Genomic DNA, 142440 nt, shown 5'->3' on the forward strand with positions numbered 1-142440 from the left:
TTTTTTTTTTCTTTTCAACAAACATCATCATGTCCACTTGGCCACTAATTCAACAATCTCCACCTTGGCCAAGTTCCGAAAACGCCATGATAAGCCAACCAACACAATTGACACAAAAAATCACTCCCAAACACTAGCAAGAGAACAACTCATGCCGAGCCAATTCTCCAAAACTCCTACTGCTCAACGCCTTCTTTATATAGGCAAAATGTGAGCCAAGTTCAAGCAATGAACAAACTTGGCTACACCAACAACCTTAGTCAACATATCAGTGGGGTTGTCTTTAGTTGGAATCTTCTGGAGAATGATTTCTCCTTCACCAACAACTTCACGAACAAAGTGATAACGCACATCTATGTGCTTGGTCCTCGCATGATGAACCTGATACTTAGCCAAATAAATGGCACTCTGACTATCACAATGCACCTCTACCTGCTTCTGATCAACCCCCAAATCTCTAATCAGCCCATGTATCCAAATGGCCTCCTTTATAGCTTCAGCAACTGCCATATATTCAGCCTCTGTAGTAGACAAAGCAACAGACGACTGTAAAATGGACCTCCAACAAACTGGCCCTTTAGCCATAGTAAACACATAGCCTATAGTAGACTTCCTTCCATCTAGATCACCTGCATAATCTGAATCAACATAACCAACTGCAAAATGACCAATACCAGAGTCATCTCTCTCAAAGCATAAACCAACGTCTCGAGTACCATGGAGATATCTCAATATCCATTTAGCTGCTTGCCAATGCTCTTTACCTGGATTATGCATATATCGACTCACCATGCCAACTGCATGAGCAATATCCGGTCTAGAGCATACCATTGCATACATCAAACTACCAACCAAATTTGCATATGGTATATCTTTCATTTGCAGCTTCTCTTTATCAGTTTTAGGACACTGTAGAGAACTTAATTTAAAATGAGGAGCCAAAGGGGTACTAACCGATTTGGTTGAATCATGAACTCCAAACTTCCGAATCAACTTCTCAAGGTATTGTCTTTGATTCAAGCATACCAAACCTTTCTCTCTGTCTCTAGTGATCTCCATGCCAAGGATCTTCTTTGCTTCACCAAGATCCTTCATCTCGAACTCATTCTTCATTTGCTTCTTCAATTTCTCAATCTCTTCAACATTCTTTGAGGCAATCAACATATCATCAACATATATCAACAAATAAATGAAAGACCCATCTTGCAACTTCTTGAAGTACACACAATGATCATATTGACTTCTAGAATAATTTTGGCCTCTCATAAATTTATCAAACCTCAAATACCATTGTCTTGGAGATTGCTTCAAGCCATAAAGTGATTTCTTCAACTTGCAAAACAAATTTTCTTTCCCTTTCACCATATACCCATCCGGTTGACACATATAGATCTCTTCATTCAAATCACCATGTAGGAAAGCCGTTTTCACATCGAGTTGCACAAGCTCAAGATCATATTGTGCAACAAGAGCTAACATAATACGAATTGAGGAGTGCTTCACAACTGGAGAAAATATTTCGTTGTAGTCAATGCCCTCCTTTTGTGCATACCCTTTAGCAACTAATCTTGCTTTGAATCTCACATTGCTTTTCTCATCAGCATCTTCCTTCTTGGCATACACCCATTTGCAACCAATAGCTTTCTTACCCTTAGGCAATTTAGCTAACTCCCAAGTCTTGTTCTTCAAGAGAGAATTCATCTCATCACCCATGGCATTGCACCACTTCTCCTTTTCCTCACTCTCAATGGCTTCCTCAAAATTGGATGGAATCTCATTAGTGATAATAGGAAGAGCAAAAACAACATAGTCACTATACCGAGATGGCTTGGTAATATTTCTCTTTCCTCTGTTCTTAGCAATAGACTCTTGAGGTGAAACTTGCTCTTCAACTTGAATAGAATCTTCAAGTTCAACTTCTTCAACATCCTCATGGTCTCCCACTTCTTCACTTGTAGTGGCTTCGACATCAGCGGAAATAGGATTTGAAGTACTAGAGGCAACTTTCTCAAGCTCCACCTGTTGGACATCTTTCACATTCTTTTCAGAGTATCTGAACATATTTTCTTCATCAAATGTCACATCTCTGCTGATTACAAGTTTCTTCATCTCCGGGCACCATAACTTGTAACCTTTGACACCACTACTAAAACCAAGAAAGATAGCCTTTTTGGCTCTAGGATCAAGTTTATTTTCAGTTACATGAAAATAAGCAGGTGAACCAAAAATACGAATATAATTATAATCATTAGAAGGTTTTCCAGTCCATACCTCCATTGGCGTCTTACCCTGAATAGCAGCTGAGGGTAATCGGTTGATGATGTGACATGCATAAGTAACTGCCTCTGCCCAAAACGACTTGCTCAAACCCGACTGAGACAACATGCATCTAACTTTCTCAAGCAAGGTTCGATTCAATCTTTCTGCAACTCCATTTTGTTGTGGAGTTCCCTTGACACTGAAATGTCTTACAATCCCTTCTTCTTTGCAAACTTTAAAGAAAGGGTCGGATGTGTATTCACCACCATTATCCGATCTCAAAATCTTAATCTTTCTCCCAGTCTGGTTCTCAACCATTTTCTTCCAACCCAAGAAAATACTCAACACCTCACTCTTGTGCTTCATAGTGTAGACCCAAGACCTTCTTGAATAATCATCAACAAAGGTCACGAACCAATGTCTACCACTCAAAGAGGGAGTCTTTGTAGGACCCCAAACATCCGAATGCACATAATCAAGAATGCCCTTCGTCAGATGTACAGCAGTACCAAACTTCACTCTAGTTTGCTTCCCCAAGACACAATGCTCACAGAAATCAAGCTTACAAGTCGTGACACCTTTTAGAAGACCTTGTTTCATAAGCCCTTGTAGAGCTTTCTCACCGGCATGGCCTAATCTCATATGCCACAATCTAGTAGTATCAGAATCGGATGTGCCCATATTTTTTGAGACTACAGATGCTTCACCTGTCACAGTGTTTCCTTGCAATAAATACAAATGGCCACATCGAGGAGCTTTCATCACAACAAGTGCACCATAAGTCACCTTCAATGTCTGCCCATCTGAATGAAACCTGAAGCCCTTGGCTTCCAAAGTTCCCAAAGAAATAAGATTTTTCTTCAAATTCGGTACATACCGAACACCTGTCAACTCTTTAACCATGCCATCATGCAACTTCAAACGAACTGTACCAATCCCTTTTGTTGTGCAAGGATTGTCATCTCCCATGAACACAACACTGCCATCAAACTCTTTCAAGCTTGAAAACCAATCCTTGTGAGGAGTCATATGATGAGTACAACCCGTATCCAACACCCACTTAGTAGCACAATCAAATGATGAGGAAATGGTTAAAGCAAAATCAGAAAAATCTGTTTCAATCTCAGCAACATTAGCTTCAGAACTTTCTTTGCCTTTGGTCTTCAATCTAGGACAATCTTTCTTCCAATGGCCCTTATTACGACAAAAGGCACATTCATCCCTTTCCAAAGGTTTTCTACCTTTAGAGTTTCCTTTAGGTCGAGACTGTGATTTTTTCCTGCTAGAAGAGGATCTCCTCTCCGATGATCTACCTCTAACAAATAAAGCTTCAGAGGTACTATCATGATTTTTATCTCTATGCCTCATTTCATAATTCATCAAGGCATTTGACACATCTTCAAATTTCACAGTTTCTTTACCATGCATAATAGTGGTAACAAAATGCTCATAAGAGTCCGGCAAGGAATTCAACAATATTAAGGCCTTATCTTCATCCTTAATATCCTTATCTAAATTTAACAAGTCGGCAATCAACTTATTAAAAGCATCAAGGTGTCTAATCATTTTTGTACCTTCTTTGTATTGGAAGCGGTAGAGCTTTTTTTTCAAGTGTAGCTGGTTCTCTGCACTCTTCGTCATATACTTGTCTTCCAATTTTTGCCACAACACACTTGCCAAAGTCTCCCGCATCACAAAATACTTCTGAGTTTTTGCAAGGCACAACCGAATTGAAGAGCAAGCCCACAAATTTAATTTCTCCCATTCCAGTTTCGACATAGCTTCAGGCTTCTCTCCCAAGGCGGCAAGAAGATCTTGTTGAGCCAACACATCTTTAACCTCACATTGCCACATCCCGAAGTTGTTTGTGCCATCAAACTTTTCCACTTCGAACTTTGCATTTTGCACCGTAGTTCTTGCAAACCCGGAGCTGCTTCCAAAAGGATTCTCATCTTGCCCATCTGACATCTTTGGCAACTAGACAGTACCCAAGAGCAACCAGTGCTCTGATACCAATTGTTGTGCTAGGATAGCACCAAATCAATTTTTGGAACCAACTCAAGCTAACCCACAGGAAATATATCAAATAAAATGCAAGAACAAAATATAAAAGACACCAAGATTTTAACGAGGTTCCCCAACAGTCAGTGTAACTGGAGTACGTCCTCGGAGCAGTAGGAGCTCACCCAATAATCCACTATCAACCAAATGGGAGTTTACAAAGTGTTGGCAATCTCACAACCCTTAACCCTAATACACCCAAAAGCTTTCACACACCAAAGAAACAAATAGAGAAGAAAATATAGTGATTAATTTCTTCTCTATACAAAGCTTAAAGCTATTACAATTACTTTGATGGATGATTACTAACCAAAGAGAAGAGCACCTTCTTCTCTTCGAAATGGGGTTGCTGCTCCAGATTTCTTCTTCTTTTCTGCCCTCTGTTTTTCAGCTCTCATTCTCTCCCTTAAACAACGAGGATAATTGCTATCCTTTAATTAAAACCCCAAAGCCATCCGTGGCTTTTCCCATAGGTCAAGACAAAAAAAAAAAAAAAAAAAACCAATTCCCTTTTTTCCTCCCCAAAACAAGGAAGACACAATGATGTTGTCTACCTTTTTTTTTTTTTTTTTTTCTTTTCAACAAACATCATCATGTCCACTTGGCCACTAATTCAACAATTGTTACACAGCAACACACACACACACACACACACACACACACACACACACACACACACCTATTTATAGGCATGTTTGCCGACTTCACTAGCACTTTCTAGTGCATGTTCATGCACACACTGTACCGACATATGGCTTTGCATAATAGCCACATATTATACAACTTGCTAGAACTTTCTAGCACATGATTATACACACACCCCCACCGACTTAGGCATTGCTAGATCATTCTAGCTATTAATCATGCATTGCCACCGACATATGCTTGCTAGAATCTTCTAGAACAATTTCATGCATGTTTGAACTAGTATAATCTAGTTCCTTTGTATCGATTGATCTTAATGGGCTGGTGTTGATCTTCAACATCTCATTGACCGAAACACTCTATTTTTTAAGAGAATTATTTTGCATCCAATACTACGCAGTAGGTCAAGAACTAAAGAGTATATGAAAGTATACAAAAGAAATGGATTATAATTGGAAGCACTTAAAGTATTGACCTTATGAAAGAACATGGATCGGGTGGAGTTGAGACTTCGACAGTTCCTTTGAGCATCAATTAATGCGACTTTCTTCAAGGTAGGTCTGAGCGAAGGATCCTCCTGAATGGACCATATTGCAATCATCACATACTTTTCCATCTTCTTGATGTCATGCATTGCCTCATCGTCATTCTTGATAGCCGGCGCAGATTATTCTACTTATAGCAATCGTACGCCCAATCAGCTACTATCATTTGATCTTCATCTTCTGCAGCTGCCTATAAATGCTTCCTGCACAAGATAATCTCTAACAAGAAAATTACAAAGTGTAAATTGTTGGGGTTTGTGGCCAAGTGGACTATCCTCCAAAATACATTTCGGCTAAAGAAAGAAAGAAAACATCTTTCCTTGTTTTGGGGAGGAAAAAAGGGAAAAGACCTTTGCTTTTGAAAAAGTTTTGTTCTCTTCTTCAACACCCGTGAGTGTTGTTTCAATAAAAAAAGATAAGTTGGTTTTGAAGAAGTAGAGAGAAAGATAGAGCTCATTTGTTTTCGGTTGAGAAGAAAGAAGAGAGAAGAAAGAGCTTTTCTTCAGAGAGCAGAGGAAAGAGCATTCGGCTCTCCCATTTGAAACAGTGCTGCTCCTTCCCATTTGTTTGTAATTCCCTTTTGTTAGTGATCACTCAATCAAAGATATTTGTGCTACATTTTGTGGCTTTTGGGAGAGAAGGAATTTGGTATATGTTTCCATCTTCTCCATTTGTTCTTTGTGAGAGTGAGAGCTATTGGGTGTATGTGGGCTATTGGGTTTGAGAATTAAAACTCTATTTGTAATCTCCTTTTGACATTAGTGGAATTTCCTCGCCGTCTCGGAACTGGATGTAGGCTTACGCCGAACCAGTATAAATTCTTGTGTTATTTTGGATTATTTGTCTTGTCATATTTTGCCGTATTAGCTTTGGTTTCATATTTGAAGCTTCCGCACAACAAGTGGTATCAGAGCTCTGGGTTTCGACTTGGGGCTTTGTACAAGTATGTCTATGAAACCATCAAATATGTCGGTGAAATATGATATTGAAAAATTCAATGGGAGGAATGATTTTAGCCTTTGGCGGGTTAAGATGCGAGCTGTGCTAGTTCAACAAGGGTTGCTTAAGGCGCTACAGGGTGTGGAAGCCTTGCCACAAGATTGGTCTGCTGAAGAAAAAGATGACGCTTTGAATCGAGCACATAGTGCAATTATGTTATCACTATCTGATGAAGTTCTTCGTGAGGTGGATAATGAAACTACTGTAGCTGGTTTGTGGCTTAAGTTGGAGGGTAGATATATGACCAAATCCCTCACCAATCGTTTATATTTGAAGCAACGTTTGTACACTCTCCGTATGACTGAAGGTACGCCTATTCAAAATCATCTTGATGAGTTTAATAAGGTTATTATGGATTTGAAAAGTATGGATAATAAAATTGATGATGAGGATCAATCTTTGATTTTGTTGTGTTCTTTACCTCCTTCGTATGCGAATTTTGTCGAAACTTTGTTATATGGGAGAGATTCTATTTGTATGGAGAATGTAAAAGCCGCTTTGAATTCAAGAGAGTTAAAGAACAAAGTATTTGGAAATTTGAATGATTCTCATTCTGAGGCTTTGATAGCAAGAGGCAGAGATAGGGAATATGGTTCAGGTAGTAATAAAGGAAATTTGAGATCGAAGTCTAAGACCAGAAACAACACATGCAACTATTGTCGCAAGGAATGGCATTGGAAAGTTGATTGCCCAAAACTGAAAGATAATGCTAGTGCGAGTGCGAATGTCGTCGATGACGACTTCGACTTTGTTCTATGATGACAGTTGGCTACACCAGATTTGAAATTTAAAAAAAAAAAAAAAAAAAAAAGAAGAGAATCTGGTGTTGTGGGTACTCTTAAATCTCTCCACTACATATGGAGATTTAAGAGTTTGTAAGGATTCCTTGTTATGATTTGAGAAAGTTGCTTAGTAGCCTCTATGTATGTTTGTGTTATGTCAGTTGCTCTTCATCGGTGTTTTTTATTGTTTTGGATATTGGTATGGTTTTGCTTTTTTGGTAAAGTTGAATTCAGTGAGGGCCAATTTGTTGAGTTCTGCAGTTTGGATAGTGAGACACTACACTATTTTGGATACACCACATGCACTGCAGAACATTTGTGTGGAACCCTCGTGTAGAAGGCAAGTTATATGCTTTCTAACTTTGTTTGGGCTATGGACATTTGGTTGGATTTGTTTGCCACTGCTATTTGGTCTGTTGGTCTCCATCATCTGCAATTAGTTTTCTTGAAGACTCCAGTTGAGGTATGGTTTTGAATCTCCTAATGATTATTTGAATTTGAAATTTTGGTTGTCCTGTTGGTGCTCATGTGATGATGGTAAACTTGAGTGAAGGGCATATTTTCGTATGTGGTATGTGAGACTTTGTTGCCAAATTTGTAATCAGTTTTGACTTGGAGAATGTGCCATGCTATGTGAATGAGTCTATTGGTGCAGTTTAAGACCATGGTGTTTGTGAGCAGGTGGAGTTCATTGTGTGTCCAACTTTGGTATGGTGTACTTGATCTTTTGTTGGTGATATTGAAGAATTTCAGTTCTTCATTTGAATCACCTTTTGTTTTGATCAAGGCACTTATGGTTTGCAAATTTGGAGAAGACGGTAGAGAAATGGTCTACTTTTGTTGGCTTTGGTACAATTTGAGTCGAGGTGGAAATTGTTATGAGCACTGAACTTGGCCAAGGTGGAGATTGTTGGAGTTTGTGGCCAAGTGGACTATCCTCCAAAATACCTTTCGGCTAAAGAAAGAAAGAAAACATCTTTCCTTGTTTTGGGGAGGAAAAAAGGGAAAAGACCTTTGCTTTTGAAAAAGTTTTGTTATCTTCTTCAACACCCGTGAATGTTGTTTCAATAAAAAAAGATAAGTTGGTTTTGAAGAAGTAGAGAGAAAGATATAGCTCATTTGTTTTCGGTTGAGAAGAAAGAAGAGAGAAGAGAGAAGAAAGAGCTTTTCTTCAGAGAGCAGAGGAGAGAGCATTCGGCTCTCCCATTTGAAACAGTGTTGCTCCTTCCCATTTGTTTGTAATTCACTTTTGTTAGTGATCACTCAATCAAAGATATTTGTGCTACATTTTGTGGCTTTTGGGAGAGAAGGAATTTGGTATATGTTTCCATCTTCTCCATTTGTTCTTTGTGAGAGTGAGAGCTATTGGGTGTATGTGGGATATTGGGTTTGAGAGTTAAAACTCTATTTGTAATCTCCTTTTGACATTAGTGGAATTTCCTCGCCGTCTCGGAATTGGATGTAGGCTTACGCCGAACCAGTATAAATCCTTGTGTTATTTTGGATTACTTGTCTTGTCATATTTTGCCGTATTAGCTTCGGTTTCATATTTGAAGCTTCCGCACAACAAGTGGTATCAGAGCTCTGGGTTTCGACTTGGGGCTTTGTACAAGTATGTCTATGAAACCATCGAATATGTCGGTGAAATATGATATTGAAAAATTCAATGGGAGGAATGATTTTAGCCTTTGGCGGGTTAAGATGCGAGCTGTGCTAGTTCAACAAGGGTTGCTTAAGGCGCTACAGGGTGTGGAAGCCTTGCCACAAGGTTGGTCTGCTGAAGAAAAAGATGACGCTTTGAATCGAGCACATAGTGCAATTATGTTATCACTATCTGATGAAGTTCTTCGTGAGGTGGATAATGAAACTACTGCAGCTGGTTTGTGGCTTTAGTTGGAGGGTAGATATATGACCAAATCCCTCACCAATCGTTTATATTTGAAGCAACGTTTGTACACTCTCCGTATGACTGAAGGTACGCCTATTCAAAATCATCTTGATGAGTTTAATAAGGTTATTATGGATTTGAAAAGTATGGATAATAAAATTGATGATGAGGATCAATCTTTGATTTTGTTGTGTTCTTTACCTCCTTCGTATGCGAATTTTGTCGAAACTTTGTTATATGGGAGAGATTCTATTTGTATGGAGAATGTAAAAGCCGCTTTGAATTCAAGAGAGTTAAAGAACAAAGTATTTGGAAATTTGAATGATTCTCATTCTGAGGCTTTGATAGCAAGAGGCAGAGATAGGGAATATGGTTCAGGTAGTAATAAAGGAAATTTGAGATCGAAGTTTAAGACCAGAAACAACACATGCAACTATTGTCGCAAGGAAGGGCATTGGAAAGTTGATTGCCCAAAACTGAAAGATAATGCTGGTGCGAGTGCGAATGTCGTCGATGACGACTTCGACTTTGTTCTATGATGACAGTTGGCTACACCAGGTTTGAAATTTTTTTTTTAAAAAAAAAAGAAAAAAAAAGAAGAGAATCTGGTGTTGTGGGTACTCTTAAATCTCTCCACTACATATGGAGATTTAAGAGTTTGTAAGGATTCCTTGTTATGATTTGAGAAAGTTGCTTAGTAGCCTCTATGTATGTTTGTGTTATGTCAGTTGCTCTTCATCGGTGTTTTTTATTGTTTTGGATATTGGTATGGTTTTGCTTTTTTGGTAAAGTTAAATTCAGTGAGGGCCAATTTGTTGAGTTCTGCAAGTTTGGATAGTGAGGCACTACACTATTTTGGATACACCACATGCACTGCAGAACATTTGTGTGGAACCCTCGTGTAGAAGGCAAGTTATATGCTTTCTAACTTTGTTTGGGCTATGGACATTTGGTTGGATTTGTTTGCCACTGCTATTTGGTCTGTTGGTCTCCATCATCTGCAATTAGTTTTCTTAAAGACTCCAGTTGAGGTATGGTTTTGAATCTCCTACTGATTATTTGAATTTGAAATTTTGGTTGTCCTGTTGGTGCTCATGTGATGATGGTAAACTTGAGTGAAGGGCATATTTTCGTATGTGGTATGTGAGACTTTGTTGCCAAATTTGTAATCAGTTTTGACTTGGAGAATGTGCCATGCTATGTGAATGAGTCTATTGGTGCAGTTTAAGACCATGGTGTTTGTGAGCAGGTGGAGTTCATTGTGTGTCCAACTTTGGCATGGTGTACTTGATCTTTTGTTGGTGATATTGAAGAATTTCAGTTCTTCGTTTGAATCACCTTTTGTTTTGATCAAGGCACTTATGGTTTGCAAATTTGGAGAAGACGGTAGAGAAATGGTCTACTTTTGTTGGCTTTGGTACAGTTTGAGTCGAGGTGGAAATTGTTATGAGCACTGAACTTGGCCAAGGTGGAGATTGTTGGAGTTTGTGGCCAAGTGGACTATCCTCCAAAATAACCAAAAAGGGAAAAGACCTTTGCTTTTGAAAAAGTTTTGTTCTCTTCTTCAACACCCGTGAGTGTTGTTTCAATAAAAAAAGATAAGTTGGTTTTGAAGAAGTAGAGAGAAAGATAGAGCTCATTTGTTTTCGGTTGAGAAGAAAGAAGAGAGAAGAAAGAGCTTTTCTTCAGAGAGCAAAGGAGAGAGCATTCGGCTCTCCCATTTGAAACAGTGCTGCTCCTTCCCATTTGTTTGTAATTCCCTTTTGTTAGTGATCACTCAATCAAAGATATTTGTGCTACATTTTGTGGCTTTTGGGAGAGAAGGAATTTGGTATATGTTTCCATCTTCTCCATTTGTTCTTTGTGAGAGTGAGAGCTATTGGGTGTATGTGGGCTATTGGGTTTGAAAGTTAAAACTCTATTTGTAATCTCCTTTTGACATTAGTGGAATTTCCTCGCCGTCTCGGAACTGGATGTAGGCTTACGCCGAACCAGTATAAATCCTTGTGTTATTTTGGATTATTTGTCTTGTCATATTTTGCCGTATTAGCTTTGGTTTCATATTTGAAGCTTCCGCACAACATAAATATCAACCTTGGCCATGATAGGCAACCTATTCAACAATTTAGGGGCCATATAACCTTTTGTTCCCCTGATTCCAGTCGTGATTCAAGTCTGGTCCATTCTCAAAAGCTTGGCTAGTCCGGAGTCAGAAATTCTTGCTGCGTAAGGGTCGTTGAGAAGCATATTTTGGGGCTTGATGTTGCAATGTACAATTTGGCTGTTGCACCCCTCATGCAAATACAACAACCCTCTTGCAATTCCCAGTGCAATTTGCCTTCTCTGGCACCAGCTTGGCCAAGACTCTCCAAAAGGGAAGCTTGCTAAAGATCCATTGCTCATGAACTCGTACACAAGCATTCGGTGCTCTCCCTCGTAACAAAATCCAAGAAGCTGTACTAAATTTTTGTGGTTTGTTCTGCCAATAGCACTCATTTCCGCTTTGAATTCCAACCCCTTTTCTTCGACCCTACCGAGAAAGCTTTTGACAGCAACGCTCTTCTCATTATCAAAGGCTTAAAACTCCCTTTAAAACTACTGCAGAAGCACCGCGTCCTAGTTCATCCTCGAATTCGTTCATAGCGTTTTTTAGCTCCTCATAAGTGAAATGCTTCAAATTCATATCAGAGATGACTGGATAAGGTTCACTCATATTCGCATTTCTACAAGAAATACGAGAAACACCAAATAGGTTGTGATAGGATTTTTAGAACCTATGAAAAAAGGTTAAAATCACACAAAATACTTGCAAGAGTACAAGGTTGTTGTAGTATATATGCTCATGTAAGGTCGTTCTCCACAAGGACTATTTAAATAATTTATGTAAGACCAATTCCTAATTAATTACTTGAAACTAGAAATTGAGAAAAGAGAATTTGAATTTGGGTAATATTAAAAACCAAATAATAAATTTGGCCAAGATTAAGAAGATAAAAGAAAAGAGTTTTTAAATACCTATTTATAAAAGAACTAGGGTTCCGCCATCACCTAACAATCCTATGTTTTTTTTACCACTTACTTATGATCTACACATGCCACTTTGAAGGTTAGGTTTTCCTAATATATATTCTACTTGGAACCTCCAATATAGAACGTATATCTAACATGCAACTTGTCCGGACGTTCGGATCAAATATGAACATGAGAGACTCATTATGTTTTGTGAAAACCCTTTAAAAAATCATGCAATTAAATATGAACATGAGAGACTCATTATATTTTGTGAAAACCTTTTGAAAAACCATGCAATCCTTAAGACGTGATGTTCATCTTAAGTGAAATTACAATTACTAACCATAAGAAGCCAGCGTTAATTTCAGGGAACCTTTTGACCAAAATTGCATCAAATTATTTTTCTAAAGATCCTAATGGTGATCAGGCATTAAGACAATTAGATAGCTTAAAACGGTGATCAATAATTCAAAGTATGCATGCTATCAATCACAAGCAATTAAATAAAAATTGCATATTCATGCTAAGGCTCAAGGCTTTGCCCTAGCAAAATGAATTACTTACACATATTCATAATTAAAATCAGAGAAAATATTATTACGAAGAAAAATATTGAAAACACCTTAAAGTAAAAATCTGAAAATCTTCAAGAACCCTAACCAATTTCCTATCTCCAAAATCGCATAAAAGAAGGAAAAGTAAAAGAATAGAGCCGGCCAAAACCTTTTATGCTCAACATAAGCGATCCCCTAATAAAAGTCTTTGGATCCGACTAGGAAACCAAATAATAATAAATTATACTAAAAAATAAAATCCCAATTAAGCTAGGAGAATATGCAAATAAACTGTCCAGCTTTTTAGCCTTAAATCTCATCCAAATCTGGCCCATGACTACTTGTTTTAAAGATCGAAACATTCTAAATACATGTACAGAAGATGCTGAATCCAAGATAGGTCATCTTGGGCTCCAAAACTCGCAATCAAGCCTAAAACGTCATTTTTCCAACACCACGCACTGATTCTTTATTCTATCGTCAGAAAATAACCACTTGGTGGAAAAATCTAATATTTTGATACGATCAAGATAAACGAATCACAAATGTCCCCCAATTGGAATTACTCCAAAATTCATCCATTTGATTACGTTTTGCTCCAGAGGAAATCAAAAGTCTTATATTAAAAATACAATTCAAAATCTCAAAATTCTTCCAAAATAATAATAAAAACATACTAAGAATAAGGTTAAATGTACAATATAATATTTGACTCACCAGGTTGTTAATAGAAAAATCAAGTTTAGAAACCCCTAGCTACTCAAGAGCACTGATCCGATGAGGATCAAGGTTGAGCAATCTTTCTTTTCGTATTTGGAACTTCAAGTGACAAAGTAGAGTTGTAGAATGTCTTGTTTAATTGTATTGTATTTCATAGTTGTAACAGTGTACAAGGTAACATACATATAGGAGAAAGGAAAGCTGGTTACAAGCAACCAACTAGCTAAAGAACCCTAGTGACCAGTTACTTCTATGTCTACTACAAATCCTTGAAATAAGGGATTTACACAAAGAACCAAGTTAGGATAAGTTAATCAACATGTCAATTCCCTTAAATCAAGGAAGAGAAGAGAGAGCCGGCGTTGACATTATTGCATTTATGAATATGGTTTCTATCGATGCAAATTTCCACCATCTTCAATCTTACGAAAGTGCACCTGCAAAACAATCAACAACTTTGATCAAAGACCAAAAGCCTCACACTCCCACTATGTATGGGGATTTGGCCAATGGATCTTTGATGCCTAAGTTAGTCTCTATGAAAAGAGTGAGTGTTTAGGGTTTTCTATCTATAGAAAGGCTTCACCTGTTTTTGGTGGAGAAATAGGATATTTATAGAGAGTGGACAACCTTTAGGGTAGGATTTAGTGAGAACATTACCAAGATATTCTGTAAATAATATCTTGAAAATAAAGGTAATTATCCATAAATAAATGTAATTGGGATTATTTACTTGATAGAGTTTGTCTTCAATTAGGAATGTATTAAAGATATGATTTCTTAATTAATCATATCTGTAATCCCTTTGACTTTTCCTTGCCATGAGCAAGGGATCTTTGAGCAATTGTAGTCCACTGCCTGCATCTCCTAGAATGTTGAGATGCACGTAGGATGCCCTGCTCATTTAATAAGGGAAATCTCATCTTTCTTGGCAACACATGTTGCCTTCAGGATTTTTGGGATTATTTTTGGCTCCACAGTTTCAGCTAGGGTTTTGAACAATCAAGGGAGTAACCACTAGATAAAAGCTTCAATACTTCAATACTCTTTCTAAAGTTGGATCAAGGAGATTTATCAAGCCAAGCTTGCCTAAAAGACGATAAAACTGAGCAGAAGTCAAGGCTTTAGTGAATAGATCAGCTAGTTGTTCATGATTGCGAGTAAACACATTATGACTAACTTGCGATTGGACTTATGCTCGAATAAAGTGGCAGTCCACCTTGATGTGTTTGGTTCTTTTATGACAGACTGGATTGGCAGTAATGTGCATAGCTGCCTGGTTGTCACACATGAGTGGCATCGAGTTGGAACTAATGACCCCAAGTCTGAGAGAAGTCCCTTGAGCCAAATTACTCACATGCAGTGGCTGCCATTGCACAATACTCAGCTTCTGCACTAAATCAAGCAATGCATGTTGCTTCTTGCTTTTCCAAGTCACAATGTTACCTCCAACACCTATGCAATAACCTGTTGTTGATTTTCTATCAATGACATTCTCTACCCAATATGCATCAGTGTATCCATTGATCTATATGGATTTGTTGTTTTGCATGATGATGCCTCTGTTGATAGACCATTTGAGATAACGTTATATCCTTGTTTCCATACTGAGATGCTCAATGGTGGAAGCATGCATAAAGTGGCTAACCAACCTCATAACATATGCGATATCTGGACGAGTGATTGTAAGATATGTAAGTTTACTAACAAGCCTTTGATAATAACTTGCATTGTGAAGAGCTTCCTCATCCATGGTCAACTTGAGTTTACTATCAATAAGAGATGTGGCAGGTTTGCAATCAAGTATCTTAGCCTCCTTGAGAAGGTCAACTACATATTTTCTTTAGTTCAAAAATAAGCCTTTGGAAATGGTTGCCATTTCAATGCCAAGAAAGTATTTCAATCTCCCAATTCCTTTATGGCAAAGGTTTTATGTAGTGAATGTTTCAAGGCAGCAATTTCAGTTGTATTGTCACCAATAAAGATGAGATCATCCACATAAATAAGTACCATCAATTTCCCACTTGTTCCAGTTCAAACAAACAATGAGGAATCAACATTACTCCTCAGAAAACCTGCTATTTCTAACATTAAGCTGAGCTTGGCATACCATGCTCGTGGAGATTGTTTTATTTCATAGATTTCCTTGCGTAGTTTACAGATAATACCATTACATTTTCGAAAACATGTATTATTACGTAATGTATGGCCATGGTAATTCTAATTTATGAATATTAGAATTTATATGATTAATACTAATTTTTCAGACTGAATATGACCTGGTGGTGGTTGCATATACACTTCTTCATGGAGTTCATCACAAAGAAAGGCATTCTTCACATCTATTCGATACAATGACCATCCACAATTCACTGCCACTGAGAGTAAAACCTTACTATATTCATTCTAGACACTGAAGCAAAGTGTTCCTTGTAATCCACTCCAAAGGTTTGAGTGAACCCACGAGCAACAAGTTTGGCTTTAATCCAATCCAAAAGGTTTAAGTGAACCCACAAGCAACAAGTCTAGTTCACTCAATGGAAGAGCAACCTCCACAAGCATTTTGAGACATACGAGGATCAGACTATTGATTTAGCACAGGGGTGCCCCATGGAGTTGGTGAAGCGCCATGAAGATTGGGTGTGGCTCAACACCCATTTTAAGGACGAAAAATGCCTCGTAAGTGAATTATATATATTATTACAGGTTAATAATATTTTATTAATATTTTAATATGTTTATTAATTTATTTGAATAATTTTAATTAATATCAGCATTAATATGGTTTGTTTTTGTTTTAACGTAAAATAGCCAAGGCCAACGAGATAAATATGTTGAAGAAAAAACTTCTTTACCACTCCGGCTCCCGGCACTTCTCTTATAGGATGAGGGAGCGATGTCAGACAAACACTTTTTTTTAGATTTTTTTTAATACTTTTAATCTCTATTATACAACTAATAATATATTTGTTCTTATTTTTTAATTCAAGCAGGGTCGAAGTTTCCTAAGATTGACGAATTCAAGGAGGTGTACATACGGCTCGAGGATGAGTTGACGGAGGAGCTCCATGTAAGTTTTTTCAATTCTTGAATTCATAATTATTATTCATTTTAAATAAATGTTATATAAATATTAATTAACTTGTTTTTATTATTACAGGCAACTATGGTGGAGATGAGCCAGGCTGTCCTCGACGAGGTGGCTTCCCATCTTCCCCATGACATCCCGATCGAGAAGGTCGCCTCCCCCAGGATGTGGGTCTTCGTATCATGATGGACACCCTCAATTACAGGCTCTGTCTTAGGTTGGGGAAGGTGTATCGGGGCATAGGGAATACCAGCCATCGTGAGACGGAAGCCTCCTCTTCCAACTTGACCTCGGAACAGGTTGCATCATTGACGGAGTGAGTTACGGAACTCCAGCAGCAGGTAGCGGCTCATAATGCTCACATTGTGACCCTAACTGCCCACATCGCCATCCCGAATGCCCATATTGCTGCCCAAGAGTCTAGGATGGCCCAAATCATCTCCACACTTCAAATGTTTGGCTTTAACTGTTGTGCCTTGGCCCGTTCGTTAGTGCGGAACCGAGATTCAAATTACAACCTCACCAAAATCACACACAGTTGAACAAAATAAAATACAAGAAATAAAGACACCGAGAAATTTACGAGGTTCGGCAAAAACCTGCCTACGTCCTCGGAGAGATATTGCTCTTCACTATGAGAAAAACAGTACAAGTTACACATGAGTTAAATCGACATAACCCAATCCCATATCCCTTGTACACCCACTCACAGAATTTTCCCAAGAGCCTCACTCTACCCCAAGAGTTCTTTCACAAGAGATCTTTCACTCTAGCTCTCTTGATTTCTCTCACCCTTACCCATGGTAGAGCCAAATGCTCTCACCATCTCTTTGGATGCTTTACATCTCTTTGGATGCATTCCTCTTCATCATCCGTTCCTTTTAATACCAGCCAAATAATTATGGCTTTGAAAAAGCCACAAAATAAGGAGCAAAGTAAGCCACAAAACAAGCCACAAAACAAGGAAACATAATCCTCATCATGATGTTCCCTCATCACTATTGTTTTGTTTCCTAGCCTAATTTGGCCATTATCCAACATTAACATCCCCGCTAGTGGACTTATCCTCATACACCTTCGACCTCCCAGGCCTTTAACCCAGCACAGCCGACTGGCAGAGTTGATAGTGATGATTTTGTGTTGTAACTTTTTTTTTTTTAAAAACGTTTGTACTTTTTAAATTTTATCCGACTTATACGTACATTTTTATATTTATTTTAAATTAATATTTTTCCTTATCAATTACTGTTCCTAAATTAATTTAACTTTTCAAAATTATTTTGTTTAATATTCATTTTATAAACTTTTTTTTTTTTTTTTAAATTTAAAAATGGTTTGTGCGACGAAAGAGTTTGTTGTCCCCCAGTAATACACGCAACGACAATGATAAATCTTGGGATAAGAAGTCCTTCGTCCCTCTAAACTTTATGCGACGAAGTGTCTCTTCATCACTCTGTCCTTGCGCCACGTACATTTTCATCCCTTTACACTAAGTGCGACGAAACAACTGTTCATCGCGCATAACATTTTGTGCAACGAATGTGCTTCGTCCCTTTTAACTTAGTGCAAGGAAGCATCACTGTGCAAAGACTATTGCGCAACGATTGTTCTTCTCTTCATCGTGCAAGACCTTTCTTTACGATCATTGCGTGAGGAAGTGATGGCGATGAAGGTTTCTTCGTGTGTTATTTTAGACGACGAAATTCTTCTTTGCGCAACGTTTATTGTTTCATCGCGATAACTATTTAAATGTAGTATTGTCTGGAACCAGACGACGCCACTTTGTATCAATGCTGACGTGGTACAACTGAGGACGTCGCTCTAGTGAAATTTAAAAGGAAGTATCACGATTGACATGGTACTACGGTACTATATGGATTTGGATCCTCTCCTGAGCTCAGCATCCTGAGCCTACTAAGCAAATTATATGGACCATTGAATTTTGATCAAACGGTTATAAATAGAAAGTCTTTTAAAAATTATAATAATTGTAGCCGTTGGATTTGGATCCAACAACCCATGTTATTTGCTTAGTAGGCTTAGGATGCTGAGCTCAGGAGAGGATCCAAATTGGTACTATATTATAGTTTCACGTTGAGAAGTAGACGGCGTTAACATTATTGTATTTATGACTAGGGTTTCAGCTAGGGTTTTGAACAATCCAGGGAGTAACCAATGGACAAAAGCTTCAATACTTCAAGGAGTTGTCTTTCCTTACTTTGATGAGAGCTTTTCCACCAATACTCGGGTCCATTCTTCCATTCGAAAGAGGAATTCTCTTCTTTTCACACTCTCTATCCTTGAAAATGGCAACGACACAAAAACAATCGTCTAAGCAATTCTGTCTGCACCATTCCTCCGATACTGATGTAAATTGCTCATAACCACCGCCAGCCCACTCTGTGCTTTGCATCTCGTGAAAATCAAAACTCTCTGTCTCCGGCAAGGCCGCATCACAACTTTGTGAAACAAAGTTTTGCTTGCATCCTTTCAAGATATCATTGGGATCAATAAATGTGTAGCCATAAGGACATTGGCAAGTTGGTCCTTTATCATTATAACTGCAGAGGCTGTTGTATCCACATGCACCGCTGCCTATGGCTCCTTCAATTCTTAAGCAAATATTGGAAGGTTCGGAGGTCAAAGGGGACCAAGCCATGGGGCTTCCGGCACTTGAGGCAGCGGTTTTAGGATGAACAGAGTGCCTCAAAACTCCGTCATGCTCCAGAGTTACTTTATGGTAGAAATTTTGCATGGAAACTGTGTTGGATGATACCATATTCAGTATGCTTCCGTTCTTTGCAGTAAGGTAAAGATAGCCGGACTGATTGAAGATGAACTGAAAGCCGGCATACATAGTCATGGTTGCAAAGTAAGCAAAATTGTTTGTCGGCAGCGGGAATCTCGTTGTGTAAAGCAAGAGATTTCCGTCAGATTGTAGAATAAACATGAATCTTCCCCGTGAGTAATTTGTCGCTGTGTAGCGCGCAAAGAGTTTGTCGTTCTGATTTAGAATCTGTGTAGGTAGTATTGTATCCGTTGGTTCATCAAAACTCTCCCACACATTGGATGAACTTCGATCCGCCAGTACAAAATTTCCAGTGTCTAGCATGGATGCATAGGCAACTCCAGGACCAACAAATTGAGCAGACCATATGCGCTTGCCGGTTGCATCATTGAGCATAAACTTGCCACCGTTCGAAAGCTCAACTTTGGATCCCTCTGGAACTAGATTGTCCCCATTGGCTGACCAGACTATAGTTTTATCTTTTATCTTATCGAACCAAATGGCTAGTAAGAACCCATATTTTCCGATTCTTTGAAAACCGAAAGCAAAGTCACCAGATGGCGATGTCCATGACGATGAGTTATCTTCATTTAGTGCAGTGAGAGATGAGCCTAAAGAAATGTTTTTGGAGGTTTGAGCTAGGGTGGAAAATGGTAGAAACATGAAAAGGAAGAAGAAGGGAAGATTTATCAGTGGACAAGCCATGGGAAAATTACGAAGGTGACGAAAAATTTCAAACAAACTATAATTTCTGTGTCAATCACTTGCAATTTTTATTTCATCTTCTTCAAGTATGAAATTAAAAACTTAGATGCTGGAAGACGATGTGATTTCTTGTGATTAAATGAGAGGATCCAACTACAACAAAGTCAACAATGAGCCTTTTTCGTCAATGACTCAATTTGATTTTTTTTCCAAGTCTTCTTTTTGGATTTTTCCAGGCATTACTTGGAAATTGTCTACTTTGACTCTTCAACTTTATGTACCTTGTTCAATTTCTGCATGGCGTGCAAGAAAATTTAGTTTTCTGAGTATTCCGAGATGCATGGATGAAAAGTTCAAGACACTAATAAAAACTTTTTGAATGAAAATTATGTTACGGATTTGAAGAAATCAATTTACTTATAAGCCAAACTTACTAATAAAACAACCAATTATAATATGAGAAGCAATTAGATTTACTTCTCAACACAATTCCTCACGTGTGACGAATCTTAAGGTCAAACATATGAACAACACAAACATGGTGACGTGAAGTGTGAGGTTGTTGGGCTTCATACGTGAAACAACCTGCTCTGATATCATAAAGAAAATTGAGGTTCCACCACCAAACGAATTGGCAACGTCGGAATCAACTTACTTATAGGTTCATGCAAGGTCTCTTCTCTTATCAATATGAAATTCATTCCCACCATATCAAATCATATTACTCTATTTTGTCAATTTTCTCCCGAAGCCGGCAATTTTTTCATGAACTTTAGTTTTATCCAATTACCCCTGAACTTTTATAATCAATCCATTTCTCCCCTAACATTAAATTTTGGAATTTTTCATCCAATTTTCCATCCATCTTGTCAGCACATATCAATTGTTTGAGGGAAAAAATGTATGCTATTGATGCGCATACACGGTGAAACCTCAAATTTCAACATGAACAATTACTCTTTCAACAAAAAATTGACTCTCTGAATTCTGAACTACAAAGTTCAAGATTTTGAGTTTTCTTTGATCAAATAACAAAGAAACAAACACTTAAATTATTGAACTCATAATGACGATGGATTCTGTGGAACTGAAACTTCAACAGTTCCTTCTAGCATCTGCGTGACTTTCTTCATCATCGGTATCAGTGACGGGTCCTCTGAATGCACCACATTGCAATCATCACGTAGTTCTCCATCATCTTGGCGTCTTCCATTGCCTCACCGTCCTTGTCCGATAGCAAATTCAGCTTCTTTTGCATATAGAAATCATATGCCCAATAAGCTAGTATCAGCTGATCTACATTATCTACATGTTCTTCAAAATTATTCCTCCAACAAATAATTTCTAGTAACAAAATGCCATAGCTGTAAACATCCACCTTCACTGGGATAGGCATGTTTTTTAACCTGTGAGAATGTGAAAGTAAAAGAGCTCCACATTGGTGAAAAGAGAAACCTTGCAATGGCTTATAAGAGGTTGGGCTACTCTCCATTAGTGGCAGAGCCAAGATTTTACGTCAGGAAGGGCCTCACACAAATGTTAAAAAAATAAAACAAAAATATAGTATTTATAAGAGGGTAGAATACATGACTTGTTAGCTAATTAAAGTTTTTGAGGCACTTAATGCTTTTTTCATGTTGAAATTAACCTTCCAATATCAAGTTAATATAGAGAGTAATTAATACAAAATTGGGGAGGATTAAGAGAAATAAACCTTCCAACATCAAGTTAGCTTTATTAATTCGACACAAGAAATGAAAAATAGGATGGATTGTGTTGTAAACTTTCCTAGTTTAAGTTTGATTGTTAAATCCTAGATTAGATTTGATTCTAATTATCCTTTCCTATTACAACTTGTATTCCTTGGGGATGAAGGATTTCCTCTCTCCCTTATTATTATAAATAAAGGCATTACGTAGAAGGGATAACACACACATTTTCCTACGATTCTACAAACACATCTCTCTCTCAGTCTCTCTCCTTGCCGCCGGCCCCCTTCCTCTTGTCAGATTAAATACAACAGAGTGGGAATTTTCGAACAAAAAAAGAGAAAAATGGATCGAGAATTTAGAGAACAAAATATATGAAATTTTATAAATTTAGTAAAAAGTTAGAGAGAATAGAGAGATTTATAAATCTTAATATTGTTGTGGGTTGGAATTTGAAGGACAAACCATAGAGTTTGAGAATAAGTCCTTTAAATAGAATTATCCCACTCTAACTAACATTGAGGCCTTTTGTGATTAAATCCCCACACCTGACGGATTGAACAGGTGGCCAAGTGGGGACATTATCGGTGTGGTTGGAGTGGGCCTTCAGCCCGTCTACCTAAAATTTAACATGGTATCAGAGCTAGGGGACGGGCTCGTATTGCCATGTGAACGGGTGGGTCCCCTCTGACCCTGTGCGAATGGATGAGCCCCGACATGGCTCCACGTAGGCCAAGAGATGCCATGTGCCACTGGCCCAGCGCGAACGAGTGAGCCCCATCTTGGCTCCATGTGGTTGTTGATGTGTGGAACTCCACGTGTGACCCATAAAGCTTTCTAAAGGAACAAATTGTTGAAATATTGTCACATCCCGACCCGGGGCGGATCACTTCCCGGGCCCGCTCCACCACCGTAGCATGATATTGTCCGCTTTGGGCTTACCATTCCCTCACGGTTTTGTTTTTGGGAACTCACAAGCAACTTCCCAGTGGGTCACCCATCATGGGATTGCTCTAGCCCTCTTCTCGCTTAACTTCGGAGTTCGTAAGGAATCCGAAGCCAGTGAGCTCCCAAAAGGCCTCGTGCTAGGTAGGGATGGGAATATACAATTAAGGATCACTCCCCTGGGCGATGTGGGATGTTACAAATATCCCACATCGACGGTATATGTGAGAAAATGAGAGTTTAAATATCCTAACCCCACTCTAACTTATAACATTAAGATCTTTTATGATAAAACCCCATACATGTCGAACTGTATAGGTGCATGTGGTAATTAACAAGTTGGGGACAATATAGGTGTTATTGAAAGCATTTTTGTATAAAACTCCATACATGTCGGACCATGCAGGTAGTAATTAACAAATGTGCAGGTAGTAATTAACAAGTTGGGAAAAATAAAGGTGCTGTTAAAAGTGGGTCTTTGACCCGTTTCTCTGATAGTTTGACAACCAGTGCTCATAAACTCGGAGATAAGAAATCAGTGCTGCCCTTCGTCGCAGAACTCAATCACTTGGACTAAATATATGTGGTTTTTCTTCCAATTGCGCTAACTTCAGCTTTGAATTTCGACTCATTTTTCCCGACCATAGTGTCCATTTTTTTTTTTTTTTTTTTGGGTAAACTAGTGTCCAATTTTGTACAGCAACAAATTTCCCATTATCAAATCCCGAAACTCCTTTAAAAACTGTAGCAAAAGAGCCATGGCCTAGTTCTTCCTTGAATCCGTTAATTAGTTATAAAACTCTTATGTGAATGACAATGAGTAATGCCGAGAATAATAGAGCACTAAGATGACTTGAGTTACAAGTCATTGATATGCTTAAGGATTCTCAGAGCCCTAGTGTTACAAATATATTGGAGTCTTAATGACATACAATCAATTAAGAACTCTCAATATAAGTAATGGCTTAATTGGATTATTAGTCCCGGTGATAATAGGGTAGTTGGAAGATAACTTTCTGGCAAATAAATTAGGACTTAACCCTTGTATTGAAGTCTGTTAGGATTTAGGTCCAAATTTAATTAAAAAGCCAAGGATCCAAAAGAGCAAAAGAGAGCAAAGGAATGAAGACCCTCACTTTGAGTGAATAGTGTTTGCAAATGCAAAGAGCATGTACAAAGGTATAATGGATTCTCAACTCTCTCTTCGAATTTGAGTTGAGTCTTGGTTCACCACACTACTAGAATTTGAATTTCATGGTTAAGATTTGTTTTTTACTACGTATGTATAAGCTTCTGCCTCTTAATTGTTATTTGTTCATTGTATGTTGCTAAAATAATCTTAGTTTAGCCAAATTTTCCCTTCAGATTGTACAGTGTGACATCAAACCTCGAAAGATTCTTCTCGACGACTCTTTCTCCGCAAGAATTTCTTTGGATTAGCCAAGTTTGAGAATCGACCAGACTCGAACTACGACTGGAATGAGGGGACGAAAAGGTATGTGGCCCCAAACGGTTCAAAAACTTCCCTATCACTGTGAAGGTGGATGTTTACAGCTTTGGCATTCTGTTGTTGGATATTATTTGCCACCATAAGAAATTTGAAGAAGAGGCCAAGGATGAAAATCATATGATACTGGCTGATTGGGCGTACGATTGCTATAAGCAAAACAAACTGCACCTTCTATTTCCAAATGGTGGCGAGGCTATGGAAGACATCAAAGAGATGGAGAAGTACGTGATGATTGCAATGCAATGCATTGAGGAGGATCCATCGCTGAGACCCACCATGAAGAAAGTCACATTGATGCTCGAAGGTAATGTTGAAGCCTCAGTTCCTCCTGATCTGTGATTCCGTCCTCTTTCACAAATTCTACATTTTAAGCGCTTTCAGTTATAGTTACATGCTTTTATATGTTTGATTATCAAGTACTTCAGTCTAAACCGCCAGCTTGCCGTAAGTCAGATAGTCATTAACTTAATATTTGGTAATTAATGTAATGGAAAATGAATAATTCCTCTACTTATTGGGACATCTTAAAAGAATTATTATACATTTGACTACACAGTAAATAAAGAACTTAAGAATACTTGCACATGAAAAATACACAAACCTTTGATATCCAAAAGAAATTGATTATAATCGGAAGCGCCTAAAGTATTAAACTTATGAAAGAAGACGGATCGGGTGGAGTTGAGACTTCAACAGTTCCTTCGAGCATCAATGTCACTTTCTTCATCTTGGGTCTGAGCGAGGGGTCCTCCTGAATGCACCATATTGCAATCATCACATACTTCTCCATTTTCGTCACTTCAAGCATTGCCTCATTGTCATTCTTGAATATCAGCTGCAGTTTGTTATGCTTATAGCAATCATATGCCCAATCAGCTAATATCATTTGATCTCATCCTCTGCCATTTCATTAAAATGGTTCCTGCAAAAAATAATTTCTAACAACAAAATACCGTAGCTGAAAACATCAACCTTGACCATGATAGGCAAGCCTTAATTTGAACCATTCAGGGGCCATATACCCTTTCGTTCCCCTGATTGCAGTAGTAGTTTGAGTCAGTTTTATTCTCAAAATCTTGGCTACTCCGAAGTCAGATATTCTTGCCTTGGAATGGTTATCAAGAAGAACGTTTTGAAGCTTGATGTCACAATGTACAATTTCGCTGCTCATGCAAATACAAAAGACTTGTTGCTATTCCCAAGGCAATTTGCCTTCTTTGGCGCCAGTTTGGCATGGAATCTCTGAAAAGGAAGCTTGCTAGAGAGCCGTTGCTTATAAACTCATATACAAGAATTCGGTGCTCTCCCTTGTTACAAAATCCAAGTAGCTGGACTAAATTTCTGTGGTTTGTTCTCCCAATAGCACTCATTTCTGCTTTAAATTCAAAATCATTTTCTCTAAAGCTTTTGACAGCAACAAGCAAATAAGGCCAGACTGGTTGAACATGACCTGAAATCCAACATCTGTACTGTTGGCTGACCAGTAACGAAAATTGGGAGACTGCAGAGGGAAATGTGTTGCGTAAAGCATGAGATTTCCATCAGAATGTAGTGTAAACATGAATCTTCCTCGTGAGTCATTTGTTGCTGAATAGCGAGAAGAGAGTGCTGTTCTGTTTTAGAGTCTGCGTTGGTAGTATTGTATCAGTTGGCTCATCAAAACTCTCCCACAAAGTGCTTGAACCAGTGTCTAGCATGGCTGCATAGGCAACTCCAGAACCAGCAGCTTCAGCATACCATATTCACTTTCCCGTTGCATCATTAAGAATAAACTGGCCATCATTTGCAAGTTCAATTTTCAATCCTTGTGGCACAAGATAATTCGCATTGGCAGACCACACAACCAGTTTCACTGGTATCGTATCGAACCTGATGACCAAGAGGAAAGCATTATTTGCAATCTGCCGAAAACCAAAAGCAAAGTAACCAGGTGGTGATTGCCAGGATGAATTATCATCTTTAACAGTGAGGGATGAACCTAAATGTATGTTTCTGAAAGTTTGAGCCATAGTAGAACATAGGAGACAAATGAAAAGGAAGAAGCAGACCAGAAAAATCGGAGCAAAAGCCATGGTAATTACGTTACCACAAGCTACTGATCAAACTTGACGAAAAAAAATTTTCATTAAGTAGATAAAACATCAAATAAACTATGTTTTCTGTTTCAATCACTTCGTAATTTTTATTATATTTTTCATCCTCGTGACGACAAACAAGATTTCTTCTAATCAAATTAGACAGGATCAAACCATAACCAGGTCAGCACTGCTCCTTTTCATCAGCGATTCAATTAACTTTAATATATACCAAATTTGGTTTTAACTCTTGCTTTTGGATTTATCGATCCGCTGGGGGAGGTTGCTTGCAAGTCTTTCAATCTTACATATAGGGAATTGCTGAGAAACTGTATATTATTCTTTGGCTCCTATAAGCGTTATGTCCTTGATTCTTTTGTTTACTTGTGCATGCCACAATATGCTTCGAGTCTTCTAGTGATAAAAGTTTACATGAGTAGTTTTTAGATCAAGTGCCGTTATTAATTACTCTTTTTTGCCATACCCATCGTAAAAGTTCGAGACAATAACAAATCATTTTACTCTTTTTGTCAAGAATAAAAATTACGAAATAAATAACTAGCAATTAAGTAAGGTGCTTATGACGATCTATACCTAGTATATTGCGGCAATGTTCGTACGTATAAGGTTTGCATATGTTTTTGGCACAAATTACAGCGCTTGAGCCTCGAATCTAGATGCACCGCTGTCAGGTTTGCAATCGGGATCATGCATTCTAGTACTTAATTTTCAAGTCAACTGTAATGAGTTCCGTCGTCTTCACTAACAACTAAATAAACGTTCCATCATGGTAGATTTGCAGTTGGAGATTTGGCATTTGGGTAATGGATGCAGAGTCTTTTTAAATCTTAATATGCATGAGGGCCAATCACTTGGAAGCCTCCTTCTTTGAATGCTTCAAAGAAATGGAACATCAATGCTGTTCTGAGTCTAGTTTTATACTCAAGTCTTTCCTATTGTCCATGGCCTACAACAAGCATTCTTTTCTACCCCTTTTTTTGGGTTGAAGCCCTAACTAGTCCAATCTAGACTTGGAAACTCTATACAGCTACTCTTTTTGTAGAATTTAGAAGCTTCTAGTCACGTTTTTTCTAGCCCAGCACTTCAATGAAAAAGAAACGAAAAATAGGATCACACAGAAAACACAATCATATCGTAAATAAAACCTATCATGATACTGATGAATAATGTTACACTTACCACCTATTTGTACTATTTCTCTAATAGAGGCAGGGCCCGCCAATGCATGAATCTTTATTAGATAGATGGTACAAATAGGTAGTAATAGTAGTATTTTTGGATAATGATTAATAATACACATAATTGATTTCAACGATAATGCATGAAAGATTGCATAAACCATATGCCATGATAAATTAATTGTACCATATTATATCGACCTTGAAACTACCAAGTATCGGTCAACTACGAAGCACCGTAAACCCACCAAAGTGTCCATGCTTCGGAGGCACTTAGGCTGGTAACACACCGGTGCCCTTCGATACCTATTTTACCTTCCTTGCAGGTTGCTTCACTAATCCACCCTCGACCAGAGCACCATTGCAAAGGTCTTTACACCACACTTTACGTTGACTCGAGGTCCACCAGGTTTCGTGCATCAACTTTGGCGCCTTCTTGGGAATCAACACTTTGAATCCTACTCTGTCTTACCAGCTTCGTCAAGCTGTTTTTTTGAGCAAATTGAGTTCCATCATTCGTACAGTACTCTCCTTTGATCAAGCATCCTTCTCCAACATGGGGAGCAAAGGGAGCCACAACACTCAAAATGACAAATCCGCATGCCTACCGTGAGGCAATGAAAGGAGGAAAGAAAAAAACTATCTTTCTTTGTACATATTATGTGTCCATGTGTTTAATACAAATTTTTTTCTGTTACATAATTATGCTTTCCAACTAAATTAACTAAAGCAGAGGTTTCTATACGCTATCAGCTTTTCGTTTTGCATATCTAAGTCCTTAAATCAGCTTCATCTCGAACGTGAAACACCAGGACAATTTTCCGGCTAACTTTACATGGTTTGAGAGGTTCTGCAGTAGGGGAGAAAGCTTGAGTTTTAGAAGTTGCTATTGAGAAAGACTGGAAGAACGCATAAGCCAAAAAAATGAGCATGGGTTTTATACCATTGATAATTCCTCTATTTATTCGGACATTTTAAGAGAATTATTGTACATTCGATACTACACAGTACATTAAGAACTAAAGAGTATTTGAAAATAAATAATACACAAACTTTTGATATACAAAAGAAATGGATTATAATTGGAAGCAGTTAAATTATTGAACTTATGAAAGAACATGGATTGGGTGGAGCTGAGACTTCGACAGTTCCTTCAAGCATCAACGCAACTTTCTTCATGGTAGGCCTAACCGACGGATCCTCCTGAATGCACCATATTGCAATCATCACATACTTCTCCATCATCTTGATGTCATGCATTGCCTCATCGTCATTCTTGAATAGCTGGTGCAGATTATTCTGCTTATAGCAATCGTATGCCCAATCAGCTAGTATCATTTGATCTTCATCCTCTGCCGCTGGCTCAAAATGCTTCCTGCAGAAAATAATCTCAAACAACAAAATTCCGAAGCTGTAAACATCAACCTTGGCCGTGATAGGTAACCTATTAAACCATTCAGGGGCCACATAACCTTTCGTTCCCCTGATTCCAGTCGTGGTTCGAGTCTGGTCCATTCTCAAAAGCTTGGCCAGTCCGAAGTCAGAAATTTTTGCCACGAAAGAGTCATCGAGAACAATGTTTTGAGGCTTGATGTCACAGTGTACAATTTGGCTGCAGCACTCCTCATGCAAATACAACAACCCTCTTGCAATTCCCAGTGCAATTTTCCTTCTCTGGTACCAGCTTGGCCTCAACTCTCCATAAAGGAAGCTTGCTAAAGATCCGTTGCTCATGAACTCATAGACAAGCATTCGATGCTCTCCCTCGTAACAAAATCCAAGTAGCTGTACTAAATTTCTGTGGTTTGTTCTGCCAATAGAACTCATTTCCGCTTTGAATTCCAAATCATTTTCTCCGACCCTAGTGACTAAGCTTTTGACTGCAACGCTCTTCTCATTATTAGAGGCTAAAACTCCTTTGAAAACAATTGCAGAAGCACCGCGTCCTACTTCATCCTTGAATTCATTTGTAGCGTTTTTTAGCTCGTCATAAGTGAAATGCTTCAAATTCATATCAGAGATGACTGGATAATTAGGTTCACTCAGATTCACTTTTCTATAAGAAATACGAGAAACAGCCAAATAGGTTGTTAATAGCAAAATCAAGTTCAGAAACCCTGAGCTACTCAGGAGCACTGATCCGATGAGGATCAAGGTCGAGTAATCTTTCTTTTTTGTATTTGGAACTTCAGGTATAAAAGTAGAGTTGTCTTTCCTTACTTTGACGAGAGCTTTTCCACCAATACTCGTGTCCATTCTTCCATTCGAAAGAGGAATTCTCTTCTTTTCACACTCTCCATCCTTGAAAATGGCAGCGACACAAAAACAATCGTCTAAGCAATTCTGTCTGCACCATTCCTCCGATACTGATGTAAATTGCTCATAACCACCGCCAGCCCACTCTGTGTTTTGCATCTCGTGAAAATCAAAACTCTCTGTCTCCAGCAAGGCCTCATCACAACTTTGTGAAACAAAGTTTTGCTTGCATCCTTTCAAGACATCATTGGGATCAATAAATATGTAGCCATAAGGACATCGGCAAGTTGGTCCTTTATCATCATAACTGCATAGGCTGTTGTATCCACATGCACCGCTGCCTGTGTCTCCTCCAATTCTTAAGCAAATATCCGAAGGTTCGGAGGTCAAAGGGGACCAAGCCATGGGGCTTCCGGCACTTGAGGCAGCAGTTTTAGGATGAACAGAGTGCCTCAAAACTCCGTCATGCTCCAGAGTTACTTTATGGTAGAAATTTTGCATGGAAACTGTGTTGGATGATACCATATTCAGTATGCTTCCGTTCTTTGCAGTAAGGTATAGATAGCCAGACTGATTGAAGATGACCTGAAAGCCAGTATGCATAGTCATGGTTGCATAGTAAGCAAAATTGTTTGTCGGCAGTGGGAATCTCGTTGTGTAAAGCAAGAGATTTCCGTCAGATTGTAGAATAAACATGAATCTTCCCCGTGAGTAGTTTGTTGCCGTGTAGCGCGCAAAGAGTATGTCGTTCTGATTTAGAATCTGTGTAGGTAGTATTGTATCCGTTGGCTTATCAAAACTCTCCCACACATTGGATGAACTTTGATCCGCCAGTACAAAATTTCCAGTGTCTAGCATGGATGCATAGGCAACTTCGGGACTGACAGATTGAGCAGACCATATGCGCTTGCCGGTAGCATCAGTGAGCATAAGCTCGCCACCGATCGAAAGCTCAACTTTGGATCCTTCTGGCACTAGATTGTCCCCATTGGCTGACCAGACAATAGTTTTATCTTTTATCTTATCGAACCAAATGGCTAGTAGGAACCCATCTTTTCCGATTCTTTGAAAACCGAAAGCAAAGTCGCCAGATGGCGATGTCCATGATGATGAGTTGTCATCATTTAGTGCAGTGAGAGATGATCCCAAAGAAATGTTTTTGGAGGTTTGAGCTAGGGTGGAAAATGGTAGAAACATGAAAAGGAAGAAGAGAAGATTTATCAGTGGACAAGCCATGGGAAAATTACAAAGGTGAGGAAAAATTTCAAATAAACTATATTTTCTGTGTCAATCACTTGCAATTTTTTATTTCATCTTCTTCAAGTATATATGAAATAAAAAACTTGGATGCTGGACCATGATGTGATTTCTTGTGCTTAAATTAGAGGATCAAACCGCAACAAAGTCAACAATGAGCTCATTTTCGTCTATGGTTCAATTGACTCTGATTCCAAGTCTTTTTTTTCGGATTCTTCACGGGCATTACTTGGAAACTGTCTTTTGACTCTTTCAAACTTATGTACTTTGTTCAAGTTCTGCATGGCGTGTAAGATAATTTAGTTTTCTGAGTATTCCGAGATGCATGGATGAAAATTCAAGACGCTAAAAAAACTTTTAAATGAAAATTGTTACGGATTCGAAGAAATCAACTTACTTACAAGCCAAACTTACTAATAAAACAATCAATTGATAATACAAGGAGTAACCTGATTTTTTCAACACAATTTCTCACTTGTGCCAAATTTTAAATCAAACACGCGAACAACACAAACATGGTAACGTGTAGTGCGTGGGGTTGTTGAGCTTCACACATGAGAAGACCTACTCTGATATCATAAAGAAAATTGAGGTTCTACCACAAAACTAAATTGGCAATGTGGTAACCAACTTACTTATAAGTCCATGCAAGATCTTTTTTCTCATCAATATGAAATTCATTCTCACCATATCAAATCATATTACTCTATTTTGTAGATTTTCTTCCGAAGCTGACATATTTTTTTTTTAACTTTAATTTTAACTAATTACCCTCATGGACTTTTATAATTGACCCATTTCTCCCCTAACATTAGATTTTGGAAATTTTCATCCAATTTTTCATCCATCTTGGTTACGTGCTTGACAAATGTCAATTGTCTAAGGGAAAAAAAGTAATTTTATCTCTAATGTGGACAACATATTATTTTCTTCTTCTCCTGTTCTGCTAGTTCACTCCTTACACTTTTTGTTTGAACTTTATCCCCAATGTGGACAAATATGAATTTTCTCAATAGTCTTGCTTTTTCAGCAAAATGTGGGGTTGTGATGCCATTTCATTAACATTACTTATGACTTAATTTGCATGATTCCCTCGATTCACCTATTTCATTCAAGACTCAAATTCAAATCAGAAAAGTAAGTGCTCATCTAAACAAATTCACTGCAGTGTTCAACCTTCTTTAAAGGAATTTGTGTAATAACCCGTCCCGGGATTTACGTAGGAAAATAGGTATTTTTGTATTTTCACTAAGTTTGGGGATACCTTCCTTTTTAAAATTGTTTTTGAGCCTTAATTGGTGAGCCCAAGGGGGCGTACCCCCTGTTTTTGTTCCCCGTTCCTTTCCCTTTCCCTTTCTTTTCTTCTTTTTCTGAAAAGTCTTCTCTTATCTTTCTTCCCGTGCTCTCTCTCCTTTCTCCTCCTCTCGGTGCTCCTTCCTCCGACAAGAACACACACACACACACCCATGCCCACACCTATAACTCTTTTCTAACCCCGTGGTTGTGTTTTGGACGTCAAACCACGAAGAAACCACCTCGGAGACATTTCTCTAGTTTTCCGGCGAGCACCGCACATTTCGAGGCAATTTCCGGCCAAACCACGGCGAGTTGGCCGGCGTGCGAGGTATCAATCTCTTCGTCTCGCTGAGTACTACAACTTTCCTTTTTGTTTCACCTAATTTTATTGAGTATTGAAGAAGTTATACTCATTTGAATCTTACCCAATTTCCGGCGGACACCCGTGGCTTCCAGGCTGTTTTCCGGCCAACTCCGACCACAATGACGGGAACCAAGGGTATATTTCGATTCCTTACCTTCGGGGCTTCAATTTGGTATATTGAATGACATGTGTTGGTTGAGTTTTGAGCTCCAACGGAGCTTGGGAATTCTCCGGCCGAATTCCGGCGTCCTTCTCCGGCGCACCCAGGCCTTCGGGCCGTTCTTCACCCTCACACGGGCCTTAGGCCTGTTTGGTCTCTGGCCCAAAACCCTAACTCTTCCTTTTTATTTTTATTTTGTTTCATTTTAAAAACCCAAAAGGCCTTAGGGCCTTGGTTGTAGCCCAAACCCATTTCCCTTGTAAATTAGGCCTTAGGGCCGTGTGAACCAAGCCCAAAACCCTTTTTAATTGGGCCATTGGGCCGTGAGGTTAAAGCCCAAACCCAACCCACCTAAAACCTAAACCCAATTATCCTAACCCAAACCCTTTAACCCAATCCGGATCCAAGCCCAAACCCATTGACCCGTGACCCGTGACCCTGACCCGTTGACTTGACCCGTTGACCCTGACCCGTTGACTGAGTCAACGGTCAGCGTTGACTTTGACTTGACCGGTCAACGTTGAATTTGACCGTTGACTTTTTGGGTTTTCGTGCGGGACCCCTCCTAGGCTAATTTCGACGTTCTGAACCCGTTTTCGATGTTCGTTTTCCCAAATTCAATCGTTTGAGTAGAGTTTGACTAAATGTACCTTTTATGTGCTTAGGGGCGTTTAATTGTGGCGTTTCTGTCTTCGCTAGTGGCGTGGCTCTTCGACGGCGAAGTACTGTGAGTGGATCCCTTCTAAAAATGCATGTTTTAATGGTAGAATTGCATACACAGAAAAGCATGACTTTACGATTATGTTTTATGAACGTTTTACGAGATAACATGCTTACTGAGGCTAGTTTGAATTATTACTATTTTTCCTATAACCCATGTTCTTATAGCATATCTGATGGATGACGATATGATATTTAGAACATGTTTAGAACACCTCTTTATAGTATAAATGATGGATGCCTTTATACTATGAAGTTGATTTTCAATATATGTATGTTCACTGGTTTTGTACTTACCTAGTGGTCATTTCCGCTACGGGACGTAGGGATAGATCCGGTCCGTCCCGGGCGACGGTTTGGTGTTGGCATAGGGCCTGGAGTGTGTTTTTCTCTGACTGTCTGCTCAGAGACGGGGAGCCGGCAAGGGGCCTGAAGTGCATTTTCCTCTGACTGTGTGCTCAGAGACGGGGAGCCGGCATGGGGCCTGAAGTGTTATATTGAACATTCACTAGTGATTACTATTTTATGCGAATGATGATTTGAGATCTTGCACGACATGCTAGGTTTCGGAAAACCTATGTTTATCATTATATATATGTGTTTTCATAAAACCTGGGGGTTAGTACGTTGATAACTGTTTTATTATATATATATCAACTTGGTCCACTCATGTTTGTTTTGCGCCCCCTTCAGGACTTAGAATCGAGGCATACAATCCCGACGTCCAGACACTTCCGCATCGGCATCTTCTAGTCCTCTCGGTGTAGGACCCACTCTTTTATTTCATTCAATTTTATATTATTTTCTTTAGTGTTCTAGATTAGAGGTGTGCTCTGAACACGGTCCTTATTTGCATATTAATTATTCTTTTATATTTATAAACCTTATTTATTCCTTGTTTTCAGCATTTGCACTCAATTAATGGCTTTCGTCACCTTCGGGTGTCGGCCAGCACGTGCCTATCCTGGTATTCGGGGAATATCGGGGTCGGGGCGTGTCAATTTGGACAGCAAATTCCGAACTAATTAATGCCTGGAAAAATTCAAAAAGAACTTGGACAACAAATTCCAAGCATATTTTGACTTTTGTTCTTCTGTTGCTTTAAAGGAACTTGGATGGCAAATGTATGCTATTGAATGCGCATATACTGTGGAACCCCAAATTTCAACATCTACAATTGCTCTTTCAACGAAAAATTATAAAGGACTCTGAATTCTGAACTACAAATTTCAAGATTTTGAGTTTTCTTTAATCAAATAACAAAGAAACAGACACTTAAATTATTGAACTCATAATGACAATGGATTCGGTGGGAATGAAACTTCAACAGTTCCTTCTAGCATCTGCGTGACTTTCTTCATCATCGGTCTCAGTGACGGGTCCTCTGAATGCACCACATTGCAATCATATCTTGACGTCTTCCATTGCCTCACCGTCCTTGTCCAGTAGCAAATTCAGCTTCTTTTGCATATTGAAATCATATGTTGAAGGAGATCGAGCTTAGAAAGGAATGTTGACTCTGTCAATATTGTAAATAATTTCTTCCTTATTTGTAAATGATTTAGCTTGATAGTAGGAACCATTTTAGGATGCTTTTGTAACTATAAGTTTGTGGCTTTGCCCCTTGAATAGTAAGAAAACAATTACATATTAGTTTCTTACATGGTATCAGAGCATTGATCTGGGCATTAAACAAAACACAACAAAACCCTAGCCGACCTCCATGGCAGAAGACAAACCATCAGGCACGGCTTCGGGAACCAAGTGGGACAATCCCAATCACCAACTATACCTTCATCATTCAGACCAACCCGGTGCTATTCTTGTGCCGCAACCCTTGGTCGAAGATAATTACAGCACATGGAAACAATCCATGACTATGGCCTTAACGGTCAAGAACAAAATCGGACTCGTAGACGGTTCGATCGAGGAGTCGAGTGGAAAGGATCCAAATGAATGGCAGCAATGGAATCGGTGCAATAATTTGGTCCAGACTTGGCTGCTAGGGTCGATGTCGAAAGACATCGCCAGCAGCGTGATTAATTGCACGAATGCGAGGCAGATGTGGCTGGACCTGCAGGGGAGATTCTCACATGTGAACGTGGTTCAACTGTTCAATATTGAGAACGAGATTCATGATTATGTGCAGGGAAGTATGACCGTGGGATCTTACTTCACGAAGTTGAAAGGACTATGGGATGCACGTGATGCTTTGTGCACCTTTCCGATATGCACCTGCGGATCGATCAAAGAAGTGGCTGCATATTTGGATACGCAGAAGACCATGAAGTTCCTCATGGGTCTCAATGAATCATATGCAAGTGTTCGCAGCAACACTTTGCTGCAAGATCCCCTACCCACAGTGAACAAGGCGTACTCCCTAGTACTGCGGCATGAGAAGCAATCGGAAGTGACAACGGGTAAAGCTCAGGCACAACCAGATGCGGCCGTGTTTGCTGTGAAGAATTCGAGTCATGCATCCGAAGGAGAAAAGGGTGAGTTGAAATGCACCAAGTGCAACAAAACGAACCATATTGCCAAGAATTGCCGTGCACATCTAAAATGCACATTTTGTGGCTGGAAGGGTCACACAATCGAATATTGTCGCAAGAAGAAGGCAGCAGCTGAGGCCGAGTTTGGTGCGGTGATTTCCAAAAGGAACCAAGCAGAAAGGAAGGAGATGCAATTTCCATTTACCGCGGAAGAGTGCAAACAAATATTGAGTGTGCTGCAAAACAGGTCCTCCTCTGCTAATCATGTTGGTAATTCTACAACCCATGAAGCGCTTTCAGGTAAAGCCTTTTCACTCAACTCTAATGGCAAACAGAGTACTTGGATTTTAGACAGTTGCTGCACGGACCATATGATTTATGATCCCAACCTGTTTTCTACCTCAAGGCCAGTCACTAATCACACGGTGGAATTGCCAAATGGGTCCGTGGCACAAGTCACCCATATTGGTACAGTTGCCTTGTCCCCCAATTTGATCCTTGAAAACGTTTTATGTGTCCCGTATTTCAAATTGAATTTGGTTTCAATTAGCAAGTTAGCCAATTCATCTTGCATCACTATTTTTCTGAACCAATTTTGTATCATACAGGACCTACGTTCGGGGATGATGATTGGGACAGGAATTGAACGGGAGGGCCTCTACTATCTCGATAGAACCAAGAAAGGAACATGCAATCAGGCACGACAGTCCACACCAGTCCTTTGGCACCAACGTCTTGGCCATCCATCCACCAGAATTCTTCCATTATTCTCTTTTTCCAATTTTAAACATGCTTCTTGTGATACCGACAAGTGTGCAATTTGTCCTTTGGCTAAACAAACAAAACTTCCTTTTCCTTCAAGTTCAATTACTACTCATTCTAGTTTTGATTTAATTCACATTGACATCTGGGGTGGTTATAAAGTTGCTTCCATTTCAGGTGCCAAATACTTTCTTACCATTGTTGATGATTACACTAGATGCACATGGATTTATCTTATGCAAACACAAATCTGATGCTAGGACTCTTCTAGTTAATTTCATCAATATGATTGCCACTCAATTTGATTCCAAAATTAAGATCATACATAGTGACAATGGCCCTGAATTCAAACTTGGAAGTTTTTATGCCGATAAAGGAATCATGCATCAAACTAGTTGTATCAACACACCACAACAAAATGGGGTTGCTGAACGAAAACATAGACACTTGTTAAATATGGCACGTGCCTTGCTTATTCAGGCCGGGCTTCCAAATCGTTTTTGGGGGGATGCCATTCTCACATCTGCATACCTTATAAATCGCACACCCATTCCTCTTCTTGATGGACAAACTCTGTATGAAGAGTTGTTTCACAAACCCCCCAGTTATTCACATTTACGTGTTTTTGGTTGCTTGTGTTTTACTTCTACCCATGCACAACATCGTTCGAAATTTGATCCACGAGCATCCCGGTGTGTTTTTCTAGGATATCCTTATGGTCAGAAAGGATATCGCGTTTTTGATCTCAGTCAACAAAAGGTACTTGTTTCTCGTGATGTGAGTTTCTTTGAAAATGTGTTTCCTTTTCTACTTCCTCCACAATCCGCTGCGTCCTCACATACTCACCATTTACCCAATATTGACCCATTCTTACATTTTGACATGGACTCCCTCTCTGCAGCCCATCTACCTTCCCCCATTGCTGGGCCAACCCCACCCACCGGCCCACCTGACCCCACTTTACTCCACACACCCAATGCCGACCTCACCCTCTCCGAAACCCATCTGACCTCTCCCTCACGTGCAGCTGCTCCTTCCCTGATACCACCTCTTTCTCCACCGACACCCATCCATTCCCCATCTCCGTCGCCCACACCTACTACCCCCGCTCCGGTCGCCTGCATACTTGCAGGACTTTCAACTCGAGACTAGCCTCCCATCACGGACCGTCCCTGCGTCATCCACGAATTTGGTCACCCGTTCAGGTACGCCTCATCCACTTTCTTCGTTCTTGACTTATGATCGACTCTCTCACCCTCACAAAACATATATAGCCCAACTTACTCTTCTTAAAGAACCTACGAGTTTTTCTCAGGCAGTCCAAATCCCAGAATGTCGTGCTGCCATGAAATCTGAGATTGATGCACTACAGACTAATGGGACTTGGAGCTTGGTGTCGTTGCCACCTCATAAACGGTCGATCGGCTGTAAGTGGGTGTATAAAGTGAAATTGAAGGCTGATGGAACGGTCGAACGCTACAAGGCCCGCTTAGTGGCCAAGGGATACAGTCAAGTTGAAGGAGTTGATTACCGGGAAACCTTTGCCCCCGTTGCCAAAATGGTGACTGTTCGTGTCCTCCTTAGTGTGGCTTCTCTGCGTGGCTGGCATCTCCACCAGCTGGATGTGAACAACGCGTTTTTGAATGGCAACCTTGATGAGGAGGTGTTCATGTCCTTGCCTCCTGGTTTCGGACGAAAGGGGGAGACTAAGGTCTGTCAATTGCACAAGTCATTGTATGGCTTAAAATAGGCATCTAGGCAATGGTTTATCAAGCTGTCTACTGCCCTCAAAGTCGCGGGATTCCAACAGTCACGATCCGACTATTCTCTGTTCGTCCGAAATTGTCAAGGTAACTTTCTAGCATTGCTTGTATATGTTGATGACGTCATACTAGCAGGATACAATTTAGAGGATATAGAGAACACGAAATTGTTCTTGGCCAATCAATTCAAGCTTAAAGATTTGGGGCAGCTGAAATATTTCCTCGGCATCGAAGTTGCCAGGTCACGGCATGGAATCAGTTTGTCGCAACGTAAGTATGCCTTGGAAATTTTGGATGATGCTGGATTTTTAGGTGTCAAACCTTCTCGGTTCCCTATGGAACAGAATTTATCACTCACACAGTTTGATGGAAAGTTATTAGATGATGCTTCGGCATACAGACGAATGGTTGGGAGGTTGATATATTTGACCATAACTAGGCCGGACTTGACTTATGCCGTACATGTACTGAGCCAGTTCATGGATAAGCCACGACAACCACATCTGGAAGCAGCTCATAAAGTGCTTAAGTATATCAAGCAAACGTCGGGTCAAGGTATCCTGCTATCATCTACAGGGTCACTCCAATTGCGGGCATTCTGTGATGCCGATTGGGCACGTTGTAAGGACACAAGGAGATCAATCACGGGATATTGCATTTTGCTTGGGCAATCTCCAGTTTCTTGGAAGACTAAGAAACAAACCACGGTATCTCGTTCAAGTGCGGAGGCTGAGTATCGTTCCATGGCTACCACTTGCTGCGAAGTCACATGGTTGAAGAACATTCTGAACGATTTGGGAGTTGATCACAGACAGCCTGTAACCTTGTTTTGTGACAATCAGGCAGCTATACACATAGCATCGAATCCGGTGTTTCATGAGAGAACCAAACACATAGAGATAGATTGCCATCTGGTGCGAGAGAAAATTCAAGAAGGGATGATTCGAGCAGCTCATATTCGAACTGCAAATCAGCCGGCCGATTTGTTCACTAAGCCATTAAGCTCGACACAGTTTGAAGTGCTACTTGGCAAGTTGGGTGTCATAAATATACACTCCAACTTAAGGGGGAGTGTTGAAGGAGATCGAGCTTAGAAAGGAATGTTGACTCTGTCAATATTGTAAATAATTTCTTCCTTATTTGTAAATGATTTAGCTTGATAGTAGGAACCATTTTAGGATGCTTTTGTAACTATAAGTTTGTGGCTTTGCCCCTTGAATAGTAAGAAAACAATTACATATCAGTTTCTTACACATATGCCCAATAAGCTAGTATCAGCTGATCTACATTATCCACATGTTCCTCAAAATTCTTCCTCCAACAAATAATTTCTAGTAACAAGATGTCATAGCTGTAAACATCCACCTTCACTGTGATAGGCATGTTTTTGAACCTGTGAGGATGTGAAGGTAAAAGAGTGCCACATTAGTAAAAAAAAGAAACCTTGCAAGAGCTTATAAGAGGTTGGGCTACTTCCTATAATGTCAATTAGTTTTATGACGAAACCTCAACTTTTTGATAATATTCATGTGAATGTGGATTCTGCCATGAGTGATCTTGATTATATTCAAAATTGTAACGAGCTGTCCCCAAATATCACAATTTTTATAATATTAATGTGTGAATTTACAAAAATGCCATTCAAGGCAAAAACGTTGACTTATTGAACACATTGTCGTGTCACGTAAGATCCGTTTCCCTGGTGTATTTTTGTAACACTCATTGCTACAAGTGTGTTGGCGCAATTGGAATCGGATTTGGAGTTACGATGAATGTCTTACGAAATTTGAAATGTAAGGGCATTTTGGTAATTCGCCAAGCTGAGATATTTTCTACCTTGGTCCACTCCCGGAGTGACACGTGGTGATTGTTTCCTCTCCCCTATTCCTTCCTTCTCTCTCTCCCCCTTTTTCCTTCTCTTCCTCCTTGTCTCTCCACGGGAAACAGTATTCCTCACCTCTCTTCTCTGTAACTCTCTTCCTCTCCATTCTCGAGTACTACACACACACACACACACACACACACACACACACATATACAAACATACAATAGCACACGATGACTTCACTACCATCACTCTTCCTCCCTCAAATTTCCTTAGCTCTCTCTCTTCGTCTAACTTCTCAAGGGAGCACAGTGGCATCACCTTGCCGTACTCTGGCGAGCTTCTTGAATTTCTGACCAAGGTAAACCCTTGGAACCCCATAGATTGTGTTTAGCAATTGGATTAGGGTAGTTTAGGAGTTAACCATGCGTGTGGATGCAGGAAACACTTCGGGAGAAACCTTCTCAAGTTTCTGGCGATAATCCGTGCATTCCAGGCTGTTTTCCGACCAAGATCGAGGAACCCAAAGGTATGGTTCGATTCCTTGTCTCTTGGGCTTCAATTTCATATATTAGGTTGCAAGGTTTGGTTGAGATTTGAGCTCAATCGGAGCTTGAGAATATTCCCGGCCAAGAATCCAGCCTTCTCATTCGTGAAGTCTTACAGTCCATGATCTGGATCGGGTCAAGCATGACCCGTGATCTAAACTGGCCCAACCCAGCTGTTGGGCCTAATCCAACAACCCATCAGCCTTAACCAAATACAGCCCAAACCCTTAGGCCATGTAACCTAGGCTCATGGCCTATTAACCCTAACTCGGCCCAACCCATTAACCCAAACCCAGCTTCTTGGGCTAACGCGTGGCCTGCGCGTGGGGGCACGTCACGACTGGCGTGTGGAGCACACGCTCTTTCGCCGAAGGTATAGTGCTCCGCCACTGTCCAGGGCAACGCCAGCGACTCATCTTGGCAAGTGGCAGCGCTTGCAGTGGCACGTGGCCTTCCGGGCTGCCGCCATAAGGAGGCAGGTGGGGGAACCCAAGGTCCCTTATTAAGTTTTTCGACGTGCCGAATCCGAATTCGGTGTTCATTTTTTGAAATTCTGTCGTTTTGGTAGAGTTTTGCTAAATGGCCTCTATATGTGTTAGGTGCGTCGGTGGGAAGTGGCACCATACTCGCTAGCTCAAGCGGCTTCCGGGCAATAAAATATCTGTGAGTGGACCCCTTCTAAACTTACATATTTTTATAAAAATGTTAGCCTAGCATGTATTACATATTTCTTGATTTGAGTATGTTTTATATATTGTTTTACAAATTTCTATATTTAAGGGTTACGGAGAACTTATGAATTATTTAAATTACTTTTAAGGAGATATTAAGGATTTAGCGAATTTACATTTTACTAAAGGTTATGAATTATTGGGTTTTCGTTTATGAACCTCTATGCATTTACGATTATGATTATTTGGATTTACGAATATGATTTATTTTATGGATTTATGAATATGTCCTATCATGGATTGATGAGATAAGGCTTTGAGCTTTGGATTTGATTTGAGTTTTTGAGGTATATTTTCGGTGCTTATCTAGCGGGCACATCCACACAACACGGGTATGTAGATGTCTATGGCCATAAGATACAGTCGAGGAGATTTATGTATATACCTCTTCTTCGGCGTAACCCTGAGTCGTACAGCTTCACTTTCGGGTAATGGACCATGGTTTTCTTCACTAGCGTAACCCAGTGTCATACAGCTTCACCTTCGGGTGATGGACAGGTATTGCCTTCGGGTGAATGAAGAGTTGATGATATTGATGTTATACCCCTAGCTTCACTAGCCCGAGGCTAGTGTCGGTGTGTGATGTTATATATCCTCTTTTTCGGTGTAACTCGGAGTCGTACAACTTCACCTTTGGGTGATGGACCATGGTTTCTTCACTAGCATAACCCAATGTCATACAGCTTCACCTTCAAGTGATAGACAGGTACAGCCTTTGGGCAACTATGTTACCCCTAGAAAGTGCAGTATTGATGAGATTTGCGGATTTGCCTTCAAGCGGCTATACTACTATTTATGAGCACTGTTTTTACGCATTGGTTTTACGAATGATTTCATGGCATGCTAGGGTTTTCTGAAAAACATATTATGTAGTATTATATATGTTTTCAAAACAGGGGGTTAGTATGTTCATGAATAAAATGGTTCTCTTATTATTATTAGTATTAATATAAATTATGGTCCACTCACCTTTTTTGCTTTGCGCCCCCTTAGGATTTAGATTTGAGGCACACAATCCTGACGTCGCCAGAAAACCGAGGAAGGTCTCCCCGAGTTGAGTTATGCATTAGATTGTCACCAAAACATGTATACAACTCAAAAATCGAATCAAAATGTCAAAGAGGAAGAGATCGAAGGTCCTTACCGAAAAGATTTGAGAGCCAGAGTTCTCCATCCTCTGTTTCTCCGATTTAAGTGTGGGCCCGAGGGTTTAGTTCAAATTTTTGGTTTCAGGGAGAGAGATGGGATGAACTGGGGGTGATGGTGATGTGGTTCGCTGGCAAGGTGAGTGGTGGTGGTGGTGCAGCGGTGCACATAGAGGAGTGAGAGAGCTAAAATAATGTATAAGAGAGAGAGCTGAGAGAGTAGAGAGAGAGAAAAGTCATGGGAGAGAAATGAAAGGGAGAGAGTTCCAGAAGATTAAGGACCAATCTGTGGGTCCCACGTGGCACACAACCCCAATACAACATGTGTTTCAAATGAAAATTTACCACAATACCCTTGCCGTTTTAAGCTTTGTAAAATCTTCGTTATAATTCCAAATTATGTTCCACTTGCGCCCATGCATTCGTAGCGATGAGTACTACAATGATACGCCAAAGAAACGAATCTTACATGACATGACAAGGCGGTTAGCAAAAGTCAACGTTTTTACCTCGAAGGGCATTTTCGTAAATTCATGCATTAAAATTATAAAAACCGAAATATTTGAGGGTGGGTCGTTACACTATCTCAAACTGGATTAATTCTAGTGACTAGGATGGATGCCTTAGAATAAAATAAGTTGTACTAAGTTAGTGAAACATTTAATGCAATGTCAGACTAAGAAGCAAAATAATGAAATAGCTATAAATGTCGGAAAGAAATGGGGGCTTTTGAGCTCTCAAATACACAGAGTGAAAGAAACTCTACTAAGACTTTTTGCAACACAACAGCAGATCTTTGAAATTAGAAAATTGGAAAAATCCCAGATGAAAAGTTCACTGCTTGGGTCCCAAAGATCAAAAGAGAGAGTTGTGCTTGGAAACCCGTAAATCGATCCAATTCTCCTCCAGAACTTTGCAATTCGTTTTTACCTTCGAACCTCAATCTTCGATGCCAGCCTTCGAACTTTGACTTTTGGACTTTTAGCCCTCTTCATTGAAGATGGCCTTCTAGCCAGGCCTTTGGTCGATGTGAATCCCATCTAATCCCATTAAAGCTAACCCGTGCGAATAACAAACACGAAACTAGACTAATTTTTAACCCAGTCTAGTCCAGTGAAGACTAACGACTGCTAACAAATGCAACCTCTAATTCCTAGAAGTCTATGTCTGTTGTATTATTTAATTTGTTATCTACTCCTAAAGTCAAAAATCCAAGACTAAAACATTAAAGAATCTTTAGACGACTTTGAAGCCATTAATATATTGCACACAAAATCATAATATGTGTATACACACATATGTACGCCATAGGAACATGTGGAGTAAATAAGCTTGCAGCTTCTTAATACGCGTATGCTGTATATGTCTACATACATACGCTTGGATGAAAAAAGCTGTGAGTAATCTAAATCCAAGATGGGTCATCCAATTTCTCATGGCTTCCTTCTCATCCTCTTAGTTTCTTCCATTATATCTACAAAGCATGCATGCGATCTAGCCGAACGTAACGCTCTCTCTTCCTTGTCAATCACTCAGTCTTCCCCTCCATTAAACTGGACTGCTTCAGTTGATTATTGCCAATGGGAAGGCATCACTTGTGATCAGGGAGGTCGGATCATCCGATTGCAGTTGCCATCCAAAGGCCTCAAAGGAGGTATGTTTCTCTCATCGCTCAAAAACCTGACACATCTTTCGCACCTCAACCTCTCCCACAATCTGCTTTCCGGTCCTGCGGATGCTGGGCTCTTTTTGTCCTTGACTCGTCTTGAGATCCTTGATTTGAGTTTTAACCTTCTCTCAGGCCAAATATCATCCTCAATCTGTTTTAATTCTTCTTTGGTTCGAGTCTTGGATTTCTTCGACAATGATTTCAAGGGCTCGATTCCTCTCGCACTAGGAAATTGTTCCAAATTGGAAGTCTTTCGTGCAGGCTTTAATACTCTCTCCGGGTTCCTTCCTAGTGATAACTACAATGCTCAAACACTTCAAGAATTTCATTACCTTACAATAAGATTTTCGGCTCCATTGGTGAAAACATTCTAAACCTTACCAATCTCAGAATCATGGACCTCTCCTTTAATCAGGTGAGTGGCATACTTCCCCTCTATATTGGGAAGCTCTCCAAATTAGAGCTCATGCTGCTTCACTACAACAATCTAGAAGGTCCGCTGTCCCTATCATTGTTGAATTGCACAAACCTTATTGAACTAAATCTGGGCTTCAACCGTTTTAGTGGGAATATCTCCACACTTGATTTCTCGAGACTTACTCAACTTAGTAAACTCGATTTTGTATATAATACGTTCACTGGTATCTTTCCAATAAGCCTTTATTCATGCAAGTCCCTCAAAGCACTTCGACTGGCTACAAATGATCTTGAAGGGCAAATACAACCTGAGATTCTTTCATTGAAATCCTTGTCCCTTCCTTTCGCTTTCTGAAAACAGATTCACCAACATTACAGGGGCAATGAAAATACTAATGCATTTCAAAAGTCTTAGGGTACTCCTCCTTTCTAAAACTTTTCAAGGTGAAGAAATGCCGGACAGGAATATCATTGTTGATCCTGGGTTACATAATCTCTGTGTTTTCAGTTTATATAGCTGTCACTTGACAGGTCAAGTACCTGCGTGGATCTCAAAGCTCACGAAACTGGGAGTCCTGGATTTGTCTTTTAACAGACTCACTGGTTCAATACCTGGTTGGTTGGGGAATCTTCCAAGTCTTTTCTTTGTACGGTTGAATAATAACTTGATTTCAGGTGAATTTCCGAATGAGCTTTGCAGAATACAAGCATTAGTATGGCAACATGCTCCAAATCAAACAGCCCAGGGTTATCATTTTGAGTTTTCCATCTACTTCCTACGCGATGATAATTCATCTTTACATTCTTCACACTACAAGTATCTATCCAACATGCCAAGAGCAATCTCACTCAAGAACAACAGTCTAAGTGGAAATATACCCCTCGAGATTGGCCGAGATTGGCCAATTGCAATATCTTCAAAAATTGGATCTTAGCGTCAACAACTTCTCCGGCAATATTCCAAACCAAATATCAAACCTCAAAAACTTGGAGACATTAGACCTCTCAAGAAATCATCTATCTGGCGGAATCCCAGCATCACTGTCAAGTTTTAATTTCTTGGCTTCATTTAGTGTTGCATACAATAATCTAGAAGGATCGATACCAACCGGCACACAGCTCCAAGGCTTCGGTGCCACCGCCTTTGAGAGTAACCCTGGACTTTGTGGCTCCCCGCTTCTAAACGAGTGCGGACAGATGAATACAAGTAATAATACAACTGAGAACATGGAAGATGTACAAGGCAATGGGAATGAAATTCCATGGTTTCATATTTCTGTGGCTCTTGGTTTCATTGTAGGATTTTTAGGAGTTTGTGGCCCTTTAGCTTTGAGCCGGTCATGGCAATATGCATATTTCCAGTTTCTCGCCAATGTTAAAGATCACTTTGTGTGGTAATCAAGTGTATTTTTCTTTGAGAAATAAAAGATATATTAATTATCCACATATAGCTGGTGCATGGCAACAATCTAACTTTCCTAAAGTTTGGACTAGAAACCATATTAGACGAGTTTCAATGTAATTAACGTCATATGTAAAATTCTACCATTCAATGACTTCGGGTTTTGTCAGGATCGACTACTCTACTTTTGAGCATAATCACTTGTAAGTTCAGTTGCAGTCCGTATAAACTTCCTACACTAGCTAGCATTCTTGTATGAAAACTTAAACAAGAACCAGGAAGTTTTGCCAGATCAATTTAGGGAATGTGTGTATTTACTTTTTCAGGTATATGATGAACTAGTTTTCAAGATGCCTACTTTACTTTTTCATTCCTTGTGCATTAGTAATAATGAAACGTTAAAATAATAATAATAATGTCGTTAATGTAAACACACTTTGAATACCCATTTCTCATAAGTAAACATGCCTTTAAAGTTTCCGTTGCCCCCGGAAAAATTCTCTTCTTCAGGTTTGACGGCATTGTAAGAAATCAGAATATAAACCCTTTAACCCGGTAAAACAGTTTAAGGGCAGATCAATTAATTCCAAAGTTCCATGACATTAGTCCTATGTACCTCATAATTAAGGTCTCTTGTTTCTTATTTTATTCACAGTGCCATTTCTAAATGCAAAAGACTAAAACATTAAAAAAATAAAGACGACTTTGAAGTTGTTGCAGACAAAAGCATAACTTATACACCATAGGAAACATGTGGAAGTGTGTGGTGGTGGGCAAGAAACTTGCAGCTTAACAATATTTTTCTTTCTGATGCTTCTTCTTAGAGGTGCTTCTAGTCCTTGCTTCCAGAAGATGTCTAAACAAACAATGATTGAGTCATATTTTAGAAGATCATTATGTATAAAAAAAAAAATATTAATTAATATGTTATGTAGAACCTAAATGAATTTTTTTATAATGAATTATTTTGTAAATTTAGTTAATTGTTCATTTAACACGTTATCCCTAAGTTGAGACCAGCCAAAATATAATTTAATTGAAATTATTAATGTATCGGGTATAAAGTTATCGAGGTTCTATTGTACATATACATGTGTTTAGTATATTTTTACTTCAACTGTCTTAGAAAATAGTGTGTTAGGGGGTAATATATCCGTTTAAAATCAGCCCTCAATTCTTAGGAAATTCATCTCCAACACTCACTATGAAAGATTCTATCAATTTTTTGCAGTTTTGCTTCAAAGACTTGTTTATAGAATGCATGTCACATCCCAGCCCGGGATCCACTCCCCTACATCCTCGTTGGCACACTTCCGGTCAGAAATACCAAATTGTCACATCCCGGGCCTGCTCCACCACCGTAGCAGGACATTGTCCGCTTTGGGCCCCGACTACGCCCTCATGGTTTTGTTTCTGGGAACTCACACGAGAACTTCCCAGTGGATCACCCATCATGGGAGTGCCCTCGCGCGCTACTTGAGTTCCCATGGAACCCGAAGTCAGTGAGCTCCCAAAAGGTCTCGTGCTAGGTAGGGATGATAATATACATATAAGGATCACTCTCCTAAACGATGTGGGATCTTACAACGCAAACAGAAAAAGAAAAAATGGAGAAAAATACATGTCTTTTGCCGACACACTATGAACTATCTGGCTGACAAAAAATGTTTCGATGTCTAGGAAAACAAATGATAATTGCTATCACTTTGGTTGAGCATATAATTCTGAAGGATTTGGTGGGGCGGGGACTTCAACAGTTCCTTCAAGCATCTGCATGACATTCTTCGTGGTCGGTCGTCGTGATGGATCCCCTTGAATGCACCAAAATTTTGTAACAGTTCATATACTTTAAAAAAATCACCAAAATTTCATATCGTATTTAGTTAAATATGCATAGCCTTCCGAAGGCCTGGAAAAATTATTTTATACGCTTAAAATAGATAAGATCTTGTGAAATTTTGGTATATTTATTGAGAAATAAATTTTGTTTGATGACAAATTTGCCTGTTTGAATTATCTTGCAATTTGGGTGCAGTATTTTATTAGCAAACTCCTCCATCTTGTCAATGTTTTCTAGTTGCTTATATAATAGGGAAGCCACTTGGCCAGGTGATATTTTATTGTAGTCTTTTCTTTGAGCTTAATGCCCTTTTGTCAACAAAAAATAAATAAGACCCAAGAACCATAAACAAGTCAACAAACAATTTCTAAACAAGTTTGAAATCCAAGAATTATATACTAATTTATTCATACAAAACAACGAATAACAAATACTTGCTACCTAGCTCAACACTGAATCCCAATAGCTAAATAACGCAAAAAACTAGCAAAAATCAACCGCAAATCTTTACTAGCGGAATCAATGGAGTCAATGGACTTGGAGAAGGCATAAATGATCATCATCTCCATTGGCGTTTTCTTTGGCCTTTTTGGTTTTGGCTTTGGACAGTGCTGCTCCTCATCACCATACAAAGGGGAAAAGACTTGGCTGTTGAAGAATTCAGCATCAAGTCCTGCTTATATCTAATTTCGACTGGACACGTGTTCAAGTTTTAATTTTTTAATCAAAACTTGAATACGTATTCAACCGGGATTGGATGTAAGCAGGACCTGCTGCTGAATTTTCAGCAACCAAGTCTAGTTCATACAAAGGTAAGCTACTTCCTTCCGCAACTTTAGTTCCATAGTATAACTATGTTCGGCCCCTTCTACTTAGCCAGTCCTAGATTTTCTATCTTTTCTTTTTGCTTCTATTTGTCCTTGTTTTGGAGCTTCGCGATGCCACATTAGGGGAATTGTCGGTTGACTTCAGGTGGGGAATTTCGTCAGTCATCTTCTGTTCACCAGGAGGAACCGGCTACACGAACCTCGACTTGGGCTTCCAGAACGCCGACTTGGAAAACGAAGCTCTCCGGGAAGTGGGTACAGTTGGGATTTTCGGCTTCCCCCCTGCGGCGGCGTGGGACTCAGCTTTGGGATTTCTGGAGAAGCAGAGCCAGAGACTCGAGGCTCTGATGGTCCGTAAGCTCGAGATTTGAGTCACTGATTTCGTTACTGTCAGCTGTGTATTCTTCGCCGATCTGCATTACGACATCGTTTCTGCAGTAATGGTTGTACTAGCCTGCTAGGTGGGAGGGAAAGAAGAACATAGACTGTTCATCTTCGTTGTCTTTTTTGCTTGAGATGTGATATTCACACATCCTATTTTACTTCTGCATCTTTCTAATTTTCAGTCATCGGATCAGATGAATTAAAAGAGGTCAACGGACATAAATTAATAAGGGGTGTATAGGAAGTAATTTAGGATGTTTGAATAGCACATCCCTTCTCTTTTTTTTTTATTTTTTTTTTTTTATTTTTAGTTTTTCATTATGTAGAAAATAAATATAAAAATTTCATTATTTAAATATTTTTAATCTACATGATAATATTTAATTAAATTTGTGGATCTAGTTTTGTGTGATATCAGCACATAAGATAATTTTTGTACAGAAGTAAAACGGAAAAACTATATTGATTTACAATATCTATTTTCAGAAATTATATTTATCAACTTTCAATTTCAAGATCATTTTGAAGGGATTGATCAATTTCAATGATAATTTGTGATAAAAATCTTTAAAAATACACACAGATTTTTTCATACAACAACATTAGGGGTGGAAATTTGTGCCAATAAGGAGAGTCTACATCCACTTGTGTGGAGAGAAAAACCATATTACATACAAAAAGATCAAGTGACCAAGTCAAATACGGACATTCTAATCAAATCGATTTCACAAATAAAATTTAGAAAGTATAACCCTGGCCTATGTAGAAAGAAAAAAAACAACAATACAATAAAATAAAAAATAAAAACACTCACCACTACCAGAGCAAACATCAACAATAAAATGCTCATGTTACAATTCAGATAAAGAGCCAGGTTGATGGTATAAAATCAAACACACAAAAGTTTGATCTCTTGCAGTCAACTGTAATTGTGATCACTTAGATAGAACATATAATGAGGATGGATTTGGTGGGACTGAAACTTCAAGGTTTCCTTCAAGCATCGGTGTCACTTTGCTCATGGTCGGTCTTAGTGATGGATCCTCTTGAATGCACCAAAATGCGATCATCAGAAACAGTTCCATGTTCTTGATGTCCTGCTTGGCCTCATCATCATCATTCTTGATTAGCAGGTGCAGTTTCTTTTGCTCATAGCAACCATATGCCCAATCAGCTAGTATCATTTGTTCTTCATCCTGCACGTTTTCTTCATAATGCTTCCTGCAGCAAATAATCTCTAATAACAAAATGCCAAAGCTATAAACATCCGCCTTCACTGTGACGGGCAAGCTTTTGAACCATTCAGGAGCTACGTACCCTTTTGTTCCTCGAAATCTTGTAGTCGTACGAGTTTGGTCCATCTTCAATAGCTTGGCCACTCCAAAGTCGGCAATTCTTGCAGTGAAAGAGTCATCTAGAAGAATGTTTTGAGGCTTAATGTCACAATGTATGATTTGGCTGCTACACTCTTCATGCAAATACCGGAGCCCTCGTGCAGTTCCCAAGGCAATTTCTCTTCTTTGGTACCAGCTTGGCCTTGAATTTCCAAAGAGGAAGCTTGATAAGGATCCATTCGTCATAAACTCATACACAAGAATTCGGTGTTGTCCTTCATTGCAAAATCCTAGTAGCTTGACTAAATTTTTGTGACTTGTTCCCCCAATCATGCTCACTTCAGCCTTGAATTCGAAATCATTTTCTCTGACCATATTGTCCAATCTTTTGACAGCAACACCTTTCCCATTGTCAGATGCTAAAACTCCTTTGTAAACTGTTGCAAAACCGCCACGGCCTAGTTCTTCCTTGAATCCTTCTGTAGCTTCTTTTAACTCCATGTAAGTGAAGCGTTTTAGATTAAAGCCTTGAACAACTGGGTAAAGGTCACTCGTCTTTGCTTGCTTGGAGTACAAGCGAGAAAAAAACAAATAGGTTATTATAAAAATAATCAAATAGCTGATTATCAGCATGAGCGCTGATCCGACGAGGACTAAAGCTGAAATCTCTTTCTTTTTTCCGTATTTTGAAGTAGAATTGTCTGCTCCTACTTTGATGAGGGATTTCCATGCAGTACTGTTGTCATTCCTCCCATTCAAAAGGGGAATTCCCTTCTTATAACAGTCTTGCCGATCGTTGTTATAAATGGCAATGGCACAGAAACAGTCACCCAGACAACTCTTCTTGCACCAGTCCTCATCTACCGGCTGAAAATGCTCATAATCTCCATTAGGCCAATCTGTGTATGGCATCTCTGCCAACACAAAACCATGTGATTCTGGTGAGGATTCATCACAACTTTGGGGAATGAATTTTTGTTTGCATCCTTTGCGCTCATCGTTTACGTCAATGGAGGTGTAACCCTGCGGGCACCGACAAATAGTAGGTCCTTGATCATCATGTTCACATATGCTGTTGAACCCACATGGACCTGGGCCTCTGTCTTCTATTGCAATGCAAATATTTGGAGGTTGGAACCAAAAAGTGGACCAAGCCTTGGTCCCCGTTTCCACAAATGAGCCATTGCTTTTATGGTAGACATAGTGCCTGAAAACTCCATCAGAATCAAGAGTTGCTCTTTGGTAGTAATCTTTGACCGAAGCCATCTTGTCTGAATCTGATACTGTGTAAACTACGCTTCCATTTTTGTCTGTAAGCAAAATATAGCCAGACATGTTAAAGACAACCTGAAAGCCACTGCCCTCGGTTTTGGTGAACCAGTAAGCATAGTTGGGAGTATCCAATGGAAAATTCGTTGTATAAAGCACAAGATTTCCGTCGAACTGTAGGTTTAACTGGAATCTGCCCTTTGAGTAATTGGTTTCAGAATAGCTGGCGTAAAGTACGTTGCCTTGACTGAGAGTTTGTGTGGGGAGGATTGTATTAGTAGGATAATGAAAACTCTCCCACAGATTGATTGAATTTTTGTTGGCCAGGACGAAATTTCCAGTGTCAAGCATGGCTGCATAGGCAACCCCATTGGCAGCAGTCTGATCAGAAATGAATTGCTGATTACCCGTTTCAGAATCCTTGATAAAAAAGCCATCCACGGTGAACTCAACCGTGGATCCTTTTTGGAAAAGACTTCCATTAATAGCTGACCAGACGACAGTTTTTCCTGGTATTTTGTTGAACCAGATGGCGAGTAAGAAGCCACCATCATTTCCAATTCTTTGGAAACCGAAAGCAAATTCCTCAGAAGGTGAGAGCCATGCAGAGTCATCGTCCTGAGCAACGAGAGACGAGCCTAAAGATTTATTCTGGTAAGGTTGAGAAGTGGTGAAAAGTGGCAGATGTAGGAGGATAAGTAGAAAGCATAGAGAATATGTCAGTTCAAAAGCCATGGTACCAAGTGAAATGCATGAGCTAAGGCTGCGACAGTCTATATATGAACATTATTTTCATTGTATTATTCATGCTATTTTTCTAAATCCAATCCATTGAAAGCATCGAAACATCGTATCCATTGGAGTCATCGACATATCCGTATCCATTAGTCATCGACAATTGCATCAAATCATTTTCGTTGAATTATTTATGCTATTTTTCTAAATCCAATCCATTGAAAGCATCGAAACATCGTATCCACCAGAGTCATCGCTAATCTGACCAAATCATTTTCGGCTTCTTCTTTTTATAATTTTTCATGTCTTAACTTCCAATGTAACTGAAAGAACAACGTTATTCAAGTAATTTTATTTGACTTAACAGCAATCTGTTGTTTGTTGTTTAGTTTCCTTGTTTTTCAAAACATAAACGTTCTGCAGGCATGGTTTGGCTTTATCCGGATCATTCAACAAGTCCTTCTATTGTTTTAAAAAAAAAAAAATTTTAAGTTATCTCTGCCCGTGAATATATATGTGTTAGTGACACACCCCTATCCCACTATTTCTAAATACCAGGATAGGCACATGTTGGCCGACACCCGAGAGTGATAAAGTCATTTAATATGCATACAATTAATGACAGAAAGCGAACTCAAATAAAACATATGAATATAAAGAAATATGCAAATAAGGAAACATGTTCAAAGCATACAACTAATCAGAAATACTGCAAAAAGAATATTATAGAAGGGTACGATTACAAAGAAAAGGATCCTACACCGACAGGATTCGAAGATACCGATACGGGGATGCCACAATGCCGGGATTGTACACCTCGATTCTAATCCTGAAGGGGGTGCAAAACAAAAGTGTGAGTGGACCAAGGTTTATAATAATAATAATAAGAAAACCGCTTTCTTTCTGAATATACTAACCTCCTATTTTGAAAACACATATAGTACTATATAATAGGTTTTTCTCGAAACTCTACATGCTATGAAAATGTTCGTACGATAAAATCACCAAAGTACTCAAATAGGGGTATCATAGTCGTTCGAAGGCATAACCATCACCCGAAGGTGAAGCTATACGACTCTGGGTTACGCCAAAGAAGAAATATATCTACATAACACACCGACACTAGCCGTGGTGTGAAGTCTAGAATTGGTGTTTGGCTTTCCTTGTCAAATCTTGTAAATTGTTCCACACATGCTCTGGATAGATTTAGGATTCAATGTCACTTTTGCGATCTTGCTGCTGGAAATATTCTTTCAAGAGCTTAACTTCTTACATCAAAGGTTTGGTCATTCATATGCATTTCACGTCATTATTTCCAGTTCATTTTGTCTAGTGGTTCCGTCTAGTTAAAATTTCTTGCTGGTTTCCAGTTTGCTGGGCATACACATTAAGATAGCCCACATAGGTCAACTGACACCTTTTCCTTAAGTGATTTTTATCCCTAGATCTTTCTTGATTGTTTGTGGACATGACACGTGGCTTTTCTAGTCCCCTTCTTGTCTGAAATCTCAAGCCTTTTTATAAAGATCATGTTAGGGTTCATTTGGTTTTTGGGTTTGAGATTAGAAAAGTTTTTGAGAGCTTTATTTTCATCTCCATCTCTTAGCTCTCCTAGGAGCATCAAGCAAATTTTATGGGTAATTTCTTCATCGAATATTTCTAAATCTATTTTTGAAATTGCTTGCTTAAATTCATTTATACGCTCATTTGTTTTGGTTAGGAGTTTTGCATATTTAGAAAAGAGTTGATTTTAGCTTTGTGATACCTCTTGTATTCTTACTTGAAAACCCTAGCCACAAAACCACACTCATGCACTAAATCCCCCACATCATTTCATATTACAGCATCATTATTTTTGTGATTTTGATTTCTATTTTAGGTCAAGTTTTTCCAAGTTTCAAATTAGTGAACTGGCCTGTTTTTTGGATTCTCATTAGTTTCATCTTTCAAGTGTTTGACTAATGAAACTAACTAGCCATCGAATCCAGATTTGCATATCATTATATGCATACTTTGTGTGTTGGTCTCGGTGCCACAAGGTGAAGAGTTCAGGATAAGCTGCCATCTTGTGAAGACTGGAGACAACACTATTTCTGTGCCACAAAGTAATGAGCTCAGGAGGAGCTGCCATTTCATGAAGACTGAAGGAATCCATCTAATGTAAGGCAAGGTTGCACAAAGGTAAGGCAGCTCCATAGATAGGGATCTAAGAATTGAGCTTGTGTGGTTCGATTTAACCAACAGAGGAGAGAAAGAGATGAAGGGGAGATAGCGGGCTCAAAACTTTGTCCTTTGATTTTGTCGTACACTTAGGTAGTGAAGGGAGTGAGGTGGAGGTGGTTTGGTCGTGAGGCTCGCCAGAGTACGGCATGGTGGTGTGATGGAGCATGGTCTCTCTGTACTTACAGAAAGAGAGAGATGAGTAGGAGTTGAGAGAAAGAGAGAGTGTAAAGGTATAGAGAGAGAAGGAAAGTTGTGAGTGAGAGAGGTGAGAGATGTCCACGGGAAGAAGAAGAAGAAGAAAAAGAAAGAAAAAGGGAGGGAAGAAAGAGAGTGTTGGGAGACATCAAAACAGGGGGTGGGCTCCACTAGCACACCAAACAAAGTAAGAAAAGACGGAACGGAAAAATATATCGTGGAACATAAAATTACCGAAATGCCTTTACATTTCGAATTTCGTAAAATCCTCATTTTAGCTTCAAATTCAATTCCGCTTACTCCCACACGTTCATAGCGGCGAGTACTACAAGGATACGTTAACATAATGGGTTATAAGTCTCACGGTATGAGAGTCAACAAAAGTCAATTATTTCGCCTCGAAGGGCATTTTTTAAAATTCATGCTTTAAATTTGTAAAAACGTTAAAATTTGGGATGGGTCGTTACAGTGAGGATTTGGATACACACAATTTTGTGAGGTCCTCCTTGTAATGTATTTTAATGCACTGACGGAACTATGTAGAGGGCTATGGTGGCCTGTAGCCAAGGCGGTTAGGAAAAAAATTTCAAATAACACTACAATCTTAACTTTGTTTTAAACATTACTTCTAGTCAATGTAGCGAACGGCTTGCTTCCCCCAAGTGTAACCATAGATTTACTTGTTGAGGATGCTTATCACCTTAATTACTTCTTGTAATGACTTTTTGAATCATCAATCTACTATGGTTTCCTTTCAAAAAAAAAATAATAATAATAATAATAATAATAATAATAATAATTCCCAGTAGATATTAACTTGGAAATCCAATTCTTTGTGAGATTTATGGAAAATAGAAGATCATAAATCAATGCAGCAATTTGAAGTGGAAACTTTTGTCACAAATGACGGGGTAATACCGTACTCTATAATTTCTCTCCGGAACACAATCCCTAATTTTCAATTTTTTTTTTGTTGGATTATTTTTCCCAGATTAAAGAGTAAAATCCTAGCATGAACCGTTTTCATTATTGATTTGTCTTCAAAAGAAGTTTTTTAATGAATTCATTGTTTAACAAGTATAACTTTAGCTAGCCCACCCATGGAAAAATTATTGGTTTTGCCCTTGTTTCAACGATCCAACCGTCTATTTTTATGTTTTAGCATTTCTCTTTGTTTTCTTCAGTTGAACAAATGAAAAGATGAGTGCAAATGAATTACTTCAATCTAAACTGCAATGAATGAAATTTTGAACTTAGTCGCAGAGGAAGATGTATCGTTCGAGCCAATTTTGAGTAAACTTGCAAATGTGTCAAAAATTTGTCAGAGGAAATTCTCTAATCCGATAGCCTTACGACAAACAAGCTTGCTTAACACACTAGCTTTGAGTTTCGACTTCTTGATCCGCTTACCCCCACACAGGTTTAAGTCTCTATAAATTAGGTTTGATTGATCAGCCCCCCTAAAACTAGTCTCTTTCAACGTTTTGTTACAAATGTGCTAAATTTTAAAATATGACCTTAATACAAACCTAAACTCAAGGCCCATCCATATCTTTACCAATATGGGAAAGTTGGTTGCCCAAAATTGTTACTCCCAATATTTGATGTCACTGTATATTTTTTTTATTTTTTTATCAATGATAGATTTTGTTAGATTAGTCATCGACAGGATTTAAATCCACATTATCATACAAAGGCTCAACATTTTCACCACTGTGGTAAGGGGTCACTTGCTCTATGTCACTATATTGAATTACATAAACATCATATGGTTTTTACTTATGAACATATATTGTATAACTTGGTTGTGTACAATTAAAGCCCTTAAAAAGAAGAGAGTTTTAACTAAAACCCCACGGTACTGTTCACTTTAACGAAAAACCATATTTTTACACTAAAAAGTCAATCCTAGTACTATTCACTTTACCCTTTATTTTGTCCTTAACATTAAAACTCAAAGTTTTCAAGCCTTTTTCATTAGTTTTCCTTAAAAAGAATCTCATAGTCAACAAAACCTAAGATTTGATTTGAATAAAAAAAACGTTAAATCTAGTTATCTGCTTTGTTTTTGTAAATAACAGGATATTACAATAAATTCAACTAAATTACGAGAAAAAATTTAAATTTAGTTGCATTTTCTTGTTTCCTACTTTAATTATTACTTGTTCATGTCATAAAAATACATTATTTATTTATTTATGTGTATGTTTACTATAATTAACTTTTAGATACTCAAGTATCAACATCATTAAAGAAATTCGTGTCATTTTAAATGAAAAACAATATTTAATTATATTCATTAAAAACCCATAAAATAAACAAATTTCAGATTTTGGCTTATATGGTATAAACTGCCCAACTTAGAATGTGTGCATTGTCAAATGCCAAATATGACCGAATTACCATTTAAGCCACAATTTTAAACCCATCTCGAAAATGAATCGCAGCCGTACACCAAAATCCAACGGTTGAAAATTGAAATAAAAATTTGACCGTTGGGGGCCTAACGTTGGTCGAGAGCTTCAAATGGTACCGTTTGCTTTGCTTTTAGGCTCCTGAGTCCTGAGACAAGAAACGCAGAGCGAAACAAAGAAAGAGAGAAAGAAGGTGCCTTTCCATTAAGGAAGTAACTGAATCCGGAAACCCTATAGGGCGAGAAGGAGATCTCAGTCATCAATGGAGGAAGTCAGAGCAGCGGTTGTTCCACAGCAACCCAAAGGTATTCGCCGATCCCACTGCTGATTTTTTAATGGAAAATATGAATCTTATAAATTCAAATCTGGGTTCTTTTGATGGTATTTTATCTGGGTTTTGTGGAATTGTTCATTTAGTTTCTGAGATCTTTTGATGTGATTTTTTTCTGGGCTTTAGTAATTTTTTTTCTGGATTTTGTAGAATTCTTCATTTGAATTTATGGTTATTTGATGTCATTTAATCTGGTTTTGTTGAATTATTCATTTAATTTCTGAGTTCTTTTGATGTGATTTTATCTGGGTTTTGTAGAACTCTTTATTTAATTTCTGGGTTTTATAGAATTCTCCATTTAAATTTCCGGGTTCTTTTGATGCGATTTTTTCTGGGGATTATCAATTTTTCTTGTTTATTTTGATCTACCGGTTTCTTTTCTTGTTCATTTTTTGAAATGGGAATGTTGGTTTTCTGGATATTCGGTTTACTGTTGATTGATCTTTAATTCTGTGATTCTTTGTGGGTTCGGTGCTGATTGGGGATTTTTATTCTGGGGTTTTATTTCGCGTTCTTTCTTATTGTTGTAGCAAGCCAGATTTTGTTTCTCGGAAAGCTTCATGTTTTAATGTCCGATTTCTTCGATTTTGATGTGTTTTGCGTTTGTTCTTCCTGAAGGTGGTGATGAACTCAGAAGGAACAGGCGAGTTCTTCAGGACATTGGCAATCGCCCCATCACTAGGTCTCTCTCTCTCTCTCTCTCTCTCTCTCTCTCTTCCACAAACACACGACCAATTAACTAACGAATTCTTGACTGGCAGGAGTTTTCATGCCCAACTGATAGCAAAGGCACAAGAAAAAGGAGTTAACAATGCGGTAATAAAAATTTACCATTATTTTTGTTCTTATGAATTTTGGTTTTTGACTCTTAGAGTTAATTATTCTCATGGAACTGGATTCTATAAATTTTGTAGAACCCTGTGGTGCTGCCGGTGCTTGATGATAAGGTAGCTCTCAATCGAAAGCGTTTTCCGGCCAAGAAGGTAGTCCCAAGGAAGGAAATTGAAAAGCCAAAAACTGAGGCCGTGGTTGTTATAAGTTCTGATGAAGAAGAAGAAAAGAAGGAACCTGTTAATCGATGCAAGCCAGAAGAAGTGAGGAAGGAAGTCAAGACTGTTGTGCTAGGATAACACCAAAATCTTTTGGAACCAACTCAAGCTAGCCCACAAGAAATTTATCAAATGGAAATGCAAGAACAAAAATATAAAAGACACAAAGATTTTAACGAGGTTCCTCCACAGTCAGTGTAACTGGAGTACGTCCTCGGAGCAGTAGGAGCTCACCCAATAATCCACTATCAACCAAATGGGAGTTTACAAAGTGTTGGCAATCTCACAACCCAAATAACCCAATACACCCAATAGCTCTCACACACCAAATAAACAAATAGAGGAAGAAATATAAAGAATAATTTCTTCTCTATACATATAGCTCAAAGCTATTACAACAACAACTACTTTGGTGGATGATTACTAACCAAATGAAGCAGCAGCTTCTTCTTCCTTTTGGGCTCTCTGCAACTCTCCTTGATCTCTGCAGAAAAATGAGCTCTTTTTCTCTCTTTCTACCACACAACCGAATGGAATGAAGAAAGCAACCAAACCCTCCATTATGAAGGAGCCAAAACTCACGGATGGTGAAGAAGACAAAACCTTTTTCAAAAGCAACCAAACTTTTCCCATTTTCCTCCCCAAAACAAGGAAGGTGTTTGCCACCTTTGAATTTGTTTATTCTAAAGTATGGCCACTTGGCCACTTATTCAACAATCTCCACCTTGGCCAAGTTCCGAAAAACGCCATGATAAGCCAAACAACACAATTAACACACAACATCACTCCCAATCACTAGCAAGAGAACAACTCATGCCGAGCCAAATGCTCCAAAACTCCTACTGCACAACGCCTTCTTTAAATAGGCAAAATGTGAGCCAAGTTCAAGCAATGAACAAACTTGGCTACACCAACAACCTTAGTCAACATATCAGCGGGGTTGTCTTTAGTTGGAATCTTTTGGAGAATGATTTCCCCTTCACCAACAACTTCACGAACAAAGTGATAACGCACATCTATGTGCTTGGTCCTCGCATGATGAACCTGATACTTAGCCAAATAAATGGCACTCTGACTATCACAATGCACCTCCACCTGCTTCTGATCAACCCCCAAATCTCTAATCAGCCCATGTATCCAAATGGCCTCCTTTATAGCTTCAGCAACTGCCATATATTCAGCCTCTGTAGTAGACAAAGCAACAGACGACTGCAAAATGGACCTCCAACAAACTGGCCCTTTAGCCATAGTAAACACATAGCCTGTAGTAGACTTCCTTCCATCCAGATCACCTGCATAATCTGAATCAACATAACCAACAGCAAAATGACCAATACCAGAGTCATCCCTCTCAAAGCATAAACCAACATCTCGAGTACCATGGAGATACCTCAATATCCACTTAGCTGCATTCCAATGCTCTTTACCAGGATTATGCATATATCGACTCACCATGCCAACTGCATGAGCAATATCCGGTCTAGAGCATACCATTGCATACATCAAACTACCAACCAAATTTGCATATGGTATATCTTTCATTTGCAGCTTCTCTTTATCAGTTTTAGGACACTGTAGAGAACTTAATTTAAAATGAGGAGCCAAAGGGGTACTAACCGGTTTGGTTGAATCATGAACTCCAAACTTCCGAATCAACTTCTCAAGGTATTGTCTTTGATTCAAGCATACCAAACCTTTCTCTCTGTCTCTAGTGATCTCCATGCCAAGGATCTTCTTTGCTTCACCAAGATCCTTCATCTCGAACTCATTTTTCATTTGCTTCTTCAATTTCTCAATCTCTTCAACATTCTTTGAGGCAATCAACATATCATCAACATATATCAACAAATAAATGAAAGACCCATCTTGCAACTTCTTGAAGTACACACAATGATCATATTGACTTCTAGAATAATTTTGGTCTCTCATAAATTTATCAAACCTCAAATACCATTGTCTTGGAGATTGCTTCAAACCATAAAGTGATTTCTTCAACTTGCAAAACAAATTTTCTTTCCCTTTCACTTTATACCCATCCGGTTGACACATATAAATCTCTTCATTCAAATCACCATGTAGGAAAGCCGTCTTCACATCAAGTTGCACAAGTTCAAGATCATATTGTGCAACAAGAGCTAACATAATGCGAATTGAGAAGTGCTTCACAACTGGAGAAAAGATTTCATTGTAGTCAATGCCCTCCTTTTGTGCATACCCTTTAGCAACTAATCTTGCTTTGAATCTGACATTGCGTTTCTCATCAGCATCTTCCTTCTTGGCATACACCCATTTGCAACCAATAGCTTTCTTACCCTTAGGCAATTTAGCTAACTCCCAAGTCTTGTTTTTCATGAGAGAATTCATCTCGTCGCCCATGGCATTGCACCACTTCTCCTTTTCCTCACTCTCAATGGCTTCCTCAAAATTGGATGGAATCTCATCAGTGATAATAGGAAGAGCAAAAGCAACATAATCACTATACCGAGCTGGCTTGGTAATTTGTCTTTTTCCTCTGTTCTTGGCAATAGACTCTTGAGGTGAAACTTGCTCTTCAACTTGAATAGAATCTTCAAGTTCAACTTCTTCAACATCCTCATGGTCTCCCACTTCTTCACTTGTAGTGGCTTCGACATCAGCGGAAATAGGATTTGAAGTACTAGAGGCAACTTTCTCAAGCTCCACCTGTTGGATATTTTTCACATTCTTTTCAGAGTCTCTGAACATATTTTCTTCATCAAATGTCACATCTCTGCTGATTACGAGTTTCTTCATCTCCGGGCACCATAACCTGTAACCTTTGACACCACTACTAAAACCAAGAAAGATAGCCTTTTTGGCTCTAGGATCAAGTTTATTTTCAGTTACATGAAAATAAGCAGGTGAACCAAAAATACGAATATAATTATAATCATTAGAAGGTTTTCCAGTCCATACCTCCATTGGCGTCTGACCCTGAATAGCAGCTGAGGGTAATCGGTTGATGATGTGACATGCATAAGTAACTGCCTCTGCCCAAAACGACTTGCTCAAACCCGACTGAGACAACATGCATCTAACCTTCTCAAGCAAGGTTCGATTCAATCTTTCTGCAACTCCATTTTGTTGTGGAGTTCCCTTGACACTGAAATGTCTTACAATCCCTTCTTCTTTGCAAACTTTAAAGAAAGGGTCGGATGTGTATTCACCACCATTATCCGATCTCAAAATCTTAATCTTTCTCCCAGTCTGGTTCTCAACCATTTTCTTCCAACCCAAGAAAATACTCAACACCTCACTCTTGTGCTTCATAGTGTAGACCCAAGACCTTCTTGAATAATCATCAACAAAGGTCACGAACCAATGTCTACCACTCAAAGAGGGAGTCTTTGTAGGACCCCAAACATCCGAATGCACATAATCAAGAATGCCCTTCGTCTGATGTACAGCAGTACCAAACTTCACTCTAGTTTGCTTTCCCAAGACACAATGCTCACAGAAATCAAGCTTACAAGTCGTGGCACCTTTTAGAAGACCTTGTTTCACAAGCCCTTGTAGAGCTTTCTCACCGGCATGGCCTAATCTCATATGCCACAATCTAGTAGTATCAGAATCGGATGTGCCCATATTTTCTGAGACTACAGATGCTTCACCTGTCACAGTGTTTCCTTGCAATAAATACAAATGGCCACTTCGAGGAGCTTTCATCACAACAAGTGCACCATAAGTCACCTTCAATGTCTGCCCATCTGAATGAAACCTGAAGCCCTTGGCTTCCAAAGTTCCCAAAGAAATAAGATTTTTCTTCAAATTCGGTACATACCGAACACCTGTCAACTCTTTAACCATGCCATCATGCAACTTCAAACGAACTGTACCAATCCCTTTTGTTGTGCAAGGATTGTCATCTCCCATGAACACAACACCACCATCAAACTCTTTCAAGCTTGAAAACCAATCCTTGTGAGGAGTCATATGATGAGTACAACCCGTATCCAACACCCACTTAGTAGCACAATCAAATGATGAGGAAGTGGTTAAAGCAAAATCAGAAAAATCTGTTTCAACCTCAGCAACATTAGCTTCAGAACTTTCTTTGCCTTTGGTCTTCAATCTAGGACAATCTTTCTTCCAATGGCCCTTATTACGACAAAAGGCACATTCATCCCTTTCCAAAGGTTTTCTACCTTTAGAGTTTCCTCTAGGTCGAGACTGTGATTTTTTCTTGCTAGAAGAGGATCTCCTCTCCGATGATCTACCTCTAAGAAATAAAGCTTCAGAGGTACTATCATGATTTTTATCTCTATGCCTCATTTCATAATTCATCAAGGCATTTGACACATCTTCAAATTTCACAGTTTCTTTACCATGCATAATAGTGGTAACAAAATGCTCATAAGAGTCCGGCAAGGAATTCAACAATATTAAGGCCTTATCTTCATCCTTAATATCCTCATCTAAATTTAACAAGTCGGCAATCAACTTATTAAAAGCATCAAGGTGTCTAATCATTTTTGTACCTTCTTTGTATTGGAAGCGGTAGAGCTTTTTCTTCAAGTGTAGCCGGTTCTCTGCACTCTTCGTCATATACTTGTCTTCCAATTTTTGCCACAACACACTTGCCAAAGTCTCCCGCATCACAAAATACTTCTGAGTTTTTGCAAGGCACAACCGAATTGAAGAGCAAGCCCACAAATTTAATTTCTCCCATTCCAGTTTCGACATAGCTTCAGGCTTCTCTCCCAAGGCGGCAAGAAGATCTTGTTGAGCCAACACATCTTTAACCTCACATTGCCACATCCCGAAGTTGTTTGTGCCATCAAACTTTTCCACTTCGAACTTTGCATTTTGCACCGTAGTTCTTGCAAACCCGGAGCTGCTTCCAAAAGGATTCTCATCTTGCCCGTCTGACATCTTTGGCAACTAGACAGTACCCAAGAGCAACCAGTGCTCTGATACCAATTGTTGTGCTAGGATAACACCAAATCTTTTGGAACCAACTCAAGCTAGCCCACAAGAAATTTATCAAATGGAAATGCAAGAACAAAAATATAAAAGACACAAAGATTTTAACGAGGTTCCTCCACAGTCAGTGTAACTGGAGTACGTCCTCGGAGCAGTAGGAGCTCACCCAATAATCCACTATCAACCAAATGGGAGTTTACAAAGTGTTGGCAATCTCACAACCCAAATAACCCAATACACCCAATAGCTCTCACACACCAAATAAACAAATAGAGGAAGAAATATAAAGAATAATTTCTTCTCTATACATATAGCTCAAAGCTATTACAACAACAACTACTTTGGTGGATGATTACTAACCAAATGAAGCAGCAGCTTCTTCTTCCTTTTGGGCTCTCTGCAACTCTCCTTGATCTCTGCAGAAAAATGAGCTCTTTTTCTCTCTTTCTACCACACAACCGAATGGAATGAAGAAAGCAACCAAACCCTCCATTATGAAGGAGCCAAAACTCACGGATGGTGAAGAAGACAAAACCTTTTTCAAAAGCAACCAAACTTTTCCCATTTTCCTCCCCAAAACAAGGAAGGTGTTTGCCACCTTTGAATTTGTTTATTCTAAAGTATGGCCACTTGGCCACTTATTCAACAAAGACTCTGACTTCAATCCTCACAGCTCGAAGCAAGGTGAGTTTCGATGTTATTTTGGAATAATGTCTTGAATTTAACTTTGCTTTGTTGGAGTACTGAAATTTTGGTTTGCTGCAGGCTATGGCTGTTGGAGTGAACACCAAGCCGAAAGAAAAGATTGTTGAAATCGATTCAGCTGATGTCAACGATGAATTAGCAGTGGTTGAATACATTGATGACTTGTACAAGTTCTACAAGCTCACCGAAGTGTGTTCTATTTCCTTCCTTCCTCCCCAATTCAGTTTCCCCTTTTCCTATCTCTTATCTTACAAAAGAAAATTTCCTATGCAGAATGATAGCCGAGTTCATGATTACATGGAGTCACAGCCAGACATAAACTCGAAGATGAGATCAATTCTCGTAGACTGGTTGGTAGAGGTTCACAAGAAATTCGAGCTGATGCCTGAAACCTTCTACCTGACTGTGAACATACTTGATCGGTACCTTTCGATGAAGATCGTTTCTAGGAGGGAACTTCAGCTAGTTGGCATTAGTTCTATGGTCATAGCATCCAAATATGAGGAAATCTGGGCTCCACAGGTGGGTTTCTTCACTTGTTTTAGTAAGTTTCACCTGATTTCGAACGTTATAATTTATTCTGAAATTTGAAAATGGGGTTTTTGATATGCAGGTCAATGACTTTGTTTGCTTGTCAGACTATGCATACACTGCCAATCAGATACTTCGCATGGAGAAAGCAATTCTGGGGAAGCTGGAGTGGTATCTGACTGTTCCCACCCCTTATGTCTTCCTGTCTCGATACATCAAAGCTTCTGTTTCGCCTGATGTCGAGGTAGTTAATTTTCTATGGTTTTTTAGAAAAACAGAATAAACTTTCAAACTCCCTTTTTTTTTAAAGAGCAAAAAAAAAAAAAAACTAATTTGCTTTTCTTACTATCTTAATGCAGATCCAGAACATGGTTTTCTTTCTCGCTGAGCTCGGAATCCTGCATTATCCGACCATCATTCTGTACTCCCCATCCCTGATTGCTGCTGCAGCCGTCTATGCTGCTCGTTTTACTCTGGATAAGGTTCCTGCCTGGACTGCAACTCTGAAGCACCACACTGGCTACTCCGCAGAACAGTTAAGGTAGTCTTTCTTCTGTCAATCATCCGACTATTTATCTTTGTAAATTGGATTTAAAGTTTATTAGCTGCGATTGGAAACAGGTGCATAATTACTAATTCGATTGCGTTCTCTGTCCTGCAACAGGGACTGTGCCAAGCTCTTGGTTGGCCTTCACTCGAATGCTGCAGGAAGTAAATTCCAAGCTGTTTTCCGCAAATTCTCAATGCCGGAGTATGGTGCTGTTGCTCTTTTCGTTCCAGCCAAAAGTTTTCATTCATCATCATGAAGTGTTTGCTTCTGAGTCCAGTTTACTTTCTGTAGACAATACAACCCATATGCTAGTTGAGGTGCTTTTGAGTCTGATAGAAGACGATTATCCAAACCGTGTATTGTTGTACAATACTAGTCTCTTTCAGTGTGTCGATTTTGTGTAGTCGTGTGTGCATATCCTCTCCTCAGGTTTCGGATGCTTCATAGTTGTGTTGTTGCAACAATATAGGCTATATAGCCATTTTACTGTGTTCAAATTTAGTTACAATTCAAGCTGCAAACTTTCAGGTGAGATCATGCAATGCAAAATTGCAGTATTAATAACATCTGTTCACTTCTGTCTACAACATTCCTCGAGCGTCAGGATCCTGCAAACAGCTGAAAGTACACGACAGAACCCTAAATCAAACACAATGCCTGTTACCACTGTCTTCGACAGTCCTCCCTTATTCGTAACACAATGCCCGGTTACTACTGTCTACGACAGTCCTCCAATCTATGAAATCTTATGAAGAAAATACCTTTACTCTTCCTCTATATACGTATAACATAATATCTAATTACCGCTGTTTATCAGCTAGCGTCTTAGTTAAGTTAAAAGACACGTGTAAAAAATTATCAGGATGACATAATATCTAATTATCGCTGTTTATCAACTAGCATCTTAGTTAAGTTGGAAGACACATGTCAAAAATTATCAGGACGACATACGTATTCATTCTCTCTTCAAAACCTTAATGATGCAAACTTATATGGTATAAAACTGCCCAAAGTTCCTTTTGTGGGCCAGGGCGAATGCCATACTGAATTACCAAATTACACCCACTAATCGTAGCCGTAGAATTATCCAACGGTTTTGCCCAAAAATAAAAAGCAAAATCCAACGGTCAGTAATTCAAATGAAAAGAATATGACCGTTGGAGCTAACGTTTTCCGCCGAGCTTCAAATAGTATACCCCTCGGCGTTGCTTTCAGACAACTGAAACCAGAAACGCAAAGAGCAGAGCAGCAAATCAAAGAAAGAAGAAAGAGAGAGAGAAGAGAGAGAAGGAAGAGGTAGAGAGAGAGAGAAAGAAGGCGAATTTCCTTGGACGAATCGCTGACTCGAGAGACCCTAGAAGGCGAGAAGGAGATCTCAGCCATCAATGGAGGAAGCCAGAGCCGGAACAGCGGTTGTTCCACCTCCACCCAAAGGTATTCGCCGTCCCATTTCTGAATTTTGAATAGACGATTTGAACCTTTCGTATTTTGAATTTCTGGGTCCTTTTGATGTGATTTTATGTGGGTTTCTCTTCCCCTGATCATTTGTGGGTTGGGATTTAGGATTTTTCTTTTCTTTATGTTGTAGAATTCTTGGTTTAAATTTCTGGGTTTTGTAGAATTCTTCATTTAAACTTCTGGGTTTTGGAGAAGAATTCATTAAAATTTGTGGGTTCTTTTATTGTGATCTTTTTCTGGGGTTTATTTTGATCTGCCCTTTTGTTTTTCTTTATCATATTTATGAATTTGGAATTCGGAATTCCGAATGTGGGATTTGTTGGGTTTCATCTGTTTTTGTTGTTTACCGTTGATCTGTTATTCTTTGTGGGTTAAATAATTTCAACGCTAGTTAGGGCTTTTTCTTCTGGGGGTTTTCTTTCGTGTTTTAACTTCTGATTTCGCCAATTTTCATGTGTTTCTTGAAGGTGTTGATGGACTCAGAAATAACAGGCGAGTTCTTCAGGACATTGGCAATCGACCCATCACTAGGTCTCTCTCTCTCTCTCTCTCTCTCTCTCTCTCTCTCTCGACATTGGTAATGAACTAACAAATTTTTGACTTGCAGGAGTTTTCGTGCGCAACTGATAGCAAAGGCACAAGAAAAAGGAGTTAAAAATGTGGTAATAATCTCTGACTCTTAAGAAGAAGATAAAAAGGAAAGAATCCTTTAATATATTGGCTAATTCATTATTTATTTTGTTTGTTAACATTAATCACAGATTATTACCTTAGTTACTTTATTCTTAAGAAAGTTTAGCTTTTTGCTCTAGGGGTTGATTGGACTGTTTAAATTTTGTAGAACCCTGTGGTGCTGCCGGTTCTTGAAGATAAGGTAGCTCTCAATCAAAAGCGTATTTCTACCCAGAAGGTGGTCCCCAGGAAGGAAATTGAAAAGCAAACACCAGAGGATTTGGTGATTATAAGTTCTGATGAAGAAGAAAAGGATAAATCTGTAGAAGGGCGGAAGGAAGTCAAGACTCTGACTTCGATCCTCACAGCCCGAAGCAAGGTGATTTTTCATGTTCTTTTGGCATAATGTGTGTTGAGCTTCTAACTTATCTGTTTTGGAGTACTGAATTTTAGTTTGCTGCAGACTATGGCTCTTGGAGTGAACATCAAGCCGAAAGAAAAGATTGTTGAAATAGATTCAGCTGATGTCAACGATGAATTAGCAGTGGTTGAATACATTGATGACTTGTACAAGTTCTACAAGCTCACTGAAGTATGTTGTATTCCCTTTCTCCCTCCCTCCCCAATTCAATTTCCCTTTTCCTAACTCTTATCTTATAAATGAAAATTCCGTATGCAGGATGATAGCCGAGTTCATGACTACATGGACTCGCAGCCAGATATAAATACAAGGATGAGATCAATCCTCATAGACTGGTTGATAGATGTTCACCGGAAATTTGAACTGATGCCTGAAACCTTCTACCTGACTGTGAACATACTTGATCGGTACCTTTCGAAGAAGATCATTTCTAGGAGAGAACTTCAGCTAGTTGGCATTAGTTCCATGGTCATAGCATCCAAATATGAAGAAATCTGGGCCCCACAGGTGTGTTTCTTCACTTGTTTTAGTAAGAATTCATCTGATTTCGGACATTATAATTTGATCTGAAATTTGAAAGTGGGGTTTCCGATATGCAGGTCAATGACTTTGTTTGCTTGTCAGACTATGCATACTCTGCCGATCAGATACTTCGCATGGAGAAAGCAATTCTCGGGAAGCTGGAGTGGTATCTGACAGTTCCAACCCCTTATGTCTTCCTGTCTCGATATATCAAAGCATCTGTTTCGCCTGATGTGGAGGTAATTAATTTTCTGTGGGTTTTTCAGAAAAACAGAATCATACTTTAAAACTCTGTTTTTGGTGAACTAACAAAAACTAATTTGCTTTTCTTACTGATCTAATGCAGATGAAGAACATGGTTTTCTTTCTAGCTGAGCTCGGAATCCTGCATTATCCGACTATCATTCTGTACTCCCCATCCATGATATCTGCTGCCGCTGTCTATGCTGGACGTTATACTCTGAATAAGATTCCTGTCTGGACTGAAACTTTGAAGCACCACACTGGCCACTCTGAAGAACAGTTGAGGTAAACCATATTTGGAATCTGTATGTGTAGCTGTGATTGGCGAAACAGATAAACAGATGTGTATATTTAGTAACTTGAGTGTGTTCTTTGACATGCAACAGGGACTGTGCCAAACTCTTGGTTGGCCTTCACTCGAATTCTGCAGAAAGTAAACTTCAAGCAGTTTACCGGAAATTCTCAAGACCGGAGTATGGTGCTGTTGCTCTTTTTGTTCCAGCCAAAATTTTTCACTCATCTTCATGAAGTGTTGCTTCTGAGTCCTGTTTACTTTCTGTAAATGAAGATTTTCAAAACCGTGTATTGTTCTACAATACTTAAGACTCTTTCGGAGTGTATCTTTAGTCCTGTATATCGTCAGTTTTCATATTTGTCATTGTTGTTGCTACAACAATATAGCCATTTTAATTTGTGTTCAAATTTAGCTGTAAGCATCAGTCGTCGTGCAATTTTTTCTTGCAATTCAATCTGCAATTTCGATTTTGATCTTGCAGTACAAAATTGCATTATATTAATGACAATAGTATTATTGATTTGAGTACCAACTGTGATCGATTATCATGAATTGCATTGTTAACTACTGTCTACAACATTCCTCAAACCTCAGGATCCCGTAAATAACTGAAGTACACCACTGAACCTAACCGTAGACAAATCTACAAAAGAAAATACCTCTACTCTTCCTCCGAACTTCAATGCTCATGTTCTAGGTTCTTCCCAACACATACGTCTTTTGAACTGTACAAATCGTAAGAGCCTCAGGGTTAAGCGTTTTCCAGTTGTTTCTTAACCACTGGACATTTCTGCTTAGAACTACAGATATACAAGTCACCCAAGCATCAGTTGGTCACTTCAACATGACTTGTGGCTTTGCGAGCAAAGATGAATTCTGAAACCAATGATCCATAAAGTATCAGGCCTCATGGATTAACAACGAAAACTCATCAGTGCTATTGTACAAGGGTGTATGAATATGAGATTCATGATGAAATTATTCATAACTGAAGCACTCTAAAGTAATAGATGAATGGAAGCGCAGGTTGGGTCAAATGTTCAGACACCTTCCAACATCGCCAACCATTTTCCTTCACGTACGTGTTTATAATTGGAGTAGCAGTAGAAACCATGTTATAGGATTCTAAAGAATCTTTAGGATTTGGACTACTGAATCACAAAGTAGGCTTTCGAGAATGCATACCCTTGTTCCAGCGATGATGGTGCTGTTGAGAGGATGAAGCACATGCCGTAACTCTTTCTGACAATGGAAGAAACCTGTTTTTCTTATCTTGTTTCTTTACCCCAGAACGATTTTGTGCACGTCTCTACAAGATTAAGACAACTATAGGAGAAGGGGAAAAGCAATTGAAGTAAATGTCACATTTCTACTCTTATCTAACCATCCTTTGTCAAGTAAAAAGCGCTATTAGTTCCGCTGAATGTTCATAACAGTACATATTATGTATTTGATAAGAACGCTCAGCTGCAGAGGCTGATGGTCACATTGCTGTTCTTATCTAACCAACTTTATAATTTCGGTCTTACGTCTTGGTAGACCAGATGGCTAATTGTAGAGTTTCTTACTTGTAGTCCACATGGCTAGGAGAGCTTGAATCGGGATAGAAATCCAAAATATAAATCCCATTGTCAGTTGATGATCCAAACACATAGATCTGCATTAGAAAACATCGGAGTAGCCTAATACTTAGTTCGGTGTAAAAGTGAAAATTTTAAGACATTTCTGTACAATACCAACGATTGTAGGATTGCTACAGGTACCAACGATGGTAATCAACAAATTTACAAATGGCTTGAAGTATCCAAGCAGCACTGAGTCCTTACCGAATTTATTGGCGGCCATGAAGGTTTTCTCAAATATAACAGATCAGCTGACATACCAGACTCATTTCTATGCCATCAGAATGAAAAGGAAACATTAAACAAATAGAGCAATTAAACACAAAGCCATAGTGTTTCTGATAACACTTGAATGAGTAATACTTACAACCAAGCAGGCAGAGGACAATGCATATGTGGTACTCAAAAATTGTAAACATCCAAAACACCTGACCTGCAATAAGCGAGGCACAAGCAAGAAGAAACATAGATTGAGTTAGAATGGTGCATCGGTGATTCTGCAGCATGCTATAAAGTGATTCCTGATTCTATTTGTTCCAGTTCTATCGAAATCCATTTTTATATTTTGGATCATGTACTTCTGTTCAAGATTTTTTCTACCCCATACATTAAGCACACATTCCTATTGTTTTCTAAGGTACGTTTCCCTTTTGTTGTAAACCAAATCTCTTGTATTTTCTTAAAAGAAAAGTTATCAAGCGTCCGACGTATTCAGAACAGTATCCCGACTCAATCAGCTAGACTCATACTGTCAGGCAATTGCAGCCAGGGGCAAGTTTTTATTTGAAAATTAGCATAAAAAATTAAGCAACAATGTCAATTGATGCGGGGAAGATGGATCGAGATTTATGGAGTGTATCTCCTTAGAAACAATGTCTGATTCTGCCTGAAAAACAATGAGCATTTGTATGACCCGCTAGCAATTCTATTATGTCTGGTTCATGTTTGTATCTTTATCGATTCAAGTCCATTCACTTTTACTAATTATTTTCTCATGCTAATTTTCACCGATACACGTATTTTCCTCCATAATTTAAATTTCCAAAATTCTAAACGTTTCCATTGTAGAAAAATTCAAAATTCTTGTGAGAGGGATTTGCAAATCCTTTGAATAAGTCATTTGTAAATCTCTCTTTCGTACGTTTGTAATGCTCATGAAAGACATTTACGCTCTTCCCTATCTAACATTTTGGAACGATACTAACTGGCATCAATTTTTTGAGACTTGGAAATCTGTATGCCAAACATAACCCAAAGTTTTTCCTCTTTGAAGAGGAAGAATCGTTTTAACAATCCAATTGAGTTAGTTTTTATTGTTAATTACATGCTCTTAGTTTTATATTGTTAATTAAATGCTCCCAAACAATTTGAAAAGGTCGTCCATCTGATTAATACTTGCATTCCCACCACAGGAGCACCCGTTTGTGGCTTTCAAACAAAAAAAAAAAGATCTCTCCAGGCTCATCGTCTGGGGAGTTTTCTTTTGGTTTCCAACAAACTGTACATATGGCTTCTTATTGTTTGATCACATAAGGGTGCAGTAGGCATGAACATTGTCGTCACTAAAGAGATGTACAGTATTATCAGAAACGGTTGAGTATAACTGGTCGGGGAAGTATCCGTGCACGCTTTCGTTATAGCCATGCATGTAGTAGTTGTAGGAAGACGAATACGTAGACTCGTCAAAGTATTGAGATGCGTACGGATAGTATTCGCTGTCGTATGGGAAGGGCCAAAATTCAGCCCTCCTCCCTGTTCTTCTCACAACCTTTAACACCTTCCTTTGATCTACATACCCCGTCACCGTCACCTTTTGTGTATCCATGTTTATTTCCAAGCTATCCACACCTGCATGCATATTATCATATGCATAATCCAAATATTGTAATTAATATAGGGAAAATGCAAATTAAGGAGATTGGTGAGACAAAAATGATGAATTAGAAAAGAGATCTTGCCCTCCATTTTTGAAATTGCTTTTCTTATCCTTTTTTCGCATCCTTCGCAATCCATATGCACCAAAAGTTCCACAATCTATTAGACAAATTAAAGAAACAAAAAATCATGAAATAAACAAAGTATATATTTATACAATATGAGTTAGCCCCTTCTTAAAGGATCCTGATCCAGTTTTTATGGAGAAGCATTATTGACACACTTTATCGATCTGTATCGACAACATATCGAGACGTTACCGACAACATATCAAAAAATTAAATCCAATATCCTATATTAACACAATATCAACATAATATCAATAATATGCATGACATATTAACAAAATATCGAGTATCCCGCACTATGAATAGTAAAGCGGGATCACTAGCTCTTTATGAAGTTTCTTCTCTGTGTCTGTGTGTGTGTTGGGGGGGGGGGGGCGCGGGGTGGGGGTGGGGGTGGCGCGGGGCGGGGCGTTGGGGCTTAAAGAAGAGCTGGGCAGCACTTACAGACATGGCCTTAGATAAGTGTTTAGACTTCCCATTTCGCCAACCAAACATAGCGCAGGTGGTGTTAATAAACGATGTTCTAGTATAACATTTTTTAACAATATATATTGATCCTCTCTCTCTCTCTCTCTAAATTGGGCTCAACCGAGACTGAACGCAACTCAACTTGACCCTATTGCTACATGGCCAAGAAGATATCTGATAGGTTGCAGTATCTTTATCTTTATCACAAGCCCTGACATTTCTAGCTAAAATTCTTGAAACGAAAAAAGGAAAGTGCAAGAGAATATCAGAATGGCCAATATGTAGACGGTTGTCATTTGGAATATATACTCAGACTGATTCCTTCTTTTGGAATAAAATTATCTTACAAAATTGCGGACTATCTCTCTAATAGTACATGATCATTTGCATGTTGTGACAGTCTGTTCTGGAATTTACGGAACAAAATGGTATTTTTGTAATTTCATTAAGTTTTGGGTTTTTATTTAAAAATTGTTTTTGGATCTTAATTTGTGAGCCCAAGGGGTCCACCCCCTGATTTGTGTCCCTGGTTCCCCTCTTCCCCATGAACTCATCTCACTCTTTCTCTCCCTCACTTTCCCTTAGCTCTCACTCTCTCTCCTGTGCTTCATCTCCCGTATTCCCTCTTCCCTGAGGACCAGTACACACCCACATACACCACACCTCAATGGAGCACCCCGACACACTCACCACCACCACCATCATCTAGACCTTCCCTCTCCCTCGTCCCTGTGAAGCACCGAGACACCCACAGCACACCCAGGTCTGGCGAGCCTATGGCTTGCGAGTCGAAATCCGACCACCTCCGGCCACCCCACAACTAATCGAAGGTACTAGATCTTTTCCCATCATCCTAAAGTCCACTTTGGTATCTAGATCATAAGCTTAGGTGTTGTTTGGCCGGTGACCGAAGCTCGGGAGGCTCCGACCTCCTTCCTCGACGAGGAACAAAGAACTCAGGGCCTCTGGGCCTAAACCCCCAAGCCCAACACTTGTGTAACCCAAAGAACCGACCTTGGGGCCGAGTGGAACTTGGGCCATAGGCCCGCTACCCCTAAAACCCAACCCAACCCAAAACCCAATTGAACTTAGGCCCTTGGGCCGTGTGAACCCAGGCCTTGGGCCAAGGAAACTGGCCCAGCCTCTTGGTCCAGCCTTTCGACCCAAACCCACCAACCCAAATCTGGTTGGAATATTCCTGGAACATTCCTCGGAATATTCCTAGAATATTCCCTTGTTGATTTTTTGTTGACTTTTTCTAAAGTTACCCAGGACCTTTCTTAGGGTAATTCGACGTCCTAAATCCGTTTTTGACATCCGTTTTCCCAAATTCAATCGTTTTAATTGTACCCTTTATGTGCTTAAGTGCAATTATTAGCGGCGATTCCATCATTCCTATTTCGTACAGCTCTACGACGACGGAGTATCTGTGAGTGGACCCCTTTTAAAATACATGTTTTATTATTAGAAATGCATACATGAAAGCATGATTTAATGATTACGTTTTATGAAACATTTTATGAGATATTATGCTTACTTAGAATATTTTGGAATACCATACTTTATCAAACTCATGTTCTTTGAAGTATAGATGATGGATGACTTTATACTGCTTATAAACATGCTTGTACACACTTCTTTCTATATAGATGATGGATGACTTTATACTATGAAGATGTTTTGAGATATATGTACTTATGTTGGAAATATTATATTCAATGGTTTTGTGCGTATCTAGTGGTCACTGTTCTGCCTTTGAACGATGATACTTATATTGACCTTCGGGTTGGGTGTTGTAGGAGCCTTCGAGCGATGATACTTATATTGACCTTCGGGTTAGGTGCTGTAGGAGCCTACGGGCGATTGATACTTGTAAAGGAAGTGTTTTGAAGGAAAAGTTATACATGCCTTCGGGCAATACTGATACCACTAGTTAGCACACTATATACAACATGTTTTATAAAAGGTTTTATGGCATGCTAGGGTCTAGGAAAACCTATCACATATTATGCTATTAGTTTTCATAAAACTTTGGGGGTTAGTATGTTGATAATTGTTTCAATATTATATATATATCAACTTGGTCCACTCATGTTTGTTTTGCGCCCCCTCAAGACTTAGAATCGAGGCGTACCATCCCGGCATCAAGGCACTTCCACATCGACATCTTCAAGTCCTCTCAGTGTAGGACCCATTCGTTTGTTCATTCAATTTTACATTATTTCTTTTTAGTGTTCTAGAATTAGTTGTATGCTCTAAACACGTTCCTCATTACATATTAATTATATTTAAATTCATAATTCTTATTTATTTCTTGTTCTCATGCATCCTAATATGGCTTTGTCACCTTCGAGTGTCGGTCACCACGTAACTACCCTGGTGTTCGAAGAATATTGGAGTCGGACGTGTTACATGTTGTATTAGAGAGATGTCGAGCAAATGTGGTTGAAATAGCAACACCCTTAATTATTTCCAAGAACGAGTGGCATTTTCGTTGTTATGATTTGTCCGAAAAAAAAAAGAAAGAATTGTTCCATGTGATTGCTAGGGTGAAAAAAAGAGCTAAACCAAAAAAATACCGACGGGAAAAATTCTTGCAGCATGTACGTTGATCTCCTACGTTTAACAAAGATTGCATATGCTTTTAAGCAACGGTCGCAAATAGTTGTCACATTTTGATATAAACCTTTTTCCTTATTCTTTTTCTTCATTGCATGATTGTTGGTTGGTGTTCAAGTTGAGTTGAGGAGCTTAGTTGATGTGGGCGAGCCAGGAATATCATGTGTTGAAGAATAGGATCCCTCGGGTCCAGGACACAGTCGAGAAAATAGCTAGCCTGCTCTGATACCATAGAAAAAGTTGAGGTTCAATATAAAAAAATAATTGACAATATAGAAGTAACCCAATTACTTATAAACACATGCACAGTCTCTCATTTTCCTAATATAGGATTGATGCTCTCAACATAATGGAATGTGTAGCTTTCACAATCATCTTATTGCATATCATGTTTCAGTATCATGTGTGGCTTTCAAATCGATAACTGATCATATCTATCAATGGCTGTAAACCAGTAACTTACCCTTCATATTCGTATCACTCAATGGGACGGGTTCAAATATGCTGTCACCAAAATGCTTCTCCTTCCGGGGTTAGAATGTGAGCGCATCGAACCTAAAGTCAATTGGCAACACGTGGAGAAGCTCAATTACTTCATTTATGTTTCCATTACTGTAAATTCCACACTGAGATCACCGAAGAAAACAAAACCTAGCTAGAAAATTCGAGAGATAGAAGCAACATGCAGAAGCTGCTGCTGCTCAAACTCTCATTCAGATCTCATCATTCACATGTAAGCCGCTACTAGCCTTATATTTTGTAAGAGGGCTCGTATGTTCGTTTGCAGGGGGAAAGCTTGAACCCAATTCCCACATTAATGAATATAAGCGCAATTGAAATTTCTAGGGAGTTATAAATTTGTGTATTGATAAGACCATTTACTATTTCTTGAAGCTCGATCTCTCCCCCAAATGAACCATGTAGCCAAGAGAAACCATGAACCAGAATAGAAGAGCTGAGGGGGTGTTTGTTAAGGGTTTCTACTGTGTTTGAATCATAGAGAAAGCTTATTTGCATGAGATGGAAATACTTGGGATTTTAAATTCCAGTTCTAGCATTTGCAATTGCAGCAATATATTTTATATATATCTACACACACACACACACATACTGGCTTTACTATCAAATGAAATTCGAGCAATGGTCCTTAAACTTTAATCCAATTGGAGCTTTGGTTCTTGAAAAAATATGTGACCATTGGTCCCTGAACTTGTCAAAATGTGAAGCAATAGTCATTTTTATCAACTCCGTTATATATTCCGTCCAAATTAAGCATGTGCATGTCACGTGAGACTGATCTAGTTGTGTCATCTGTTGCGAAACACCATGAGATTGAATCCGAAACGTTCCCCTGCCTTGGAGTCCTCTCAACCAACTTCTGGGCAACACAGTAGTGACATCATCTCTATCGACAACGGATACTTGAAAAGGAAAGATATATAATTTAACTCTGATCATGGTTGGATCAGTGCTGCTGAGTAGCCTATTTTGTTGTTACTCGCTTCTACTACGGAAAAGCAAAGGTGAGTCAACCTTATCAAGTCACGAATCTGAAAAATTTTACTTACGAAGAGCTAGAAGACACATGGATTCGGGGAAGAACCAGGCCGTGGTGCTTCTGCAACCGTTTTCAAAGGAGTTTTGGGGCCTGATAAGGGGAAATGAGTTGCTGTCAAAAGATTGGACGTTATGATTAAAGAAATTGACTTGGATTCAAGGCTGAAATGTGCACAAATAGTAGAACAGATCACTGGAATTTTGTCGAGCTACTAGGATTCTGCAATGAGGGGGAGCACCAATGTAAGAATCCGTCCCGGAATTTACGTAAGAAAATAGGTATTTTTCGTATTTTCACTTAGTTTGGAGGATACCTTCCTTTTAAAATTGTTTTTGAGCCTTAATTGGTGAGCCCAAGGGGGCCCACCCCCTGTTTTGTCCCCGGTTCCCTTTCCTTTTTCTTTTCTTTTTCTGAAAAGTCTTCTCTTCTCTCTTCTCTCTTTCTTCCTCCGTGCTCTTTCTTTCCCCCCTCCTTTCGGTGCTCTTTCCTCCGACAAGAACACACACACACACCCATGCCCACACTTATAACTCTTTTGTAACCCTGTGGTTGTGTTTTGGACGTCAAACCACGAAGAAACCACCTCGAAGACATTTCTCAGTTTTCCGGCGAGCACCGCCCCTTTCGAGGAAATTTCCGGCCAAACCACGGCGAGTTGGCCGGCGTGCAAGGTATCAATCTTTTCGTCTCGCTGAGTACTACAACTTTCCTTTTTGTTTCACCCAATTTCATTGAGTATTGAAGAAGTTATGCTCATTTGAATCTTACCCAGTTCCGGCGGACACCCGTGGCTTCCAGGCTGTTTTCCGGCCAACTCCGACCACGATGACGGGAACCAAGGGTATATTTCGATTCCTTACCTTCGGGGCTTCAATTTGGTATATTGAATGACATGTTTGGGTTGAGTTTTGAGCTCCAAAGGAGCTTGGGAATTTTCCGGCCGAGCTCCGGTGTTCTTCTCCGGGCACCCAGGCCTTCGGGCCGTTCTCCACACACACACACGGGCCTTAGGCCCGTTTGGTCTCTGGCCCAATACCCTCACCCTTTCCTTTTTTATTTTTAGTTATTTCATTTTAAAAACCCAAAAGGCCTTAGGGCCTTGGTTGCAGCCCAAACCCATTTCCCCTTTTAAATTAGGCCTTGAGCCATGAGGTTTCAAACCCAAACCCACTTTCCTTCTAACCCAAACCCAACCCACCTAAAACCTAACCCAATTACCCTAACCCCAAAACCCTAAAGCCCAAACCCGTGACCCGTTGACTGGGTCAACGGTCAGCGTTGACCTTTGACCTTGACCGGTCAACGGTCAACGTTGACTTTGATCGTTGACTTTTTGAGTTTTCGTGCGAGACCCCTCCTAGGCTAATTTCGACGTTCTAAACCCGTTTCCGATGTTCGTTTTCCCAAATTCAATCGTTTGAGTAGAGTTTGACTAAATGTACCCTTTATGTGCTTAGGGGCAATTATTTGTGGCGTTTCCGTCTTCACTAGTGGCGTGGCTTTTCGGCGGCGAAGTACTGTGAGTGGACCCCTTCTAAAAATGCATGTTTTGATAGTAGAAATGCATACATGAAAAGCATGATTTGATGATTATGTTTTATGAACGTTTTTGAGATAACATGCTTACTAAGGCTAGTTTGAATTATTACTATTTTTCCTATAACCCATGTTCTTATAGCATATCTGATGGATGACGATATGATATTTAGAACATGTTTAGAACACCTCTTTATAGTATAGATGATGGATGACTTTATACTATGAAGTTGATTTTCAATATATGTATGTTCACTGATTTTGTACTTACCTAGTGGTCCTTTCCGCTACGGGACGTAGGGATAGATCCGGTCCGTCCCGGGCGACGGTTTGGTGTTGGCATAGGGCCTGGAGTGTGTTTTCCTCTGACTGTCTGCTCAGAGACGGGGAGCCGGCAAGGGGCCTGAAGTGCATTTTCCTCTAACTGTGTGCTCAGAGACGGGGAGCCGGCATGGGGCCTGAAGTGTTATATCGGACATTCACTAGTGTTTATTATTTATGCGAGTTATGATTTGAGACATTGCACGACATGCTAGGTTTCGGAAAACCTATGTTTATCATTATATTTGTGTTTTCATAAAACCTGGGGGTTAGTATGTTGATAACTGTTTTATTATATATATATATCAACTTGGTACACTCATGTTTGTTTTGCGCCCCCTTCAGGACTTAGAATCGAGGCATACAATCCCGACGTCCAGGCACTTCTGCATCGGCATCTTCGAGTCCTCTCGGTGAAAAACCCACTCATTTGTTTCATTCAATTTTATATTATTTTCTTTTAATGTTCTAGGTTAGAGGTGTGCTCTGAACACGGTCCTTATTTGCATATTCATTATTCTTTTATATTTATAAGCCTTATTTATCCTTTGTTTTCAGCATTTGCACTCAATAAATGGCTTTCGTCACCTTCGGGTGTCGGCCAGCACGTGCCTATCCTGGTATTCGGGGAATATCGGGGTCGGGGCATGTCAGATTGGTATCAGAGCGTGGTTTTGTTCAGAGCATACTTAGGACCTTCTGTTACTGTAGTAGTGTGTCTGCCATGACATCATTTGGATGTCATGACTTCCGAATTTGGTGTCATTCGACATAGTTGTGCAAACATTTCTCTGTTTGAATTTTCACCTTCTGGTTGAAATACAAGAATTCGTGTCGGGATTGTGCCTCACTAGTGATGAAGTGGATTGTTGGATGACTTTCGACATCGGATCGATACTCTACATCGTGCATTCCCTGGGAATTTCGGACATAATTGATTTACCTAGGAGCGTTGAGAAACGGAAAAACCCTAAGTGAGTTGAATTTGGAAGATATGAAGCGGTTTTGTACTTTACGACGTGTATTCTCAGGGAATGGCGGGCACAGTGAGTGTTACTTGGAAGCGATGTGTTCTAGAAATCTTAGTTTGAGGGAGTCTGGTCGAGACCAGCTGTAGATACGAAATGGCGATGCCACTCTGCGACATGCGTTCCCTAGGAATTGCGGGGCAGAGTCGGCTTTAAATCGAAATCTCGAGAAGCGGAAAAAAATCTTGACGGTACGAGTTGGTTAAGATCAACTAGAACCTGAAACGATAACATCACTCTGCGACATGCGTTTCCTAGGAATGGTGGGCAGAGTCATATTGCAGTGGCAACTACTTGAAATATTCGAAGTGCGTGTTTGAGAAAGCAAGAAAGCGCTAGTGGTGACGACGATTAGTAAGTGGTAGTTGGCGGGAGCAAATCAATGTTCTTAGGCTCATTACCATTGAAGAAACTCGTGTGAATCGGTAGAATGAATCTTCGATGATTGTTCTATCAGTAACCTTTTTGCTTACCTCAACGGCGAAGTCAAGTTCCTTAACCTTTGACCGTTAGCTCTACACCAAATTCTTCGGGCGTTGACTTCATTTAAATTAGATAATTTCTTAAGTGACTCTTCGGTAACAGACGCTGTTCTCACCAATTTCCAAAAGCAGTTGCGATTATTCTTGTTGTAGTTGGTTTTGGTTGATGAAGATCCATACTTGTTTGGATAAACACACTTCTTGAACTTCACCTGGATTTGGCACTAGGCGGTAAATCCTAGCACCTTGTCCACATACTTTTCGGTGGAGGTGAACTTAGCCTTTTGCTTGTAGACCAACTGATCAGTGCTCTTATCCACTAACTGTTCAGCCTTGTAACTTTTCAGTGTAATGGCTTGAGACTACCATATTCATCATTGTACGAAGATCGAGCTTTACTTTGAACTTCTCTGGACTCATTGAACTTTGGTTTGCTCAAGGGCATCACTTTAAGTTAGCCAATCGTGTCACTGCATGCTTATGCAGACTGCTTTGTATCTTTCTTCTTCGTCATTTTGTTGGTTCAGAGGTTCTATGTTTAATTTTTGAACTTTGAAACATCTCTCACAAAGTATTGTGAATTTCGAAATGTCTTTGGCCTCGTCAAATCTTATTAACAGTTCTTGACTATTCTTGAGCTTATACCTATTTCCTTTTTGGCTAAGGAACTAGTCAACCTTACCGTGTTGATTAACCAAATAATCATAAACAGTGATTTCTATTTCTGCATCTTTGCCTTCCTTCGCTTGTTTGTTCTTAGCATGATTTCTCACTCATCCAGATATCTTGTACTCTAGTTTTAATAAACTTGTTTTGATCCTCAAATTCTTGAGTGTTCTTTTAGCCTTATCTACATGGTTTCTCGCTCAATCAGTGAAGAATTCACGATCGATCAATTCGGCGGAAGTATGCGCCCAATTCTTATCTTTTCAGACAGAAATGTTGGGAGCATAATCTTTTCATAAGCTTACCCTACTTACCAGAAAAAGTTCCACGTGGGTGTGAGGTTGGAGTCGTCTTATGGTAAGAGGTTGGTGAAGATTGTGGTGCAGACCTTTTCGATGATGTGATGTGTTCGCCTCAACGTAGCTTTCCACTACCTTGACACCAGGATCCTTCGGTTCGTGAGCACGTGGGCGTGATGTTTGTGCGATCTTTTAGTAGGAGTTGGATGAAGGTTTGAGTACATAAGGTCAGCGGATTGTATCACCATCTTACTATAATTCATAAGCATCACATCGGTTCTTTTCCAATGTTATGTGCCGTCTCAACTCATCTTTTCATTGTTTCGCTTCAAGACTCTGTTGTTGTGAGTACGTGGTTATTGAAACACTTCTAACAGATCTGTTTAGTGCACTCTGGGTTGGCACCCCAGCGCGGTCGAGGTGAGAATCGGAAAATCTTTACACTTCTCTCGAAAAGTGTGTACTCTCATTTATTTTTAGGTTGATCACTTGAGAGTCCTTCTTTCCATCAACGTTGACCTTGTTTTACTAGAAATCTGCAACTAAGCAAAATTGGAGAGGTGGTTTGAGCACTACAATGATTCCTAAGAGATATTGCTTGTTGGGAAAGGTGACTTTTCGTTTTCTGCTTGCTTGGCTTGAGCTTTTGGGTCTACTAGTAACATGGTAGCCACTTCCTTTGAATCCCAAGTTACAGTTTTCAAATGGGTTATTTGTTGGCAAAACACTGGAGTAGTTGGTCACATTTGGAAGAACTGAGGATGATAAGATGCTTGATACTGGATAGAGTTTTATGACGACAGTTTCTGTTTTGTTCGGTTTGAGTACGCCATTTTTTGCGGCATGGTACGAGAGTTCTACAGGCAATACTGGTTAGCAGAGGAGTATTGTGAACTAGTATTCGAGAGATTGAAATTACGACGCGTGAAATTGTGCAACCACATCAAATTACTGCTTGCTTATCGAGACAACAAATGTGTGATCGATATCACGGGCGGCCGACTGTGGTATTGAAAACTTATTCGTTGGGTTCATTAAGCAAGTGGGCAGGAAGATTCGTCTTCAGCAGTTGGTACAGATTTGCTATTGTTAGGACTTGACCTAGAGACGCATCTTTTCTCGGAGTACGTGACGTTCGTATGCTTAGGCGAGACCCACTCTCATTTTTCAGCTTTGAGTTTCATTTTTGATTTTCAGTATAAGTATTTTAACTTCCTTTTCTTTAATTATTTGTTTTCGACGTTACAAATGTTTTGGGGGAAGTATTTCCATTTTCAGTTTTTAAGTTAAGCGCGAGTTTTTGACCTATATGTTAGTACATATCTATTTTGACTATTTTGACGCTCTAGTATTTTGCGTACTTATTTTTGAACTTACGTCTATTTATGTTTTCAACTTTATATCTTATTAAAGTATGTTTCTACTTTTACACTGATGGGGAAGAAAGTAAGAGCTTGGAGGCATGATAGAGGATTTGGCAACCCGTTCGCGACGGTGTGGCATATTCTCTTTGATGCGCCCACTCTGACTTGTATTCTCTTTATACATATATTCTTCTTCCTATTTTCGAGCATTTTGGTTTAAGTTATGATTTTAAATTTCGGGACCAAATTTTTTTTAAGGGGGGTAGATTGTAAGAACCCGTCCCGGGATTTACGTAAGAAAATAGGTATTTTTTGTATTTTCACTAAGTTTGGGGGATACCTTCCTTTTAAAATTGTTTTTGAGCCTTAATTGGTGAGCCCAAGGGGGCCCACCCCCTGTTTTGTCCCCGGTTCCCTTTCCCTTTTCTTTTCTTTTTCTGAAAAGTCTTCTCTTCTCTCTTCTCTCTTTCTTCCTCCGTGCTCTTTCTTTCCCCCCTCCTTTCGGTGCTCTTTCCTCCGACAAGAACACACACACACACACCCATGCCCACACTTATAACTCTTTTGTAACCCTGTGGTTGTGTTTTGGACGTCAAACCACGAAGAAACCACCTCGAAGACATTTCTCAGTTTTCCGGCGAGCACCGCCCCTTTCGAGGAAATTTCCGGCCAAACCACGGCGAGTTGGCCGGCGTGCAAGGTATCAATCTTTTCGTCTCGCTGAGTACTACAACTTTCCTTTTTGTTTCACCCAATTTCATTGAGTATTGAAGAAGTTATGCTCATTTGAATCTTACCCAGTTCCGGCGAAAACCCGTGGCTTCCAGGCTGTTTTCCGGCCAACTCCGACCACGATGACGGGAACCAAGGGTATATTTCGATTCCTTACCTTCGGGGCTTCAATTTGGTATATTGAATGACATGTTTTGGTTGAGTTTTGAGCTCCAAAGGAGCTTGGGAATTTTCCGGCCGAGCTCCGGTGTTCTTCTCCGGGCACCCAGGCCTTCGGGCCGTTCTCCACACACACACACGGGCCTTAGGCCCGTTTGGTCTCTGGCCCAATACCCTCACCCTTTCCTTTTTTATTTTTAGTTATTTCATTTTAAAAACCCAAAAGGCCTTAGGGCCTTGGTTGCAGCCCAAACCCATTTCCCCTTTTAAATTAGGCCTTGGGCCATGAGGTTTCAAACCCAAACCCACTTTCCTTCTAACCCAAACCCAACCCACCTAAAACCTAACCCAATTACCCTAACCCCAAAACCCTAAAGCCCAAACCCGTGACCCGTTGACTGGGTCAACGGTCAGCGTTGACCTTTGACTTTGACCTTGACCGGTCAACGGTCAACGTTGACTTTGATCGTTGACTTTTTGAGTTTTCGTGCGAGACCCCTCCTAGGCTAATTTCGACGTTCTAAACCCGTTTCCGATGTTCGTTTTCCCAAATTCAATCGTTTGAGTAGAGTTTGACTAAATGTACCCTTTATGTGCTTAGGGGCAATTATTTGTGGCGTTTCCGTCTTCACTAGTGGCGTGGCTTTTCGGCGGCGAAGTACTGTGAGTGGACCCCTTCTAAAAATGCATGTTTTGATAGTAGAAATGCATACATGAAAAGCATGATTTGATGATTATGTTTTATGAACGTTTTTGAGATAACATGCTTACTAAGGCTAGTTTGAATTATTACTATTTTTCCTATAACCCATGTTCTTATAGCATATCTGATGGATGACGATATGATATTTAGAACATGTTTAGAACACCTCTTTATAGTATAGATGATGGATGACTTTATACTATGAAGTTGATTTTCAATATATGTATGTTCACTGATTTTGTACTTACCTAGTGGTCCTTTCCGCTACGGGACGTAGGGATAGATCCGGTCCGTCCCGGGCGACGGTTTGGTGTTGGCATAGGGCCTGGAGTGTGTTTTCCTCTGACTGTCTGCTCAGAGACGGGGAGCCGGCAAGGGGCCTGAAGTGCATTTTCCTCTAACTGTGTGCTCAGAGACGGGGAGCCGGCATGGGGCCTGAAGTGTTATATCGGACATTCACTAGTGTTTATTATTTATGCGAGTTATGATTTGAGACATTGCACGACATGCTAGGTTTCGGAAAACCTATGTTTATCATTATATTTGTGTTTTCATAAAACCTGGGGGTTAGTATGTTGATAACTGTTTTATTATATATACATATCAACTTGGTACACTCATGTTTGTTTTGCGCCCCCTTCAGGACTTAGAATCGAGGCATACAATCCCGACGTCCAGGCACTTCTGCATCGGCATCTTCGAGTCCTCTCGGTGAAAAACCCACTCATTTGTTTCATTCAATTTTATATTATTTTCTTTTAATGTTCTAGGTTAGAGGTGTGCTCTGAACACGGTCCTTATTTGCATATTCATTATTCTTTTATATTTATAAGCCTTATTTATCCTTTGTTTTCAGCATTTGCACTCAATAAATGGCTTTCGTCACCTTCGGGTGTCGGCCAGCACGTGCCTATCCTGGTATTCGGGGAATATCGGGGTCGGGGCATGTCAACCAAATTCTTGTGTACGAGTTATGGGCAACGGCTCTCTAGCAAGCTTCCTCTTTGAAAGAGTGTAGGCCAAACTGGTACCCAAAAAAGGAAATTGCATTAGGAATTTGCGAGTGGGCTCTTGTATTTACACGAGGAGTGCAGCAGCCAAATCATCCATTGCGACATTAGGCCTCAGAACAAACTTCTAGACGACTTTTACACAGCAAGAATTTCCGACTTCAAATTGGCCAAGCTTTTGAAAATGGACCAGAATTAGACTACCACTGGAATCAGGGGAACTCGAGGCTATGTTTCTTAAAACATGCCTATCACAGAAAAGTCGATGCTTCCAGCGATGGCATTATGTTGCTAAAGATTATATGCTGCAGGAAGAGCTTCAACTAGGATGTCTGAAGATCAAATGGTTCTAGCAGACTGGGCATACAATTGCTAGGAGCAAAGAAACTAACAATGATGCTCGAAGGATAATAAATTTATTAAAAACCGATACGCCATTAAACACTTTCTTGTACAGAATCACAAAGTAGATCAAGCAAGCAAAATATCACATCTTGCTCGAACCAACAAAAGAAGGAATAATCCAGAAAACCGATTCAGCTTGAATAACAATTAGTCTATCAAATTAAGCAAGCTTTGTTAACAAACACATGGAGTACATAATTCAAACCAAACTTCGATTAACCATAAATCTCCCAAGATCTCAACTTTACATATCAATTTCCAAAACCCATTACAAATCATAAAAACCCCACTACATTCTGCTGAAATTCAAAACCCTAAGATTTGGGGATTTCTTAAGCCCTCTCGCCCCTAATCCTACGAGCAAGCTGGATGTCCTTGGGCATAATGGTGACCCTCTTGGCATGAATGGCACACAGATTGGTGTCCTCAAACAGCCCCACCAAGTACGCCTCTGCCGCCTCCTGGAGCGCCGATACAGCGCTGCTCTGGAACCTCAAATCGGTCTTGAAGTCCTGTGCGATCTCCCTCACCAGCCTCTGGAACGGCAGCTTGCGGATCAGGAGCTCAGTGCTCTTCTGGTACTTCCTGATCTCCCTCAGGGCCACGGTTCCCGGCCTGAATCGGTGAGGCTTCTTCACTCCTCCGGTCGCGGGAGCAGATTTCCGAGCAGCCTTTGTTGCCAGCTGCTTCCTTGGTGCCTTTCCTCCGGTGGACTTGCGAGCAGTCTGCTTGGTACGAGCCATTTGGGAAGATGAAAGAGGAAGACTGAAGGGTTTAGAAAGCGTTTGCTTCTCGGGAAAATTGGAGAGATTTTGATTTGGATTGGATGGAAAATGGCAGAGGCTTTGAGGGTTATTTATTTACGGTTTGGAGAGCAGAGGAATCGCGGGAAGTTTGAAATTTTGTGTTTTCGTGTGAAAATTTTGGAGGAGAAGGAGGCGGCGGGAGAGTATGAGCCGTTGATAACTGTGAGAATCGACGGTTGTGAGTGCTCGATCCGTGGCACTAGGATTTCGCCAATGGGAGGGGTGGTTTCCCTTTTTAAATATAATATTTTTTTTTGGTTGAATAACCTGGACAAGTGATGATTTTTTAGGAATTTATTAAGATCAATTTCTTCTATTTGTGGGAAATGAGATTATGTGGGTGGTAGTAATTTTAAAGTTTTTATTAAGGAGGTAAATATTGGTCACAAAATAATAACTAATGTTTGCCTTAATTAATTTCTCTTGTCAAGGTAACTAATGTTCCTAAGATCAATTTTCTTTCCGAAATGAAGGTATCCCATCAGCACAAGGGATTGGTTGGCTCAATTGCTATTCTTTGTGAGTGTAAACCACACGCCAAAAACAATAAAGAAAGAAACGTAACTGACGTGAGTCTGACGTCAAATCCACTCAGTCACAAACTCGGGCCTCCTGCCTAAGTGACGAGTCTGACGGTGCTGGGCTCCTCAATAGCCCGAGTGGGGTGGAGGACTCTAAAAACAAAAAAGAAAGCAAGATAACAAATGAAGAACCAAAAGAAAAGTAATCATACCCAACTGCTAGAAAGTGCAAAATCATGTAATCTAAAGGAGGACTCTCCAGCAGTATCTCTCTCAAGCATGACCTCTGAGAGCAATGGCATAATTGCTGGTAGGGAGGCACTGCTCCTAAACCTAGTTTGGCCTCCGCTCGAAGAAACCGCTGCTCGATCCCAGATGAATATATATATATATATATAGAAGTTTTGGTGAAATGCATGAAGAAAAATAATATGTTTCATCCGCGTCGGATGTGGACGATAATGGAGGTGTCCTTGGCCTTGAAGGATGAATGGAGGATCTTCTGTACACCGCTCCTTCCGTTCTTAAACGGCGACTTGCCGGTGGTGGAGCTTCCAATACGTATACGAATTTCCTGGACGATGTCTCCGGTTGGGAGCATGTCGCCGGTCCACTCGTCCACCTTGGAACTGCCTTTGAGGCACTCGATGGAAAGCACCGCGGGTGATTTCGACTCTGGTCGGGGAGTCCGAGCTTTGGCTGCAGCGCTCAGTCCATGGTCATTAGCTCTTGATGATGCGGTGCATTCTACGCTTGTATCTCATGTAATAATATGTAAAAGCGGTGTGCTGATTTAGTCCTTGAATTATCATCTCAGCGAAAATTAAGTGCCCGAATTATTTTTTCGGTGAAATAAGTCCTTAAATTTATTAAAAATTGACAATTTCTTCCTTACTATTATATTCAAAATTAATTCATCCAATTTTTCGTCAACTTAATCACTTGACACATTTTTTAATATAATACTGTTATTTTCTCACCTATAAGTTCTTAACATTTCATGTAGGTTGCGAATATATTTACCCTCCAAAGTTAATTCTATACACTATTTATTTATGAAAATTTATCAATCTACCCTCCATTGTGTATTACATGCAAGTAACGTGACTTAAAATGACGAAAAATTGAATATAATAGCTTCGAATATAATATTAAGGATATAATTGGCAAATTTACTAATTCAATGACTAATTTTTTTTGAAAAAATAAGTTAAGAACCTAATTTTCACACAAGTAATAATTGAATTCAAGGACTCAACTAGGTAAAATAAAGAGAGGGGAAGGGATTGGAAACTGAGTAAAAAGTCAATGAATATGAAGGGAATGAGAGGTTTTGGGGTGTCGTGGTTTTGTTTCACACTCAAAACTCAAGTCCACTAACTTTCTCTTCCATTAAGGCGAAATTATTTTAAAATGCTATTTTTACACATTTTTAATACTAAATTTACATTAATTTTTTTAGAAATCCACTTGTATCGGTAATTTTATATTTATTTAAAAGATAATACAAATATATTATAAAAAATATAACAAAGGTAATATTACTCGAGTTTTTACGCGCACTATACAGTTTATAAATAAAAAACAAATACAAGTGAAACAATAATATTATGAGCTCACCAAAAAAATAAAATGAAAAAAACAGCAAATTAGAGTAATAATATAACGACGACAAGGAAAGTGACGTCGTTAGAATTGGCTTGCAAATAAAACAAATTGAGAAAAAATCCGCCAAAGCAGAGGAGGATTCTCGGTCGGCAGTTAACAATTAGCAGCCACAAATATTCTGAAAATTTTGAATCAAATGGAATCTCCACCTCCATAGGACCATAGCCCTTCATATATTAATTGGTGGCCTCAAAACCCCTAAAAATTTCTACAAAATCCTCACTTGGATAATCATTTCTAGCAGAATCCTGTTTGGTTCCCGGGAAAATTGAGCTGCAGAAAAAGGTAAAGGACGAAGCTTTCTTTTCCAGGTTTCATATTTCCACTTGAATCAATCAATTATCCATTTTGTACGTCCCTTTTGGGATTAGGAAACTGCTCAATTTTGGTTTTGGTATTTGGGTTTTTTTCGAAGGCGAGACCTTTGTGATGGTTTATGCTGAATTGTTGTTTGAACACTAAGTTTTGAATTTGGGTTATGCCTCGTGGAATACTTGGAGCTAACGAAAGCCTTGGCGCAAAACCAAGCGCACTAGCATTCTAAGATTCATATAACTGACGACATTTAGTTTGATAAGGATTTATTGTTTTTGAGAACTTTGTGATAATGTATGCAATTAGATAATTGCTCAAATTTGAATTTAGTTTTTTGGGTTTTTGTAAAAGGCGATATAGCTTTGTGATGGTTCAAGTTCTGCGACCATGCTGATGGTGTATGCTTCAGGAGTTATTACATATTCAGATTCTGCTCATAATTTTCTACAGCATGAGGCATCATTACCCTGCAAGACTACCCATGTGAATTTCTTGAACAAAATCTCAATTTGTATTAACCCAATTGGAGCTCCTTGTAACTCTACACCCTCTGCTTCTTACTTTTCGTGGAGAAGTCGAAATCAGCTAAACACCCCCAAGAAATGGCTGGTAAGTGTTTTCGTTAGTTTCTTTTGTTTAAAATTTAGAAAGAAGAAAAGGGATTTTGGAGGTTTGTTTGAGTGTTTGATGTGTATTACTATTATGCATTACAGTGCCGGATGCAGGATTCGATTCCATCAGACGATGAGTATCGATCATCGCGCAACATAGCTATCAGTTTATTTAGGCGGTACAGGAATGTGGTCGACCGTGGAGGAGGTGCCAACTTAAAAGTATATACAGAATTCAGTGGTATTTTTGTGTGTTTTTCTTTGTTTAATTTCTTTCACAACTGATGTTTAATTTGGTTGATCAGGAGTTCATCAGTGCTGGGGTGAATGCATATGCACTGGGGTGCTCTGACGAGGGATTAAGAAAAGAACTTGTTGATATGAAGGAATCTGGTGTTGAAATTGAAGGAATGCACAGCTATGGTGGAACCACCAGTTTGAAATCCAAGATTGCATCAGAGGAGGTGAACTCGCTTCTTTGTTATTAACTTGTACCATTTGTCGAAATGCAACTATTGTAGCATATGTTCACGCATTATCTGATTGACTAAGGATTGGAATATGAAATTTATTTACCATTTGTCGAAATACAACTATTGTAGCATATGTTCACTCGTTATCTGATTGACTAAGGATTGGAATATGAAATTTATTTCCCGACTCGGATGATCTTTGTGATCTATTGACTAGAATGAGTCCTAGTCATAGTCTAATGTTGAAAATGTGGGAAGCAGGAAATGTATGTTAAGGTTTCGGTTGGTTAAACTTTTCGAATGTTGCTTCTTAAGGTGAATGATTAATTAATTGGGATCCGGATCCCCTTTTCCGTCTTTTCTTCACAATGCAGGTTGATGAGTGCATTCTGTGGTTGAGCATTATATTCATCACCATTTTGTGTACACCACAGCCAACAATAGTTAGATGGTCATCCACACCGCCAGTGTCGGACGAAGAAAGACTCAAATGGAAGGGCTTTTGTGCACTCATAGCAAATGCGTATTACGTGAGAGGAATGGCATGGTAAGCTTCTTTCAGCATATTCAATTCCTAACTCAATTACTTGATGTTATTACAACAAATAATCAACTTCCACTTTGAACGTTTCAATTTGCTTTTGAAGCATTTTAAACACTATTTTCTCGCAATATAAATCGTTTGTGAAGGTTCAACTCTTTGCTTAGAACTTTTTTTCTTGAAGGCTTCCAGTAAAGACACTTCAACTAGAGCAAATGGCAGTGGTTGGACAAGCCGAGGAACCATCAGTTGTTGCAAGTCGAATGCGATTAGTTTTTAGCACGCTTGAGGTTAGCTGAATATAGCACATTTTCCAAGTAACTAATTGAGAATATTTTGTGTTCAATATCAGCCCTTACCCTTGTGGTGGTTTCTGTTATATTGTCTGCATATATATTTGCTGTAATACATTTATAGATTGTATCGAACCAAATTACGCTCTGCCCTAGAATATGTGATGAGGAATTGACTGTGATGAACAACGAATTATTTGCACGTGCAGGTTGTGAGTCCACAATGGCCTAGAGTATAGCGATTCGGTTTCAAGAACAGATTATATGCTGACTGTACTTTACATTTGTGGTATGTAAATCTGTATAGCCCAAATATTTTACACCTTAGAAGGGAAAAACAGAGGGAAATACTATAGCCTCATGTTCGAATTTTACTTATGAATGTGAAGAATGTCACTGTTTTTGTTCAAGTTATTTGTTCACGGGCTATTTCAGAGGTTAGAAAGGTTGGCTTGCATCACAAGTTTGTGCTTTCACCTTCACCCTCACTCTCTCCTTCTACCCACCTCTCTCTCTAAACCCAGCCCAAAACCCACGATCACTAAAACCCTAGCCCCCAAACGAAACAGCCCGCCCCTCCTTTCCTCCACCTTCCTCGCTGCCACCATGGACACTGGAAATACAACAAGATTTGTGTTCCAACCTATTGCTTCTCGTCTGGTCATCTGATTCGCTCAATCCACCAACCTGGGACACAAAACCCGACACCCAGTCACAATTCAGGAGAGGGGGCAGCGAATTCGGTTGTTACTTCTTCCCTTCTAGAAATCCTTCATCTCTCTGTTATCGTGTCAGATGTGCAGAAAGGGACGATGGAGAGAGAAGGGTAGGATTGCCATAGAGAAAATTAATAAGATCTTACATTGAAAGAGCACTGTCACATTGTATGATTAAATACAAAACTCTCTGCACTTATAATATATATCCTATATATATATATACTAGCTAGAATCTTATATCTTACTTCAAAGTATCGTCGACGACTGGGATGAATAGACTCAATGGTTGCATATATCGTTTTCCACATCAACCAACAAAAGGTAGACCTTTTATTCATCATAAAAGCAAAGGTCTACCTTTCTATGCCCATCTCTTCTGTGGAGTAGCATCCTTTCGTCCGGATGTAGAACGTCTTCGAATGATCTTTTTCGAATCCCCACCAGCTGATATCGGCCTTGGCCTTGAAAATTGAGTGGTATTCGATCTTTTGACAGGGCTCATTGGTTGAGATTTCGGACTCATTGGTTGAGAATATTTGCTCACTGAGTGTACTTGCCTCGAATTCATGGTGATCTCTTTCAGAGGATTCAGTGGTTGGGATTTTATGCGACTGTCAGTTGGCTTCACCTTCGAAGTAGAGGCTTTTTCGGGCTCTGGTTTCTGAGTTGTTGGAACAGGGTCAAGGATCTGAGGACCTTCTGGAGTTTTAGCAACATGAGGAGTTGGTGATTGAATCAGCGGAGAGCAGTCTGAATCGGAAGATGAAGGGCTAGTAGTACTATCCATATCATAAACGAGGTTGTCCATCATGTGCGGAATTTTTCTATCGTCATCATGTGCGTTTGAGGAAGAGAAAGAGGGTCTCTGAAGCCTTGTAAGGTGTACTACCTGCATTGAGATATGTATTAACGAATTACTTAAAAGTCATGACAAATTCTTTACCCTAAATTCTGAAACGCCATGTCTATTAAGCAACTCCTTTACCTTTTGCTCTAGAACTACCATGTCCCTCTTTAGTCTTGTAATCGTCGAGTTCTTCCTACGTATTATGTCTTCTAACTCGGAAATCCTCTGCCATGAATTATAAGAATAACAGTGATCAGTCTAAGACTAGATTTGGCAATAAAAGAAGGAAACGAGAACAAAAGGGGGAGGTTACCCTTGAACCGGCACTTTCAGATGACTGGAGTAAAGTGGTTAGCTCCTGTATGGTTCCATCTCTCTCTTCACAATCCTTCTTGAGATTGTATATGTCTTGCTCAATAGCTAAGGTGTTTAGCTGCAGAAATCACAACGAACTACATCAAGAACACGAAAAGTGATACCTCAGAAAGTATAACTACATGCAAACCTCCCCGTCAGAGCAGGGGAACTTCGAACCTACACGGCCTGACATCGTTACCATGAATCTTAAGCTACATTAAGTTTCAAACATCCCCTACCAAACCTCAATGGAGAAGTTTTCTTCAAACATAGATTTAACACTTCACCTTCTTCATATCAGTTCCTTGACAAAGATCCAATGCTTTGAAATAGTAATGTCGATGGGAAATTTAGTAGATACGACGCGTTCCATTACCTGGATGTCTGCAGCAGAAGTGACACTTGAGGCCAAGTCTGATAAATCTGACATACGGCGCTCCTCTTGCTCTTGTGCATTTAGCGGAGACATTTTATGTAGTAGTATCCGATCCCCATTGGAGGCTTTCTCAGCATTGTTATCCTGATACCAAATCAAGAGATCAACAAGATTCAAGATTTCTGCATTAGTACAAGATAACTCGAAACAACCTATGTAGCAGCACGGAACAAATTCTTACCACCAACCCATTTGGAAGGTCACGATGTTGATCACAGAGCCAACAACCACAATCAACAAATTTGATTTTATGGGAACCAAAAGATTCGTTGCGTTGCAATTCTGCGCTTTCAAGGGTGGAAGGAACAAGAGTTCCTGAGTGATCCTTAATGTTATGCATCTGCTCGCAAAGGCTGTCAAGCTTCTGCTGCATGCTTGATAATATTTGATCCTGGTAAACAGTTTGATGCAAGAATTTAAGTCAAGAAATTATATATTTCACCAACTGAAGGTTCTCAGCATTTAACAAAAACGTTTTCGAATTCAGTTAACTCGAAAGATTGTATTTTACTCAAAAACAATCAAATCTGATACTTTGGATGTGATGAAGATTATTATTTGATCAAATGTATATGAAAATAAATAAAATTCAGGAAAAAAATCCAAATTAAATTGATATTGAAAAAAAAGAGACCCGATTATGAATATAACTTCATACCGGAACAACTAAAATAAATATACAGAGAGAATCATGCTTGAAATTTTCAAATTTTGATAATTTATTGAAGAAAACGGCTAAAGATTCATTTTTTAAACAACCCCAATCACTAATCAGCAATTCAAAGAGAAAATTGAAAATTTAATAAACCCAATTTAATCAAAGCTCAATGATGACAAACCCTAAGTTCCACAGATTTTTTCAGCTGCGAAATGTGGCGGTTTTTCTTCGATTCGGCAGTGGCGACGCTTATCACGGCGACGAAGAGGAACCTCTGGAAGGGGCTAAACAGCTCCCAAGCCGCGGCTTGCTCTGTTCCCAAGCCACCCTTAATGGTTCCAGCCGAGCTGGCCTCGTCGGCATTGACCATCCGGCCTTCGAGGTTGACCCAGGCCAGCTTCCGGCAAGCCGGCACGGGGCGGCTCCGCTCATTGAAGCTGCTGGAGAGGCGGCGGGTGGAGGAGGGCGTGGCGATTGGGGTTAATGTGACCCGAGCCGCACTGAAGCCAGCGAAGGGAAAGTCTTGGTGGGATAGTTCCATGGCATGAAGGGCGGAGAGGAGAGAGAGAGAGAGAAGCGACCAGGTTTTGAATGCCAAAGTCCTTTTTTTTTTGTTGGTATTTGATTCAAATGATTTTAAATCGAGAGGGAAACCGCAATGACCGTTTGGCCAACGTCCCTCTTCAAACGTTGGGATTTTTCACCTTCTTTCTTTTTCTTTTTCTTGGGTTTTTGTTTGTTTTAAAAATTAATATTTGATATTCTACTTATGTTATACAAAAAAAAACTGTATACTTAAAAGTTAATATATTTTTCTATTTATCAAGAACAAATATTTTTGTTTCTGGGGTCCAAATATATTGCTAAAATAGTTTTTTATATAACAAGTGACTAGAATCAGTTATTTAGTCGGTTAGTTTGGTAATTTAGTCATAATTGTAAAGACGTTGTACGCAGATATATCCTAATGATTAGAAGAATTTTTTTTTTTTAAAGGAAAAAATCTCATACTGGAGAAGATCAGATATTACGAGATATGAATTATCCAGCATAATTGGAATGAAAATGAAATAGGAATTTCCTAATGAAACTCAATTTGGTAGCATTCTTTTTTTTTTTTATTGCATCTTTTTATGATTCGCGTAAAAGAAATTTAAATACCTATGATATACAATTACAAAATAAAAGTGATTTAAGGGTTTTGGGAATATTGGTCACAATTGATAGTTTGGGGGGAGGGTAAGTATAACAAGGTCTAATTTAAGAGAGAATTTGCTGAAGTTTTAATACATAAAAAATATGAGTAAAAAAGCAATTAAATGTCATTTAGTATTATGGTATAGTGGTATTCATCTTTACTTGTAAGTGAGAGTTCTTAGGTTTGATTCTCGCCAAAGACAAATTTGAACTATATTATTGCTAGCCCATTATGAGGCTAAGCCCACCTCTTCCCCCGATGACACACCCCGACCGAGATCGGAGCGTGCTGGCCGTCACACAACGATGACGTAGCCATGTGCACATGCGGAAGCTAATAGAGTAATAATATGAAAGTACGAATAATTAAAAACTAGCTTACAAAGTACTAAGACAAGTGTTAGCACAAGTGAAATACAATTTCAGAGCAGGTCTATAGCAGTCCAAACGAAAAGTTACGACAACAATAGTACACCCGAAGGTGACCCTACAATGGTGAGTGTCTGTCAGAAACGCCGGAAAGCCCTCTGGGGAAACCACCGCAACAGCTAAGCAACTAGAATCTGGAGGGGCGCAAAACAAAAGCGTGAGTGGGCAAAAACAAAGTTCTTTGAAAACCATTTAGCAAAAATACATTCTAACCCCTCGCCGTAAAACCTGTATACTTCCCAGAAAAATAAACATATATACGTATGTATAAATATGTCAAACATGCTCAAAGGTATGTCAATCCTGCTCGATACTGTGTCATGCCGAAATCTCATAATAATATGCAAGTGCCCAGGTATAAACATGTCAATATCATATAATCTGGCAGCCGGAGTCACCTAGCGTGACCTGTACGGCTGCATCTAGAACTCAAATCTCAATCTCAATATCTGAACCTGCCCACGAGTCGGAACCACCTAAAGTGGTCTATACGACAGGCCTGGATGTAAATAAGTGCTACGATCACGTGAAGACTGGGCGAATAATCGCGGGTCACCTACGAGTCAGAACCACCTAAAGTGGTCTGTACGACAGGACTGTGCACCTACCTTGAATCCAAGGTGAGCATAAGGTGCGGGAGGTGAATATCACGTGAAGGACTGTGCCCTGGCCACGGGCGGGAGCACTAACACCGGGGGTGCAGGTTATGAGCTCTCTAACTATCTCAAACTACTGCTGAATGTAAATATGAATACCACTTACCTGGCACTTACCTGTGCGTCCACAGCACCCAATATGCATATGTATAAATATATGCAACTACTAATATAACCATCAATGCACGAATAATGATGAAGTAATGCATGGCATAAACTAATAAACATTTATTCAATTTCTGGGAAAATATAGTATATAGGTATATACGGAAAACAAAAGGCCACTCACTGGTACGTGGAAGGGTCGTAACCCCCCTGCCTCGAGTGCGAACGCTCGTCCTCGGGGTACGTGTCACCTATATGCGAAATAACTATAAAAACGTTAACTTTAAAGCACATAACCAACTTCTCGTAAACACTTCTCATACATTGCTCAAAATAGACAAATGAATATACCAACGTGCTCTACACAACCTCAGGATCACAACCATATTTTTAAAATAATTTTTGGACCCCTCACGCACCCCCACGCGCCAAAATAGGCACTGACCTACGTGCCCCCACGCGCGGCCACGTGCCATGCACACTGACGGTGTCAACTGACGCCGTCAGGAATATTCCGTTAAAATTCCGGAATATTCCGTTAAACTTAACTGGATACCGTTACTGCCGTTAGGAATATTCCGTTAAACTTAACGGAATATTCCTGTTTCTTCTCCGGCCTACCCTCGCCGGACTCCGGTCACCGGAAAACTGGGAAAAGTTTAAACTCACTATTCTCCTTCGTTTTTCAACCATTTTTCACGTAATTTATACCAAAATGAAGCCCTAATCATAATCTACCACGTTGGACAAGTTTTAGGGCTTAAAAACAACGGAATCAAACTTTCCAAAAATATGAAAATTCGGCCAAACTTACAGTTCGTGGTTCCGACGTCCAATTCCGTCCAACGATGCACTCCCAAGCTCCTTGGGACCTCACCAACACATCTACAAGCTTCAAAAGTCTAAAAACTAACTAGATTAATCTTGCATGAACAATGCTCAAAACTGCCATTGTCGAAACGACGTGAAAACGTTAGAGTTCCTACCTGAAAATGGTATGGTTGTGCTCGCCTCGACCTCACGAGTCCAATGGTACCCTTAGTTTCTTCAATCTATGAGGATTTGGTGGGTTATGGGTTTGTCCGTACGTAATAAGGTGAGAACGGGAAGGGAGAGAGAGATGAGAGACAGAGACAGAGAAAGGGTAGAGAGAGACAGTGAATATGCAGGTGTGTGTGTGGCCCAGCACATGCCACAACACACAAACAACCAATAAACGTGACGAAAACGAACTAGGGGCAAATATGTAATTTCACAAGTGCGTTCTAATAATCCCGGGACGGGATGTCACACCCAAATATAGATAATATAATTTGTTAAAAAAATATTAAATGTACTTAAAAAAACAATTAAATAGTTATTTTCTTCTTCTTACCCTTATTTATGGGGCTTAAATAGCTATACCATTGGACTTTAGCCATGTAATTTGGTACAAGATAGACAAAGGCCCAGATGTGGTACAAGACAAAGGCCCAGTTAGCTATAGAAATTTGTCCGTCTTTTTACACTCAAGTTTGAAATCATTTTTCCGTAAATTAAAGTTTTTAGAATAGGAGATCAATATAAAGAAAATAAAAAAGAGTTATTATACAAAATGGTCCTTGAGATTTGCATGATCAATAGAAATGGTCCCTGAGATTATCCACCATCCATGATTTTGGTCATTTCGTTAAAAACTCTTTGGGCAATTTTCAAAGCTTCGTAACTCAATCGATTCTTAACCAAATTCGACCCATAATATATCAAAATGAAGATAAGAAAGTATAGAACAAGATTATACCATTTGGAAGCCCAATGATTGCCGGAGATGGCCGGAAAATAGCCTAAAAGGTGACTGGTCCACGGGAAAACTGGAATACTCGTCAGAAACTGGGTAAATTTTAAACGTTCATAACTTCTTCAATACTCAACGAAATCGAGTGATTCAAAAAAGAAAATCATACTTCTCGACGACACGAAGAGAATGGTATCTTTCTTTACTACTAACTTGCCATGGTTTGGCTGGAAAACTGCTCGAAAATGGCTAACTAGAAAATGGTTAACCACTTTCGAGCCTTTGTCCGACCAAAACACGACGAGTTAGCCTTTGAAAAAGGCACCATTCTCTTCTTCTCATCAAGAAGTATTATTTTCGTTTTGAATCACTCGATTTGGTTGAGTATTGAAGAAGTTAAGAACGTTTAAAGTTTACCCAGTTTCCGGCGAGTTTTCCAGTTTTCCCGAGGATCAGTCACCTTTCAGGCTATTTTTCGGCCATCTACGGCAACCATTTTCTTCCAAATACGTATAATCTTATTCTACACTTTCCTATCTAAATTTTGATATATTATGGGTCGAATTTGGTTAAGAAATGATTGAGTTACAAAACTTTGAAAATTGCCCAAAATCGTTTTTAACAGAAGGATCAAAATCATGGATGGTGGACAATCTCAAGGACCATTTCTACTGATTTTCAATCTCAATAACCATTTATATTGATCATGCAAATCTTAGGGACCATTTTGTATAATAACCCAATAAAAAAACAGAAACCCTAAATAAACAGGTACCTAACCTATGAGATCTATGTAGCTTTAGTGGAGCCATGAAGGGGTTAGGTTGGTCCCGGGCTCATCCTAACATTTTTTTTTTTTATATACAGAAATGTTTAGTGTTATGTTTATGTTTTTAAAGGTTTTTCGGTGGACTCGAGGTCCCAATCCGATGCTTTTACTTTAATTTATTTCATCGGGTTTAGTTTGGGGTTGGTGGCTTCTATGGACTTCATACAATCCGTTGCTTTGAGTTTTGATGAGGACTATAGTCTGTGGACTGGTGGAAGAAGAGAGGAAGAAAGTTACAAACTTGAGTTTAGATTTAAAGAAGAAGATGATGAGAACGATACCATACTAAACCCAAACAACGATAATCGGTTGCCCACCACACGGCAAAGTAATTTTTGTAAGATAAAAAGAGCATTTCAAATTGAAACTTTTGAGTCCCTTCTAGACTAAGATCCTGGCCCCGCCATTTCATTTTTTTTTTTTTGTCCTGATCTCTTTCTCAATACCAGAAAGTGATACTCTCTTGAGATAAGACCCCAACCATTAGATAACACTGGGCCTGTGATTAGGAAAGGAGGAGAAAAAATTATGGATTTAATAATGTTTTTTAATTTTTTTTCAGTTACTTGGCGGCCTTGCCGACGTTATTAGAACTTGACAGTAGCAGTCGTGCATGCATGTTACTTAATATTTTTTTTATAGGGATTCAACCTCTCGGATATTTCAATGGTAATTAGAGAGTAGATTCCTAGCATGCTCTGGGATATCTTATAAATTGGGGGTTATATTTCTGTAGTGAAAAAATTCAGTAACCAAAATCTAATGATGGACAAAAAATCCTGATAGATAAGATACACCAAAAAATAATAGATTTTTCAATTAATGAAGGAGGTTTGTTTTGGTGTTTTTATCAAACCAAGTTTATATGCCATTCTGCATTGACTAGTTTGGGAGGCAGTAGCTTCATCATGCAGCTGGAAAGAAAAAGGTCCCCGCTTCGAAAACAAAGTTCGTTAACTTCATGATTCCAACTAGTACACCTACATCTCTCTTTGTGATGAATTGAGACCCTATCCGGACCTCTGTTTTCAGAGCCGTCAAACGCAGATATCCAAACCACTTATTTAAAATCCTGCATCTCGCATTAGAATATTATACTGGCTCACTTCACATAAATTAAAGGTCTGAATCACTTTCTCTCTCCCTTGAACGGCCAGAATCTCTAAATTCGTTGACTTTGCATTTTGAGATCCGGAGAGGATCTCGATTCATGACCAAATTTTGCCAAGAGAAATATGTATGTATGTGTGTGTGTGTGTGTGTGTGTGTGTGTGTGTGTGTGTAGTGGCATTCTGTGCTTCCACAAGGAATAAAAACAAGTAGAAAGCAATCTTTCTTTGATGGGTAAGGTAAGCAATTTTTGGGAGGGACATGACATAAGGTATGACATGGCAACCACTTACATGCAGAAGACAGTGACTTGTCCATTTGATGCAGCTTATTATAGCCATTCGTTCTTCCAACAATCCTTCTTCACCAGGGCATCCAACCTCTTGGTTATGAAAGCAAAGTTGAAAAGGAAGACAAAGTTAGAAAGAAAACAAAACCCAACTCATGTTTTTGCTAGCCTTCTTATGACACAATAACACGTTAGAAGCGCGAACAATAAAATAAGTCTATGTGTTGAATTTTATTGGGTCTGATTTATGACAGGTTGATAGGAATATAACACGTTAATTAAGGGCTCGAGTCAGCATTCATTACAAAACATGATAACCACTCTTTATCTTTGTGAAATGTGTTTTATTTATTGACTTAATTGGATTCTTATGTTACATGTTTGTTGGTGAAAGGTCCGACATTTGTTATATGTATGATGTACTTGGCTAGGCTTTACGGTAGTTTAAGGTTTAAGGTTATTTTAGTTATGTAATACTTGATATTATTCGATAAATTTTTTTTTTTTTTTAACATATATTCGATAATATTTTTTATGTTGGACTTTTCTAAGCCCAAAAGGAATGGAGAAAAACGAGTAAACATGTGAAACGCAGCACAACCAACAAGATTTATAAAGGAGATTGGATTTATATATTTGATGATGACAAGTTAACGAGTTAAATTTGAATTTAACATAATCTCACTCGATATGAACATCTCATTAAAACACTACACGCTGTGACATGTCTAGTTCACCAACCCCACACAGCCAAAACAAATTTACTATAACGAAACTAGAACTAGGAGTGGTCCCCTTGTTGCATAGAACAAGACAATGCCAATAAAATTAGGGTGTCGACCATGTTACTCTACATAAAATCTGCAATTCTTTGAGGTTCAACTGGTCCCCTATAGTCCATAGTACTTGTCGGCATCCTAGAGGTGCCTCAACCATTCATTATTTCATACAACAACAAAGTCTTATTTTACGAGATGAAGTTGGCTGTATAAAATTTAGAACGCTAACGCGTTAGGTTTATAACATCAAAAAATATTTTTAAAATGAAATATTTGAAAGTCAAATCAAATAATTTGAACCTACATTATTGAATCCAGATTGGGCAACAAGAACAATTACCATCTTGAGTGGATGCGGTTTGATGCCTAAAAATAAAAGCAAAGAGAAAATGCTCATTTAGTAATCATGGAATCTTTAATTTGCTTCACTCATTCTTCCCCCAATTATGCTAGAAAAAGCATGTTTACCTCTAGATGTCGCCGTGTGTTTTCATTTTTTGTGTTGCTTCCTCACACAACTTCACATAATTAGCGTCTCTTTTTCACGTAAGTTCGTAAGGGACTGCAAATTTGATAAATTGCTTGAGCTCCACGAATCGAGATCCTCTTTAGATCTCACAGTTAGGAGCCGATAGAACGAAAAATCTAGACCACTCATTTCATCCACAGCCCTCATTAGCATATCTAGCTAACCCACCTCATACAAACTAAGAGTCCACATCTCTCTCTTCCACTGTTAGATGGTTCGAATTATTTGGTTCGCTCCGGATTGTGAGATTCAAAGAGGATCTGAATTCGAGCTCGACAACTGTAAACACGTAATGTCACATCTTAACAAAATATTACTATACAGCTTGCATTCTATTAATGTCCTCAGTGGGTTTTGAATCTTACACATAAACTTTTGGCACCCCCTTTTGCTTCTTTTCCTCTCCACCCACTTAATAAGTAACCTAACTGTCAATTTTTTTACAGTATAAAAGAGAACCCCAGAACACTACAGCTGCTTTCTATCTTCTTTTCCAACTTCTAATGGTTCTGTACATCAAAAGCAAAGTCCCCTCCCACACTTTTGTGTTGCTACTGCTGCTTGTTTGAGCAAGTACACTTGGCACGATTTTCGGAGAGCGTCTGAAAAAAAATTAAGAGAAAAAGAATGATATACCGATGAGTGAATACATTGCAATGCAAGTCACAAGTGTTTGAGCTCCACAATTTGTAAATTTTCATGATTGGATTCCGAAAAAATACCTGGACTTGAGTTTGAAGGTCTTTAATGTAGTCAACAGCCAAATCCAACATGTCGGAAGTGTGTGCTTGCTGCAAAGTAAAGACCTTAGAATCTCAGATGTTTTGAGTCTAATGTAATCGCTAACTGGTTCATAGATCGAAAAAGCAAGTGAAGATTTTACCTTGTCCATGTTTGGTACAAGCTCTTGCAGTTTCCTCATTCGTTCGCTAATTCGGGTTCTTCTCACCTGGCCGGAACAAAAATAAACATTTTGAGCATTTTAATTTAACATGTGCAAATGGAGCTTTTCGTTTAACAGTGTTCAAATCAATAAGAAGGGTGTACAATGTGTGATATTGAGACACTAAAACAGTACCCTCTCAGCAATGCTTCTTGGGTGTGTGGCGCAGCCCCGCTTTGCTCGAATCTTACAAGGAACAGAATCTTGGAACTGTAAAAACTTTTCAATGGCAGCCATCTCCGTGGATGTTTTTGGCAAGCTCAAGTGATGAGCTAGAAGTGTAGGAGGATGATTTCCAGCCTCCACATCCTGCATGACAGTAATGAAAACTATCAGACACTAGATAATACACAACCAAGCACATTACTTTTTAACACAAATTTGGTACCTGAGTTTCAGATGGACTTAAACCAGTGTATGCTTTCACTTCGTCATCCCTAAAGCCTGTATCATCACCCAGAATCGCAGAGTCATCCCATGAATCCATTGGGAAACCAGTCACATAATTGTTACCATGGCCATCCCCAAAACCTCCAGTATCTTGACTATTCGATCGCATTCTTTTGTTCCCAATTTCAGCAATCGGACTCATTAGCCCCGACGTAGATGGTGGCCCTGAAGAGAAATTTTTCAACCTGCTCGCAGAAGAAAAAGATGCTTCTTCACCAGTGCTATTACTTGCTCCGAAGTTCCCCATTCCTCTCAATGCAGCATAGCTTGCCGCTGCAAAATGCTAAGTATCATTCTCAAATCGATACCATCTTTTTTCTTTCGAATCTAAACTAAGACTAGAATCAACCAAACCGAAGAACCAGAACTATTGAATCTTTCATAAAATGTTCGGTAGATTAGATTTCGTAAGCGACAGTTATCACTAGTTAACTTTATTCCCAACTGATTTATCAGAATGATATACAAAGTTCATTACTTTGCTGTACAAAATCAATCAATTCAAATAACAGAAAGTAAATATAATTCGGCATATTGTGAGAAAATTAAGCATCCAAAAACTGAAAGAAGCAAAAATCTGCCTCACAATAATCAAAATTTACTTGATTTGGCACTTCTACCTTTTGGAATTCATCAATGCTGAAAAAAACAACATACCATCAATGTTCATATTGGAGAACAATCCAGCAGGCGAGCTACTATGCCGAATGAGATTGGAATTTGCAACGCCACCACCGGTTTTGACAGAAGGCAAGTGACTTCCCCCCATTGAATAAGCTCCTTCATTCAAGTTCTGATTAGGCAAAGGCGGTTTCGACGTCGGCTGGTAAAATCCTTGAGCAACAGATGAATAGTTGTTCAAATTGCTCTGCTGCTGCTGCTGTTGAATCATCCCCACTTCATCATCCACCTTAGGCAGCATAAATTGTGGTTGCTGATTATTAATCTGTGTTTCAACTTTGTGTTGTGATGCAATTTCTTCTGTTCCTCCACCACCACCTCCTCCTCCATCACCACCACCTTCACTAGCCAGAAACCGGGCGAAAATCCTCTCGGTTTCAGGGCTAGAAGGCCGATTGAACAAGGGCTCACAAACCTCTGAGTCCAAAATGTTTGTGAAATATGAGCTGGGAGCTGACCGGTAGCGCGTCAAGCTAGAGTTCATATGCTGCTGGGGTTTGTCATGATGCTGCTGATGATCTGATTCCATTGCTTCCTTAATTCTTCAAATTCTCATCCAAAAATCCAAACTTCAACAAAGCAATAAAATCCTCCTTTTCTATTTTCCGACCATAATCAGATCAAATCACAAGTAAAAGCTCTGGCTTTATCCCCTGCAAAAATTCTCAGAAAACAAAATAAAAGAACCCAACTTTTAGATTCAACCCAAGAATTTAAAGCTACCCAAAAGCCAAATCCATGTAATTCTTACTCGTGTTAAAAGATATATTGATTCTGCTATAAAAGTAGCTTCTGAAACAAAGAAAAACTGAGGACAGAAGACACTAACTAGTACCATTTTTTCACTATTCACTGAAAATTTCTCACAAATCCCAAAATCCACCAACTTTCCTATTCCTGAAATCTCAATCACCCAAGTAAGGAAGATAACATAAGAAATTCAAACAACCCACTGAAATCAAGCACAATATCAGATGACATAAGACAAAACCAAGAATATAAGCATAACAATATAAAAAGCAAACCTTTACACACTCACTCTCTCTCTCTCTCTAGAGATTTGCTTCTTCTTTCTCTACTGTTGCTGATGCTGGTTCTGGGCATGGAATACTAGTGACAGCGGTGGTGGAGTTCTCGTTGATGCCAGTGACAGTGACTGTGGAGAGATAAAAGCGAAACCCACAACAAATAATAAATAATAATTTTAGAAGAAAAAAAAAAACACATTTTCTTTCCTCTTCTATTGAGTTCAGCCCCACAGGAGTAACTGAGGACAGAAAATCTAGTCTCTCAGATTTAGTAAGTTTACATTTTTTACAGGACCATATTGCCCTCAAAGACTAGCCATTATTACAGAAGAACCAATGAATTCTAAGAGAGAAATGGCGGCATAGCGAATGGAGGGGCAGAACCATAATTATCAAAGCAAGAGAAAAAAAATGGCTGGATCTTGTATACGTTAGCAAAACGCAGAACTGGGGCTGGGCTGGGGTTTGTAAAGAACATACTCGAATCCCATTTTTAGCAGAAAAGCTAGGTTTTCTGGTGCGGAGGGTGACCACCAGGTCATGGACTATATGCTGCCCTTTGTGAACGTTTGGACCACAACCACCAGTATTGTGGGTGCTGTTTTAGACAGGGACAACTTAGTTGTACACACAGGGAAGGGAACTTAGGGTTTTTACTTTCGGGTACAAGGAAACTTAATTTGGACTTTGGGCAACTATTAGTTTCATTGACGTACAGACTTTTGTAATTTGTATGGTATAAAGATGCGTGTGAGCAAAAGTATACTACATGTATAAAAAGTTAGGTATGAGAAGAAAAGTGTAATTATATTAAAAAACTAGTACATAACCTATCTGTAGAAGTATGTTGTTCTTGTTTCGCTCATTTTTTACATACGAAGCAGACCAAGTTTGCCTTAGGTTTCATACTTCCCAATGCTATTTTTCCGTGAAAATTGACCACTATCCTTCTCATTAAGTAATAGTGTATTTCAAGTTTTGGGATTGATGTGGAATCATTGGTGCCGGTTTTGATGCATTTCTTCCCAGTTTTGCTCTTGTTTTGGGATTGATCTGGAATCAATTAGGTTTTCTGGTTTCAGTAGTTCGCGTTGCCAGTGTATGCAATTGATTCCAATCACATTACTGCTACAATGGAAATTGTAGCAATATTCATTTGGTCTTCTCATTAACATGATTTTCGTGTGGGCAAGATGCTCGAGCAAAATGCCTCAAAGAGGTTGAGGCAGGCATGGTGGAGCCAAGGAAACTTTATCATCACTTTGTGTATACTGATGAGCCTAGCTTTCTTATCGCACCGGTGGTCGTACTGTAGAAGAATCATAATTTCTCTCAATTTATAATTGCCATTCTCATTTTTTAGTTTTCTTAGATCATATTAGCCACAATATTTTGTGGTGGATATGTATAGTAATGTATCATACATGTGGATTTGCTTTTACCCTCATGGTGGTCAACATGTGGGTCTTGAGATTTCATATGAAGCAAAATGAATGGCTTATTTCTTTGTTAAAATTGTTGTTAAATTAGATTTTGATTTTGACCATTTGGATAAGTACATTAGTATGAAAAAAATATATAGGATTCGTGTGCAAACGTTTTTAAAATGTCCAAAAGTGTTTTTAATTAGGAGAAAATATTTTTTGGCTTTAAAAGCATATGAAGCGTTTTCTATAAGAAATACTAGTTATATGTTTTTCGTAGGAAACACTTCAAATGTTTTTTCAGAATTCACTTGCATTTTTACTAAAAATTGATCCCAAAAATATTTTCATAAAAAACGCTTCAGCCAATTTAAAAACAATTTCAAACGAGTAAGTAGTTTATATTCTGAATATGGCTATTCATCATACCATACACAACAACAACAAAGATTTATCCCACTAAATAAGGTACACTGTATGAATCCTAGAAAGTCATTGCGCTCGGTTCTATATCACGTCTTCCGTTAGATCCAAGTACTCTAAGTCTGTTTATCATACCATACACAAAATAACAAAATCAAAATCAAAGTTAAATCAAACAACCAGAATTTAATACAAAATATTCATCTCGTCGGTTATAAAATCCGAAGTTATTTGTGGATGTTAATCAGATGCAAGTTACCTCCTCCAGTTCCACAGAAACCCAAAAATTAATTAACATCCTCCATCACTTTTGGAGAGACTGAATAAATAATGATCTTCTATTAGATTCACAAATCTGGAGGACATTATTTTTTTGCTTAATAATTCATAGATTATTTTTTTTCCTTTTTAATTCATGACGTGCTGCAGAATACAGATTGTGGGAGTTCAAGGTTAATGTTTTCAAAACAAGGGATTACTTTCTTAATTAGTTTTTGGTGCTTAAAGAAAGGATTTTTCTGCTATTTAGTGGGGGACCAATGCTGCCCCGAGGAGTCTTATACACATAGGAAGATGCACATAGTGGCACATGGATTTTAATAAGTAGGGGCAACCCTCGTACTAACAAACAAAATTATGGCGTTAAATCGGGTAATCTCAATTTTTTAGACCAAATTTGTAAATTATATGACGTGTTGCTTGATGATTGAATTATTACTTAAGTGTTATTAACGTGCTTATATATTATTGATGACAAATCACATGATTTAAAAATTTGTCTAAAAATTTGTCTAAAAATTTGATCTATGTACTATTACTCCGTTAAATCGAAGTTACATATGCATTATTGAGTTGATTTTTTTTATTAAAGTCGTTGATTAAAATTTAAGAGAGATCAACGTACCATTGATGTTCTTCCCCTCATCTAATTTCTGTGTTGGTGTATTAGGGTTTCATCTCAATAATTAATCTGATCAAATTTGCAGTGCACTTATCAAAAGCTCAAAAGTTAATGGTTCAATATTATCTATCGAATGCAAGCTACTTTTGGGTTCACTAGTTGATTAATATATAGGAATCCAAAAGTGGGTTTGGCCAAATTTGTTGTGGTGGTAGAAAATGTCACATGTAATTAGCTAATTAAACTAATTAATACGTGTTTAGAGCTTATTGCTTGGATGGAAAAGTACAAGGTTAATTAATTATTAAGGATCTTACAAAACGGGCAGTCCATTTAACCTAGGTGCTTCATTTCCTATTCGAAGAGTGCATAACTGCATGGATATATAAGCTCACACTAACCAATCAATTTGAGATATAATTCGGATTTTTTTTTTGGGAGGTATCAGGAATGAATTGGAATGTAATAATATTGATTTATACATATACATTTATACAGATACAAGGAGATTCCGAAATTGCAGAGGCTTGGTTCGATCAAGTCGCCGAGTATTGGAAACAAGCAATAGCGCTTACTCCTGGTAATTATATTGAAGCACAAAATTGGTTGAAGATTACAAGGCGTTTCAAATAAGAACAGTTGATTATTCTTGTACTAATCTTCTTAAAGGTGCTTATGCACGTAATCATATTAAATTAGCACTCGATTTGAGCCAGCTTATCCACGATTAAGCTTTAATTAACTAAGCTTCAGATCTTGATGAGATTAATCAAATCATAAAGTGACAACATAGTTGAGTGGAGACTAAGGAGCTGTGCATCATAGTATTAGATAATGTTGTATAATTCAATGGAGATTTTTTTTTTTTTTTTTTTTGGGAAAAGCAGTAGAGAATTAGGTAAATAAGATGTAAAGCATTTCTACACATCTTCTAAGTAGTGTCATAACATATAATGGCATGTGATGAATGCTTGACCCACCACAAGAATAAATAGTCTTCAATCTTCTATATATTCTAGGTTTACTCCAAAATTCATCACATAAGTGAGAAAACGACCTGATAAATTTAAGCTATTATGAGTTTTGGAGTTTATTTGGACCAATGTATTTTGAAAGATGACCACTTAATTAGTACTACGGTTTAATAGTATTCATCTTCACTTGTAAGCGAGAGGTCTTAAGTTTGATTCTCGCCAAAAGCGAATTTGAACTACATTATTGCTAGCCTATTGTGAGGCTTAGCCCAACCCCACCCCCTCTCCCTTTCCCTCCCCTTAGTATAGATAATATCGTTTGTTCATATATATATATATATATATATATATATATATATATATTTATATTGAAGGATAGATGTGTAAATGAAGTGGTCAAATTTAATATATATTTGTGGTATTTTGTGATAGGTTTACTCATTTCAATAAAAATTTCTGATATTCTTTACCATTTATACCTTTGTTAACACACAAGAAAAAAAAAAGAGTATTATGACTCGTATTGCAATCCGTAATCTCATACGTGAACATGATTTTCTCTCCCAGGCATGCAGTGATTCTTACATGTTACTTGAGGCAAGGGCGGATTCACTAAGGGGCAGAGGATGTAGCTGGTCCTTCCAACTTTGGCACTATCCATAGAAGATCTAAGTGTTGCCCCTTTTTCTTTTTAACGGAAAGAATTTATTTTGTAAGCCTTAGTCGAATTCGTTTTTGTTCTTAATTAATCATATATATATAGTCCTCACACGTTCATTTATAAAATAAAAACCTCATGGTGTTCGTACATTTGCCAAAGGTAAGGAATTCATAAAATGAAAGGCCATTGTGTCCACACATTCGTTAAAGAAGACATTTCTAAATTGGAAGCTGGGTCGATGTATTTGAAGTTGCCCTTCTTTCGATTTCGATTGAAATGAAAGTGAGCTTGGTTGTCAGACTCATGCATCAAATAGAACTTTTGGCACCTAGGGAGTGAGGTAAATATGCAGTTGTTTCTTAGTTCCAACAGCAGCTAGATCTGTAACTTACAAAGGGAAAAATAGTTGTGAAGTTTCTCTATTTTATGTTTGACATTCTTAATTGAGAAAACAGTATGCATTTTCTCCTACACTGATTTAGTTTTATTGCTATTAGTCGTCCACGCATGCGTAGAGGATTCTTGGTCACAGAATGATATAAAAAAACTCGTTAAGAGCATAATTTAACATAGTCAAATGTCACGGAATGATATAAATAAAATACATGTCCCAATAAATGAGGTATGCAGTTGTTTCTTAGTACTAAAAACTAAAAGATATGTAATTTTCAAAAGATTATATGAGGTTAAAGTTAATTAAAGTTTTAAATTTTATTAGTCATTCACGCATGCATGAATGATTCTTAGCAATAAATGACTAAGGTGGTGAGATTAGGGTTACATAAAAAATAAAAATAAAAACCCTAAATAAATACATATCATCGAGCGCCCTCAAGAGGCTACTTATACATAAATATGCTCCAAGTACATTACAAGATGTGGATTAGTAATATAACCTTTTGGTGTCTGTTGTTGTAGGTTTTGGTGGGAAGTGACTAGTGAGAGAGATGAGAAGAGAATAAATTGAAGTGGTACGGGGAGAATGTCAATCCATTGGCCATGGAATTGGATTGGATTATTTAAAGGTAAGAATTATATCAAATACAATACATCATTACCGAAGAGCTAATCTCGCATAATCCTTTTCCATTTGAAAAAAAAAAAAAAAAAAAACATACAATACATGCATTGTTGGTTGAGTGATGTGGAGAGCAGAATCGAACACAGTCAAATGTCACATAAACTGATCCTCTCCCAACATGAACACTTTAAATAGTTGCTTCTCATGGCACCTAGGTATAACTTTATTTCCCTTTTTTCTCTTTATAATTGTATTGCGTTTCTTTTCTCTTTAGAATTGTATCGTTTCCCTTTTGGAGTTAAGGAGGAAGGCTATGGCTTTTCTGTTTGGAGTATGGGTTATGTGGCTATCAGGCTTCACTTTTTCTGCCAAATTTCACATGAAGCCATTGGGCTTTCCAATATTCTTACTCCCTCTATTGACAACGTACTTGCCTACCTTCGGTCTTTGATTAACATTTTGATGAAACTATATCCTGCATTGGAAAAGTGGCAACTAAATTCAAATACCCATATGCTCTCAATTCAAAGTCCAAATGGGGATATACAGAAGCTAAGCAACCCAACTTCCAAATTCCAATGTATATAGGTCTTTCTAGGGCTAAGGAACCCAACTTCCATTGATCCATGAAAAACCAACTTCCAAATTCCAATGTCATCATTTTTCATAGTGGAGGTTTTCACAAATTTGGAGAGAAGTTCACTAGTTAAGGGAATCCAGGTGTTGGGTGATGTAATCTAATTTAGTTGGAAGATAATTCTCAAGGGCATCTTTGGTAAGTTGGTTTGGTAGTTTTAGTTAATACATGAATCAAAAGTATGGGATATTTTCAGGGGTATCTTCAAAAGATTGGAGTAATAGAATCGCCCATATTTTTATCATGACAGATGATGCAATATGTTTTGTTTTCTCAAGATCATTGATCAAGTCAAGCTATATTGGAAGAGAGATGATTTTGATTGAATCTCTCTCTCTCTCTCTCTCTAAATATACAGTGTAAATTGCTTTTTACCCCTTAAAATATTATTCTAGTTGAAATTCATCCATGAACTATTTTTTGGTAAATTAACTCCCTTGAAACAATTGAAATTAGCCAATCAACACCTCACTATCAGATTCGATGAAATTTCATTCACTTTGCTAGCAAATACTAGCACGTGATTCACTTTTGAGGCTAAAGTAGTGTAAGTATTTAACAGCAAACTAGATGAATTTCATAGGGGGTAATTGGCTGATTTCAAATAGTCAAGGGGGTTCATTTACCAAACAAATAGTTCATGGGTCAATTTCAACTAGGCAATAGTACATGGAGTCTATATGAGGTAGTATCTAGAACACACACTTTTGATTCGCATTTTTGTGAGCCCACTCTGTAATGTATTTCAATGATCCAACTACCTATCCTTTACGTGTTCCAGCTACCAAAAATACCAAAATTTGAAATCATATGACCGTTGGGTTGAATTTATTGTTTCTTTGTAGAACCGCATTCGTCCATTAATTTCCTTCATTAAAAATGAATGTCTGAGTAGTTTTGGATTTGTCTAATTTTTTGCAATGATGATCTATAAATAATGTAATTAAAAATATAAATAGTTCATATCGTTGAAATAAATTACGAAGTGAATCCTACAAAATAATATCAAAATATGTGTCAAAAACATGTGTCTCATATCCTAATGAAAATTGATGGTCACTTGTTCTTGAGTATTGCTAGTAAATTACTTAAATTGACATGTTTATGATGGACAAAACCTCTCATAATATAGATTCTATTTTAAAGGCCTAAGGGCCTAATCCAGCTTAGCATTGGTGATGGAAATATGTTTTCAATTCCCAACCCGAAAAAACAAATAAGCAAGAAACTCAAATGCCTAAACAAACAACAAATTTTAAGAAAACCCTCAACAAATTCTTGTAAAAATTGACAAAAAAATATTTTAAAACGACAAAACATGAATGCGTTCCTTAGACTCTCTCCAACCCTGGACTAAAACCCAAATTCCCCCTCCCCCCCCCCCTCCAAAACCCAACCCAACCTAAGTGCTAAACAAAACCTAAAACCTAAAACTCAAAAGAGGGCCAAATACCGGCCCATTTTTAGGCCATAAATCATTGTGGGCCCCACCAGGTGCGAGTGAACCACGGGCTGTGAAGCCCAGACGCCTAACCCACTTGCCCAACGCGCAGCACGCGACGGAATCCCAGCAAGACCCCACCCACATGGGCATGGCCCCCGCCTGTTAGTCCCGGTCAGTAGCCTAACGGCTACTTTTTTCGATCCAACGGCCAGATTTAAATGGGTCGTTGGTTAATCCAATGGTCCACGTTCAATTTTTTTTTTTAGTTTTATATTTATATATTTATTGAATCCAACATCTTAGATCGAATATAATCAAATTTAACGGTAAAAAAAAGATCTAATGGCCCATATTTAACTCAAAATTCACCCAAAAACTCTATAAATACCTATGTATTTGTTCAAACATCCACACAAAACTCACTTTTCTCCTACAATTCTTCCAATTTTTCTTTCTACTATTTCTTCTCATTTCTAAATTTTTCAAGATGTCAAAAGAGCATGTTAGAGGTCGTAATTGGACCTTTGAAGAAGATATTGCTTTATGTTTGGCATGAGTTTCTATTAGTGAAGATGGTGCTGTTGACACAAACCAAAATAAAAAGGTTTTGTGGGGTAAAATCATGGATAAGTTCCATGAAACTCCAACGCCAAGCCAAGGGAAGGTGGTGGTGTTTATGATCTGTGGAAGGTTATCAACAAAGCGTGTACTTTGTGGAAGGGAAGCTTGGAGAGAGCCACGATTGACATGGCTAGTGGAAGGAGCTCTTCAGAAATTGTTAGTTTTTTGTTGATATTTTATTTGTCATGTACATAATAGTATTTTTCAACTAATTGTTTTTACGTATTTAATGCATAGGGTGACAAAGCAATGGCAATTTACAAGACAAGAACTACACCAAAAAATCAAGCTTTTAAGTTGCATCATGCTTGGAATGTCCTCAAGGATTGTCCGAGGTGGGGAACCGATGCAGACTAACAATGGGGAAGATTATTTCATAGTGAAGCCTCACCCCTAAATGATGTCAATGAAGGTGTGAATGAAGGTGTCGAACAAATGACCCCAACTTCTTCTTTTGTAAGGCCCCCATGAAGAGATAAGTAAAAGGAAGCAAAGAGAAAATGGAAGTCCCAAGATCCCATAAGTGAACAAATTGCTACCGGATTTGCAAGATTGACCGAAAGTCATAGCTCTCAGGAGGAGGAAGTGGCCCGAATGTATGTGGCTATGACGCAACTAGGAGATAGGGACCAAGAGAGGTTCAAAATAAATTTCATGATGGAGGACCTTAACAAATACACACTACAGAGGAAGAAGTACTTACGTGGTAAGCAAAAGGAAATTTTGTAAAGGGATGCCAGAATGAGTATATTTCAAGATGATAATTCATCTCAAGGCTATATCCCAAGTCCACCATTAAGTCCACCACCAAATCAAGATAGTGGATATCATTATTAAGTTTATGTAGTTTATGAATTTTCAATTGTATTAAGTTTATGTAGTTTATTAATTGTTGTTGTTTTTTTTTTTTTAAAGTTTATATGGTTTATGTGGTTTATTAATTGTCCTTTGTATTAAGTTTATAACTTATTAATTATTGTTTATATTAATCTAGATGCCTTCAATAATTATTGTCCTTATTGTCAGTTGAGTCTGCAGAGCACCCGTTAATTATTGTACAGTAGATGCCTTCAATAATTTTGACAACGTACTAGTGAAAAGACTTGTCACAAGAAGAAAATTCAATTTATTACTAGAAATACCAACATAGTACATGCAAAATTAGTACATAACATAACACATTATTACACTTAAGATCATCCATCATCAACGTTCACCTTCTCGGCGCCATACATGCTCAACCAAATCCTTACAGAGTGTGTCAGGACCTTGAGGAGCTTGAATACTCGTCAGTACTCTCCACAAGTCGGCAATACTTATCAGTTTAGTCTACATAGCACCCATTAGCTAGCATCCGAAATGTAAATGTTAGCTTCTGATGAGGTGATAAGCTTTGTCAGCCTACTGCATCTATCTTCCTTGCAAAATAGTAGTCATGATGGACAACTGCATTTAAGATGCTTTCAAAAAGCTCTCTCCTTATCCGATACCGCCTTCGAAAATCATGAGGAAGATATCTTGGACGTTTGATGAAATAATCTTTCATCATCTGGTCATAACACTTTTCTCTATCTCGCTGCACAAATGAACGTCCCGTGACAGAATCACGACGGCTAGATTTGATATGGTGCTGATACTGCATAAGCAAGTTTGCAAATTCGGCTTATTCTGCATTCATTTTTGCATTGGCATTTGCACGGCTTACTTGGTATTGTGCCATCTGCATTGTCAAGCTACGCCTTCTTCTATCACCCATTGATGAGATATTGATGATTTTTATAAAACAAAAACACTTTGAATGTTGGAAGATTGGTGAATATAGAGGATGACTAAATGTATGAGTGTTGTGTGATAGTTAGATATTCAGCACAGGCTTATATAGAGGATGATTGAAGGTTTGAGTTTCATGTATGTAGGTTTGTGTTTCATGCGTTTCATGTGTTTTGTATGTATTTGGTATATGTTTCGTGTGTGTCATATGTTTCACATGTGTTCTGTGTGTGCTTCATCTCTATCATGTGTTTTGTATGTCCTTCACATGTGTGTGCGCTTCACATAGTGTTTTGTATGTCCCTTACATGTGTTTGGTATGTGTTCCACACGTGTTCTATGTGTCTTGTGTGTTTCATGTATTTTGTGTTTGTACATCTCTATCATGATTTTCATATTCTTCATAGTGTTTCATAAGTTTCATGTATCGATTTAGTGATTTTTCAATATATATCGGAATTTAAATATTTTTAGATTAAAATGTTCATAAAATTAATTTACGATAGTCTACATAATTTTTTTTTTAAAAAAAGTTAATTTAAGAAAAAAAATTAGCCCAAATTCATTCTTTAATAATCTGGGGCTAAAATTTTAGGGCTGAAGGGTTGAAGCAGAAAAGCTGTTTCTAGTCTAAAACCTAAATTTTCTGGGTTAAAAATTTTAGGTTTTAGGCCAAGGGTTACAGATGGTCTTATGAACACGGGACTTCTTGTCCTATTCCTGTTGTTGATTGCCCTAGATACCACCCAAAGAAAACCATTTTTATTTCCTGACATATTGATTAATTATTGCAGCACAACAACAACAACAAAACTTCATTTTACTAATTGGGGTCAATTGTATAAATCATAGAATGTCATTACGCTCAGTTTTACGTCAATTCTCTGTTAATTACAACAAAGCCTTATTTAGTAACATATTGATTAATTACTGCAGCACAACAACAGCAAAACCTTATTTTACTAAGTGGAATCAGCTGTATGAATCATAGAACGTCACTGTGTTTAATTTTACGTCAAATATTTTGTTAACTTCAAGTTCTATGTTGTTTCCTAAAGTCTCTTTCAAACTTTTCACGTGGGGCTGTGGTGGCAGTAAAGAAGCTGTGAAAAAAATAAATTCATTTGGTTGGTAGGGTTTACGGTGATGACAAGGTATGCAAAAGATCATCATAATGGTAAATACGAGAATAATGCTGGTTCTAGGAGAAGGGATTTTTTTTTCTTTCATTCAATTTTTTTTGTTTTTTTGGTCATCTATCATATGGCTGGTAAGCTGCACAAAATTACACCTGAACATGAAAATAAGATTACATTTACATTTACATAATTATATCTTTGTTTGAAATTAATTAATTAGTAAAATATGATGATCTTCCCAATAAGCTTCTGGTGGAGTTGGGAAATCTCTCGCACATGCACACCACATGCATATATTCATACATAGCTAATCATACGATCACATCACTAACTAGAGAAAAGGCATGATTGTAGTTTGGTCCATCAAAATTCAAATGTTCGAAAGAAAAAATAAAATAAAAACAAAATACAAGATTTCCTTCATGCGTTTGAGCTGTTACTGCTAACCCAAAGACAAAGATTAATCCAGTTAAACCCTTTTCCTGTCAAATATATTGATGTTTATATAAAGTTTTGGATATCTATTGATACAAACTTTTTTTAAAAGAGATGCAAACTATTTTAATTGGGTACTAATAAACAGTTTCTTAAATCAATTTTCTAATTAGATTTGGGAAAAGGAATAAGCAATTCCAACTATATTATAATTATCTAACATGCACGTCGGCTAGTTTTGTCAGCTGTCAGATTATAATGCAAAATTTTAGGAGAACCAAATCCATATGTTCTTATATTTCTTAGTCGTTTCATGTTTCCCAAAAACGAAACGACAATCTTCTGGATAAGGTTCATCACGTCAATTCAATTATAATCTAATTCATTGTTGGTCAAATAAAACATGATAATCTCATTATTATTTTGTTGAAAGCTAATGAACAACTTATTATCAAAGAAAACGGAGAGAGTGACTACAGATATAGAGGCTCTCCTCAAACAGAGCGAGAGAGCGACCATTATCAGAGAATAGGAAGTGTCAATATCAGTATTACAAGGAAATAATTAGGTCAATATTAGTATTACAAGGATATGATTAAGCAATAATTTTGTATTAACATCTTTTTGACGAACTTGCATATGAGGACACTCATTTGGCAAGGAAATTTTGTTATGAGACATCTATAATTAGTAATCCCGTCAAGCCACTGCAACGTCATCAGAGAAAGACTGCACCACTCCTTGATGATCTTGTATTCGTTTGCAAACAATCCCTGCTATGAGTCACTTCCAATAAACGTCAAATTTCCTCCTTATAATCATTTTTCAAGAGCACAAACTATAAATCCACCATCTTATATTTGAACAACTGTCCTTGGTCTATGATCCGAGATTGAGTAAGTCATAACCACTACAAAATCCTCCTCAATATTGAGGAGAGAGCGACTACAAATATGAAAGTTTTCATCGATAGAATAAGAGAGGGACCACTAAAAAAAACAAAGAAAAAGAGAAGAAAGAAATCAAGAAGGATTGTCGCCGACGCCATAGCCTAAGGCGAACAACATTAGGGTTTTTTGGGTAGATGAGCACAAACGTACCAGATTAAAAGGGAAGCTGTTTAATGTACTACTTTATTTGCAGGCTCTGTACACATAAAGCGCGCACACACACACTCACATGCAAAGGAAGAAACAATAGCAGGTCTTTTACTCTTTTAAATAATGGTACCGAGTTCCTTTACTGAGTTCCATGCATACTGTTCTCTCAATAATTGCTGCAGTGCAATCTGGTCCATTACCTACCTATTCTCCTTTTAGATCATGAGCTTTAGCCTCTAACCAATGATTCAATAAGATCTACAATGGGGAAAACTATAAAACACACTGAAATATATAGCTCATGCCTATTTTCAGGAAACGACATTCTTTGAAGGGGATTTTAATAGTTGGAGCAAGAAATACATATGATACGGCACCGACCAAGATAAATGTTATGTGTACAAATGTTATATTATACATTTATCTCCTCATATAATCAATAGATTATAGCTACATGTGTTATAATTCATGTGAACTTGTAACCCTAAGTCGGGCATGTTTTGGGATATAATTATGATTAATAATATCACATAAAAAATTACTCATTTTTAGGATGAATTATAGTGATCTCAACCAAATTAAACCCAAAAGCTTCCAGCCTACCCAAAAGAGAGAGAAAAGAAAAAAAAAAAAAAAAAAAAAAAAAAAAAAAGGAAGAAGCAAAATCAGCAGCTGGAAAATCAAAATTCTTGGAAGAAGAGAAAAACAAGTCTAAAAATGAGCAAGCAGTTACAACATCAATCTGTATTTTTTTTTATTTCAAACGATAGGTTTTTTTGTTAGATTAGCTACCGACAAGATTTGAACTCATGTCATCATGAAAGAGCTCAAATCATTTCCACCACTATAATAAATGGCCACTTGCTACAACATCAATCTGTTAAGAGGATCATCATCGTGCACAAGTTGTTTTAATCTCTTAACTCAAAGGTTTGGGGCAGGAGTATCAACGACAAGTCGTGCCTGAAGATATGTATAGGTATGTTTTTCTCTTTTGATTCAGCCCTAATTAAGAAAAGAGTGGTGAGTACTCTACCAGTGAATTTTAAGGTCTAGTGTTATCATTTAGGATAAGTGTGTTCTACTACTGAAACAAGCAGAGCGTTAATATTACAAGTCAGTTATAACTATATGGTAATCAAACAGTAAAATAAATCAAAATTATGAAAATCTAACTGGAGATGTGCATGCTTTTCAAATCTTTCCCACTTCCAATCGACATAGTTTTTCATTTGTTTGAAATACTCTTAACATGGACCAATAGCGGCTGCTTGTCCTCACATGGTATGATCATCCTCATCCACATGCAAGATAAAATGATGGTCCACAGATCATGATCTTCAATCTTCGCATGGGCCTGTTTCTACTGTTTGATTAATGTACTTATTGATCATTTAATATAATTGACCACTCTCTGAAAATAAAAACCAAATAGGGCATTCAAATTGGGGAGACAAAGATTCAGGTATTGGTAGGGGTAATCTAAAAAGACCTAGCTTCAAAGCACAAATTTTGGACAAGACTAATTAACCTTCTCCTAACTCAAGCACATTAGCACTAAAAAATTCATTGAATTTGATCAAACACTAAACATGTTTTTGCTTCATCTCAATTAATGGAACACAAGAAACATAATAAGAAGAGATTCAATAGTCTAGGCTAGTGAAATTTTGACACGCATTTGTTAGCTTTCAATATTTTTCCACGCCGAGTGTAACAGAAAATAAACTTAAAACATTCAATTTAAAGTTCAAATGGTTAAAAGAATAGTGACAAGGTCGGTATTAATTGGTCCAGTGTCATGATCATCTCAAAGCATAATTGCAAAGACGATGACAGAAAAGGGAAGTGCTCATCCAATCAAGTACAAAAATCAGATTGCTTGGGTGAAAATATATATTCCTTTGTCTTGTTTTCCCTCTTCGATATACCTATAGTTTTTCACTCTATAAAATGTTGCTTGGTGAAACTCGTCCTCTCCCAATGACATTGTCTGCATTATTAGTGCGGTATCTACTAATTAGCGAGACTAAATATATGCTTAGGTTTGGAGAACTTCTCAAGTTTATGGTATTTAATTTCTTTCTTTTCTGCAGGTAACTAGGAGTATTATTTTTGCAAATGAGGTTCGGAGTCCGAATATTCATCACGCAATATCACTGGTATAAAGAAAGAAAAAGAAGGTTTCTTTCTCTTTCTCAACTACGACAATTACTTTGTTCTGTTCCATACGGCCAACCTATTCGATGGAATTAACTCAAAATCAGACGTTATTTTATGCAGATACTTCATCCCTGACAGAAAATTTATGAAAAACCCTAACATTCTCTCTCTCTCTCTCTCTCTCTCTCTCTCTCTCTCTCTCTCTCTCTCTCTCTCTAAACTTATGTAACCTATATATATATATATATATATATATATATGGACCTCAAGCTGCCATGTGCTCCAACTCTCATCGTACTCCCCGCAAAATTTAGCCAAGGCCCCTCCCCACCCTTATCTTCTTCCTCCACCCACTCTCATATGCCCCCATGTTGAGCTGTATATATTTCAATTATTATTTTTGAGCCCCACCTCAAGCCTCAAATTTAATCCACACCCTTTCTGATCATCTCCTAAATCGATCAGATATAAATGTTAAATTCTATCCAATCCTATCATTTTTCCCCAATATTTACCTAATCATCAGTGATTCTACATATTAAGAATTTATTTTAATCTTATCTCTGACAAAGTAATCATTTAGACATCCAAATGTATTAAATATGTAGATGGTTAACATGTTACTTGATACTCACCTTGTCTATTGTTCCATAAATTTAGATAATTAAACAATCCGATTTGAATTATTCTTTTTAAAAATGATCTTTTTATGAAAGTTTAGAAATTGAATGGTTTTGATTATAAAATTTATGCAATAAAGATATATTATTCACAAAGAATCGATATGTACATTCCTCATGAAAGGATGCAAGATTTAACCTTATTTCTTTCCCAACTAGTTCATGCGTTCAGTTACCTAGTATACCTCATTTACGAGTCATTACACATATTCATAGTTTATCTTAACCTCATTACCTAAAATAAATGGGATACTTTGGATGCGGTCCCTAGTCTCTAACACTCTTTGACTAAAATCTTAATGGTATTCAAAGTTTGATCAAAGTCTCTTGACTTTGTACACCTCATTATATTACTATTAATATTTATATTTTTAAAGTTTTGATATTAATTGTTTGATATTTTATGAGATTTATAATCCTATAAATTTAAAATCCCTCATTAATACTATTAGAAACGGTTACAATAAAAATAATTCAAACATTTTAATTGAATAAATGGATAAAAACTATGTAACAATAAGAAATAATAAATGGCAAAAGAATGTATCCATAGTGTTAAAAAAATTGGTACATTTCACTTATAACAAAGTAGTACATTAATAAAGAAGAATGAGTACATTATAAATAAATTAGGGTACAAATAAAAGATTAAAAAATTATGAGTACAAATGAAATTTTAAAAAATATGAGTGCAAAAAGAAATTAATACATGGGTACAAATTAAAACTAAAAATAAAATACTACAATTTTTTTTTTAAAAAAGGTTGCAAATTAAAAAGCGGGTACAAACTAAAAATATAAATATATGATACAAAGTTTAGCCATAAAACATAAATATACCATATGTAATTTTTCTATCATTGATTAATTATACAATGTCACTTGACGGTAAACACATGGGCACAAATACAAATAAAACTTTAAAAAAATATGGGCACAAAAAGAATTAATATATGGGTACAAATTAAAACTGAAAAGAAAATTGATACAAATTTAAAAAAAGGTTTGCAAATTTAAAATGAGTACAAACTAAAAATAAAATATATGATAAAAAATTTAGCCATAAATATAAATATACTAATTGTAACATTTTTAACACTAAATGAATATTTTTAGGTAAAAATATTTTATTATTGAAATAATTAATGATGTTATTAATACCCAAGGACCTTGATAAAAAATTGTAAAGGAATAAAATTTTAATTAATGAAGTAGCAAAATGAGAGATGAAAACCTAATTTCTCCAAAATAATTACTAATATGAGTAATAATTTATCCTTCTCTCTCTCAAACTGTATCAACTATTTTAATCCTTACGTGTTTGTCTGCATTATGTATATTCAAATATCATGTACATAATTGCTTTTGTTATAATATGTTGTGTGAATCAATCTTGTGATGTGGCAATAATACAATGAAATTTCAGGCAGCATAGGAATTGAAAACGATACTCATTGTCATATATACTCCAAGTCTTGAAAAGTGCAATCACCCAACACCTAAGTCAATCAGAGATTTTTAGTGTGTTTGAAACACAGATCAACACACTAAGTGTTATAATACAAATTGTTAAATATTTAATTAAAATAAATAATTTCCAACTACTTGTATTACAACATTTACTGTACTAGACGAATCGATACAGTAAGTGTTATAATATAAATGGTTGGATAGTTAAGAACGAAAAAAAAATTTCAACTACTTATATTATAACACTTACTGTACCAGGCCATATTTCGCCACATTGAAAAATTTCTCCGAGCTGATAAACCCTAAATACCCACGTTAAGGGCAAAAACGTCATAAAAATTAATCTCACTGTATATATATAAACACACTGAGACTCAGTAAGTTCATGCCCATCTCCTTCCCTCTTATCCCTGCTTCAAGTTCCTAAACCTGACAGCACACAACTCAACACACACCCTTACTGAATCTCACAAACAAAAACATAAATACTTTGTAAGCAAACAGTGAGCAATCCTTTCGAAAAATGGGAGCTGTGCGTCTTCACTTAACGGCAGTGGCCATTACAATCTTCGCAGTTACTTGTGCCGTTCAGGGCTGTCCGCCTTCAGACCGGGCAGCTCTGCTGGCTTTCAAGTCGGCGCTCCACGAGTCGAAGCATGGGATCTTCAACTCGTGGGTCGGTACCGATTGCTGCCACAACTGGAAAGGCATCAGCTGCGATCAACAGTCCCGCCGTGTTGCCGACATAAACCTCCGGGGCGAGTCCGAGGACCCGATTTTCGAGAAGTCCCACCGGACCGGGTACATGACTGGTACGATCTCCCCAGCCATCTACCGCCTCACCCGTCTCTCCAGCGTCACCATCGCCGACTGGAAGGGAATTACCGGCGAGATTCCGAAATGCATCACTACGCTCCCTTTCCTCCGAATCCTTGACCTCATCGGAAACAGAATTTCCGGCGAGATTCCTTCCGGTATCGGACGGCTACATCGTCTCACGGTACTCAACTTCGCCGATAACCTCATCTCCGGCCCAATACCAGCCTCGCTCACCAACCTCTCCAGCCTCATGCACCTTGACCTCCGAAACAACAAAATATCGGGCGAGTTGCCCCGAGATTTTGGCCGACTCGGAATGCTGAGCCGGGCTTTGCTGAGCCGAAACTTGATCACCGGTACCATCCCGAGCTCGATCTCGCAAATTTACCGTCTCGCGGATCTGGATCTTTCCTTGAACCAGCTTTCGGGTCCGATTCCTGCTACAATCGGCAAAATGGCAGTTCTTGCAACGCTAAATCTCGATTGCAACAAAATATCGGGTCGTATACCGCCCAGTTTGATTGTTTCGGCCATTAGCAACTTGAACTTGAGCCGAAACTGTCTTTCGGGCCTGATACCGGATGTTTTCGGACGGGGATCCTACTTCACGGCGATTGATTTGTCGTTCAATAGTTTAAGGGGCGATATCCCGAAATCTATCATTTCGGCTTCATATATCGGGCACTTAGATTTGAGCCACAACCACCTTTGCGGGCGGATTCCGGCCGGCTCGCCGTTCGACCACCTTGAAGCGTCGTCTTTTATTTACAACGATTGCTTATGTGGCAAGCCACTAAAAACTTGCTAGCTTAAAGATAGATTGTGAAGGTGTTTGTATTTTATATTATTGGTGTGTTTACTGCGCTTATTAACGTCAAATTTTTCAAATTTTTATCGAACCTAAACGTTGTTATGCGGATTTAGGCTTAGCTAAATTGATAAAGCACTGTGCTTCGAAAGTTTGCATTCTGCTCTCTGTAATTTAAATTTATTAAGTATTGATATTTTGTTGTCTGTTATAACGTTGTTATTACGACAATTTTAGTGTTTATTTTTTAATATGCACGTAATTTTGCATGAATATATGGAGAGTATTTGGTTGGGGCCACTATTATGTTTGACTTGTGACATAAAAGGGGAAGGCCAAACTATGTCTACTCATTTCATGCAAATTGATGAGACCATCGACCATGAAAATGCAAACTGTTCTTGAGGAGAAGTCATCTTCCAATTTTGTAAGTGGAAAAAGATGAAATAGTGGTTTATTTTTATTTTTATTTTTGCTTTTGGAATGCCAATAATTGAAGGAAAGCTGTTTACAGGATTACATACCACTTTTGAAATTCGAAAAAACCCTTTTGCATGCCTTCATTTTAAAAAGTTTTCTAACCTACTAATCAACCTTTACCCAGTGACGGAGCTAAGTTTCAGAGGAGAATTATTCAATAGGACAACATACTTGATCACGTCATCATTTGTTTGATAGTTTACATTACAAACGAGTCTTTTTGCATTTCGGTTTCACTCAGTCTTACACTGGCCTCACTCTCGTAAAAATTGTTTTACATGTTACCAAATTAGACTACCTTATTAACAGATTTCTCCTAGAGGTGTTCCTTCTAATAATGCACACACATAATAATGCATTATTAAATAAAACACTACAGTACGGCGATCCCGTTATTGTAAGTTGTTCTCACGTACATTTTTCATACTAAGACTTGATATCAGTTTCAAGGATTCAAGAACATCAAAACAAGACATCACACGTGAAGCATTAGTGACAGACAATGACTCTCCTAAAGCCCAGCTGTACAATTTACATTCACGAAGAGGGGTTCGAAACGGTGAACAGTGTACTAAATGTGAACGAGTGACGTGTACGGGTTACCATGTGACGAGATAAACATATCAATTTATTTCCAGTATTTCTGATAGCATATGTCATATCATCTCGTGCTGCCAGCAGAAAACAGTAATGGCCACCTCACACCAAAAATATAGCCTTTGAGTCGTTGCAATTAAGGTAGCATCTGAGGTTGAACCTAATCATTTCCTTAGTTTCTGTGTGAAGAGAGTCAAATGCTATGTGTAGCCGTTTAATTCAAGAGCTAGATCGTTTAGTTGTGTACATTTTGAATCTGTGGCTCAAAATTCTTTTCATGCTCCTCTCTGGAATACTGTCATTCTTTGTTTGTTAGTCTTGTCCTAATTGAGTATAGTACTGGATAGAAATTTCCTGATGCTGTGTTTTGTTGTTCTTCTGCAGCACATTCAAAAAGAAGGCGTCCAATGCCATAAAGGAGATTTGGAAGTTTGCTCAGAAGGCTGTCGGAACCACAGACGTCAGGGTCGATGTGAAGCTGAACAAGTTAATCTGGAGCCATGGTATCCGAAGTGTGCCGATGAGGGTTCGCGTGCGCATTGCCCAGCAAAGAAACGAAGAAGAAGATGGCAAGGAGGAGCTCTATTCTCTAGTACCGAGGTTCCTCCAGAGGGTCTCCAGGGATTAATTAGGCACCACGGTCCTCGATGAGTCACAGCGTCTCTGACTGTAGATTGTTGGTAACTTGGTTATCGAGAAGCCATAATTCCTGTAACTCAGCATCCATCTTTAGTAATTCATAACTTTCTTGTGCCCTAAGAATTCTTGTTCTTTTTTTAATTTTTTTGTGTGAGGTGGCCATTACTGTTTTGTGCATTGACTCAGAGGCTAAACGTAGCTTAAGCCAAAAGCAATCTCACAAGACACAGCACCAAACCTTAAAATTCTGGCAAAACCATGAGCATTCTGTCCAAGTTGCTAAGTAGCAGGATTAAACCATTGAAAAGTTTTAGGTTCTTGAAAAATAAGCCCCTCAAAACTTCAATTGATGGTAAAAAAAACACTTGTGTACGTGACCGTTATTGCACTACAAGTGACGGGTCTCTTCTATATTATGATTCCTGAAGTTTCTCTCAAACCCTAAAACCCTAAAACGACGACGATAAATTTCAAACCTTAGGTGAAACCTATATGTAGAAAGACCCAATGTCTGATTAGGTTTTTCATACTAATTAGGGCCCGTTTAGAACAATTGGACCCATTTTTTCTGGTTTACTGTAGTGTTGGAAATAAGTCCAGCTCATCATTAGGTTTTTCATACTAAGATCGGCGTTTTTGGTGTTCTGTTGTATTCATATTTATGTTCTTTTTTTTTCACATAATTTAGACTATTGAAGTGATTTTTTTTTCCCCGAATAACACAACAACGTGTTAACTCTCGTCCATGATATTCGCTTTTTGTTTATAATCTTTGTAGTCATCCAACCGTGACTAGATAAATAGACGAACATAGCATGCATGATTTAATTTTCTAATCCCCAGCCAATTTAATATGGAATTAGCTTGGCTCTCAATGGATGAGTAGGAGTTTCTCCTCAAGATGGTTCGTTACCGATTCACGAAACTTCTCACTTATAACCGAATTTGTTCATAATATAAATCACTTTGTAAAGAAGATTTCTTGCAAATATGAAATCGTTTAGTCATCGAACTAGATAAAAAACAAATGGTCGGATACAGTACAAGCATCAATGAAGTTTCGTAAATCAGTCACAAAGTATCTTGAAGAGTTACTCCTATTCAATCTTAAGGAGCCAAGCTTTCATCACTTCATATTTCACATTCTAAAAATTCTTCATGAATAAGAACATAAAGCTACAGTGATTATTTCTTGGCATGGATACAAATGGTCTCAAGATAATTACTAGAATATATAACCTTTCTTTTACCCAACTTCTAAGCTCTGTGATCTCTACTAAGATTCCTGAATGAGTAAATTCATCCCGCCCTATGTGCAGAAGCAATGAACGAAACTGAAGCAACGAATGCCATCCCGAGAAAAACCATCACAAACAGTTTGTTTATTGAATGGATCAGCTCCAGCTTCCACAATCCGAACCCTACTTATCAGGTCATAATGTTGAGATAAGCGGAATAAGATTCGTCCTTGAAGGTCGACAATGGCGCTAGAAGAAAGTTCCTTGGTGTCCCCTTAGCAACAAAGCTGATAGGATGATACTGATTTATTCCACTGGTCATCACAAAGCTGGCTGCCTGATTGAATCCAGCCCTAGATGACTCTGAACTGCAGACGAGCTTCAAGTCTGCATTCGCCTCAACTTTTTCACTATACACATAGCAACCTTCATTGCTTTCGGACTCTAAGGATACCGTGGTGTTCCTTCCATCCAAACCTTGAACCAAACGAAAAACTGAAGTGTCCCTACTAGTGGACATGTCTGCTATACCGAGGTTCTCGTCTTTCCCTTGCTGCACCACAACCTTTCCTGGAAGATCAAACAGTTCTAGCACGATTGATTTGCCTATAACATCATTCGCTGAAGAGAGTTCTGTGGACATGTCACTTATAACGAGTCTGAAAGTGGCATGATTAGCAGCATCAGTGCCAGTTTCAGGAACCTCGTCCAATCCAATTGATTCGTTTAAGTTGGCTATGACGAAACTTGAGCTTCCGGACTCTTGGGATAAAGAAACCAAGAAGTTATTATATGAGGAAGGGATTGGAGTTATCCAGTCCGAAAGAGACCCAACAGAGCCAGTATTAATGTCCCAGTTACCACTCGTATGAGCCGCAAGCAGATACGGACCATAAAGAATTGCTTGAACCGAAGCGTACTCAGGCCGATCATCTGAAATTTGAAGGATTGGTCAGTTATGTATCATTCATAAAAGAATGTTTTGGTTAACGATAGGAATATACTATAAACTACCTTTAATAGCCTCTGTTCTTAGACTAATGGGCAGCTCAAGGGTCAAAATGTCACCAGGACTCCATTTTCTTGTGACTGTTAGGAAACTACCTGCTTCACGAATATGAAAATAATATCAATTAATCCTATAGTTTGAACCCAAAATCAAACACAAAGAGGTTCGAAACTGATACCAACTCCAGAAATAGAGAGGGAACTGCGAGTGTCACTCTCACCTGGAGCTGGAACACTCAGACTTTGACCATTCAATGCTGCATTTGCACCATTTGAATCTGTCCAAATTGGAATTCGCAAGTTCAACGTAGATGATTTGCCTGTCCCCTGCATCATTGAGATCCAGTATAAAAATTCTATGTTTGACTTACAAGGGCACAAGACAAAATGATGCTATATGTGTTTGTTTTAGTGAATCTATACTGAAACATACACATGTTTGTTTATAGACAAGGGTGACTCTTTTATAGGTTTCTAAATGAGTGTCAAACGCTGGAGGACGTGTTTATGATGTCCTTGAAAGTGTTTCACAAATCCTAATGAAAATAAGAGAACTGCCGTGCGTATCAGAGAAAGAGTAGAAACACAATTGCAACTGAAAAGACTGAGCAATAAGATGGCAGAAGGATGAATTGTGAATACCGAAAGAGATAAAAACTTCTGTCTGATAATGATAATGTCAATGACAATGTCACACATACCTCCGCTGAAGAAAATGTTTGCGCGACTCTAAGGTAAGGATCCCATGAATTGACATGATCAACTGTCTGATTAACCACTATTTGTCCGGATTTCCAATCAAGGAAGCTTGAGATATACTGGATAATGTAAAGAGCAGGAGCTTCTTTCTCCTCTTCAAAATATATGGAATCTCCTAGCTTTGAGAATGATTCAATACCTACAAAAGCATTAAGAACTTAGACATAACTGACGGTCGTTTGCAGTACTTATAACAGAAACAAGTCAATGCAATCTAAATTTTTCTTCCATCAGAATGAGAAAGCACATCATTACAATATATAGATCATGACGATTTTAGAAAGAATCTGATTTTCCCCTTAAGGGAAAGGTAAGAGAGACAAGAAAATCCCAATAAATCTCATACCAGTGCCATAGCAGCACCAGAAAGACTCGAAGGGTTTTCCCCAACCATGGTAGCTTCTGGCCTTGGAATTTCCACGACCCAGTGGAAGCATGTAAATCATGACTCCAGGCTCTGTCCCTCTTTGGATGCCTAGCACACCATTTGTCAGAGCTCGCTCGTAATAATCCGCATATGCTGTTTCTTTGGTCCATCTAAACAGGTGGCGAGAGACCTACAAGATCATTGAGATGTGCTAAAGTAGCAGCAGAAACAAGGCCTTATCATGCATAACATCAAACGATAATGATGAACTTATACACTACACAAAATTATTTTGACTTCCCATAGTTGCACCTCTTTCAACAATAGACTAAATTATAACCGCTATCGTGTAATATATAAGGTACGCCAGCACCAGTTCTAGCTTTATGAAATGAAAAATACTCAAAATTTAAAATCAATCAATCAACTTCCCGCTTAACTATAAAAAATCCATCAGCCTTGAGAACGATTACAATGGGCATACCTTCAGCATGTTATAAGTTGTGCACGACTCCTCGTTCTCAGTTTGTAGAGTGCTCGCCAACCTTTTAGGGTTGGACCTGTTCACAAGTTGAGGAAAGCAAATCCGAACAATTCGGGATCCATGTTAAGACTTTATAAGTACTTATCCTCAAAGTAGTACTGGGATTCAGGCAAAAAGGAAGAGCTTATTATGAATGAGCTGAAAATGAAACATCAATATCTGGTTTTTAGTACCAGAACTCGCTCGCTGATGTCCCTCCGGTTGCATAGCTGTGAGAAGAGTTAACAACGTTCATAAAGAAAGTACTCATTTCCTGAAAATTTCAGATTTTTTTTATAAATGTCAGAATAAACAACCCTTCACTAATACTAATGATATAGTCACTAAGGAAATAGAAAAAATGGTAATCGAAAGATTAAAAACAAAATAAAAAATGCAAGAGCAATACCATTTATAAAAAGATAAGTAATATCCATACAAACTTGCATGGTGATCGTGTGCAAGGGGGAAAAGCCGATTTGTTGAGCTTAAAACATAAACCGTAGAAAGGATCTTAGGTTTTGTTGATAATCGTTGTTCAGATACTCTAAAAGATGATTAAATCATTTACCTTATAAAGTGGATCACCAGTGACTTCATATCGCATTTGAGCACCGATAACAATTGGGATATGCGTGTTAGCGTGAAAACCAGATATGTCATCAGCCTGCAAATATCAAAACTACTTGATGAAAGGGATTCCAAAAGATAAGGTTCAGAGAAGCTAGAAATTAGCTGTCATAGCTGGTCTTCACCAATGGGAAGAGAAAGGAAAACAAAATGTGCAAGAAACCCAAGGTCAAGCTAGACATACTGAACCGAAAATAATGGTTACCTGCACTGCCAGCACTCCCAGAAAGCATGGTTTGTCGAAAAGATGAGCCAACAATAAATGCTTTGCATCTCCCTGAGCATAGTAACAAGAAAGGTCAATGCCACAACTCTAATGTTCAAAATACTATAAGTCTATCAAGTAGTTCGCATATCAATGGAAACTAGAGTTCTGATGTGGTTGCCATCGAAATAGTAAATTCCATGAAACTTCTACACGGGCTTTTTCCTAATGTTTAGAACGGGGCATATGACATACATGAGCAGTGTTACCTCCCAAATACCATATTTTCAAAGAAAGGTCCTAACAAATAAGAATGGTAGTTCCTACTACTGCTAATTCCAACCCGGACAAAGACAGAATTAACTGTCTGCACGAAAAATGAATGATCTAAAAGATGAGCCAAGAGTACATTATAATAAATCTTACGTACCGTTATAGCATATAGCTTATAAAGAACATCATTCATCCCACCAGTTTCTTCATTGAGTGCAGTATAATGCCTTTCTACACTGTACTTAGATATCACATTCTGAACACGGTTGTAAAAGTACTCAACCATCCATGTGACAATTTTTAACGCTTGAGCATTATCAGCAAATATATACTGATCCAATAGGCCTGCCAATATCTGTCGAAGTAGACAATTCAGAAAAGCTAATGATGCGTCCCTTCGAATCAAAACGAAGTAATGGCAATAGATAATAAACTAAGTAGATTCTACCTTGTGAATGGTGTAATAAGGAGCCCAGACAGGCTTAACAGCTTCAAATCGATCAAATTCTTCCGATGGAAAGGCAGAAAGATATCCGCTGCCAATTTTTTTCTGACAAAGAGAGAGACTGTCCACTATTGCAGACATTTTATCTTTGAGGATCTGATTATGAGTGCTAGCCCACATTTGTGCTGTTGCACTCAAGTAATGCCCTTCAAAATAAAAAAGCAAGCCATTTATACACTCCACACAACCCGAATTTTCAAAAAATAAAATCACAATTGAAAACAACCCCATTGCTGAATTTCAGTTATATATCAGAGACCAAGGCAGTAGAATGTGGAGACAGGGAATGCCTCTATAGTATATCATTCGTTCCCCAAAATAATCGGAACAATGTGCAAGTGTTCTCCAAACTAAAACCGAGGTAAACAGAATCACATTGTATAGATATGAGAAGACAATATCAATGAAGAAATGTATTAACACGTGAGAACAGAGAAATTACACTAAAGCTATGATCAAAAGGCTTAACAATGTTGACAGAGAAGACAAAAGGAATGAGTTAACAAATAAGACTAACCTACGAAATGTCCCCGAAGCTCACAAGTAGGGTCCTCCCAACCCTTATATGGTGTTCCAGGGGTTGGCAAACCCGCTGTCTGACGAAAGTTCCAAATTAAACTATCTGAATCCAACATCAATAAGTACTCCAAATTTGTTTGCTGTGCCCTTCCATGTTGTGAAGTTGGATGCAACCTCACATCATGCAATGGCACTTCCTTAAGAAAACCTCCGGAGGCCTCAAAACCGCCAGAAGTTTTCATTTTCCGGTACATCATTCCCCATTCAACTTCATCTTCTTCCCTCAGTATCTTTCTTGGGAGCAAATCCATCCACGCCGAATCATCGGTAGGTATCAAGTGGTAGTATGAGAATATTTCCTCCTTGAGTGTCTCATTGTGGGAAGATAAGAGGTCATACCGGTAAGTATGTGATGAAAGCTGAGTAGGGATGTTTGTACATTCCTTCCCCACAGCAAAACCACATAGAAGAAGGATTACAAACACAGCTAACAAATCAATAAACACAAAGCCCTTCATTTTCATCAAAACCCCAGATTAAAATTATCCCAATATGATTGAAACCAAGTAAATAAACACCAAAAAAAAGGCCCACTAAGCAGTCAAAATTCAGTCCACAAACTTCACATTCAATTGCCAATATCAAAAAAATTCAAACTTTACCAAAACCCAACAATTAAAACCTCTGGAAGTCACAAAATACTCAAAGTGTTAAATTTTTAACAAAAACCCAACAAAGAAATTCTCTGAAAGTCACAAATTTCAATAACATTAGAGCACAAAGCACCAGAAAAGAGGCAGTTTGAGCTCAAAAGTCCAATTAAATAAAATCAAAGCATCTGGTTTTTGAGCAAAACCCAGAAGACAACTCACTCCAAATTCAGGGAACAACTGTATAATTTATAAGGGAGAGAGAAGGAACTAGAAAAAGTTAAGAACAGAAGCACATGTGGGAGTGAGAAAGTGAGAGTGCGAGGCTAATATTCTATTTATACACACACACACACACAGAAAGGAGAGAGAGAGAGAGAGAGAGAGAGAGAGAGAGAGAGAGAGGCTAGAGTCCAAGATTGCAATCTATATCAAAAACCAAAACCATCCCGTGAAAGCTAAGAAATGGTCACTATTTGGGTAAATTTAATTTGGAATATTTTCACAGAGCAATAATTCTACAGAATTTATATATATATTTATTATATCTATCTATCTATTTATACACAGTTACACAGAGATATAGAGAGAGAGAAGTGAGGTGAAGATCACGGATACGGTGTCGTGTTTTGAGGCGGGTTTGACCGGGCGAAGGTTGGGGGGTTGAGGGCCATCGGAAATGTCTCCGAGGAGGAGAAGAAAGCAGCACCAACAGGTGGCCTTCTTTTCGCTCCCTTTTCAACTGAAATTTCAACTTTCCGTCCCTATTTATTTTACTCATTATTTATAGAATAATGTTATTCATATGTTTTAGTATCACATTTTTATATTATTTTAGATGGTATTTGACGTGGACGGCATATTATTTGAATTAATTAAATTTTTAAATTTAGTTCATTATTTAATAAACTAATAATTAATGAAAACTAGTTAATTAAATGATGATTGTGGTATAAAATGAGTCTTTCTCCTTCATTTCCTTGGGTTTTGCAAATTTTTCAAATGATGTGGCTGTCCACATCGGTATAGAAATGTGGTATAAAAACATGGTATGAATAGCATTACTCTATTGTTTGATTACTCTAAATTACATGAAAAATTTTATCCACATATTTGTACTTAAGAGGATAAAAAATTCATTTTATTTACACTTAATAATTCACAATTCAAACCTGCACTATCCTTTCTCTTTTGTGAAAGGTTGTGGACGACAATTTTTTTTTTTTCTTTCAGAAAAAAGTTTAGAGGGAGGGGTGCCCACCCCATCCTAGAATTAGGGTATACCACAAATTTCTTTGGACTTACTGAGAGGGTTTTGGTCTTTCCTTTGTATTTTACAGATTATCCGCTAAGAAACATTGTCGACAACAAGACTCAATCTAGATCTTAATCTAGCGAGGAGAATGATCCTTACTACAAATAATTTCATTATTTTTCATGAAAGATGATCCTCGCCGGTTTCTCTTTGTGAGTCAATTTTTGTTAGGTGTTTATATTTAATTTTTAAATAAAAAAAATTATAATAATTTCTAATCGTATGATATACGATGAACGGATGTGATTGAAGGATCCTGCGAGGATCCTCTTGGATTTTTCATATATTTTGGCTGTTCATGTGGTGTGAATAATGTCCATGTCCATCAACAGCCATAGGAGTATGATTTTCTACCCTTCTATTCCCATTCTCTTCCATCCCCTCCTCTCACACGTTGTTTTTTGTCTTATTATCTTTATAAAAAAATCAATATAAAATGTTGACGTGGTTTAACCGTGACCATTCAAATAGTAGAAGATGAAAGGCTAAAGAGATTAGGAGGATAGAGAATCCTGTTCAATATATGTTGTGAAAAAGTCAAGGTGCCTCAATAGTTAGAAGGTAAAAGAAGACAAGAGAAAGATTAGATTAATTACATTAATTAATGATATTTTATCACAGTGCTAATCAATCAATCAATCAGCAATTTCTAATTTGGTAGCATGAATGTTGAATGGTCAAACAGATGATTCCAATCATCAGTAATATCGGTGATGTTGGAATGGAGAGAGATGAAAAAATGATTAAAAAAAAAAATTAATAAAAAAGGTTTAAAATTTTTAATTTTTAATGATAAGAACAAAATAAATGGTAAAGTGAATAGTATCATGATTGATTTTTTAGTGTAAAAATGTGATTTTTTGTTAAAGTAAACAGTACCGAAAGTTTTTCGTTACAGTTCCCTAAAAAAAAAATACAGAAAGAAAGGTAAGTAACATTATGTAAACTTCTTATTATGCTCAAATTTGTTGAAAGTATTCTTGGAAAAGACATTGAAGTGGTTCGTGCAAAAAGGTCATAATTTTAAAGTTAATTTTATTAAAAGCATTTACAAACGAGCTGTGTAATTATTTAGGTGAAGCAAACGTTTATTTATAATTATTTATCCTGCAAATAGTTCCAAATCATGATAATATCCAAAATGTCACATGTCTATCGTAGTACGGTCTAATAGTATTCTTTTTTAATTGTAAATAATAGGCCTTAGTTTTGAATTTCAAGAATATTGTGTTTGCAACTAGCAATATTTTCACCAAAAATGTTCACAACCATTTTAAAATCATTTCTAAACGAATCATGTGCATAATATGTCGTTATATTAAAATAAAATCACACATCTCCGTTTCAAGAACTCATATTGGCAGTATCCTTCATCTTACAGCTGTATTAATCCCAGAAGATTTGATGTGTAATTGCTTCCAAGGAATTTTGCTTTCATTGTTACATCACAAGATTAGGATCTGAGGTTATTCCAATTTGTAATTTTCTCTTTTATCCCTCTAGTAATCGTTATTTATTGCATAGTCCTTAAAAGATGGAAGAAAATTGAAGTGAATGTTTGGTCTTTCTCATGTTACATCGAAATGAGAAGTTTTAAAGTAACGAGAAGTTTTAGAACTCATGTTACACCGAAACAAGAGGTTTTAGTATAACAAGTCGTTTTAAGTATAACTGTATCGCACATTGAAAGAGAAATTTTTTGATGTGAACAAACGATTACATCAGTGGATATTTGTTATCGACCAATGATTGCGTATTGCCTAAGCGGTAGAATCACAGTGAGCTCAAAAGTCATGCACTTTGTTTTTCTTGGATCTACTGCAGGTGGAGGGACATTTTTGTTGACTAACTTTACTCGTGCGACATTTTATGCAAACATGTACCGACTCCATTGTCTTTTGATTTTTCTTTCATCTGCTAACAAGTTGCAAAATAATCTCCCACCCAAAAAGAATTAGATAGACTATATTTGACTTAATAGTATTGTCTTCATGTGGGTGGATGGGATTTCATGTTCAACTCACATAGATGTCGAGAATGATACATAATTATAATGATCGTACGATATTTAGTTGTAACTAACTCTATTATGGTAGGATAGTTTGGTTGTAGCATTGCGAATGCAAATGTAAAAGTGTTTGTCAATATCCTATCGTTTGATAAAAGAAAATATAATAATAATAACAACAAAACCTTATCTCAATAAGTAGGGTCGGTTGTATGAATTCTAAAACATCATTCGATTCGGTTTTGCACCAAATATTTCGTTAGCTCCAAGTATTCCATGTCTTTTCTTAGAGTCTCTTCTCAATTTTTCTTAGGTCTTTCTCTACCCCTTTTATCCTGAGTTTCTGTCTCATTATTGCATCTTCTAGTCAAAGCATATGTGGGTTTTCGATTCACATGTCCAGAAGTGATGTATAGACATAGGAAGAATCTAAAAATATCACAAGGTGATATATAGGTATATTTGAGTCACAAGTGATGTATAGATATAGGAAGAACCTAAAAAAATCACGAGATCATGAGGCACAGACAACTTATCCTGCAGGTTACCGGTTACAGTCATTACCTTTGCTTTTGCATATTATGCAATGATATAACCTACTGGCATGTGTGATATATGTACGTGTGTATATAAACGATGTTGCGGGAAAAAAACCTAAACAAACCTCAGATGCATAAATAAACGTTATTAATCACTTAAGCAGCAAGCTCCTCGCAAACCCTTATCCGAATAAACCTAACCTATTCTATATGTGCATGACAGCACATGTATTGTTGCTCTCGTTTGCACTTTGCATTGCTTACAAGGCAGCTGAGGATCCTGAAAACGATAAGTGGTTGGTTTCTAATATTTTCAAACAAATAAATTTGCATTTGCTGACAAAATGTGGAAGTTGGGATCATTCCTTACCCAAAGGGAAAGATGGAAGTTTCAATAACATTCCTTCATACCTTCAAAATTAAAAAAAAAAAAATAGAGTAATGAGGACAGATTTTTTTACATAACTTTTGACACATGTTTTGTGCGGCCTACTCTGTAATGTATTTCAACAATCCAAACCGTCTATCTTTTAGGACTTCCCTCAAATATCATGTCTACTAAAAACCACATAGATTTGAACCTATATGACCAATGGATTAAAGGTTTAGAGCTCCTTTCTGAAATCATATAAACGGTTCAGATCGTTGAAATACATTATGGTAAAAGACTGGAAGAGATCCCTAAGGGATCTCTCCCACAAAAGCCCACCAATCAATTAATCTAAACCCTTGAAATTTGATCAAACGGCTACAAACATGAGGTCCCTTAAAAAATTATAATAATTTTAGTTATTGGATCAAATTTGAAGGATCCAGATTAATTGATTGGTGGGATTTGGTGAGAGAGATCCGGAGGGATCTATTGCCGTAAAAGACTTGTAGCTCTTGGAGCTCTCTTGAGTTTTATAATTGATGGTAGACCTCCAAAACTGGATCGCTTGCCGTAAAAGACTTGTAGCTCTTGGAGCTCTCTTAAGTTTTATAATTGATGGTAGACCTCCAAAACTGGTCCATTGTGTACTTGGCTGGGAATAACAACAATGTCAACATAGGAAGAATTATTGGAAAATGATCTGAGGCTTAAAATTTTGCGCATCATGTATGTGAGACATGAACATCGACATGAAGGAGACCATAACCCGGTGAAAGCTACAAGATAACAGGACCATCGGTAACCCTACAAATAATACCTTAAATAACTCCACCTCCAAAAATAAATAAAAACAAAAGGTTACAAAATACTTGAAAATAAACAATATTATTAAAATAATAATAATAATAAAATATAAAAAAACTTTTCGTTAAATCATTAACAAATAGTGTGGTTTGTTTTTCTCACCGTTTTACTTGAAACGATGTATTATGGGCTTGAATTGAAGGAGGGTAACTTCATAAAAATCAGTTATGTTTTTTGTCGATTTATATCAATGGAGTTGCAGCACAATCTGATTAGCTAAATAATGTATAATGATGAGTAAGCTACCATTTGACCCTTGAACTCTTACTCTACTTAAAATTGGCCACTTGAACTATTTTTTGGTAAATTAATGCTCTACACTATTTGAAATTAGCTAATTAATCCCTCACCGTTAGATTCGAAGGATTTCATCCTTTCATTCCCTTTGTTGACCAGCACTTGATTCACTCTTAAGATAAAGTCAAGTCAGTATTTGACCATTAAGTAGATGAGATTTTATCGACTTTGACAGTGAGATGTTAATTCACTAATTTCAAATAATTCACGAGTTAATTTATCAAAAAAATAGTTCTAGGAGTCAAATGGCAGTTTTTTCCATAATGATATATTGAAGCATTGATGCTTAAGAGGTTATTTTCTGAGAAGAGTGCAAGGGCTATAGTGTTGTAGAATATGTCATGTATACCGAGTACATTGTAATTCCATCAAAAGCAAGTGACTATTAGATAAAAATAAAGTTTCAGCTACTAAGCATGGCATTGAAGCGATTGGTTGAGCCTCATCATAAAGTGTTCTAATCTGTCCACTGCTGTTTGATACCTTGATGCGTGGGGTCACATTAAGCACATTGTAAGCCCTCGAGTATGTAGCATATCATTACAGCTTGCACCACAAAATATATAGCAAATGCAGAAACTGCAGAGTTCAGTCAACTTTTAACCAAAGCTGAAACTAAAGAGTAACTTGAAAGGTAATGGAGCAGCACACAGTGATTATCGCTTTCTCATTCACTTTCAAGTCACCCAGATTTTCGGGACCATGAGAGAGAGAGGTCCAAATTTTCTGTCCGAAAAAGAGCTCAAAATTTTCATAAAATATTGCTCATACAATTTCAAAACTGGAAACTTGTACAATAGCTAAAAGGCTGCAGAAATTATAACTGGCAAAGAGCAAGACCTAGTTATATGATCCACACAGCATTCCTACAACCATCTGTAATAATATTCCACCAACCGGTACGAGGAAATTTTCCACTCAGGGAGAACCTCTTCCTTGGTAGGAGTACATCCGGTACTCGAGGAGCAGAGGGAGGAAGAAACCGAATATCCCGGAGATAGAGCTTGGCAAGCAAAGTTCTGAAGGGGGCTGATATCAGACCAGAATCAGTCGAAAACAATATACCCTTACAACTAGAAGCGGAAGCAAAAATATTCATATTCTTAACATCATATCCCAAAAACGCGATACGTAATTCTAAGGCAGTAAACAAACTTTAATCTCTCCTCCTGCGCTTCTCGTGTCTTTCGTCCCTCCTGCTTTCACTCCTACGCTTCTTTTGTCTTTTGTCCCTATCACTCTCACTTTCAGAAGAGCTTGATGAATCTGATTCTGATTCAGACTCGGAACTAGTTCCCGAATCTGATGAACTAGAGCTCCCAGATTCTTCACCTGATTCTGTGTCAGACACAGGTTTTTGTTGTTGCATAATGAGTCGTGGCATATGCTTCAAGTACTCACGCAGGTTCTCGGTGATGCCACCAAGCCCAATGGATGTGAAAAAATTAATGGCAAAGCGGGTGTTCTTGGGATTATCCTTTGGGAAAATAGAATCATAAGATTCCTGCATTGCTGGATCTGTGAGCCGCTCATTTAGCAAACGGATGCCAAGATGCTCTGACAATTCCTACACACCAGAAACAATAGAAAATCACAACTGTGTACAATATTCTCTAAGAAACAATCTCCAGCAAACGGATGCCAGGATCTGTAAGTCAACATTCTCTAAGAACAATAATCAGACAAATGAGGTAAATCATAACTTAAGAAATTAACCACAGAAACAGGTGTCAATTTGGTAGGTAATGATATTTCAAACCACTAAGATTAAGAAAAAGATTAAGAAAATAAACACAAACATGAACAAATGTCCTACATCATGTTATTCAAAACAAACTTTACATGGACAAGGATTAATTAGAGGCAGCGGTCACTAATGATTGTTAGCAAGCTGACATTATATATATTTGTGATTCGAACCTATTCTTGACCAAGACCAACCGACATTATATATTTATATCTGCTGATCTTTTCGCCTTCTTTTTCTCAATCAGACTTATCATTGTCAATAAGTTAAAAAGATTTGGAAATAAAATAATTATTTCAGAGGTAGAAGTAAACTAATAATTGTCAACATTGTAACAAGCAATGGTAGGCTTCAGAAAACGAAACAGAAATGTAGAAATATCAAATTTCTCTTTTGTTACCTGGAAAAGGATCTTGATAAAAATACGAGAAGATGAAGTAGTGTCCTCTTCAGTCAATCGTATATAGGCCAACACATGCCAAGGAAGGGCATCTGTGCCGAGTAAATGGGCGAAAAACTTTGCAACATTCCGTAACTTATTTGTCTCAAGCCGGTGGATCATGGAATACTGTTGCACAAAGCATTTCTCAAAATTTTCCTGGTGGACTTTGTTGATCATGCAGAACCTTTGCCCCAAGAGACCATAATACCGGAGGTAGGTTCTTTCTTGACTGCAACATTCCAAAAGCATGACACATAGTTCCATCTGTAAAAGGTCAAATCAAGACGATTGTTTTTTTTTTATATGAGAAATCAAGGTCAAATAATGAAGATTATCATTCTTCAACAAAATTGCAAGTCAATCAAGATAAATACTATATAGTCAGAGAGTTTCAAAAGCTTTGTTGTTAAATTGCTGCACTCTTGAGTCTAAACATGATTCACATATTTGCAAATGTATTCAGTTTCTATTAATCTTCATATTAGGATAATTAAAATTCACATTATAAGATTGTGGTTAAACAGATTAGCTGAGCACAAGCAGTTTTTACATTGATACTAATATTTTAGTTCATTCAAAGCATGGCACAAAGACACATCCAGTTTCCTAGTTATCATATGGAATAAGATAACTACATCATGCATGACTTGTATCACTCACCTCTTGACCAGGCTCAAGTTTAATCTTCAGGAGCTTATGACCCGCCTCCTCAAAATCTACACTGGACATGATTGTAAGATAGATAGTTCTTCTAAGATTCACAAGATTTGTCTCTGTCTCGTCTCTTATCTGCATCTGCTCCTCATCCTCTTCCTCAGATTCTTCATCATCGTCATCGTCATCATCGTCACCATCTGACGCTACATCAGAACCTTCTTCATCTTCAGAATCCTCACCAAGTATGGTTTTCTTCAGTTCTTCATAGCGGTTCTCATTCTCAAGGAAATCAGGATCAGCCTTGAAAAGATCTAAAAATGAAGACAAATCAAAATGTTAACATCTCTAACGAATATAACCGTAGGAAAGTAGAAAATCTATGAATAATTAACATCATAAGACATACCAAGGGTAACTTCTGAATCTATTTTCTCTTCAAGAGAAATTTCATGTGTCAACTGGTCTTCCTGCTCTACAAGGTCCAGTTCTGGACGAACAGCTGGGTGCCCCTGCAAATGGATATGAAACAATAAATTGTAAGCTCTCGGAGTTCTTTGTTGCTATATAGTTTACCATCATAGAGACAAATAGACTCAAGCCACGAAACCTGAAACTTTGCTTTCCGTATCGCAAATAAGTTTTCAATCAGATATTGAACTCTCTTGTCTATTTCTCCCTCATGAAGAATTCCACGAAAGCGCTCAAAGATGCCTGCAAAAGTTACAGATGATAAGAGCAATGTCAAACAACACCCTGAAAAAGAAAAGGAACTATGGACCCTATGCAATATAAAGTCAAGATAATTGGGACAGTGGAGGAACCCAGAGCAGAACCCAGGTCACCAGATTGAAAATGCACTTAAAATAACATCCAATTCAGTCAATTTTACATGGGTGCACATCTGTCTTACATATCATCAAAATTATTAGTAAGATGCAATACATAATAAGCATGCGGAAACAAACAACTGAAAAACAATTTGTATAATCTAGCTATGTAAAACTTCCAAATATTAGTAAGATGCAATGTATAATAAGCATATAGTTGATCATAAACACGTAGATCATGCTAATGAATCAAACCCAAAAAGCACATAAATGCTACCAAATCAAACAGCATACCCACCGTGCAACCCTTTAGGCGAAAGGTCCTGCAGTAATGATCCACACTCAGTGACAAAGCCAACAGCAACTTCAACACTGTCATCCGTAGGGTTCTCCAACAGAACTGTGAGCAATTCTAAGGCAATAATCTCGTGAGCCACTTGCTGGTTGACCAGATGAGCTATAAATTTAACAGCAGCTAGTAGTTGCGGCTGATCACAGAGTCGAGCCAATTAAAGAAGAGGATTAGAATCAATATATGTAAAAGATATATTATGTCTTCCAAAACTTTATTAAACGAGCCAACAGCCCTCGGGCGACGGTGCTGTGAGGACTCATCCTTTCAAAAATGAAAGTGGAGGCTGAGTCGAGGGCTCAATACTCAGCATGTGTGGGCATGAAATTACTGAGAATAAACACAAAAGAGTGGAGGTAAAATAACAAAGCATGGGAGAAAAAACACACCTTGTCATTCCGCTTAAATGCTCTCTTAAGCTGTAAGACAATTCTTCTCAACAAAAGTTCACCAACCTCAGGAAACTTTGTGTTGACAACAGCAACCAAGGCTGCAAACACATCAGTGAAACCTGGAGATGCCATCTGTGATTTCATACACGAACGGCAAAAGAGGCCCCGTCCACGAATCAGATTCTCAGCAAAAATTTCAGGAATTATATTTTTTATGTTTGCAGCATTGACCTTGTTCACAAGACCATTAATGCTCTTTCGAAGGGCATCCCATGTCAGTCGCTGATACTGAACGCTGCTTTTATCTTCAACCTCTTTCATCATACGGGCCAACTTAAATGGGGGAATGTAAACCCCACCACTCTTTCCTGTATTTGCCACATCAGCGTTCATTTTTCCTTCTGGCAACCGTCCTTGAGGTATTGAATTTCCATTATTTTCCCTCAAACTCCTATCTTCTCCTTCTCGTCTTTCATCTTCCAGGTTTTTATGAAA

The 142440-nt window shown here is 38.2% G+C and overlaps 13 protein-coding genes, 1 long non-coding RNA gene and 3 pseudogenes across 17 annotated transcripts in view; 6 read left to right on the plus strand and 11 right to left on the minus strand.

Annotated features, from left to right (window-relative positions):
- Positions 1-5427: 5427 nt before the first annotated feature.
- Positions 5428-11892, minus strand: LOC137715589 (G-type lectin S-receptor-like serine/threonine-protein kinase LECRK3; annotated as a pseudogene).
- Positions 11893-18596: 6704 nt separating this feature from the next.
- On the minus strand, positions 18597-20135 carry LOC137716592 (G-type lectin S-receptor-like serine/threonine-protein kinase LECRK2). The gene has a single exon (XM_068456040.1). The coding sequence runs from the start codon at positions 20044-20046 to the stop codon at positions 18742-18744; it is 1305 nt and encodes a 434-aa protein (XP_068312141.1). The 5' UTR covers positions 20047-20135; the 3' UTR covers positions 18597-18741.
- A 4715-nt stretch (positions 20136-24850) lies between these two features.
- LOC137715590 (G-type lectin S-receptor-like serine/threonine-protein kinase LECRK3) lies at positions 24851-26282 on the minus strand (annotated as a pseudogene).
- Positions 26283-28421: 2139 nt separating this feature from the next.
- Positions 28422-31058, minus strand: LOC137716206 (G-type lectin S-receptor-like serine/threonine-protein kinase LECRK3). The gene has a single exon (XM_068455620.1). It carries the CDS (start codon positions 30974-30976, stop codon positions 28577-28579), a length of 2400 nt encoding a protein of 799 aa, XP_068311721.1. The 5' UTR covers positions 30977-31058; the 3' UTR covers positions 28422-28576.
- Positions 31059-32407: 1349 nt separating this feature from the next.
- Positions 32408-80223, plus strand: LOC137716207 (uncharacterized). Its single transcript, XR_011065653.1, has 4 exons — positions 32408-32792; positions 33483-33544; positions 34231-34300; positions 79916-80223. It is a non-coding gene; the product is annotated as an uncharacterized lncRNA (long non-coding RNA).
- LOC137714951 (receptor-like protein 3) lies at positions 44220-46287 on the plus strand (annotated as a pseudogene).
- LOC137714741 (G-type lectin S-receptor-like serine/threonine-protein kinase LECRK2) lies at positions 50232-52680 on the minus strand. Its single transcript, XM_068453875.1, has one exon. The coding sequence runs from the start codon at positions 52678-52680 to the stop codon at positions 50278-50280; it is 2403 nt and encodes an 800-aa protein (XP_068309976.1). The 3' UTR covers positions 50232-50277.
- On the plus strand, positions 57673-66205 carry LOC137715858 (G2/mitotic-specific cyclin S13-7-like). Its single transcript, XM_068455210.1, has 10 exons — positions 57673-57817; positions 58462-58525; positions 58605-58659; positions 58758-58952; positions 64482-64517; positions 64599-64727; positions 64812-65060; positions 65152-65313; positions 65429-65610; positions 65734-66205. The coding sequence occupies exons 1-10, from the start codon at positions 57775-57777 to the stop codon at positions 65873-65875; spliced, it is 1257 nt and encodes a 418-aa protein (XP_068311311.1). The 5' UTR covers positions 57673-57774; the 3' UTR covers positions 65876-66205.
- Positions 66869-69642, plus strand: LOC137716374 (G2/mitotic-specific cyclin S13-7-like). Its single transcript, XM_068455820.1, has 9 exons — positions 66869-67053; positions 67545-67608; positions 67685-67739; positions 67919-68128; positions 68213-68341; positions 68429-68677; positions 68770-68931; positions 69039-69220; positions 69322-69642. Exons 1-9 carry the CDS (start codon positions 67005-67007, stop codon positions 69461-69463), a joined length of 1242 nt encoding a protein of 413 aa, XP_068311921.1. The 5' UTR covers positions 66869-67004; the 3' UTR covers positions 69464-69642.
- On the minus strand, positions 72266-73350 carry LOC137714899 (heavy metal-associated isoprenylated plant protein 45). The gene is made up of 3 exons (XM_068454056.1): positions 73300-73350; positions 72811-72886; positions 72266-72700 (listed from the first exon to the last, which is right to left on the minus strand). The coding sequence occupies exons 1-3, from the start codon at positions 73348-73350 to the stop codon at positions 72378-72380; spliced, it is 450 nt and encodes a 149-aa protein (XP_068310157.1). The 3' UTR covers positions 72266-72377.
- A 6091-nt stretch (positions 80224-86314) lies between the features above and the next one.
- Positions 86315-87042, minus strand: LOC137715877 (histone H3.2). Its single transcript, XM_068455234.1, has one exon. It carries the CDS (start codon positions 86946-86948, stop codon positions 86538-86540), a length of 411 nt encoding a protein of 136 aa, XP_068311335.1. The 5' UTR covers positions 86949-87042; the 3' UTR covers positions 86315-86537.
- Positions 87043-89268: 2226 nt separating this feature from the next.
- On the plus strand, positions 89269-91843 carry LOC137715886 (uncharacterized). 2 transcript variants are annotated; one of them, XM_068455246.1, is made up of 7 exons: positions 89269-89485; positions 89867-90124; positions 90229-90348; positions 90432-90590; positions 90974-91146; positions 91325-91430; positions 91643-91843. In XM_068455246.1, the coding sequence occupies exons 2-7, from the start codon at positions 89903-89905 to the stop codon at positions 91670-91672; spliced, it is 810 nt and encodes a 269-aa protein (XP_068311347.1). In that variant the 5' UTR covers positions 89269-89485; positions 89867-89902; the 3' UTR covers positions 91673-91843. The 2 variants fall into 2 exon arrangements, with proteins under 2 accessions (XP_068311347.1, XP_068311348.1); XM_068455247.1 differs by having other exon boundaries at positions 89270-89485; positions 89966-90124.
- Positions 91844-92310: 467 nt separating this feature from the next.
- LOC137715885 (uncharacterized) lies at positions 92311-95025 on the minus strand. The gene is made up of 6 exons (XM_068455245.1): positions 94632-95025; positions 93974-94183; positions 93733-93876; positions 93313-93432; positions 93138-93224; positions 92311-93041 (listed from the first exon to the last, which is right to left on the minus strand). Exons 1-6 carry the CDS (start codon positions 94989-94991, stop codon positions 92514-92516), a joined length of 1449 nt encoding a protein of 482 aa, XP_068311346.1. The 5' UTR covers positions 94992-95025; the 3' UTR covers positions 92311-92513.
- A 7390-nt stretch (positions 95026-102415) lies between these two features.
- LOC137715825 (transcription factor bHLH122-like) lies at positions 102416-105417 on the minus strand. Of its 2 annotated transcripts, none has more exons than XM_068455172.1 (7): positions 105247-105417; positions 104198-104874; positions 103479-103813; positions 103226-103399; positions 103031-103096; positions 102870-102938; positions 102416-102749 (listed from the first exon to the last, which is right to left on the minus strand). In XM_068455172.1, exons 2-7 carry the CDS (start codon positions 104748-104750, stop codon positions 102699-102701), a joined length of 1248 nt encoding a protein of 415 aa, XP_068311273.1. In that variant the 5' UTR covers positions 104751-104874; positions 105247-105417; the 3' UTR covers positions 102416-102698. The 2 variants fall into 2 exon arrangements, with proteins under 2 accessions (XP_068311273.1, XP_068311272.1); XM_068455171.1 differs by lacking the exon at positions 105247-105417 and adding an exon at positions 105057-105240.
- Positions 105418-122496: 17079 nt separating this feature from the next.
- Positions 122497-123996, plus strand: LOC137715391 (DNA damage-repair/toleration protein DRT100-like). The gene has a single exon (XM_068454706.1). It carries the CDS (start codon positions 122636-122638, stop codon positions 123737-123739), a length of 1104 nt encoding a protein of 367 aa, XP_068310807.1. The 5' UTR covers positions 122497-122635; the 3' UTR covers positions 123740-123996.
- A 2548-nt stretch (positions 123997-126544) lies between these two features.
- LOC137715095 (uncharacterized) lies at positions 126545-132857 on the minus strand. Of its 2 annotated transcripts, none has more exons than XM_068454320.1 (12): positions 131481-132857; positions 130907-131109; positions 130616-130813; positions 130186-130257; positions 129922-130017; positions 129545-129624; positions 129312-129387; positions 128807-129017; positions 128403-128599; positions 127923-128028; positions 127708-127797; positions 126545-127626 (listed from the first exon to the last, which is right to left on the minus strand). In XM_068454320.1, the coding sequence occupies exons 1-12, from the start codon at positions 132004-132006 to the stop codon at positions 126884-126886; spliced, it is 2598 nt and encodes an 865-aa protein (XP_068310421.1). In that variant the 5' UTR covers positions 132007-132857; the 3' UTR covers positions 126545-126883. The 2 variants fall into 2 exon arrangements, with proteins under 2 accessions (XP_068310421.1, XP_068310420.1); XM_068454319.1 differs by having other exon boundaries at positions 127708-127800.
- Positions 132858-138038: 5181 nt separating this feature from the next.
- The window catches only part of LOC137715244 (uncharacterized), a 5546-nt gene continuing 1144 nt past the window's right edge, over positions 138039-142440 (minus strand). Inside the window, exons 2-8 of the mRNA XM_068454497.1 lie at positions 141943-142440; positions 141500-141689; positions 140982-141085; positions 140781-140883; positions 140378-140685; positions 139676-139981; positions 138039-139095 (exon numbers count right to left, since the gene is read on the minus strand). The exon at positions 141943-142440 is cut by the window's right edge and continues 514 nt beyond it. Coding sequence (XP_068310598.1) covers positions 138685-139095; positions 139676-139981; positions 140378-140685; positions 140781-140883; positions 140982-141085; positions 141500-141689; positions 141943-142440 — 1920 coding nt within the window. The 3' untranslated portion in view covers positions 138039-138684. The remainder of the gene's footprint in view (positions 139096-139675; positions 139982-140377; positions 140686-140780; positions 140884-140981; positions 141086-141499; positions 141690-141942) is intronic.

The sequence above is a fragment of the Pyrus communis genome, chromosome 14 (assembly GCF_963583255.1).
Source record: "Pyrus communis chromosome 14, drPyrComm1.1, whole genome shotgun sequence".
Lineage (NCBI taxonomy): Eukaryota > Viridiplantae > Streptophyta > Magnoliopsida > Rosales > Rosaceae > Pyrus > Pyrus communis.

Excerpts from the sequence above, each read along its gene's own strand:
- LOC137715391 (XM_068454706.1), top strand. The coding sequence starts at position 122,636 with ATGGGAGCTGTGCGTCTTCACTTAACGGCAGTGGCCATTACAATCTTC.
- LOC137715095 (XM_068454319.1), bottom strand. The coding sequence starts at position 132,006 with ATGAAAATGAAGGGCTTTGTGTTTATTGATTTGTTAGCTGTGTTTGTA. Across the intron at positions 130,258-130,615 it reads ATAAGCTATATGCTATAACG|GGAGATGCAAAGCATTTATT; the intron begins GTACGTAAGATT and ends TACTATGCTCAG. Across the intron at positions 127,801-127,922 it reads TCTGAGTGTTCCAGCTCCAG|CAGGTAGTTTCCTAACAGTC; the intron begins GTGAGAGTGACA and ends ATATTCGTGAAG.
- LOC137716374 (XM_068455820.1), top strand. The coding sequence starts at position 67,005 with ATGGAGGAAGCCAGAGCCGGAACAGCGGTTGTTCCACCTCCACCCAAA. Across the intron at positions 67,740-67,918 it reads AAAAAGGAGTTAAAAATGTG|AACCCTGTGGTGCTGCCGGT; the intron begins GTAATAATCTCT and ends TAAATTTTGTAG. Across the intron at positions 68,932-69,038 it reads CTGTTTCGCCTGATGTGGAG|ATGAAGAACATGGTTTTCTT; the intron begins GTAATTAATTTT and ends GATCTAATGCAG.
- LOC137715877 (XM_068455234.1), bottom strand. The coding sequence starts at position 86,948 with ATGGCTCGTACCAAGCAGACTGCTCGCAAGTCCACCGGAGGAAAGGCA.
- LOC137716592 (XM_068456040.1), bottom strand. The coding sequence starts at position 20,046 with ATGGCTTGTCCACTGATAAATCTTCCCTTCTTCTTCCTTTTCATGTTT.
- LOC137714899 (XM_068454056.1), bottom strand. The coding sequence starts at position 73,350 with ATGTTTGGTTGGCGAAATGGGAAGTCTAAACACTTATCTAAGGCCATG. Across the intron at positions 72,887-73,299 it reads ACTTATCTAAGGCCATGTCT|ATTGTGGAACTTTTGGTGCA; the intron begins GTAAGTGCTGCC and ends TTTGTCTAATAG. Across the intron at positions 72,701-72,810 it reads AGCAATTTCAAAAATGGAGG|GTGTGGATAGCTTGGAAATA; the intron begins GCAAGATCTCTT and ends ATATGCATGCAG.
- LOC137714741 (XM_068453875.1), bottom strand. The coding sequence starts at position 52,680 with ATGGCTTTTGAACTGACATATTCTCTATGCTTTCTACTTATCCTCCTA.
- LOC137715825 (XM_068455172.1), bottom strand. The coding sequence starts at position 104,750 with ATGGAATCAGATCATCAGCAGCATCATGACAAACCCCAGCAGCATATG. Across the intron at positions 103,814-104,197 it reads CTCCAATATGAACATTGATG|CGGCAAGCTATGCTGCATTG; the intron begins GTATGTTGTTTT and ends AGCATTTTGCAG. Across the intron at positions 103,097-103,225 it reads CAAGAAGCATTGCTGAGAGG|GTGAGAAGAACCCGAATTAG; the intron begins GTACTGTTTTAG and ends TGTTCCGGCCAG.
- LOC137715885 (XM_068455245.1), bottom strand. The coding sequence starts at position 94,991 with ATGGAACTATCCCACCAAGACTTTCCCTTCGCTGGCTTCAGTGCGGCT. Across the intron at positions 94,184-94,631 it reads AAAAATCTGTGGAACTTAGG|GATCAAATATTATCAAGCAT; the intron begins GTTTGTCATCAT and ends ACTGTTTACCAG. Across the intron at positions 93,433-93,732 it reads CTTCTGCTGCAGACATCCAG|CTAAACACCTTAGCTATTGA; the intron begins GTAATGGAACGC and ends TGATTTCTGCAG.
- LOC137716206 (XM_068455620.1), bottom strand. The coding sequence starts at position 30,976 with ATGGCTTGTCCACTGATAAATCTTCTCTTCTTCCTTTTCATGTTTCTA.
- LOC137715858 (XM_068455210.1), top strand. The coding sequence starts at position 57,775 with ATGGAGGAAGTCAGAGCAGCGGTTGTTCCACAGCAACCCAAAG. Across the intron at positions 58,526-58,604 it reads GGCAATCGCCCCATCACTAG|GAGTTTTCATGCCCAACTGA; the intron begins GTCTCTCTCTCT and ends CTTGACTGGCAG. Across the intron at positions 64,728-64,811 it reads AGTTCTACAAGCTCACCGAA|AATGATAGCCGAGTTCATGA; the intron begins GTGTGTTCTATT and ends TTTCCTATGCAG.
- LOC137715886 (XM_068455246.1), top strand. The coding sequence starts at position 89,903 with ATGCTGATGGTGTATGCTTCAGGAGTTATTACATATTCAGATTCTGCT. Across the intron at positions 90,125-90,228 it reads ACACCCCCAAGAAATGGCTG|TGCCGGATGCAGGATTCGAT; the intron begins GTAAGTGTTTTC and ends TATGCATTACAG. Across the intron at positions 91,431-91,642 it reads TAGTTTTTAGCACGCTTGAG|GTTGTGAGTCCACAATGGCC; the intron begins GTTAGCTGAATA and ends TTGCACGTGCAG.